The sequence below is a fragment of the Vidua macroura genome, chromosome 2 (genome assembly GCF_024509145.1).
Source record: "Vidua macroura isolate BioBank_ID:100142 chromosome 2, ASM2450914v1, whole genome shotgun sequence".
Lineage (NCBI taxonomy): Eukaryota > Metazoa > Chordata > Aves > Passeriformes > Viduidae > Vidua > Vidua macroura.
Genome location: NC_071572.1, coordinates 75516733 through 75624884, shown reverse-complemented (window position 1 = coordinate 75624884; position 108152 = coordinate 75516733). Strand labels below are relative to the sequence as shown.

The window sequence follows — 108152 nt, the reverse complement described above, 5'->3', positions numbered from 1 at the left end:
AAACTGATGGAGAGAAGGAGAAGAAAATAAGAGGGACTAATGGAATCTCAAACGCTTACAAATCTGTCATTGCAATGTATTTATGAGTCATTTCTGCAGAATGAAAATAAAAAACAGGCTTTCCATAAAGGAGAGAAAAGCTATTGCAATATGAAAGCCTCAGAGGGCTACTTCTTTCTACATATGCTTGTCACGAGTTGTCACCTAAAATGAAAGCAAATGCTCCTACTTTCAGAGTGCAGAAGTTGCAGCTATGAAGAGGGGATAGTTGTGCACAGCTGTGAAATAGAAACAAAGGGTTAGGGGTTTGATCAGAGGTGAAAAGGTCAGAGAATGATTTGGGCTTCCCTCACATGCTAGAGATGGCTGGTCTCAGGCACCTTTCAGGTAGCCAGAAAAGCCAATACATGACAACATCATGTGCAGCTTGCATCATCTCTTAATACACAAGATGATTTCTCAGTACCAGTCATGAGCTGATTGCTGGCATGGGAGGTTTAGGGAGGAACATACAGCCAGACTAGTTGTCCCACATTAGCAAGTTACATTTTATGGATTACATGTCCAATGTTCCCCACTTGATACTCATTGTTAAGTATTTTCTTTTCCCGTTGTAATAAAAACCTGATTTATATTTGCAAGTGTGAAGAATGAACTTACTAAGAACCATAGATTTTTTTGAGGGGCTTATTTAGATATTTTACTGGTGACCTCTTCGCATTTGAACTGAACCCTTGAAGCTGCCCAGAAAGACCACAAAGAAAGGAGGGCTGAAAAACTCTAGTTCCTGTCCATGCAAGGACAGTAAAACTGCAAAGCACTCCCAAAAGAAATGCAGACTCTCTTATTAGCCTGACTATAGCACCGCATAGTTTAGCCTGAGAACTGCCAGGTAATCTGTGTGCAACTAGGAAAGATAATTTAATTTGTATATCCACTAGTATCCACTCTGAGGCTTGTGCAGGTGCAGCGACAGCAGTCAGATTCCAGCTTCACTCACCTTTCACTGGCATTTGTCACCAAAACTGCACAGCAAAGACAGGCTTAATACTTCAGCTCACAGTTATTCCTGCTCAGATCTCAGCCTCCACACATATGTGGAAAAAGGTCTCCGTTTTGAAAACAGGATGTGGATGACCCATCCACACTCAATAGAGTCACTGAAGCCTTGCAACTGGCTGACCTTTAAATACCTTCATCTTTTATATGGCTGCCTTTTCCAGGCATCATAAACCACTGAAATAAACTGCAGTCCTCCCCACCACCACATTTTGTTGAAAAGAATTCCATCGCTCATCAAAATCACTGCAAGCTGTGACTATTCCATTAGCGATATATGTATTTTCTTTTATGACCTCACCATCCTTTCAGCTGCTAGTGGACTTTGCCAAGGCTCACACATCTTAGAACAATGAAAGAAATCTTGCATGCTTGACTAGAGACCCTGTTGACCAAGCAGAACTTTATCTGTAGTTACCATGTTTCAGCATTGTTCCCCAAACACCTGGGCCAAACCAAGCATTTCGACCTTTGCCATGTCTAAACAAATCGTTACAATCTAATTTTCTTAAAGACAGTGTTATAGGAAGCAGTCATAGCCAAAATCACAGATTGATTCAGTGTTTTTCAACTAATTTTTGTAGCTGTAATGGCCAAGTTTCTTTGCATTGATCTTCTTCTGACTGCAGCAAGTAACCCATTCACAAGAAAGCTGATGGTGCCTACACCACAAATATATGGTTACAGGTCTTGCAGACACATCCAAGCTGGCTTTAGACTGCATGAGTGAGAAGGAATACTAAAATTATATGAAATGTTAGCAGCCACAAATGGTTCAAAAACAGGAAAAACCATGGAACTCCAGAGACTCTTGTAATTTTCCTTAAGCCATTTGATGATTCCCACAAGAAAGAAATACAGCTCTTTTCAGTAATAGTGAGGGAAATTTGAGGTCAAGAAATCACACTGAAATACACAGAAATGATTGTGACCGAGCAGCCCTATATGAAAAAATTAATTGCAGTTGAGTAGTATTACTACAGTTTTTCACAGCAAGACAGGTTTTAATTGTAAAGATAATCTTGTCGTGGTAGAACATATCTAGTGTCTCAAATAAACCAAACCACAACCATAAAGGCACAGTTTTTAGTGTCTAACTATGGCTGCAGCAGGACTGTTTCAGTGGCAGAAAGATATCTGTACTTAGCTGGTGGGACATTTTTAAACTAAGATAACTAAATCAAATTTAACTAAATCAAATCATTCTTCTTTTGCCAAGTCTCCCTCTCATTGCTCTCCATCTACAAACACACAGATCTCTCTCTTTGTGCTACAGCTAAGCACAAGTATCTGAAGTCTGAAATTAATGGCTCAGGTAACACTCAAAGTTAGGCTGGCAAAAACCTCCTTTTGAGTCAAGAATGCAAGATAATCTGTCTGTATACAGACATTTCTCCAACATTGTCTAAAACCAAAAAGCTCTTCCAGAACCTGAAGCTACAAGAATTATGGAGAGAGACCACTTAAAAGCCCATATAGTGACAGGACAAGGGGGAATGGATTCAAACTGGAAGAGAGTAGGTTTAGATTAGATATTAGAAAGAAATTCCTTACTGTGAACTTGGTGGGGCACTGGCACAGGTTGCCCAGAGAAGCTGCAGATGCCCCATCCCTGGCAGTACTCAAAGGCAGTCTGGATGGGGCTCTGAGTTACCTGGTCTGGTGGAAGTTGTCCTTGCCCACAGCAGAGGGGTTGAAACTGGGTGGTTTTTAAGGTCCCTTTCAACCCAAACCATTCCATGATTCTATGAAATACAGACCTGGTGATGAAGTATCATCTCTCTGACTTCCCCACAGAGCAATCTTCACAAGCTTCTCATGCATATGCAGTTGAGTTCAAAAGAATGGGTAGGATTTGAAAAGCAAAGACATGCAGTCAGCAAATAATAATGACAAAAAAAATCATAAAAAACAAATGTCAATGGTTTTGTAAATATTTGCCCCATAAACAACCTTTTTGTTGTATCCAGTGGAATGTTGTTTGATTCTCCTGTGAAAGACAAGTTATTATATGTTATGGCCAAGAAGATGGGATGACCTCTGTTTTCCTTTGTTGCAATAAGGTTACAGGTACCTTTTTTTCACCCAGAGGACTTGTTTGGTTGCAAACCTGTTAATTCAATAACTTCTTTATTACAGATCATTGCATTTTTTGTTTGATTATTTCCTTAGCAGATGCACCTTCTTCATTGTGATTAGTGGAGGCTATAAACTAGTGCAGTGAATTGTCTGGATATAAGATGCATGGGGAATCTTTGTCATTCATTTGGTTACTGTGCAGAAGGTACATGTGCACAGAAGGCATTGTGACTAGTGCCAGTTCTTGGAGATACAATAGTGCACTTTCTGACCAAAGCCACAATCCAGCCTATATTTTGCACGAAACACCTGCTCATTATAACAGTAAGTTATAAACAATTACCCTTCTCTACCTCCACAACCTTTGAATGTCACCTAACCCACTCCACCCTCTGATTAAACGTTCAAAAGTAGACTCAGAAAGCTTCTGGATTGTGATGATTATCAAATTGACTTGTTTGGAATGAATATTTTATTACGTTGCAATAAATTTATAATTACATGAGAAAGCCAAGAAAAGCAAGAACCTGCAATACTGGTCATCTCTTTTTTCCACAATGTCAGGTCAAGCCCTTGACAGTGAATTTCTGTTCTTGGCAGCTCCTGGTATGGGTATCCCATTGCAGAGAAAATAAAGCCTGATCCTTGGGAATCTCCTTAACTGTAGGATCTGTGGAGATCCTCTGCAACAGAAATGACAGTGAGGTGGGCTTTCACAACAGAACCTCAGTTTTCTGTGTTCTAAGCATGCACACTGTGCCACAGAGAGACCTCTGGGGAACCACCTGCTACTTCTGCCATGTTCCATTTACGCATGGTTTGATACTTCTGTGAAAAATTTGAAGGCATAAGGGAAAGCATTTCATAGCCACCCTACGTACCCGATGTTTCTATTGAAGAAAGTTTCACGGCCTAGCAAGAAACTAGAAGAGACAGTCATAAAACACATCGGGATATTAGAGAAATTTGTGCTCCCATACAGGTGCTCTGCCCATGGACCCATATCTCTCTGGCAGCCAAGCAAACACCCAATCTTTCACTCACTCTCATTTTCCAGGAAAGATGCCGAAGACATTACTGAGTTGAAATAACAGTTTAAAAAGGAAAGCAGAAGCTAAAAGAGGGACTTATTAACTTCTTCCCATTGGCAGGCAGATGTCCAGCCACTCCCTGAGAAGTGAGGCCTCAGTAAAGGTAGTGGTTGCTTTGGAAGGCAAATGCTGTTACAACAAATGTTGTCCCTCCTCCTCCTTTCCTCCACCTGTTATTGCTAAGCATGGTGTCATATGGCAGGTACAGGATATCACTTTGGCCTGTTTGGGTCATCTGTCCTGTCTGTGGCCCCTCACAGTCCCTTGCCCACTCCAAGCCTCCTGGCTTATGGCTGGGAGGTGGGGGAGGTAGAAAGCCTTGACACTCTGCAAGAACTCTTCAGCAAGAGCCAAAATGCTGGTGAGTTATGAACACTGTTCTAGCCTCAAATGCAAAGCACAGCAGGCTACTGTGGAGAAAGCTGACTTAATAACCTCATGCCAGACCGATCCAGCACCAACATTAATGGAAAAAAATTATTTACAGTTATCAAATAACTACTTTCCAGCATTGTTTTTCTTGTAGGCAGCAGCCCACCTGAGTGCTTTTTTTCTCTTCAGAGTACAAAAGAACAAAAGAACTTCCTTCTCCCTAATAAAAAACTCCATTAGCTTCCACACAGGTGTGAAAACTGGAAACCTAGGGAACCCACAAATTCCCACAGACCCAGCAAGTGGCTAATTCTGAGCTGAAATGAATCCAACTTCAACAACACTCTGAAGTGCTCAGTGGCTAAGGTAGAAGTAATTAAGACCTTTTAGATCTCTTTCTGTTTTTAGCTTCTCTCTTTTTCCATTTCATCAATTTTCTAAATACCTATGAAGCAAGGGAAAAGAGAGGTCAATGTATTATTTTAGCCAGAATCCGGTGACAAAGTATAGAAAATTGGTCTACTTCACCCAGACTGTCAATCCAGTTGGTAAATTCCAAGAACAATGGGGAAAACCCTCAGATGTTAATCTGGTTTGACAGACTTACTTGGGTTTAGGTCACTTTGTGCTTTTTCAGTACTGTGACAAGTCTCAGTGTAAAACCCAGAGCCCCTTTCCTTGAAAACAAGGTATTTTGTGCAGACATTCAGCCACTAAAGGTATTTTGTGTAGACATTCAAAGAAGTGCAGTGAAATGTTACAGTCTGGAGATGATGGGTTGATTTTGGTTGCAGTAGTGTTAGGGGAGGTTCTTGCAAGGAGTAGGATAGACTGGGATCTCCACCCCTTGCCACAGTTATAAAGGCACTAACATCAAAGGAAGGAGCCAGGGAGGAGTTGAAGAACAAACTTTCCTCTGGAGCACTGAGTGAGGAATGCTGCAGAGCTGTTAAACTACTAGGCAAGGAACTGTTTCATGGGAAGAGAACTTACCTCTTTCTTCTGTCTCCCAGTGAGAAAAATGTGGCTGAAGTTTCTTTTGGCTATTCTTCTCTGGCATGTAACAGCTGCAAAGGAGCCTGAGCCGTAAGAACTACCCTCCTACTATTATTAGTATTTATGAAAAGGCTTTAAAGACAGTGCTAGTCGGTGTTATTGATTTTTCTCTAAAAATTAAATACCACCAGGGCTCTTCTTTTAAATCTGGAGAGCTAAAGCTAAAGAATGGGGATGGCAAGTGAATCATTCTTACTTAATATGATCAGACCTTTCACCTATTGCAGAACTTCCATGGAAGTTGATGTGTGTCCAGAAAAGGCAATAGCAGTAGTGACAGCAGGGTGCTTTGCTAAAACCAGGTGGGCCCAGGGCTCAGATAAAGAGTGAAAGGGCAAGAGCTGGGGGCAATAGCAGGACTGGGCTAGTTCAGAGCTGCAGGACAGAGTGAGGAGCACTGGCAGTGTGTCCTATTTAATCTAAAGTAATTGGTGGGTACTGAATAATAACAGTGTTATGTGTTTACTTTATCCTCTTGAGGCTGTTTCTCCTTTACATATGAAAGTGATCACTTTGATGTTGGGATTTCACAGGCAGTATGTCCTGATGGTGCCTGCTGTCCTCCAAAATGACTCTCCAGGTCAGGTTTGCCTGCAGTTCCTTAACTTCAACGAGACAGTATCCGTCAGAGTAATCCTAGAATACAGCTCTGTTAATACCACTATTTTTAAGAAAACCATGACAGCAAGCAGTGGTCTACAATGCTTCAAGTTCAAGGTAAGTTAATTTTAATTTATGTCCCCATGGAAAAGAAATGTAAACAGGGACAAGAAAATTAAAGCAGAGAGCACGGAAAGAAACAAACAGGGAAAGAAATGAGACTTGTTAAAGGGAAAAAGAAGCATAGGAGAGTAACATAGTAACAGAAAAGAAGGCATTTTTTGTAGCTATAACTAATAAGAAAAATCCCAAGAAAGGTGACAAAGTTGGTTGAAGTGAGATTGTGTCTCGTTGTAGGAGACCAGGCCACAGGTATTGCTGTTCAAGAGGTTCTGGAGCAAATTACTTCAAGATTAACAACCTCCCCATGTTTTTTCTTTCTTCACAGATTCCTCCTGTCCACTCTGCACCACTGGCTTTCATTTCCTTCTCTGCCAAGGGCAGCACCATCAGCCTAGAGGAGCGGCGGTCAGTGATGATCTGGAAAACAGACAGCATCGTCTTCGTGCAGACAGACAAACCCATCTACAAGCCAGGACAGACTGGTGAATGTCTACTTTGTCTATAACATGGGCCTTAGGAGGCAATTTCTTCAGACAGAATTTCTCTGTCTGGTGTTTTTCAGGCTGAGCAACATTCTAGGCAGTTTCTTCAGGGTTCCTGTTAAAACTGTTACAGTTATTTGCTGTGGAGCTTAGAGAGTCATCTTCAGGATGTCAGGAGACTGTCATCCCATCATCTCTATTATTTTATTCATCCCTTCCTCCCAGGTGACAGAAGCTATGACTGCTGCTGTTTCATTACTGATGACAGGCCAGGATACTGGGAAGAGGTGATTAAATCAGTACCTGGCATAAAACAATGCTTCCCTCTGTGATGCTGGTCAGCATCAAAACAGCCTAAACAACAAGAGTGAAATCTGTTACTTTAAAATTAATTACAAGTTGTTAAAGACAAAATCATGCTATTTACCTTCTGGCCTCCTATGTGTTTGGACTCTAGATTTTCATGTTGCATTCCTGCACTTATGCTATCCCCTTATCCATGCTTCACTCACGGCCATTAAGCAGAGCTCCATTTTTCTAGATTCATTCCGCAATTAATTTCTAGGCTTTAAGGTTTCTAGCACGTGCTATAGGAAACCAGAGAAGACCACTTCTTCCCAGAGATTAGTCACATAATGCAGCCATTATAGATTAGTTTTACTTTAATTCAGATCAGTTCTATCTACATAGATACATAGTATGAAGAAAAGCTTACCGGTTGGAATTTCGTGCCACTAAGGTGTGCAATATGGGTTCTTTATTGGTCAAATGGCTTGGTTTTGAGCTGGGGCAAGCAGCAGACAAAATCAAATTATGAAAAGGTAATGCAGTTCTTATTTGTTCAGTCATTCCTTTCTGTGTGGTTAAACTTTCATGAAAGTAAACTTTTCATTACTAACATTAAAGGAAACTTTTATGAAAGAGTACAAGAGCTTGATGCTAGGGAAAAGACCCTTAATCAAAGTCTGTGTAGGGTTCTTCTACATTCAGATGCATTTTATTATGTGCATCCTGTGCAAGCAGGACTATTGGAAGACCTGTGGAACTGGGAGTACTAATGAATGCAAAACATGCTCAGCCAAACAAACTATGGTCACTGCTAACACCCTGTTTCTTGCTTTTCCAGTGAGGTTCCGTGTTGTTGCCCTGGATTTAAATTTTAAACCTGTTCAGGAGAAGGTGGGTGACCAGTAATACTGCGCTGTATTTAAAATTGTTGGGAGACAACTTCTTCCCAAATTTTACATAGAGGATTGCTGTGGATAAAATGAGATGTTGCAGAGACTAAATGCCAAAGAATTAACCTGATTTCCTACACACATGCTGTAATTAGCCTTTCATTAGAGTCACAGGGAAGAAGGCAAGTGTGTAGCAGTTTGAATTCCTGACACAATACCTTCTGTTATTGCTGGGAAAGATGCTCAAAACCCCATCCACTTTGTTGACACAGACATTATCTTAGCTCTGACCACGGTTCAGTCTCCTGCTCTTACAGTTCAGCAGATGTTGTTTGCAGGCATCAGTAAATCATCCACCTGGCACTTCGCCCATTTTAGAAATGGGCGAAATTAAAGAGAAAGTTGCTGCCACAAATATTTATCTCCTCAGAGGTATTCTTTCCACTGCCAGCAGTCTCTCTTCATGCTCATAATGCATAAGGAAGCTAATGGAAGGGTCTTCACTGGCCTCCTCTCCTGCACTTGTAATGCAGGAGACAGCACAGTGGTAGCAAAAGAACTGGTGCTAATTGCTAATAAGAAGCCCAAATTATGGTTTGTGTGCAGCTCTGTAACTGCTCACTCGTACACTCTGAGATTGCACTAAAACCCGTATGAAATAGTCTCACCATTCTCAGTTCATCTCTCTCCTTTATGTAAGCTTCTTATTGAAGTAAAAATGCTGTTAAACTGATTAAAATAAAGAGATGAGGACCTCTGATAAATGGTATTATACTGAATATTGTTTTTATACTTCTCACAGTCCTGAGGAAAAATAATTTGTGTTTGATCAGCCACCTAATATCTTCTTCCATTCTGTTTTTTCCTCTTTCAGTACCCCTTGATTGCAATTCAGGTAAGAAATACTTGTCTTTGTACTGCATTACTCTGGGCAAGTGTCCTTATGGGTTTGAATGTGTCCATACACAGACAAATCTTGCTGCTGAGTACAACAGCAGAAATTAACACAAACTCCTTAACACAAACCAGGGATGCTCTTTGAGCTTGACATGGAAAACACACCTATTACCATTCCAGCAGACAAAATTTGCAGTGTTCTTATGTCTACTTTTGATTCCCCACCCCTTCCCCCAGTTTGCTCAGCTTATTTGGGGTGTATCTTTTTGTAACTCTAGTGCTGCTAAAAACTAATATACGTTGTGAATACAACTACTAACCAGTACTTTCATGGCATTTTCTGGAGATTTGTAAAACAATTTCACTTCATGTCTAGACAGCATATTTAGAAGTTTTCATGTTACACTGTGAAGTCAGGGGACTTTATTTTCTTTACAGTGAAAACACACATCTTTTGAGCCCTCCACGTGTTTTTCTTCCAGCCGTTGCTGTAAAGAGTCAAGGAAATTGTGTGAATGAGTTTTCTTTAGTCTAGCTAGCATAACATATACTGAGAGGAAAATGCCATCCCAGTGAATGCAGAAGAAAGGTTTCCTTCCTTCTTCTGGCAGCTGAAAAAGAAAGCTGGGGTTGCTGAAGGCCAAGATTTGTGTGGGATAAACTTGGCTGAAGGGAAAGCACAAAGAAGATTTTCTTTCTCCCCCCTCTTGACACAAATCTAGAGCAACATATACTAAAGAGCAGGAAAGAGCAGTACTGTGCAACTTTCCCTGATGATTGAGACTAATAAGTAGGCTGGCAGAGAATGCCTAAATCAGGAACAATAGATGAGAATCTAACAACATTAATAATAACATGAATAATCACAGTACAAAGGTGCAATTTAACTCAATGCGCATGCATTAAGCAGCTTCTCCAGTGCATTAAAGCAACCTGCTTTGTTTTCTTCTTTGTTGCTGGTTTTGTGTGCTAGTAGAAAAAGATTTCCAAGGCAAAAAAACTGTGAGTCTGTATTCTTTTTTTTCTTCAGGATCCAAGGGGCAACAGGATCTTGCAGTGGCAAAATGTGAAGTCAGATATGAACATTATTCAGCTAGAATTCCAACTCACTGAAGAGCCTATCCTGGGGAACTACAAAATTATTGTAGCAAAGAAGTCAGGAGATAGAACAAATCACTCATTCCATGTGGAGGAATACGGTAAACACCACCCTTTTTTTTTTTATTTAGTGTAGGAAACATTATTAGAGATGAACCCATATCAAGCAACCTTTTTGACTGCTAAAACTTCAGACAGCTTCCTGGCAAATGCAGCTTCAATTAGTTATCATTAAGAAGTGGGGAGATTAAAAAAGAAAGAGAACATTAGAAAAAAAAAAACAACAAGAAAACTTTACAGTTTTTCACACACTTAGCCAGCAAAACAAGAAATCAGCAGGTTGATTGCAAATTTCAGTGAGAGAAACTAAATTTTTCCCAGCTATGTCCATGAACTTTCTTCACCAAAACTCTGCAAGGCATCTAGACATCAAAGGATTATTTTCAGAAGTCCTGTCTTCTCTTCAAAGTGTTGCAGGAATACTTCAGTAAGCCTTTGCAGATCAGGCCAGTTCTTAATCATATTGCCACCCAGGTTCTGAGATCCCATTTCCTCTATGACTAACAATAAGATATATTCTCATTTTTGCCTTCATCTCAGGAGGATCTGCAAATTTACAATATGCCAGTGTTGGGTTTTTTTCTTTTCGCTCTCTGTCCTAGTGTTGCCAAAGTTTGATGTCACAGTCACTGCGCCAGGAAGCCTTACAATCCTGGATTCAGAGTTCACAGTGAAAGTCTGTGGGTTGTAAGTACCACGTGCAAAGTTGTTAGGAAATATGCTGAAGTGGAAGAAATTCCCAAGGACTGGGGAAAGAGCCTGGGCTTAGAGAAGAAGCCAAAAAATATGTAGGGCCCCAGAAGAGGTTGGTGAGGGTTGACTTGGTCTTTGGAGCTTTCATTTATTTGTGTGCTCATCTCATTTTATTGTATAAGTATTTGGTTCCACATGTTGTTGTACAAGGTAGATAAGTCCTTTGAGAGGTTCCCTGGTAAAGAAGGATGTGTCCACTCCCAACAACCCACATCAGAGGGAGAACTTCATAAAGCGGAGCATCAGTAAATTCTAGTGGGGATCTTATGGTTCCAGCTGTCTAACTCCCCCTCCAAGCTTGGTCCTTCAGAAGGACCTTGCTTACACCAACACCCAGATCTTGTAATTTGGAATCCAGAGTTGAAATCTCAATCCCCTAGCAGATATGAGGAGTTTTGCTTTGATTTCAGTGAGCCTGGAACTCCAGTTTAAGCTGAAGATTTGAGACAACAGTCTTTGTTCAGTAGCCACATCTGTTCATTATGTTTCTGAAGGTATTTGTTTTTGCATTCAAAGTGTAGCTTTGTTTCATAGGTTTAGGTATGAAAAAGAACTGATTTTGAATTCTGAGTTGTATTTTCTATTTTGTTAAAGCAGGAGAGTTAGGAAAAACCTGTGAAATATTCCATGCTCTGGCTTCCCAGCTCACTGCTGTCCTGGATCTATTCCTGCACATATTAGCTTAAGATTGTTTTTCAAGCATTAGCTCACAGTCCTCATCAGATCATATTTCCTCTTCCCCTAGGTACACCTATGGCCAGCCAATTGAAGGGAAAGTCAAGCTCAGTGTGTGCAGGGATTTTGATTCATACGGGAGGTGCAAGAAAAGCCCAGTTTGTCAATCATTTACCAAAAATGTATGATACATAATTATTATTCCTCTTCATGCTTGTCCTCTCTTATGTGTTCTTGTTTCTCTCCCTTTGCCCATCACACTTTGCTTTCTCTTTTTGATGCTTCTCTTCACCTTACTCATCTCTTTGCTCGTATGACTAGCTAGGAGCTTAGAACATCTCATTTCTCTTCTCAGCTTCCTGCAGGCCTAAAGGATTGACATGTTTCTTCTCCATGACTCAGTTTCCCATAAACATGTATACATCATGTTTAAAGTATTGGTAAAAGGCTTCACTTACTAAAGAAGGGTCCTGTGTATTGTCATCACCCTTTGCAAGCTATGATCCTTGACAACAGGATTTGTTTTCTTCCCTGTCCAGCTGGAGACAGATGGTTGCCTCTCCCAGGTCTTCAGCTCCAACATCTTTGAGTTACATCGCACTGGTTACATGAGGAACCTTGATGTGAAAGCCACTGTGACAGAAAAAGGAACAGGTAATCCCTTCCAGACAGACAGAAACAGCAAAAGTGGTGTGGTCAAGAAGGAGAGTAGGAGATAGCTTCTGCTTGCTGAGTACAAGAATGTCTCCCTGAGGAAGGTCATTTTTACAAGCACAGTGACCATCTCCAGGCAAACTCTGCTGATGCTCTGAGCAGGACAAAGTGTATCTTCTCATGACTCTGGGCATGTCTTCCAGGCCTGCAATTTACAGCTGCTCGGGTTATTTCCATAACTCGGGTGATGAGCACCATACAGTTTGAGAACATGGATCGCCACTACAGAAGAGGAATTCCTTACTTTGGACAGGTAAACAAGAGCTTGGAGGGCTTGTATTGAAGATGATTGACAGGCAATCACATAACAACAATGATGGCAACATCTAGGGAACTGTTTGTGGTGGGGGTGTTCTCCCCAGTCTTCTTTCCTCACATGCAATGCCCTACTGGTAATTCTGAATACTGAAGACTATTAATTTATTCTGAGTTTGATTCTAACAGAAATACTTGAAATCAGAACAATTCATTAGCTAGCATTTCTCTAACTTGCATTTTAAGCTTGCTATAAATCACTGCCTCTCCCTTCAGAACTGACCATCACATGCCAGCCAGACATGAATAAAAACACTGGTGGATGAGGGAAGAAAGAGGGAAAGGAATTTAGGGCACACACAAAAAAATCAAGGAAATAACAACAGTTTCTGTCTCAGAAAGGTTTTTCATTATTTTGTTTCATGACAATACCCGTATAAATCTCTCTCCTTCAGTTCTTCTTTTGTGAATGAGGAAAGAATAAGGGGGACCAGTAACACTGAAAGGAGGCGAGACTGTCTTTCAAGGGTGGGGTTTTTTTCCCCTCAGTAAAGTCTATATAATTTTCTTATTTGATTCCCATTCCCACTCTGTTCTTTTTCTTTAAAAAAAATAAAAACAAATGCTCATTTCTAGCAACATAGAATTTACTTAATGGGATCTGTTATTTGTTTGTTTGTTTAACACATAAACAGCAGAAATAGTGTAGACAGAATCAGAAAAATGTTCAAAGCAAAGATGTGGAGAAAAGGTTTTCATACACTGAAAATAGCAGCAGCAGATTCTCAAGACTAAGGAAGGAAAAAAGGAAGGGAGAAAAGAAAATATATTTTTAAACTGGAAATGTATAGTCAGAAGGGACTGATCAGGAAAGAGATGATACATGAAAGTTCTTGCTCCACAAAAGGACATTATCAATGATGCAGCAGATGCTGAGGAAGCTCCTGCTCCAAATCTCATAAGATAGCTCAGATAGTTGTCAGAAAGCGAAGACAGAAAATTCAGTTGTCAAGTATTGCTTTGAAGGAAGATGAAAAAGTGATTCTGCTGTTTGGAGAGAAAAAGAGTGCAAAATATCAGTATCTACATACAGAAATATGTTCAACGTGTTTCACATTCCCTTTTACAGATCAAGCTGATAGACAGAGACAACTCTCCAATTTCCAATGAGGTTATTCAACTATTTGTCAATAACAAGAATACAGACAACTTCACCACGGATCATAATGGTGTTGCTGAGTTTAGCATTGACACATCTGAAATGTTTGAGCCCGAGATCAATCTGAAAGTGAGTACAAAACAAGGTTGAATAGAGACAAAGAGAGAGATAGCTGCTCTCAAACTGAACCCAAAAAAAGATGGGATGAGGTTTCAATTCTGGTAATAAAAATATGCTTTCTTCATCTTTCTTCATTGTGTAGAGGTCTCAAAAACTACTATAAGAGGAGTGAGGAAAATATCTGAGTTGTTGCAATGCAATGGCTTGCTACAAGGCTGCTCTTTCCTTACCAGTTCTACTTTAGATGCAGTTCTTATCTATATGCATTATATGAACTAATCATTCTGATGTCAGAATGTGATGACGACTTCCCTAGTGATATATGTTTGTTTTCCTTTCCTTCCCCACTCCCTCTCCTGTTCAGGCAGTTTATAAAACCAGTGACCACTGCCACTATGAAGGCTGGATAGAGCCTTACTACCCAGAAGCATCTTTCTCCATCCAGCGCTTCTACTCTTGGACCAGCAGTTTTGTGAGGATTGAACCTGTGTGGAAAGATCTGAAATGTGGGCAGAAGATGATGATCACTGTGCACTATGTCTTAAACACAGAAGGATACAAGGGAATCAACACTGTGAACTTCTACTATGTGGTGAGTATGAGGTTGTGGGTTAGTTTGCTGGAAGGGCTTTACTGGGCAGCTATCTGGCATTCCATCCACAGGAATTACAGCAGTGAGTGATCTTCATGGTATTCTGTGTCCCCCTTTTCCCTTCCTTTTGCTTCTGCTTTGTGACCAGCAACAAGGTCCCCAGCAGCAGCAGTGGGAATATTCAGCATGTCCTAAGGCTTATGTTTAAGCATTTGAGATCATCTCATTGTAGATTGTCCTGTCCATGCATAATGAACCTGATTGCTGCTTTTTCCGTCCAACTTCTGCCAACCCATACATGTCTTGATATTCTCTGCACAGGGCATGGCAAAAGGCAAGATTGTCCTTACAGGGGAAATTAAAGTTAATATCCAAGCTGGTAAGTTAAGTTGCCAATCCATATTTTTGCATTAAAACAACAAACCAAATGACCAAACACCCAGATGGCTGAATATAGCAGCAATAGGAAGGGCCGTATCTCTCTCCACCCATGAATGTGTCCATGACAGTAGCACTACCAGTAAGATCACTATAAAGTCAGGTTTAGTCCAGCAATTACTGAATTTGGTATTAGTCAAATAGTGCTCTCTAAAGATCTTTCCAAAGGATGACATAGGGAATGCAGAGTGTCTGCTTTAGAGTCCTATCTGAATATGGCCACATGTTCAAATCTACAAAAAATCTGAGACCACCTGGATCAAACCCAGGCCTGTCACCTCCTGGAAAATTGTTCAGTTTTTCATCTAAGTCCAGATTGCTCCACTGACTGGTTCAGTTACATACCTGTTGAATTTGGCTACTACTACAGTAAATCTTTGATATTCCTTCCTTACTGGTGCCTTTATTTCTTCTAACAGGCCAAAATGGCACTTTCACCATTCCACTTGCGGTCAGTGAGAAAATGGCTCCAGCCCTTCGGTTGCTGGTGTACACCTTACACCCTGACAAGGAGCTGGTGGCAGACAGTGTTCAACTGCCAGTTGAGAAGTGCTTCAAAAACAAGGTGAGAGGCACTATGATATAGCAAGCCTTACCTGCAGTCAGATAAATACAAATTCTTTGTGTATACATCCACAAGAGATTTCCAGTTTTGTTTCTTGTTTCCTTCCCCTTCTCTCTACATTACTGCTTTTATTTCTCATTTTTCTCTTTGGCCTTATATCTTTCCTCTACCACTACCTCCTGACCTTATTGTCAGAAGATATATCTTCTTTTAACATTAAAAACTTTTCAGGAGACCCACATAAATCCCAAAGGAATCCTGCCTCACTTAAACACTACTAATATTCCATTCAGTTTTTAGACTTTCTATCCTTCAACACAGTGAAAACAATTTAGACTTATCCCACTTCATCATTCAATCTATTTTTTTACACTTTTTTGTTCAAAAATGCATTTTAGGTTTAGCAGAAGTAAATACACACAGAAAAGAAAGCCAAAATAGCAGTCTAGGGTTTAGGTATTTCTTCCTCTTTCTTTTTATGGTACAATTTCGTTCATCATTATAAACTCAGATTTCACCAGTAATATTTTTCTAATCCTTAGCTCCTACAAGCTAAATTGCATGAAACTGTAGAATAAGACAAACCAAGTGACATTAAACAAAATGTTTCTAGTTGCCCCTCCTATTTTTTTTTCTTCTTATCTAAAACAAACATGAAACAGATTTTTTCCGAATAGATTCAAAATCTGTTTTATATGTTTGCTAACATGGGCCATGGACCTAGGAAAAATATGATTTGCTCACTGTAGGGATTATTACATGTAGTCAAGTCATAATAAGGTTCGATTTGACAGCAAAAGAATAATGATAATGACAGCAAAAGAATCACACTTTGTTTTAAATCACTTGAGGTAGGTTTCATTTAAGAAAGGACATAATGGAAGGATAATTCCTTCCTGGAATTATCCTTCCATTATGTCCTTTCTTCCATAAAGGAAGGATAATTCCATTATCACAGGAATCTAAGGATGCTTATTGCCTAAGTCCCTGTTATAACAGAGGCCTGGTCAACAGCTACAGTGGAGACCAGACATTCTCCTCCAGGCAGATCTTCTGTGCTTTAATAGAAAATCCTTCCACTCACACACACAGTCAGAGCAGCCCCAGCAGCATGGGTTAGCCATGCCAACATCTGTTTGATGAATTTCAGGTCCATTTGGAATTCTCAGAAAAACAGATGCAGCCAGCTTCCAATGTCAGTTTGGTCATTGAAGCTGCTGCCAACTCCTTCTGTGCTGTGAGGGCAGTGGATCAGAGTGTGCTGCTCCTGAAGCCAGAGACAGAGCTGTCCATGGAAATGGTAAGCTGCCAAATGCTTTATCTCCTTACACTTCTTCCTCTTCCTCCATTACAGTGTCTCTCCACTTGAGATCATTAGACTGAGTTAGAGTTTTACAGCTTCTGGCATGTGCTGGTCATAAGCCATCTCTAGTAGGCAATAAACAGATTTTATTTCCTGCGGATTGTAAGTCCTCTTCCATCTGACTGGTCTCTGGCAGCACAGCCCTCCAGCATACCCACTACTCCCAGTTTTGTGCTGTCAGCAAACTTGCTGGGGGTAGAGCCTTGCTGCAACATCCAGATCATCAAGGAAGATATTGAGCAAGATTAGACCTGGTACTGGAGTACCCTGGTACATCACTGGTTACTGACATCCAGCTAGACTTTGTGCCACTGATCACTGCCCTCTAATCCCAGCCATTCAGCCATTTTTTAGTCCAGGAAACAGAACATGGTTTCAAACAGGCTGTCATCTCAGTTCTGGCAATTTGTAGTATTTGCTGGTGTAAGCAAGGCTGATGTTTACATACACACAGTTCCTGTTTCCTTACCCCTCACAGGTATACAGCCTGCATCCCCTACAAGACTTTCAAGGCTACGTGTTCCATGGGTTCAATCTAGAAGAAGACTCCCAAGAGCCCTGTGTCTCATCTGACCACATCTTTCACAAAGGCTTGTATTACACACCTGTAATGTCTGGATTAGGCCCAGATGTGTATCAATTCATCAGGGTAAATGTCCTGTACATTACTTAAATATGCTTTAGTGAGTTTCTGCTTATGTAGTGTTAGATACTGCAAACAACCCTATTAGTAAAACTCATACGTGACAAACTCTCCTCTTAGACCTCTATTCTCAATTGATTCCAGTGCCTACTGTGATTTTCCAGCACACACAAAGCACCCAAAAGTCTCTGCATACATGTCTCTGGGCACTTCTGTGGTGGAAACACAGTAATGGGAAAGAGGGAAGAATGGAACAAACGTCAGCTACAGTGTGGTTACAGCTAACACTGAAATCCGTTTTTTACAGGCTATGGGAATTAAATTTTTTACCAACTCAAAAGTTCGACAACCAGTTGTATGCGCTGGTGAGACTGTAAGACGTCAACCATACGTAATGAATGCAGGGCACATGGCTTCTGCACACCATGTCAAATCATCAGGTAATACAGAGGACAGAAAAGAGATTTTACCTTTCTCCTTAAAGGAAGAGGTATTCTTGTTATATGGACATGCACAGTACTCATTAACCACTTTGTTTTTGATATTAAATATTGGCCTGGCATCAAATGAGATAGCTTAAGCTAATGGCCAATGTCCAAAAGAGTCTTTCAGGTCTACACTTCTGATTCATGTCCAGTTTCATGCAGGAAATTGTGGCAATTGGCAGTGTCACACAAAACTAACAGAGTTGACATTGATTCCCTTCTGACCAGAGCTAGTTGGAAAAAGACTGTGCGACAGTGTGAACAGTAATCAGAGCTAAGAGCCAAGTAACCTGAGTTCTAGCCCTAGGTCTCATGCTCATGAGAGACCAAAGCAATGTTTTCTTTTTCCTTTGACATCAGGTTATACCTAACTGAGGGATGTATTAGTAACTTTTAATAATATTTGTGTGGCATATATGTATATGAATATTATATATTCTCAGTCAGAGGGTAATGGTAAAACACTTATTGTCCTTCATACTGGCCCATGCACATTCAAACCTGTCCTTTCTGGGCATCTCCATTATATGAACCAGGCTTTACTAAATTCTCATTATCTCTTACCAGCTGAAGCTGCTAGGGAGGAACAAGAGAGGACACTCATCCTTGAGACTATTCGAGAATTCTTTCCTGAAGCTTGGATTTGGGATATAATTCCAATTAAGTGAGTACTGCTTCTTTCATATCTTTGCCTTGCTTTAGGAATTGCTAAATATGTTCTCTGATGTCCTGTAAGGTGACAATCCCTTGCCAACTCTTCTTTTTGGCCCAGAAGACCTAGTTTTTTAGTCATCAGCAGCCCATCTGCCCTTCTCTTTTCCATGATTAAATTACCAAAGACACTCAATTACCTCAAGACACCTGTTGCCACAATGTGTGTACCATGAGTCTTATTCTCTTCCTCAGAAGAAGGACACCTCTATTTAAAATACGGATTTGCAGAACAAGAATTCTGAGTCATCTTTTCAAACTCAAGGATATGATGGGCAGAGGAACATTTAAATGGTCAAAATTTTCTCAAATTTTAGTGATTAATTCCAGGGATTGTATGTGGGATTTCTGCAGATATAATAGGGGTAGTTCTGGTTCTCAAAACTTGTTGCATCTACTGAGAAGCAAGTTATCTGAAATTTACCCTTTCTGAAATTTACCCTTTCATCCTTTCTCCATTCCCATCAGCTCTACTGGAAAAGCCAGCATCTCATACACCATTCCTGACACCATCACCAAATGGAAAGCCAGTGCTTTCTGTGTGGAAGAGTTGACTGGATTTGGCATATCTGTGCCTGCCACCCTGACAGCCTTGCAGCCTTTCTTTGTTGACTTGACCTTGCCATACTCTATCACACGAGGAGAAGATTTCCTGCTTAGAGGCACTGTCTTCAACTACCTTGACCAGTGCATTAAGGTGCGTACTTCTGCCCACATTCTTAAACCTTATCCCGTCTCCAAAGAAGCTGCAACAAAATGATTGGTGCAGGTGGTTGGATCTGCTCTTGACTGAGGTACTGCTCATTCTAGCTGACAACAGATTATCCTGACTGGATTTGTCCTCTGAAAACAGTACAGAGCAAAGGGAGATCTTGTGAAGTGTGACTAGGGCAGATCTGTTAAGCAACTATATCAAGATCCATAGAGAAAGGAGGCAAGTGCTTTGCAGAGTATCATTCACCACCCACAGATATGCGAGCTATCAATTGTTTCTCTGGGGCCTTTTCCTTAAGAATCAGGTGTGCATAAGATGCTTAACATCCTATGTTAACAGTGACACTGTTGAGAGAAGCAAGAGGGAAAACTGTTCAGGTTACATCTGATGGATTATTAGTCAAACATCATCTTCCGAGGCCTTAAATCCACTCTACACTTAACTCTAGATGTAAGCAGTGTCTCACCCCCTCTAACAAAAAAGCACCATTTGCAATATGGTAAAAAACCTTCATCCCATTACAATGCTCTTTGTGTTCTCAGATTAATGTTTCACTGTCGGATTCCCTTGATTATCAAGCCAAACTCATCTCCCCAGAGGATGATGGATGTGTATGTGCCAAGCAAAGAAAGACCTATGTCTGGAATATTTTCCCCAAAGAAATTGGTAAGTGCTTTGAATCTAGTTGGTTTTATGTTCCAAGATTGATACTAATTTATATCTCACCTGAAAAAACTTAATCCTTTTCCAACCCAGACAGTTTGGTCTACCACTGTTCTTTCCAGTTCTCTGGGTTAAAGAGATTCTCCACAGCTTCAGTGTGTTTATCATTGCCATTTTTAGAGATCAGTTCTCTTCCCGTATGGCTCACCTACAGTGACTGACCATTCATTATATTGAACTACTTCATTTTATTAATCAGATTAAATTTCTTACTTTGTCAATCATCCTGCATGGTAAAGGTCCATTTCCCCCCCCCCTTTTTTTTTTTTTTTGCTGCTATTTAAGGTAATGTAGTGTTCAGCATTACTGCAGAGACCAAGGATGATGAAGCTTGTGGAGACAAAACTCCCAGGAACATCAGTATTGAGTACAGGGACACCCAGATCAGAACACTGCTGGTTGAGGTACTGCTGGCAGCTCTTACTGTTTGTCCTGCATTCCTTTTCATGAGGAAACTAAAACACAGTGGAACTACCAAAAGCAAGCAAATTTTTTTCAGGTTCTCTAAAGAACTCCTGGTATGGCTCCGCCTTCATTTGGCTGGGGCAGGATCTGGCTGTTCAATCTAAGACCAAGTCCACTCTCATCTGATGTCCTCTTCCATGAGGATCAGGAGTGTTGACGTCTCCCTCGTGCAGAGGAGAAACTGGAAATGAGGGGCTCCATCTGATGCGATCTCCCTTTTAGGATCAACTACATCATACATGATCTTGTAAACTGTTGCTTCAGTCCACCTGTTTTGTGATGTAGGAGGTTGGGGAAGGGGGTGGCTTTTTTGTCACTGAATTTCTTCTGCATGCTTTTGTCTCATCCACTGCATGTGTCTCTTCTTCCCATCTCCTTGCAGCCTGAAGGAATCAGAAGGGAAAAGACTCAAAACTCCTTAATTTGTACAGAAGGTAAGGGTCTTATAAACCACTGTCTTGAGAAGAACTGAAAGGAAGTTTGGACTCTTTCCTGCAGTTGTCCATAAAGTTGTCCATATGACAGCTAGTATGAGTGTAACGGTTCAGTTCCCTGCTACCAAATTCCTGTGTGGTATGGTGCATATCACTGAGGCAGCATGTGTGCCTTGCTCAGTTGTGCTCAGATGATGCAGGAAGGCTGCTATGAAGCTCTCAAAGGGAGATGACCTTTCTGTGCAAATTATGTCCTGTGTTTCCTTCACTCATGTTGAGTGCTGTCCTCTATTCCATGGATACCTGTAGCTTACAGCTTTCCACCTCTGGTGGGAATGGGAGAAGGAATGTAATGTTCCTTTACACACCATCTCAGTGCTGACAGCAAACAGCTCCTAAGGTTTCCTGACTCACCTAAAACAGGCAAAAAATCTGTTCTGACCCTCACCAACCACCTCTACCAATTGTGCCACTGAGGGAATCCCCAAGGGTCACAGATACTACAACCTGTGAGTACCAACCTTACCCTGTTTTACTGTTTTCTATTGAGGAATGACAGTGACTACTCCACTTGATCTGTTTTTCACAATTTTGATTTTGCTGTGTCCCCTTCTCTCTGGGTTCTTGGTGAATGCTGTGAGTTTCACTTTATTGCTGTCACTTGTGTGCAATTTTGTACTGAGCAATTTGTACCAGGAGCATTTCACTGTTATAATTAGTATTCCTATACAAATGACAAATCTTCTTCTCCACAGATGATGTACTTATTCAAGATATATCTCTAGAGCTACCTACAAATGTTTTGGAAGGATCAGCCAGAGCCTCCTTTTCTGTTGTTGGTAAATATATAATTAATAAAACATTAAAAAAAAGAAAATACAGAAAATGTAACATGAAAGCTCTTTCAGGATTCAAAATGTGAGTTTTCAGTCCTAGTGTGGGAAACTTTTGAGAAAAGAGACTGATTCTCATCTTGTCCAGCAATGCTTTGCATCAGCAAGATGGAGTTTAAATATTAGTTGCATCTCTCTTCACTATTCTGTTTAAATTTAGTGCATTTGAAAGTCTTTCTCTGAAGCAGCAGCACAGTTCTGACTTATGACCTCAGTCAGATTCATGCCAGTATGGCATTTTTCTACACACCCACCTACAAATCAGAGATGCCAGTAGAATCTATTCAGTCTTTTCATGACATGGATTTTGTTACATGACTCACTAGCCATAAAATCCTTGTTTGTTGATGTTGGTTACTTTTAGAAGCTCTTTCCAGAAATCCCTTGCTGGGTCTGTGCTACCTTTCCTAGAAATAACAACTAAGAGGTGGTCTGTGATACATCTGCATTATCAACATCCCTTTGCAGCATTAGCTGTTAATTTTGCAATAAATGTTTGCAATAAATTGCTCTGGCTATTCCCCTCCATCCTCTGGAAACAGAAGTTTCCTGTAAGATCCTTTCATTTCTAGCAAGAAGTATCTGCTTGAAGTGGCACCAAAATAAAGAGTGTTTCTGCTAAGGGCAATTTAGACTATGTAAGGAGAGGCAGGGAAAGGATTCTTTGTTGGCTGCAAAGCAGAACAAAGTTCTGTTCAGAAGGCTCCCAACTCCTGGTAGGCTTTTATGACTCTGCCTGTGGAATGGAAATTACTGGTAATTTCAGTGGCCACGAGTTGTGCTGACCCCCCTCTCATCTCCTCTTCCCCAGGTGACATCATGGGCACTGCCATGCAGAACTTGCACCAGCTCCTCCAGATGCCCTTTGGCTGTGGGGAGCAGAACATGGCCCTCTTTGCACCCAACATCTACGTCCTGGACTATCTGAACAAGACAGGGCAGCTGAGCAGGGAGGTCAAATCCAAGGCCACGGGATACTTAGTGAGCGGTGAGAGCTTTGTTCAACCCTTACAACGTGTGCTGAAATTCCTGTTGAGGGCCAGTGAACAGAAGCAGCAGCAGCAGAAGCATGTCTACCCTGGAAGATGGCATCACAGTTGTAGCACAGCCCAGCTGATGCCTCAGGTTTTATCTTTTATATTTTTCAGATTCTGTACTGCTTTAGTGTGTAGTTCTGAGCTTCATATTAAGAGATAGAAGCTCTTTTCACAGAGTAGGTAGACAAAATAATTATTTTTCTAGCTGGGGACTAAGGACAAATCATTTAAATCTCAGGCTCAAGAGCAGAAACAATGGCAGAATGAAGAGAAAAAAACAAGAAGGATGGGACTTCATAATCTAAAGCTATAATTAGACAATTAACTCTAATATGCTAATAGACTAGAATTTATAAAAGTGAGACACTTCGTGACTGGTCGTCCATTTTTGTGACTATTTTGGTTTCATCTTGGGTGGAGCCCTGGCTGGGCTCTTGTGCTGCCCAAGGTGTGTCCATTGAGGCCTTCTAATAAATTCCTATTTTATTCTTTAACTCTGTCTAATCTCTGTTCTAGGTCAGCCTTCACAAGGCATCACAGCAACCCAAGAATTTGCCCTGAACAAGACATTTTTTACTTTCCTTTATCTTCTTATCTTATGCCTTTTTGCTGACATTCAACTGCCATGTTTCCTTTGAGGCTTTGTCTCTCAGCGCCTTTCTCTTTCCCCACTCAGGCACAGCATATATCCTGATCCTGTATGTTTAGTTGGAGCGTAGAGCTGCTAAAGCTCTGCCTATTCTCTCAGTGTTTCTGCAAGCCATGTTCCATACTTCCATTAATAGGATCCCTCAGAGCTCCCCTCCTGCTTGTTAGATATACATTGCCTTTCCATTCTTTCCCAGACAAATATGTCAGCAAACAAAATAGGATTGTGCTTTTACATCCAAGAACACTTCCTTTTCCATGTTCTTGCAGGCTACCAGAAGCAGCTGTCATACAAACGTCCTGATGGGTCCTACAGCATCTTTGGCACCAGAGATAGAGAAGGGAACACCTGGTGAGTGACTGGGAGCAAAATTGGTTCAGAGATGAATTTACACTCAATTATTATGGTGCAGGTAAGAGGCAGCTTTACTGGCTGAATCAGATGTACAGAGCTGTCTAGGACTGGGAGTTGGGAAGTACTAAAGAAAATGTCTCTCCATCCTCTGCCAGGCCAGGTGCATGAAAAGAAGCTGATCCCTAAAGACCCAGATGACCTTCTGATTCATACTCCTGCTGTCTCCAATGAAAGTCATTGCACTGTGGTGCTCTGTAGACAGGACCAGCCACAGAGTGTGCTGGACATCCTCCCCGTGTCCCATCTAGCTACTAGTCCTTTAACTCCTCTCTCTGAGGAGCACACAAAGAGAAAGCAAGCCACCAACATGCTGGCTGTAACTCTTCATACTCTTCGGCACGAATGGGAGGGCCGATTTCTTCTGTTTCTTCCAGTGCTCATCTCACAGCTTCATCTTTCCCTTGCAGGCTCACTGCCTTTGTGTACAGGTCATTTGCACAAGCTGGTCGCTTCATCTACATTGATGATCGTGTCCAGTCTCAAACCCTGGTGTGGCTGTCAAGCAAACAGAAGCTAGATGGCTGTTTCCAGAGTGTTGGGACACTCTTCAACAATGCCTTGAAGGTAGCAGAGAATTACTGCTTGGCCAAATTTATACTTTTTCATTAAGAGTATGTTCTCCTATTACTGCCAAAACCTATATTTTACTCCAAATGTCTGCCTTCTTCCAAGGACTAATTATCCACATCTTATAACGAATATTTTCAGCTTAGTCAGCTTTCATACACCTACTTTACATGTTATGTGCACCTGAGATAGGGTTCCAGGACAGTAAGCTTGAAGGAGTGATGTTGTTGGATTTAATAACAAAGGGTTTCTCTGGATTTGTGAGCTATTCAAGAGCTATGCAAATGCTCTCTTTCCCTTTGGGCTGCCTCCAGAACTGTCCATACTCTCTCAGCTGGGACATGGTAATTGATATTTAAAGGCTCTCATCTGTGGCATTTACAGATTATTCCTCCCTCCATGTTGTTTTCAGGGAGGAGTAGACGACGAGCTGTCACTTTCTGCCTACACCACCATTGCCATGCTGGAAGCTGGGCAGTCCAGTTTGGTAAGGACACTTACCTGATATTCGGATGGAACTGGTCCCCAGTTGTTGCCTGGGGCCCAGCATCTGCTAAATTGTCTAGGTAGTAAAGAGAGAGAAAGAGAGGGAGAGAGCTCCCAGAGTAGGTGACCATGCTCTGTATCAGCACTTGTTGTTGTGATAAAGAAAATCCCCATCTCTACACCTCTTAAACCACCAGTCTTTGAGCAGAAACTGTACAAACCTCAGAGGGATTGGATCTTCTATTTGTGAGACACAAAATATTTAGTGACACCCTTTAGTTTCCAATAAAAAGACTAGACAGGTAGAAACCTACACATGACAGGTAGTAACCCACACACTATGGCTTAGCCTCAAAGGCAGCCCAGTCAAGAAAATAAGTTGTTGCAGGTAAATCTATAAAATCTACAAATGCAACTAAAAGATATGTTGGAAAAACAAATGTCTATCAGAGCAAAAGCTGATCTGTCCTTTTCAAAAAGTTGGCAGTACAAAGGTGACCTCAGAGGAGATGTTAGACTTCAATACATGAGTTAGCCTCCACTTTTTCATATCCTTTCTGGGGACACAGAGTCAAACTGTACATTTTTTGTGGGTGCAAGCCTAGTACAACATCGCAGAATTAAAGTTACACGAAAGTCAGTGAGGATAGAAACCACTAAGTTAGATTTGTTCAAGACAACAAACTCTTGACTATAGAAATACAGAGAAAATAATTATAATGGAGGTAAGCAGAAGGAATGATCTGTGAAATATGTAGACCAACCTTGTCAAGAACACCACTGAAAGCTACTTGATTTATTTGATGTATGCTCTCTCCTGAAGTCATTATACAAGCTGAAGTCCCACTCTTGTTGCTGTGATAGTGACAGGATGAGGAACGAGTTTAAAGAAAGTAAATTTTTGAGCAGGTGAAGACTACTGTCCTGAATTAAACCCACATGCTTTTTTGTTTTTAAGTACCCTGTAATCCGAAATGCCTTTTTTTGTCTGGAGACTGCATCTGAAAAACATATCAGTGAAGTTTACACTCAGGCACTCATGGCCTATGCTTTCTGCTTAGCTGGCAAGGCAGAAAAATGTGAATCATTCCTTGAAGAGTTACAGAAATCAGCAAAAGAAGTTGGTGAGTTTCAGTCACTTGGGGAATATGGGAAATGGGAAGATGGAACAGATCTTACTGATGGTCGAACCTTGACAATATTGAGAGAGTGGGTACATGAACCAAACCACACGAATGATCTGTGGAGTTAACCTGCAGTGCATTCATTGATGCAGGGAGTCCTTTTGAGGAAGAGGCCGGGACGCAGTGAGACTTCAAGGCAGAGTACAGAGCAGTGACATCTGTAATCAATACTGGTTCCTCTCTGTTTATTCAGATGGCTCACAGCACTGGGAGCAGGAGGAGAGGTCTCCATCAGACAAATCTCCCTCCTTCCTTGATCATGCCCCTTCAGCTGATGTTGAGATCACCAGTTACGTGTTGTTGGCATTGCTCTACAAACCCAACCGGAATAAAGAGGATCTCACAAAGGCCTCAGGGATTGTGCAGTGGATTACCAGGCAGCAGAATGCCTATGGAGGTTTCTCTTCAACCCAGGTGCCAAAACTACCTTCCACTCCACAGCTAGTCCTAGGAATCGGGGCACTATTTCAGGGTTCCAGCAGGACTCTGATTACTTAGTCCTGTTTCTCTTTTCTATTTGCTGTCTCTCAGAGAAACCAAACCTTTATATTAGGAAACCAAAATACTTTTTTCCCTCTCTTCTTAACTATAGAAAGTTTAAAACCATACAAGACGAATTTGACTAGCAATAAATACAGATATTTGTGTTGGGGACGAGCCTGGAAAACCCCGAGTCACATCTGTCAGATGACTCATGACTTCTCTGTAGCTTCCCAGAAAACACAGGATTCATCACTATGAAAAACTCTAGAAGTGCACTCTTGTGCTTCTCAGTGCTTCTCAGATTTTATGTTCTGAGACCCTTGTATCAGGAGAGAGATTCTTCTACCCTAAAGCATACATGAGAGAATGAAATGGTTCCTTTTGTATGGGAACTCTGGAATTATTCACAAATTCAGGAAGAAGCAACTGTGATGGGTATTGCAACAGTGACTTTGATCTCCTCTGCGCTGGTCACGCTGTGTAGCCAACTGCCTTTTATTATTTTTTTTTTCCTTCAGGACACAGTCATCGCCCTTCAAGCACTCGCTGCTTATGGTGAGGCCACCTACAACTCTGCTTCACAAAATGGAGTCAAGATCACTTCCAAAAAGCCTTTTGAGAAGGTATTTTTTGTCAACAATGAAAACAGGCTCCTGGTGCAACAGACTTCCCTTCCAGAGGTCCCCGGGAAATACAGCTTGACAATGAATGGCAGTGGTTGTGTATTTATGCAAGTAAATGTCTGCTTTTTTCTTCATTGTGTCTCACATTTTGCATACAAGATAGCCATTGTTTTGATGATGTTCCAGCTGACTTCTCTTTATTTTTCCTAATTGCTTGATTTCCCTAAACCATTTAAACACTCTTTTTCTCATCCCACATTCTGACTCCTGGGGAGTTCTGGCATGGAAAGAGTCTTTTCTGATCAACATCTGGTTTCTTTCTGGGAGGTGACTTTGGGTACAAGCACCTTCATTGTTAAAGAGTAGAAGTCTTATGTGTTCATCATTTATATAAGCAAGCATCTTCCACATAAAACCAAGTGCAACATTGACAGAAAATTCACTAAGTCTCTTTGTTTTTTGGTGTTTTTTTGGGGTTTTTTTTTGTTTTTTTTTTTTGTTTGTTTGTTTGGTTGGTTTTTTTTTTGTTTTTGTTTTTTGGTTTTTTTGTGGTTTTTTTGTTGTTGTTTGGGGTTTTTTTTGTTTGTTTGGGTTTTTTTTGAATGCAAAGAAAATCTTTGGCATTCTTGAACAAAGGGTTTTTTTCCTCTTCCAGACAGCACTGAGATACAACATTCACCTTCCAGAGGGGTCCTTTGGATTTCTGCTTTCAGTACAGACATCAAATGCTTCCTGCTCACAGGACAGACCAGCAAATTTTGATATTGTCCTCATAAGCAGGTAATGTGCCATCAGCAAACCAGCTGCACAGATGACAAGGCACGCAGAGAACATTGCTGTGTGTTTTCACTTCAGCTTATGAAGTCAAGAACCCAGGCTGATCAATATGCTGATGGTATCAGCCTGTAAGACACAGTATCCCCAAAGACCGCTGACAGGGCCTTCTGTTGTTTCAGTTACACAGGGAAACGCAGCAGCTCCAACATGCTCATTATTGATGTGAAGATGCTCTCTGGCTTTGTTCCTGTTAAGTCTTCTCTGGATAAGGTAAACTTAGAGGAGCAAGGTGAAATTACTCCCCACAGGGACGGAGAAGAAAACCAGAGGCATGGTTAAGAAGCACTCAGCCACAGACCATGCGAGGTGTTTGCATGGCTGCACTGTTCATTACTGGGTGGAGGGAATGCCCTCCAGGGAGCTTTGGACACACAGATTTTCCTATACTTAAAACTAGGAAGGGTTTCATCTCAAGCCTGAGCAACTGGCAGCTGCAACTGGGAGCTGTCACTGCTCAGGTAGGGAAAGGGTGGGAAACCTCTCAGACTAGCTCTGAAACACAGATCACACCAGAGTCAGGCAGAATCCCCCAAGTGAATTGCAGTGACTCGTGCATTTGGAAAGAGCTCTTACCCCCAACTAAGTTAAGTGCTGCTTTTTTGTCCATCCTTTCAATCTATTCAACAATATTTGGACTCTAAAAGTCAACTACCAGCCCTTGAAACTTGACTAGGAGAAGAATGAATACCACAGACATGCAGCAGTAGGGTCTGAGGCAGCATTTGTTTTGTAATGTTTTACAAGTATATTTATCTCCATTTTCTTGTTTCAAAGCTCATTGACAGTCAAACAGTGATGCAAGTAGAAAACAAGAAAAATCACGTCCTCCTTTATCTGCAAAATGTAAGTTCTGGTCACTGTCTATTTGATTTTCACAAAGGATGGAAACAGCATGTAACAGGTATAACCACAATATGGATATACCCTATATGGTGCATTTATCACGTTCTCTTCCTCAACAGTTTTCTACTGTTATCACTAAGCTGCTTACTTCCCAAACAGCATGCAACTTCCCAACCTTTCAAACAGCTTCAAACAGCTTCAACTAGGCACCTATCCTACCAGCAATTTAAAAAATCAAAAAAGTTCATTGAAAAGAAAAGCACATTGAAATTAAACAAAATTCTTTCTTATTTCAGTAAAAGCAACTAAACACCAGAAAAGTGGTTCCCTTGTGTGTATGTCTCTTTGGTAGGCTTCTTATAAACCTCAGTCTTTCCAACAGGGTAGGAAACACTGCTTTCATTATCCTCTGGAAAGATTTTCTTTGCTTCTCTTACACTAGATCATTGCAAAATTTTACTTGTAATCTAATCCCTGAATCAGAATTTAGTTAGTAAATAATTTGCTCAGGGCACTGTAGAACTAACAGAAGACAATACCCCAGTGTGATGGACACTGTAAATTGATTCACAGTTTCTTGGTGGCACATAATGTCCATATCTGAAATGGGAGGGATTGGAATGCCAGACTTTATCATCCTGACCATTGGAAGATCCTGGAAAATTAAACTCAGTCCCTTTGGACAATTTTTCCACCTCTGGCAATAGGATATGTAATAATTACAGAATTAGGTGATACAAGCAGGACAATAAAATCTATTAACTTTTCAGTTCAATTTCACTTTGGACTTTCCAAACATGTTTGGATAATGGCTGTCCTATACCTGTAGTGGGATTTGGAATATGCAGCCTGTCAGTTGCCACCCTTGTCTGTTCTAGATGGTGCTGTACAAATAAAAAAGACTGATGTGATCTCTGACCTTCCATTCCAGATCTCACAGAAGAAAAGGAAAGAAATTACTTTCTCGGTTGAGCAGGACTTCGTAGTGACCCACCCCAAGCCAGCACCTGTGCAGATCTATGACTACTATGAAACAGGTATGTCTTTGATTTTAAGCAGTGTGAAGTGTGGGGGAGGGACAGGGACAGCAGAAACAGTGTGCCTTAAGGGAGACCCAGAACCAGCCCTGCTGCAAACAGCACTCCTCTGGACTCCATCAGCACCTGAATCTAGGAGAGACTCATTTCACTTTATTGACCTTGGTCTCATGCCCAAGGTGATCAATGGACATGACTAGAAAAATAGGAAATTACATGCACCAGAATAAAGGATATTTCAAGGATCTCCATTTTAAGCATGCATAGGTTATATCCACCTCTGGGGAAAGGCACAACAAGTGTTCTCCAGGGTAACCAGAACCTTTCTCTTCTTCTCCAGAAGAGTATGCTGTTGCTCAGTACACATCACCTTGCAAATAGGTTGTTGAAGAAATGGACTAAGGATTCGAAAAGGTAAGTGAAAGCCAGAAAATAACCAAACAGGCAGATAAGACAGTGAACTATAAAGCAGTGAAAGCAGAGTGAGTAGAACAATAACCATTCTCAAAGAAATGAAGTCTCCATGAGGCTTCTCAGAGAGTAGACAGAGACAGTGGCCAGATCCTATCCCATGACACCAGTGGAATCCAAATGGAGACCACATTGCTGTTCATGGGAAGAGCTTAGCATCTAGAATGAAAGCTAAAGTGCAGAACAATGGAAAGATTGGGAAATACCTTCAAATTTTCCTCAAAAAGCACAGATACATACCAAAGAACCATTTACCTATGGCCATCCTCGAAAGTCTTCCCTCTAGAGCCTATGCTTCCCACACCCAAGCAAGGTTTTCCACATGGACTAAGAGAAACTTTTTCTGGGACAGTAAATACATTACCTGAGGAGAACACGAGGTGACATGAATAATGGAGGCAGTGTATTAACTAGTCAGAGGCATGATGCTGCCTGGCTGTAGAGGAGGTCAGGTCTGCATCCTGCTCAGCACAAAAGTTCTGCTGGCTGTTGTCTCATGAGCAATTTCTCAGGAGTCCAGGCACAGTTTGCTGCAAGACCTTGGTCCATCACACAGAAAGAACTGACTACCCTGTATCTTGAAAAAAAAATGCCTGTGTTTTGTAACCTGCAACTACTGGTTCTCACTGAGGTTATTTTCTTTTGGATTTTTACCTGCAGGAGCACCATAAATGTGAGCAAGTGGTCAAGTGCCCTATTTTCTTCTGTCATGAAGTCCTGGAAAGAGCCATTGCACCTTAGGAATCACAGTGGGACTGTATGACATTAATTGACCTAGTGTCTGATTCTGTTTCCTTTCACAGCACATCTCTCCAGCTCTGTAGCATAATCATGTATACCTTTCCACCAATAAACCTCCCTTTTACATTGGGCATTGGCTTTTTCTCAGTGTCACAGAACAGACATTTTGATGATAGTCCACATGTCATGACTGCTGGCTGGGGGAGGATGAGGAGAGGAACACGCTTGTCCTGCCCGCAGCACTTTGCCTCATCCCTCAGCTACAGCTGGTAACCACTGGCCACTACTGCAGTAGACATGGTGTTCGGTCCCCCCACATGCAGAGATGGCACCCACTGCTCATGGCTGCTGGACAGCCCCTCACCTTTCCCAGGCCAGTGAGAGCACTGCCTTTGCCCCTGTGGCATAAGAGTAAGGGTTTAGGTGTGGACATCACAGAGTGACTCTGCATCAGGCTCAGCAGGGGACAGGGTGAGGAAAGGGGCAGCTTGCAGTCCAGGCCTGGTGAGTGCCTGGACCCAGATCCTCCATCTCACCCTGCCAGGCCCTCCAGTCCACAAGTCTAGCCAGACTTTGTCCAAACCAGGCCACGACGGATCACGGTACCAGCCACCAGCAGAGAGCCCCTCCGTTTTCCTGCACCTCTTGTCATCCCCTACTTTGTCACGCTTGGAGTCGTGGTGGTTTACTGCAAACACTAACACACTAGCAGAGCAGCATCGGGAGGGCTGGGGAAAGAAACACGGATGCTGCTCCTCTCTCCCGGGAGCAGCAGTGGCGCTGCAGCCCTCGCCCATCCCGCAGGGCTCCCAGTGCCGCGGGTCCCCGCTCGCCGGCGCCCTCGCTCCGCTCCGCCGCATCCCGGGAGTGGGGATGGAGCGAGGCGGGCACCAGGCGTGGAGCCAGGGGGATAACGGGACCCACCGCGCCGGGGCCCCAGCAGGAATTTAAGTGCAAACTGCTCAGGTGCCGAGGGCTAGGATGTGTTTCGGCAGGATCCATTCCACAGGAGATTTACTAATAGCTGAGTGCGGACTTGCATTTTTTTCCCGGTGAAAATTAATCATCAGGTCAACACAGGGTATTCCTCTCCCCAAAACTTTTTTTTTTTTTCAACGTGCACTAAACAATTTGCGTTTTAGAACTCCACAGGGCTTGCCATGTGGGATATGCATGATATTGATGTTATTAAAAACCACTTTCTTAAATTCCACAGATGAAGAATCTGTGGGACATGAAATAGCTTTGGGTACATTTCTGATCTCCGTGCATAATTCCAAAATTAAAACATCACTGGCAGTAGGAGAAAAAGGAGGAAAAAAAGAAAGGCTGTGAATTTTGCATTCCTGACAAAGGCCAGATTGTAGGAACTGACTTGATTTACATGAGCATCAGGCTAGACTAAAGCAAGAGAAATCAATAGTTAGAGCAACAAGGTTGAAAAGGAGAACAGACTGAGTGGATGTGGATACAGGGTGTATATCTTCCTGAGGAACGTAAGGCCAATTAAGTTAAGGTTTCAGCATCTCACATGGAACTCATAAAAATCCCCTCAGGTCTGGCCAAATATGCTATTCTGTTCTGCCGAACACAGTTTCCTGGGAAGAAACAAGGTCCTGGAAAAAAATAATAAAGTGCATTTTTATCATACTTTTGAAATCTTATCTTCCTGCTAGGCCAAACCTGACTATTAAAACATGCAATGCTCATTTCCCACTGCAATATCTTCCTTTGCATGCTGAAAATGTAATGTTTGTTACCCAATTTTATCCTTCAACTCAAACAGATAATTGCTGGTTGCATTCAGATCTAATAAATATCCCATGCTCACACTCTCCCTCCAGAGTTTTATATCTAGATCATGTCTCCCTGGCTTCCACTCCCACAGGGAACAGCAATATTTTTAAAACACATTCCAACATATTCAAGATGTCTGGAACCTTGGCGTTGTGTTTCAGCTCTCCCTGGCTTCCAATCCCACAGGGAACAGCAATATTTTTAAAACACATTCCAACACCTTCAAGATGTCTGGAACCTTGGCATCGTGCTTCAGCTCTAGGTTTTGTGCCACACACCTGAAACTGGAGCAACTATATTAGCTGTGGGCTGAACAAGCCAGGGACACCCACCAGACTGAATGTCATTTCTTCCTCTGTCATCTGATAATCCTGAAGTGCCAGGGACCTGGGGAGTGTTCCAGGCCTCAGAAGGCAGAATTTTTTAGACATACAGACTAAGCAAACCATGTTGTCCAAATGTGATAAAATCAGGCTCACTTGTCCAAGAGCTGCTACGAGGTACCATACTGCTGCCAACTCAAAGGCACATGCACTGGCTTACTGTGCTTGGTATTGCACATCTCAGTTTAAAAAAGCTGAAATTGTTGTGCAGGATATTGGACTGAGTCAGCAACACTCCAATAAATGGGAAGCTCCCAGCTTCACTGTGGGTGTCTGCCAGTGTCCTTGTACCTGTTCTGAAGCTTCTGGGTGTCCTATGGGCCCATGCACAGCTCTGCTAGAAGTACATTAAAAGCTGTTCTGAAATGCAATTCTTATTAATAAAAAAGAGTTAACTAAGTATAATCATATCATAGTGTCTTTGACTGAAATGCTCTGTCAAGCTTACTTCCCTTTTGTGTTAAGTAATTCTTTGTACAGTTTAATTGTGCTGTGGGAATTGATTTGCTGCTCATGTGGAGTCCACACTCAAGGATCTGCAAAAGGCTGATGTTATGGCCTAGTTAAGAAGAAGACCTACAATGACCATACCCGCTTTGAAAAGTGAACATAAATGTTTTTACAGTAGAAGATGAGTGTCATCCATAGTGCAGGCAGCAGGATGCAAAATCTAGGGGAAAAAAATGGGTCTCTCCAGAAAAAATAAGCTCTAGTGTAGAAGCATTCTCTTGCTTAGGCCCCTTGAATGCTTAGCTAGGGTCAGACAAAGGAATCCTCAGCCCAGGGAGTTTGGTTGCTCCCTCTTTTGACTCAAATCCTCTGTGACCCCTGCACTGTCACAGGTAATAGTGCCAAGCTATTAGACAATGGCACAGCACGACCCCACCTGTATGATTTAGCTGTTCAGGTCTTCTTCTCAGCCAGCACCTGTGTCAAATATGGAGTGTGAGTAATGACCAACCAATTCAATGATCAGAGAAGACCAGAAATGTGTCAGAAGACCCTTCAGCCAACAAATGACGATGTCAAATTGCTCTGAGGAAACAACTCAGCCTTGTTCTCTGATTATTTCTTTGTTGTGTTCATTTGTGCCTGGTGGACAATTAGGGAGGTAGGGCTTTGTCTTCACTGAAGTGACCCCCACCATCTGATTCATCAGCCAGGTGACACAGAAGCGTGGTCACATCTCTGGCACCAATGACTGTGAAACACCAAGTGTCAGAGAATGGCTTCCTGAGGAACATCACTCATACATTTGAATTTTTTTTTCTTCAGAGCACACTGAAAAGTTTCCTCAAGGATTTTCCAAGTGGAAAAGCAACACAGTGTAAGCTAATTCTGTAGCTCACAGCAAGAGAAAGCTTCTTTCTGCTTGACCTTGTAAAAGGTGACCTTTTGAGGGTCAAGAAAATCCTAAAAGCAAGGCATTATATTGAATACAGGATCTAATAGCCTCCTTCAAGGGAATGTCTCACTCTTCCCCTTTCTGATACTCCTGCAGCTCAGCACACTGGTCTCCTTTCTGGCACACTACTGCTCCTGCTGGGCAAACCAGGATCTCCCTTAAGAACATAATTTCAGCAGGGCTTCTGGACTCCATGTTGTCACGCTGTGTGTATATAACCTGGCAGCTGGGAGACTTAAAAAGTCCTGTTTGAAAGGGAAGAGAGAGTACATATGAACAAGGCAGTCAAAGTGAAGGGAATAAAAATCACCACTGGCTATGACACTGTGCATGCTGCTAAAGTGCTAACCTCACACATTTTTTCAGCCTCCTACCCTTTGACTCACTGCCCATAGGGAGGTTAAGGCTGGGTTATTACTGGAAGCAATTGCATAACTGTGCCAGATGTTTTATACTTCACTTGTCTAGAAGTGATAAGCTCTAGGTATCACTAGTTCCCCTTGCTGTCTTGCTGTCAAAGCAAGGTGTGTCCTCAAGGTGTGTGCCAAAGTAAAGCACATCTGGGAAGTCCTGTGCATTGACTGTGGGATGCACAGCTGGCTCTCTCTTCAGAGCCTATGGCTGCTTAGTAGAGGTCTTGCCCAGTTCCCAAGACAGGCTCTGTAGCAGGACACTGTGTTAAAAAGGCTCCTAATAAATGGTGTATTCTCCAGCTGTGTTACACTGTCATGGCTCACACACTTCCTCTGACTGAAATGTCAGCTCTGCCCTGCCTAACAAGTTGGAACAGAACAAAGCAGAGGTGCAGGGGAAAGGATTAAATATGACAATATCTGATTTCCTTTCCTTATGCTCCACTAGGACTTTCTTGTTTGGCTTTCCTATAGCATCCTCTCTCTCAAAAATCCTGGACAAACACACCAGCTGAGCCCCAGCTCCTGTCTGCACTGGGAAAAGACTCATGTCTTGGGTATCAAACATCTGGCTCAGCTGTAGCACAGAGAGAGCCCGATGGCCTTGCATCATGTTACCCAGCAAGGCAGGAACAGAGCTAAGCACAAAGCCCTTCCCCTTGGCCGCCTCAGCTCTCACAAGAAGGCTCTGGGAGACAGGAGAGGAGCGAGAGCCCCTGCACACGTCTGCAGCAGGTGGGTGTTACACCACGGGGGTACAGCATGGGTACAGGGAGGTGGCATTGGCACAGCCTTCTGCTGTCTTCTTCAAGCAGCCTGCCAGAGGGAGGCAGTGATTCGTAATTTTACTGCTTTATAGCTAGTGAACTTTAAATCTAAATGGAGAAATCTCTGGAATGCCTACACACTATGAGTATCAGGTTTTTTTTCTACACTGGCACTTCTGCTCATGGCCTTGTGCTATGAAGTGTGGATGGTCTCTGGGGATGGATGTCTCATGGCACCTGTGGGTGCCTATTCTGTTGTTACATAGCCCTTGGGAGAAACACTTTTTCCTTCCATGTGCTCATCATTTCCCTGTATGAGGCATGGCCCATTGCCTTTGCTCCTGCCATTGTGCACCTCTGAGGAAAGCCTAGCTCCAATACTGTTCAACCTGACTTGAACATAACCTCAGGGCTAGCAGAAGCTCCTTCACAAGATGCCTGTACCTGAGGAGAGAGGTAGTCCAGACAATAATTTAACAGCCAAAGAAAACAGAAAGTCTATATGCATTTAATATATCTTTTTATATGGTAAAATTGTATCTGAAGAGTCATATGACTCAAAAAAAGCATAGTTGATTGTCCTGAGTGCTGGTCAGAGACACATTTGTAAATATTTGGCTTTTTCTACCCCTCTCCTTGGCAAAATTCTGAGTAGTACAAAAGCATAAATTAAAATAGCTTGTCATTTGTTACTGCATCAGGGATTATCTTCAATTCTCTGGAATATCCAATAATATCTGCTAACATGCGAGCAGTTTCCTGTTTACACATTTTAAAATTATTAGATATCGTTCACTAGTTACCTTAGATGGATTTTATAATGGGATTTCAACAATTTATCCTACTGTGTGTGTGCTGTGTACTGTATCAAACAGACACACTGTGGATTTCTCATGCCTGAGGGTAAACAACCCTTTTTATAGCCTTTTTTTACAGCACACTGTATAAATTTCTTCTAAGGCAAGACCAAGTTTGTTTGTTATAACATAGCTGAGAAAGACAGAAAACCTCTAAATACCTTGTATACGGCTTACCCTACAGATGGCCGCCTCACATCACGCAAAATATGGTTACAGGACCATTTATAAAATTCAGCTACCAATCTGGTTTGCAATTTAATCTACAAACTGTATTAAAATGAAAATAATTCATTGATGGTTTTGCCATGCCTGAATTTAGTCATTTGTTCATATGACACCTCAGAAATATAAGTTATATTTGACAGCCCAGCTGTCCACATGTGGGAAAGGCAGTTCATCTGCTGTCAGGCCCTTCTCTCAGGTTAAATTATTCAACAAGCAACTAAAGTGGATAATCTTTATTCATTCTGACATTTCCAGTTTCATTTGAAGTTTAGCTGGTGAAGCCATTTTATGGTATTTTATTTCCTTGTGTATCTTCCTGTTCCTGCTTGGTGCAATTTGCAAAATGTTGATATTGTCTGAGGTTTTTTGATAGGTGACCTTCCTTTCACTGTGGTCTGTGAAGCATTTTGTCTCCTATACAATGAGAAACCCCTTTTTATGTCTTTGGGTGTTGCTATTATTCCTATTGATTTATCTAAATACTTTTTCCTGTCATACTTTTTTGTCATATGAAATAAATTGCTTTGGGTTTGTTTGCTTTTGCTTTTTCTCAGGCTGGGAAAACTAATATCATAATTTGGATTTCCTTTAAAATAACAATACCAATGTTGTTTTTTTTCTTCTGTAGTATTTTTCTGCCTTTAGCTGAACAGCTAATACAATTTGTTTACTGGAGCTGTTCATATAAGTCTTGGGTTTTACAGTGGGTTTTTTCCCACTTGTCACCACACAAGGCTGATGTAGGCATTAAGGAGAGACATTCCTTTGCTAGAGCTGCTGGTCTCCAACAGGAGTTCTTAGGTGAAAGTGCATGGACCACCTTAGGCATGATACCAGTGTCTTCAAGAAATGTTTCCACAGCTTTTTCTTTTCACAAATGCCTGTTCTTCAAAGCCAAAGGTTAAAGTTCACTTTATTGCTTGGCTTTGGCCTTGAGGGTCGAGCATTGTGCTACAGTCCTTGAGGAGACTGAACAGGATCATACTAGAGAAACAAGTGTCTTTCTTGGGATTATTTACCTTTGGTGGCAGAGGTGCCAAAACTGTTTAAGGGTTCTGGAGCAGACAAGGATTCCCACATATACTACTGCTGTGATAGTACAGAGAGTATTTACACCCAACCACAGATACCTTTTCTTCCGGCAATTGCAGTCAGCAGCAAGCCACTCTGTTTTTGGACAATTGGCAGTTACCTACAAAGCTAAAAAATAGAAACTGAAAATAAATCAGAGGAAACTCTACCAGAACTGGGTTAAAGTTAGTAAAATTACACAGATCAATATCTTTGTTTTCAAGGGAAAATGTGTTTTCTATAGTGGTCATAAACTTGGAGGTGTAGGACACATCAAATTTTTGTGTCATCTTTGCCAGGCAAAGCAGTGAGGACTGTAAGGCTTGGAGGAAACTTTGCAGAACGAGGTATGCTGTGACTGGAATTTATCAATATTCATGATGACCTGTATTAACTTATTAATTCCATCTTCTGTGTCAGTCATTCCAACTCAAAACAATATATTTTAAAGTGCTGATGAAGAGGAATTGTAAGGAAATATTGTGGAAATTTAAATCAGATTGCTGTGATTGGATGCTGCCCACAGCAAATATTACCATGTGCTGAAAACAGTTCACATCCCCAGCTGTGGATGGGTTAAGGGAAACAGGGTATGAATAATTCAAAGATTTCTAATATAAGCATTACCCAAATAAATACCCTTCCCCCACTTGCAGAGTCTCTGGCCAAACACTGTCCCTCTGTTCCAGCTCCTCCTTGCTGCGTCTCCCTGTTTCCGGATGGGCCCTGGCCCCCAGCCCTTATCTCCTCCAGCCCCTGGGCTGTTTGCAGAGAGCAGTTATAAAGAGGCTGACAGAGCAGGGAGTGGAGGAGAATTACAAGGTGCAGGAAAACAGCAGCACTGCTTGGCTCAGCACGACCTGCTCTGCACCATGGGGAAGGACAAGCTGCCCAGCAAACCAAATATCTTCCTCCTTCTTCTCTTCTTCCTTCCTGGAAATACTCCTCTCAACACAGAACCGTAAGCTACACGTGCAGAGGGGGGGAGGGGAGGGAGGTCTAAGTTCTCCCTTTTTCCTGCAATTTTCTTCCCACTAATAACCAAGCCCTGAGTTTCCTGCACAGCTCTGACAGTGCTCCCCACTCCCATCCTGTAATCCCCTGGATGTTCAGCCCTGGGACCCCTTCCCACCACTATCTCTGCCAGTGGCCTTCTTCCACTCCCCCCCCAATCTCTGCCCACAGTGCCCACAGTACTGCCCTGCAGCTGCCTGATAGTCCAAACCTGGATCCTCACAACATCTTTGCCCAGCTATGTTTCTGCCTAGAAACCTCTCAGGGCCTGGGATGTTGAGGGCATGATGCCGGGATCCAGGTGCTTACCTTTCCCAGAGTGTCCTTGTTTCAATCACTGAGTTACTTCTCCCCATTCTCCTGTTGCTTTCAAGGCAGTTTGTTCCCCTTTCTCCTGCCAGTTTGTTTCCCTTGGCAGCCTCAGATGTACTTGTTCTCAGAGAGGATCTGTGACCTAGATTCTCTTCCTCCGGCACAGAGGCTGGTGCCAGCGCTCTCCCTGGACACCCGCGCCAGGGCTGTGCAGCCCAGCAGCATGGCTGCAACTTGAGCTCTGCCGACGGCCCGGGGAGAGCGGCAGCCCGGCATGGCACAGGCAGGCTGGAGTTTGGCATGCCCACCCCCGCCTTGCCCACCAGGCAGTGTTGCTCTGAAGCCTCTTGTCTGGGTGGGAGCAGCCTCCCTCTTCAGACCTTGGCTGCCGTTCCTCTTGCAGTGCTGACAGAGGCGCAGCTCTCACCAACACGGGTCCAATAATGCTTGCTGCAGAGATTTCATGCCCAGGAGCACTGCCACAGCGCTGGCAGAAGGTGCAGCACTACTGCTGCCATTTGCTGTGTGGTCAGAGATAAAGTTGCAACTGAAGGACCTTTGACTCACGCCATCAGTCCCTCAGTTGTCTGCCCTGTTTGGGTGCTTCTGGGGTAGATCAGCCAAGCAAGTCTCCTTTGGGGTCAGGCAGAGCTCTCTCGTCCCCCTACAGTAATCTGATGTAACTAAGTAATTAAGTAATCCTAGTTCATTCTTGCCCAATATCAGGGGGAAAGGGAATGAAACCATGCTGCTCAGACCTATGGGCAACACAGAATCATAGAATGGCCTGGGCTGGAAGGGACCTTAAAGATCACTCAGTTCCAAACCCCCTGCCATGGACAGGGACACCTTTCTCTAGACCAGGCTGCTCAGAGTTCCATTCAACCTGGCTTTAAACACTTCAGATTAGGGAAGCCACAGCTTGTCTGGGCAATCTCTGACAGTGCCTCACCACCCCCACTGTGAAGAAATGTTCTCCCTAATATCTAATCTAAACCTACTCTCTTTCAGTTTGAATCCTTTCCCCCTTGTCCTGTCCCTTGGCAATAGCCTCTCTCCATCTTTCTTGTAGGCTGCTTTTTGTCCCTTAACTGAACCCTGTTCTGGGAGGGAAGAACAAAGAAAGGCTGAGAGGTGGGAGAAAGTGGGGGGGGGTTTGGGGTCCCTAGAATGAAGACAGGAGCCCAGTAGGGAGGCAGTTCTGAGCAGTGAACTGCTAGGTAGCATAAGGGTAGTGGTTTTGCTGTGGGTGCAGGATAGATTAGATGCTGTATACGATGCAGAAAGGAAGCAACCCTTGAACTGAAGACAAAAATTAAACTTCCAACCAAGACTTACTTACTGTATCCTATGCAAATAGGGGTATCATTTCTTTGAGCAGAAATAGCTACTGCTATTTCTGTTTCAGATGTGACCAGCTGGACAGGAGACACAATCAAGGCTCAGATTACATAGTACAAAAAAACATATTCATCAGGTTAGTGCAGCACTGGAACAGGTGACCCAGATAGATGGTAGAAACTTCATCTGTGGTGTCCTTTGCAAAAGTCCTGTTCCAGGAGGGAAGGTGGGTTTGAGACATCCAGAGGTCTTTTGTAACCAAAACTTCTATGATTTTGGAAGGATGCAGCCAAAGGTATTGTTCTCCTACTCTGGTTGTGCATGTAAGCTGTTTTACAGTGCAGTGGACAATGCTTGGGAGTATTGTGCATTTGGTCATAAGTGTGAGGCCATAATAACATTTGAACTGGCAAGTATGGATTTGGGCTGATGAAGTTAGCTGCCTTCTTTGGCTGGGTGCTTGTTCCAGTAAGCAGCTGAGAGTCAATACACAGACAGACATTATTGCACCTTAAGCTACAGTATTACCTTCCCTGCATAGACAAACTCACCATTTTTGCCTCAGCCACCATCTCTAGGGTCTCCTATTCCTCCTTGATGCATGTCTCTGTCAGAGTCATTGCCTCTCTTGTCAGAATATCTCATTGCATGCTGAGGTCTCTTTTGTCAATCCAGATGCTTTTTGTCCTGGAATGTCTATACATGGGGCTTGTGACCACAGTTGCTTAAAACTCTCAAGGTAATTTAATTCATCTGTCTCTTGTAAACAACACATCCCAAAACACCTAAAGAAAAGTCTATAAACAGCATGGTTTATATCTTTGTTTCAAAGGCAGGGAAGCCAGCCTAAGGGGAAGTTCTGCAAGTTGGCCAAAATTTCAGCAGAACAGTGAAGAGGAAGAGAAATGAGGCCAAATTCCCCACAAACTAGGTCATGGTGTCCTTTCTTTAGACTGGAAGTTATTGTCACGTTGCCAGTGCCACTGACAGGGGACAGGGGGAATGGGGGAATGGCATTAGGGAAGTAGCATGGGCTGAAGCTGTGGTAAGAAGGTTGTGGAAGAAAGGAAATGCTGGAGAAAGCAGAGTCACAAGTTGTAACTCACTCTCTGGGAGGCTGGAGTTCCCTCCTTTCACAGCTTCTGCAGCAGCATGGCTGAGCAGAGTTGCCAGCAGGCTCCTTGCTACATTTCATCAATGTGATGCCTCATGGTGAAGGAAATGCAGGTACTGCCTGGAACCCACTGCCTCCACAACAGCTTTAGGACTCCCCAGAAACCTCAGAGCCCAGGCAAAAATGTAGCTCTGGATGGACGTATCTGTATTTTTCCTCTATTCCTTTCTGAACACTTCCAGACAGTCTGTTTTTTACTTATTACTGATGGAGAATTTTCCAAGGCTGACCACCAGTGGTCAAGTCTGAGTGGTAGGAGCTCACTTATTATTTTCCTTTTATGAACAGTTCATTTGCTAGTTTGGTTACTCAGTTCTATCATACAAAAAATCTTTTCCACAAATATCTAAGTCAATTTTTAGAATTTCCTTATCCTGCACAATTATGAGAAAATTGTACTCTGAGATCACTTAGGTACGTACTGAAGAACAGGGGTCTCAACAAACTCTGGAGGTTTTCACTAGTTCCTACCCCTTCTGTCCTATCTTTCAACCAATTAATCCAGGACAGAATTAATAATTTGATTTATTAGTAAAATGATCCCTTTTATTGAATGGCAGCTTAGTTTAAGGGTCCTCTGTGAGGGACCTTTGTCAAAAGGTCTTTGAAGATGCAAGTACACTTGAGTTGCAATAAAACACTACACCCCAAAATCCTTTGTATGCTTGTCTTAATAAGGTCCCAAAGTGCAAGCATTCACATCTTTGCTCAGCAAGTGAAGGATTTGGAAACCTGGATAGGCAAAGACTGGAGCAGCCAGACAAGTGGGTGGGTTTTTTCCTCAACTGTTTTTAGCTAATGCCTTTGACTCTCAAAAGGAGATTGTGGGATATACAAAATTCAATTAACAGGCTGAAACTTTTCAAACCATCCTTACTCCCTGCTGTGAAGCCAAACAAAACATCCTTTGTAAAGTGCTCTCTATTAGCATAGAAATTGTTCCTTCTACTGCAAGCATTTTCCTGCTTTTAGGCTAATTAGCTAGACCATTTAATATGTATAAACCCAAAATAAAATGAATGCTCATGTTATATGCACTGCAATTCACAGGCATGGCAATGGATTAGGCATGCTGATTTGTTAATTTCCCTTCACTTAATACTGTTGCCTTAAAACTGTTTCACATTTCCGATCTTTCTTGCTTCCCTCTCTTCACAGGCAGTACATGGTGCTGGTGCCCTTTCTGATACACACAAATTCTCATGAGAAAATCTGCGTTCAGCTGACCTACCTGAACGAGTCTGTGACGCTGAGTGCCACACTCGAGTACCATGGGGAGAACAGGAGCTTGATTGATGATGTGGTGTCAGAGAAAGATGTGTTCACCTGCATCCCTTTCTCTGTGAGTATCTCATCCTTGTGGGATGCTCTCTTGTCTTTATTGATGTGGCATAGTAGATCCAAACAATCCAGAAATGGGAAATAAGACACACTACAATCAGAGACCCCTAAGCTAAGTCAAACAAAAAATTAATTCAATGTGGATAACTGACAGTGGTAATCTTACGAGGACTAATTTTCCCCCATTATCAAATTCTGTGTCCCACATGATACTTCTCTGCATGCACATGTTAAGAGAAGTCTTTTGGAACTTTGACTGACAGAATGTGTCCCATGTTTGTTTGATATGTGTAAGCCTGAAATGAAAAATATCAGCGTGGAGTGAAAACTTTAGAAGCTGGGGGATTGTTAAAGACAGTGAGGTCCATGAAGTCATATGGCTGCTTCTGGAGCTTATTCCCAATTTTTTACTGCAGAAGGCTGGTTGGTGAGTAATGAAAGCAACAGATTCCATACCCTAATTAATGAATCTAGGTTAATTTTCTTTTTTGATAAATTATGTGATGGAATAAGATCAGGTTCAGTATTTATCTAAGAAAAGTATATAAATGATGGAAGGTAACAGTTTTTTTCTTGCTCCCTGCACTGAGTCTTTTTGTCCCTTTAGGGAACTTTCTGACCCAGCTAGCACTTCTTCCTTCAACACTCAGTGCAATGGGGTGAATCAGTAAAGCATTTATCCTCTTCCTCCTCCTTAGCTTCCAAAATCCAATAGCACATCAGTGGCGTTTCTCACGGTGATGGTGACAGGGGACACACTGCAGTTCAAGAGCCGCAAGTCAGTGCTGGTCAAGAATTCTGAAAGCTTGGTCTTCGTCCAGACAGACAAACCCATCTACAAGCCCGGACAGACAGGTACCAGGAATTGGGCTGGTATTGACTCTGACAGCAAAAAATCTTACGGGCTCCATTCTACAGAGGTGCCATACTTATATTAAAGTTTTCAGGTTTCTTCATCAGGGGGAGGATCTAAGGTACTCAGTAAATCTTATTTCTGTCAGCTGAGGTCTAGTTCATGGCACTTTCATCATTCCTAATCTTCATTCTCCAGGCACAGCATCTCAGCCAGATGTAGGCACAGGCTCCAATTCATTTTACTCAAGTAGAGGCACAAAACTGGGATGACTGCAAAGCATAGTCTCCCTTGGCTGCACCAGAATCAACAAAGCAGGACAAGCACTCCCAAGAGATAATTCAATTCAGCCAAGACCTGATTATCCTTCTAAATTTATCTGCCCCTCACTGTCTGCAAGAGAAAGAGCCTGAAGTAATTGTTTCTATTACTTAGAGATCTCAATTCAGAGCCTGTTGATCCATGCAATAAATCTGAGTAATAAATTATTGAAACATTGTCATTTCCTGGTGATAGCTACAAATTTAACAGTGGAATTTCCTTTTTTTCTGTGACACTCTTCAGTTCAGTTTCGGATCGTCTCTCTGGACAAAGACTTCTACCCGCTGAATGAGAAGGTAGAGCCTCAATTCCTTGTTGTTAGCCAGGAGATTTAATTCTTAAATTAACACCATTGTTGTCATCATCCAGAACCACTGAAGACAGCCTTTAAAGCATATGATACTCTCTCACACCATGCTTTTCCTGTTCCATATTCTATCCTAGGACACATTCCACCTGTCTCTAATGGCTGAAAAAAAATCCTCCTTTTCAGAAGCATATAAATGTTTAAAACCAGATTTGCAAATCAATGTATGTGGCTAAGCATGTGGGCAGGGCTGTCATTACTGAAAAAAATGTGTGGGACAAGTTTCCATTGGTAGTGACAAGTGTGCAGTTGTTTCTGGCAGTGGGTGAAATCCCACACTTAGAGAGCAGCATGACAAGAACTCAGTTTTATGGAACTGGTCAGGGGTGCAAGCCCACCTTTTATTTTATTTGACAATCAGTTCCTCGTGCAGACAAGTTCTTTGAAAACTTGTACTTCATCACATCTTCATACAGTGGTAAGACAAAAGGTCAGGGCCCTAACATAGTATAGAAAAGATTCCTTTAGCCATCAAGAACCAAGGAAAAAGAGCAAGTACAGAAAGGGAACAACCCAAAGAACTTCTAAGAAGTTTGTTCTTCTGCCCTTCAGTCTAAATCTGGAAATTACTTCCCTGTGATTAATAGTTCTAACATTGATTTTCTTTTGCTCTTTCCCCACAGTTTCCCTTTGTCTACATTCAGGTGAGTGGATAACTACATTATTATTTGCAGAAGAATGTGCAGGCACAGAGCAACCAGTCCCCAGCAGTGGTGTTTTCAGGCTGAGGTGCAAGGGAAAAATCACAGGCATGTGACCCTTTCTCTTTGGTTGAAGGAAAGCTGAGTAGCTGAGCATCAAAATAAGTTCCAATAATGGTTCTTTGATCACAGAATGAGCTGTAGGAGAAAACTAATTAACCATTACAAGCCATGCTGTGAACAGAACTACACTTGGCTAGAGGTCATCAAAATGGCTTATTCCTCTTCCAGTCAGAACTAAGTGTTTCTATCTGCCAAGTGTGGTTGAAATTAGAGACCAGTGTTAAATAAGCTACCAAAACCAAGAAACAAAATTAGGTAAGTAGATATCCCTTGTCCTCCCAAGCATGTTCTTTTTGTCTGTTTGTTTGTTTTTAGTTTTTTTTTCATTTGTTTGTTTGTTTGTTTGTTTGTTTATGGTTTAACTTCAGTGGCAGGCAAAAGTTAATAGGAAGGATGTTTCAATAATTCAAACTCTCACTTTTTCAGATGAGAACCCAAAATTTACAAAATTATTTGGGATATCTTCTTTTGAAAAAATTTATGATGACATAGACAGACCCTGAAATTAGTGTGCACAAAATTTATTTTGGTTTACATGATTAATGAGTCCTGTGTAGTCAGTCCTTTTACTGTTCCTTGCTGTGTGGGGTTGCTGTCTCCATTCTGCACCATCTCTGTCTAGAGCTGGAGAGTCATCACAACAGAGGAGGCATAAGGTAGGCCAAAACCAGGCTGTGCTGCTTTTTTGTATACTCTTTTCAGAGTGCTGTCATTCTCCCTTCCCATCAACAACTTCCAAAAAAGAGCTGCAGAGCTGGTGGGCCACTGATGATCTGTGAATATTGGAGAAAGAAGAGTAAGACAGTGGGAGGTCAGGTGGATTCGCAGGCCAAGGGAGCATCTCAGAGCTACCTTGTGCTAGAGATGTCTCATGGAGTCCCTTCCCTTTCAGTGAGATGATACTTTACTGACTACAGGAATTTAATGAAAGGAGCAAGAACAAATACATCTTCTGCAGACATACACCTCCAGAAATATGTCTTTGCCTAATAAGCTGAATAATTTCATAACCTTTGTATGTATGTGTCAATGCCATGAAAGCCTTCACTTTTAAATCCCAGGAAGGCCATCTGTGTTTTCAGCTCTAGCCTGTAAAGTGTGGTGTTTGTCCATGCTGTTTAAGCCAGCTTATGTAGGCCTTGTCCTTCATCCTCACCATCCCTTCTCCCTTCCTCAATGCTCCTTCTCAGCCCAGTACTGCCCTTTGTTTGGATTTTACAGTTTGGATTTTACAAGGCATTCTTGTAGAGTGGGCAACTCCTGTGGCAGAAAATTCACTGGTTTACTCTAGAGTACTTTCTTCAGCCAGATCAGATCTGTCAGTACAGTTTAGCACATGATTACATGAAATTTGGACTGGACCAAAGGAAAGAGTGGCAGGAGTGAAGAAAGGTGACAGCCTAAGCATTAGCACTTCTAAGGAAATAAATGTCCATCAATCCACACCCTGGATGTCACTAATTTATCTTAGTGAAGCACAAAGGCAGAAGTTTGTATGAGTCTGCTACTTCTGAACTATTATCCTGACCTATTGCTTATGGAATTTTTTAAAAAATAGAACACCTTTCTGAAGAAGAAAACAAACTGGTTTTCAGGCCTTCCCTATAGGTACATCACAGGAATGTTCAACAAGTTCACAAGCCCAGCTTGAAATGTAAACATTTACTGTGAACATTTTCTTGAATTCCTTTTCCAAGGAAGCTCAGTGGTGACCCTCACAATAAGAGGTGAGCTTTTCAGCAGGGTTGAAACATGATGATGAAGAGGATTTGGTCAGAGCCATGGGAAGCATTTTACTGACTGTGCCACCCTCCCAGGTGTCTTCTTGGGAACACGGCCCCCTCTTCTGCCCCCTGACTGATGACCTCCAACTGGGAGAATATCATTCACATCTCCATTTTCCCTAAGCCCTGAAATAATATCTCAGTGAAGTAAATGCACATAGTCACATACCTTGAGTCACACACCTATCTAGAGTAAATAAACTTTTGGTGACAGCCAAGGTACAAGGATGCATTAAACTACGCAGAACCACTGTGCTATTTCAGTGACTTCTACAAGAAATTTGGGGCTGAGAGGGTTAGTTATTGATGGTCAGTTAATAATGAGCAATACACAAATGTTGTAGTGGTGAGACTTCAGCTCCAGCATTAGGAGCATGGAGATACAAGGGAGGATCAGCTGGATGCCTATATGTGGAAGTATACTTTCCTCTGTTCCTGTCACCACTCCCCCACCTGACCACTAGCTTAGGACTCTTATACATGTACATTTCTCAGTCCCATAGATAAGTCATGTGTCTGATTCCTCAGCAGATTGTATACTGGTACTTCAGCAGTCTTCATTCCAGACAGGGGTAAACCAAAACTTTTGCATGCTGTATGGCCAGTCAAAGAAGCTGAATCTTCCCCCTTTTCTCCATGTGCTTCACTTACTTCTGATATCAATTCTGTTCCCTTCTGTTACCCTGCCAGACTGTTTTGCCTAGCTTCTTGGCCCCATCCTTTGTAGGTACAGCTGAGGGGGAGACAACACAAAAGTGTTTAAAAGTTTTCTTGCATGCAAGTTATGCAGAATTGGCAGGTAAGTACTTTCAGAACCTCACAGATTGTTAAATAATTACAGATTGTTAAATAAATAGATAGGTATTTCCCAGCTGGGATGTGCATGCACTGGGCACTGCACTGCTCTGTCCCTGGCACTCTCCTGTACTGTCTTGTGACACTGTTACCCTCACCTGCAGGATCCCCAGAGGAACCGTGTGTACCAGTGGCAAGGGGTGGAACTAGAAACAGGCTTTACACAGCTCTCCTTCCCCCTCACCTCGGATCCCATCCAAGGCTTCTACAAAATAGTTGTGCAGAAGAGCTTCTCATCCCATGTGGAGCACTCCTTCAGTGTGGAGGAATTTGGTAAGGAGAGGAATTTGGCAGTAATGCCTTTTACTGTGACCACTCAATTTGGAATTTCCTGGGAACAACATGGAGAAGGGAGGGATGGAATATAGCAGGCAATGGGGTTCATAGGGACTGAGCCAGAAAGCACTAAGTATCAGAAGTGGTTGCTGAATTTATGGCATCTCTGCAACCTGCTCAAGCTTGTATTTGCTCAAAGGGCTCTGGGGAGCACAAGACATGCCAGAATTCCTGTGTATGGCTTGTGGCATCAATTTCAGCTGGCTTTGTCTCAGTTGATTCCTGTCCAGCAGCTTGTTGCAAGCAGCACTAGATATGAACATAAGAGGTGACAATATTTTGGTGGCTCTATTTTGCTTCTCTCATCATCTGCATAAGGTCTCTTTCTCCATTTGTAGTCCTCTCTATTTTTGCTCTTCCTTGTTTCTGTGAAAGCTTAGAAAACATGTTTGGTAGAAAACTTGTGATTGAAAACAATCCATGAATGTTACAAAGAGACTGCTAGGAGAGACTGAGTAAGGAGAAATATGCTGCTGCAGGGAGCCTTTTAACCCTCAGCTCTCTAACAAAGCTTCTTGGGTGATCGTAGATGTGTATTCTGACTGTAGTGCACATTTGAGAAGGCTGATTGGCCAGTGCTTCACACTCCCAGGCTCTTCACTGACTCTGCATGAAGACCAGATGTTTATTCCAGAAACAGCAGATCCATTGATCAGGACCTGCTGTTTCTGGAATATGCAGCTCATAGATTGCCATTGAAGTCCATGGGAGATGGCTTATTTGGCTTCGTGTCAGACATGGTAAATAATTTGACCACAAACCAGGCTATAGGCTTCAACCTGCCATGGTGACAGATGGCCTGTTCCTCGTCCCACAAAGACTATTCTGAATGCCCCAAAATCAAAGATGTTATGTCCCTTTGTTAGCCTCTTCCTAAACTGATTTTTCTTTCCTTTGTCCTTTAGTCTTTTTCTTATGAGTCTCTCCCATTGCTATTTCTCTTACCGTCTTTTGAGGAAATGCACCCTGGGGTTGAAACACTGAGCCTTGCCTCCCATCTTAGAGGCAAATTTATGTCTAAACTGTATAACCCAGGGTTATTTTCCATTTTGTGGATGTGCACCCACTCTGCTGTTATTTCCTTGCACTGTGAAGAAACCCTCAGCTGCACCACCTGGAAGCAGGACATTACATGCTTCAGTCCAGTCCTGGGCATGAGGAGTTGGAGATGTAGGGCTGTAGGATGCAATATGGGAAGAGGGATGTAACATAATGCTCAGGAACAAAATATGTATTTTACTTGTGCCCCTTTATATTGAGCTCTAATGCTGCCTTTTCCACTTGAAAATATAGATCTGAGAGTCTGTGGCTAGATTCACTTGAACTCTCTGGGTATGTAGGACAATATCCCACAGTGATATCATCTTAGTGAGCTTAGGAGCAACTCTGGATCTCCAGAACAATAAGAATCAGCCAAGAGAATCAATGATTTGGAGCATTTCAATGTGGTAAATTACAAAGGTGGTAATTTAAGGTGGTAAACTACAAAGGTGGAATGTGCTGCTCCAAGTCCCACCTGCAAATTATGCATTGTGAAGACATCACACAGGATCAGTGTGTCCTTGTGAATGGACACAGGTGAGGGATCTGCTCAGCTGTCTGGTGCCACGTAAGCCTGTGCTGCCAATAAGGCAAGGTAAGGACTACAAACTTCCTTAATTACCTTTGAACCCAAACAGTGGTGAAGGCTGAGAAAACCTATGGAAGGGGTAGAGGTCTATACTGAAGACCACAGAGAGGTTCATATGAAGATGATCCTGCTCTATGCTTAGGTTGCTGTGTAGTACACAGCTCCTATTCACTCTTCTCACACCAGACTTTCTCTCTTCCATATAGTGCTGCCCAGGTTTGAGGTCCTGGTGAAGGTTCCAGAGATGATCACTATTAAGGACAACGAGCTTCCAGTGTCTGTCTGTGGTCTGTGAGTCACAGAGCTCCAGTAAATCTCTCTTGCTTATCCTTCACTCTGCCTTTTTGCTGAGGACCAAAAGAAGTGCTCGGGAAGGTTTTTAAACTTTTTCCAGGCATATAGTGAACACTTATTTCATTCTGTCAGTCCTGAACATGTGTTGCTTGACCTGAACAGTCAAAGTGAAGGGTCTTCCCTGTGTTCCTTAAAAGATTATGTCAAACAAATCTGCATCTTCCTCTTCCCAGTTTATTTCACATTTTCTCTTTCTGTCTTTACACTTCTTTAGTTAGAGCTTCTCTGCCAATACTGAACCCTCAAATACTCCAAGATGTCAGATCAGACATCATTTAAATTGGTGATGCTAACCCAGTGTTCTCATTTTTAACTCTCTCATAAATCGCTCCTTCTGATTACCTGGTTGCCTTTCTATTTCTTCAGTGAACCCTGAGCAGATTGTAATACACAAATGCTCCTGGCTGAAATAATTTTCTGAAGTCAACCTTTTCTGCAGAGATGTACCGCCTAGAACAGGGTGAATGTATCTTCCACGGATGATGGAAGAATCTCACTATGGAAGTGATGGAAATTATTAAAATGTCAGATTAGTCATCCTTTAAGAAGTATTAGGAAATCATCCACAGAGGTCTTTAAGGAGATGTGTCTGAGGGTGACTGTGACTGATTGTCTCCCTATCTGATACATTGTTTAACACACTGTGATTAGGTACACCTATGGGAAGCCTGTTCCTGGCTTGGTGAATGTCCAAGTATGCCGGAAATTTTCCCAGTCTGCTTCAAGTTGTTATGGAAAGGAAGCAGAATCTGTGTGTGAAGAATTCACTAGGCGGGTGAGTCCCAAGATCAAAATGTAGTGTTTTTTCTGAAGGTTAATGGGCAATGTTGTCTCAAGAAAGATCAAATATGTTTGGAGATAGTAGGGCATCAGAGATAGCATTCTCTCCAGGGAAAAGCAGAGAATCTCAGAGGAAGGCATTCTTAACAGAAAGATCATTAAACTGGAAACAGAACTGATGATGAAAGCCTGACCCCATTGAAACTAGTGACAAACCACCAGCTGCCAGCCATGAGGTCTTTGCTATTGTTCCACAAACTGAGAAAAGAATCTTTGAAGGAATTTTTTAACTGTGAGAGGGACTGACTGTGAGCAAGGAGCAAAGATGAGGAGAAAACAAGAAGGCTGTATAGAGAACAAGGAACAAAGATAAGGTGGTATTGTATATGGGTCAAGTACAGGAGAAAGAGCAACAAGATAAAGAGAGAAGACAATGGAAGAAGCAGGAAGAAAATCAAATCTAAGGCAGGAGGGAATTAACAAGGAAACCAGTGTGGCCCTTGGAAAACTGCGTGTCAGGTACCACATGGAACACAGAAAATATGTGGACGAAACACTAGGAAACAGGGTGAACACAAGTTCTGGTTTTGGAGACAACCCTTGCAGAAATTCTGGAATTTCATGAACAGAAGTTAAGCATGTTGGTTTTGGGCTATCTATTCTCATTCCTCAATGCACAAACTTTGTTCACAGAATTCCGATTTTCTCTCCAATTGCTCACTTAGGCAGATGCTCGTGGGTGTGTTTCTGGTGTGGTGAGGACCAAGGTGTTTCAGCTCCTACGCAAGGGATATGAGATGAGCATTGAGGTACAAGGCAAGATCACAGAAGATGGCACAGGTATGTAGGACATGAAGAAGGCAAAATGATGGCAGGCCATAACAGGAGCAAACATGTGGAAGGCAAACATGTGGAAGGTGGAGTAACATGACTAGAAATTCATTAATAATCCCTCTTTACTGTGCTCTGTCTCAGGAATAGAGATGACTGGAACAGGCTCCTGTGGTATCACATCCACCATGAGCAAAATCCACTTTGACCTGTTGGACTACGTGTACAAACCAGGGATCCCACTCTTTGGGACGGTAGGGAACTTCTGAGACCATGGGCAATGAGTGGCACAGCAAACACACACGTGCACAATCCCATCAGATGGAGTAGTGGGTGTGTGGGTTACATGGTTCAAGAGGCAGCTGATACATGGTGGATCTCCCAAATGAAGCTGGCCGGGGGATTTAAAACTACTGAGAAACTTAGGATCCTAATAGATCATTTCCATAGGCTGACTGGTTTGTTTTGCTGAGAATTTTCTCAGTTGTTCCCTCAGACAATTCAGGGCATGCCTCACGCATTTCCACATCTTTTTCCTTTGTTCTTCTCTATCAAAAAATATTCTGCTGGCAAGTAGGAAAAGAGGGAAGAGGATGTATTACTTGGGAATTGTTTTCTGTTGCTAGTCTAAAACCTGAAGTTTGTTATTGCTTTGTTAGGTGAAGCTGGTCGATGGTACTGATACTCCACTTGCCAATGAAACCATCACGATTACTGTGGGTGGAAACAAATACAGAGGGAATTACACTACAGATGAGCAAGGACAATCCTGGTTTTCCATAGACACCACCAGCTTCACAGAACTCTCCCTGGAAATCCGAGTGAGTGGCAGAGACAGGGGTAGGCCTCTGTCTTTCTCTTCAACAGGAGAAATGTCTGTCCATGGGTTATCAGTCTTTTCTGCCAATTGGAAAGTAAGGCAAGTTTCTTGGTGGGTCACCTCACTTCTCTGTGTCTTCTCTGCATGTTATCCACAATCTCCTAAGAATGTGAAATATAGAACATATCCAAATTTTTTCTGTGGACTTTTATGTGACTTTATAGCTGATTTTGTTTGGCTATGAAACTTTTGTTTTTCCTTCTCAGGCAGATCATAAACCTGAACTAAACTGTTATGACAGCGACTGGATGACACCGTCCTACGAGCATACCACGCGCAGAGTAACTCGCTCTTACTCCCTCAGTAAGAGCTTCCTCAAAATTGAGCCAAAGCCCGGGACATTAAGTTGTGGCTCCTCAACAGAGGTCCAGGTGCACTATATCTTCACACCAGAGGCCATAGGGGAGCAGAAGAAAATTGTCATTTATTATTTGGTAAGACCTATTTGGGGTTACTTTGATCTACAGTCACAGAAAGTACTGTGTAACCTCTAGCTATGTTCCATGATGAGCAACCAGAGCACTGCTAGATGGCCAGTAATGATGGAGAGCATTTGAAATGGAAAGCGTGGCCTGCAACACTGCAATCTAAATAAGCTCCGCTAATCTTTCTCTTTTCTCTGTCTTCTATGTGCAGAATTTTGGGAGACCACAGTAATTGGAACAGACTGTAACATTCTGGCATTAAGAACGATGAATTTGTTCATTTTGGGGATCAGAAAAGAGAAACTAATTGAACTGTGACCAAACAATGACATGTCAGTCTCTCTTGGGAGAACAGGAAGATTCAAATGAATATCCAAATAGAATGTCTTTCTCCTTAAATTTGTTTTTCTGGTTATCCCATTTAATGACAGTAGCAGAGAAGATGAGAGTGGCTTTGGAGAACAATAAAAATATCAGTGGAACAGACACTACAGTTCCGGTGGATTGCACAGAACATCAGGGGACTTAGGCTGATATGCAAAAAAAGAAATAGAAACCTATGCTAGAGATGTCTATGTGCTTATTTTCAAGACTTCTAAAAATTCATGGAAGGACAAGATACATGTTTATCCCAGTTGCCTGGGAAAAGTGATTTTAATTATGTACATACAGCGGGTAAACAAACAGTAAAAGAATTTCCATTTTTACAGATGTGGATCCCACATCTTGAAATTCAAATATAGTGTTATGGAATAAATATTCCATATCAAAAGTAACTGAATAAAAAACATTTTTGACTGTGCAAAAGGAATCTTCTTTTAGAAATGAGGGAATTACAGGAAGCATTTAGGCTACTGCTTACTGCCTGACTCCAGGTAGCTTGTTCAAGCTCTTATTCTTTGCATCCTGTGGTCTTCTGTCCCAACTTTGTGCATGTATAAAACTAATCCTGGTGAAATTTTTCTTCATACTGTTTCATGATGCAACTGAGAGCAGAATGAGGAAACTTTCTGACCTCCAGTCTGTTCCAAATCGTTAGAAATGTGCAGATGACTCCAAGAGTTACGTGTGGTTAGAGGCAAAATGCATTTGAACCTGATCTATATATGTAATATGTACAAAAGCATGATCCTCCTGGGAACAAATATTTTTGTCTCCAGAGACCCAGTAAATTCCAGCCTGGCACTTGTTTAGCATCTTCTTGGTGTTGCTCACACTCTTACAATTAACCCAGTGAACATTCCTTTTCCTTTCAACACTGGGAACAACAATTCCAGGAAGATTTCTCTGTTACAGGTGATGGCCAAGGGACAAATCGTATTAGCTGACACCCATGATCTGACTGTGAATCCTGGAGATGGTGAGCAGATCTATGCCTTTTTAGCATTTCTGATGGTAATTTGGGGCAGGGGGGATATAGATAAATTACTTAAATTCAAACACTGAATTTAACGTTTCATTCAAACTTTGCATGTAATGTTTGAATTTTCAAAATTACGTCTTTTTAGATGAAGTGGCTTTGGTAAGTTTTGTTTTCTCTGAGTTCTAAAAGGTGCTACTTTTTAATGATAAAATGTTAGAAAATTCAACCAAAAATAAGTATAACGTTTTAGCCATTTCCTAAAAACAGCACTTTCTGATGGCCACTCTACCCTATTCTGATTGTGGATGCTTACCACTGTTGTGAGAATCACTTGTACAACAAGTAGGAAAAATGTGTCTCCATTTCTTTGTCTCTCTCACTACCCCTAATTTTTTTGTATTGTTCCTGCCTTGTACACATGCAAACACATGCATACCTATATTCTAATCAAGACATTTAAATTTATTCACATAAATATCCAAGGATTACACATTTCAGTAAGAGAGACAGGCTGTGATGCAACTTTAAATGTATTTTGAAAATGAGAAGAGGGAAGACATTTTGTAAGTCTGTGAGAAGGAGTTGCACTGCAGTGGATATAAGCAGATTATGGCAGTAAAAGATCTCATGTGCTGTACAAAGTTCTGTATCTTCACTAGTAGCAGTGACTGAACTCCCACCTGGGCTAGTACCAAGGGACGTTCTGTCACCTTGTCTAGATTGTGACATAAAGCTCAGGCCCTGACAGAGTTTTCCAGCACAGAGGGGCATTTTCTACTGTGTTTGGAGCAGTAGTTTGGTGTTCCAGATAAGTGCTTGCTTAGCAGTAACTTTGCCAAGTTATTCTTTCAGCCATTCTTTGCATTTCTTCTGCCACCCTTTGCAAGAAAAGGGTGCCATTTTTTTTTTATGCCTCAACTATCTTTTGTAGGTCTTAGAGCTTGAGGGGAAAAAGAGGCTTAGGAGCATAAAGAAATTATGCCACATGTTAACTGGGGAGAATCTAGAAGGCAGGTAGAGGCCCTCCAAACTTGTGTGTTTTGTCAATTCACAATCAGTCTTTGAATGCAGGTGTCTTCAGCAGTAGCCATAAATTTTAGTTATGTGACAGTTGGCCAGCCCCTGATAACTAAAAATGTTCATCAGGAGTGAACTTGACTTTTTTTAATCTGGGGAAAGTAAATGCATATACTGGAACCTCTTACATATTGAATAGCCTTTTGTTCTCTCTGTTAGCTTACGGGACATTTCGGTTGAGTTTCTCTGTCGAGGCAGCAATTGCTCCCGTGGCACAGATGCTTGTGTACACCACTTCACCCAGTGGGGAAGTCATTGCCAGTTCACAGGATTTCCAGGTTGAAATGTGCCTCCCCAATAAAGTAAGTACAAGTCATGGTTTGTGCAACCCATGTTTGTCTTATGGACAGCAGCTCAGTTTAGATTTGCAGAATAAAGGCAGAATTCACAATGGGTTCATGAAACATTCTGACCAGATGTTGGCTGAGGAGTGGTGGCCAGAATAAGCTACAAAGCTATGAAAATAAAAAAAAGGGGAGCAAGATAGAAGCAAAAAGATAATCACTCATCCTTATTAATTACATTGATCAGAGATGAATATCCTTTAGACACTAGCTGACCTCAGTTCACACAGCTAGAAGTGTCAGAATAATAATGTAACAATGTCTGGAAAAGTGGTTACTTGAACTTCCTTTTGGATTTGCAGGTGAGATTGAGTTTTGCACCCAAGGAAGGTCTTCCAGCTTCCAACACACATCTGCAACTCCACACCTCTCCAAGATCCCTGTGTGCCCTCCGTGCAGTGGACAAGAGTGTTCTCCTTATGAAGCCTGAAAATGAGCTTTCTCCCAGCTCTGTGAGTCTTGGCTACTTTTGGTAATGAGCAAGTACAAGAACGATGCAAGCACTCACTAACAGCACTATAGACATGGGGCTATGTATTTTTACACTTGTATTCCTTACACTTGGTTTTTAGAAGGTGGCATTTACCAGTGGAGTTTAGGCTGTGTCTGTCCCTGTAAGTGGTGACCTGCTGCATTGTTCCTTGTTATTTGCATTTCCCCAGGTATATAATCTTCTCCCACTGAAGGAAAGCCAGGGTTATAGCTTCAGGGAGTACTACTTGGAAGAAGACAATGTCAATCCATGTGTGTCACTTGACAATCTGTCATTAAATGGATTTCTCTACGTACCCATTTCTTCTGATGGTGAAGGGGATGCCTACGACATTCTCAAAGTAAGCACCAGCCTTTCATTTTTCTCTTTTGTTCCCTTTTTGTTCCCTTTTTCCCATTCTCAAAGTAAGCACCAGCCTTTCATTTTTCTCTTTTGTTCCCTTTTTGAATTCCCTCCTCTCTTCTTCTCCTGTGCCCTGAAGGGCTTTTTAATAAAAAAAAAAAGCTCATTTGCTATAAACTTGCTTATGCTTGTATGCAAGAAAATAACCAGGCCCAATTCCCACATCTACTTATCCCATACATAGTTACTGAGTGCTTCTCTAAACCTTTAAAACTTTGAAAGGTCTCCTCATAGTAGACACAGCTGCAAATGGTCTTGGGTAGGGAAACAGTCCTGAGAAGTTACCTCTAGTGCCATAATATTGGAAACTCCTCATTCACCTTTTTGTGAAACCATTTCTCTGGTTTAAAAAGGTCTTCATTAAAGCATCAGTTAATTAGATAACCCACAAATCCATGCATTCCCACCCAAAGAGTCCTGCACAAAGTTTTTTGGGTACCCTCACTCCAGTACATTTCACACATGCCATTTTCATGCAGGCAGCTGTCCCCAAGGTAGGCCTGTGGCCTTACCTTTCCATCTGATCATGCCAGGATTTGGCCTTAGTATGAGAATAAGATAATAGATACTCCACATCTGTGTCAAACCAGCCTATCTGAAATTTACATACAAGCCTTTGTTATTCTAATCAATACCAGACTTAGGTACATCCATTCTTGACATACTAAATAAAGTTTATTTTCAAACCATTTTTGCATATCTTTTGTTCTTCTTTCTCTTTGTTTAATAGGAATTGGGCTTAAAAGTCTTCACTAGCAGCAAGATCCATAAGCCTGAACTCTGCGAGCATTACCCAGAACACATGATGGAAAGGAGTTACAGTGGTTCTAGTACCTTCTTGGTTTTACCTCTCACACAACCTCCTAAAATTTACCACCCTGCTTCTTTCCTTCCCTCTTTGAATCTTTGAATATTAATTACACAGGCAGATCAGATTGTGTCCAGATATGCTGACCTAATTCAGGATCCTTCCCTTCTGGTCCTAGTCCTGCCATATGAAACTGATTCACCTCTGCCTAGATCTTCCCAGGCAGCCGGATGTGCCTGGCTAGAACTGTGTGTGCTTGGTGACTCCCATGCCAGCCCCTACAGCAGCAGGGGGCTTGTAGGCACTAAAGGAGTCTTTCAGCACAAAGTAATGGAGGTTTTTTCCCATCATATCTGAGTCCAGCTATGAAAGCCTAAAAAAGGAGCATCTGCTTCTAGGCAGCCACATTCTAGCAATAGCTAGAGGAGCAACTAGGGCGAAAGTGGGCCAAGACAAATTAGAAAGTGGTACAATTTCATGGGTTGATATTTTACCACTGAGGGCTGAGAAATTTGGCTCTGTTCCCAGTTTCCCCATTTACATGACTATAAGGGGCTAGGTAGGTCATGTCACTTCTCGGCAGATTCAGTGACTGTGAAGACATAGAGAATGATACTGCTTTTTTTTGCTTGCTTTCTTAAACAGATCTGAGATTATAAAGACTATATAAAAGACTCACCTATATTGCTTCCAGTTACTGACTTTTATGCTGCAGTATCCCAGCTCCAATTAAATAATTGTAGCTTTTGGTCCAATGACAGCTTCTAGCCTCCTACTCATAAGGATCAGATCTTTGGTTTTGAAATGGAGGACTTGTCATCAGACTATGGCTCAAGACAGCTGTCTGCTTTGACAAGATGTAAAGTCTTCTAAGGCTGATGGAAAAGTCTTTCATAAGGCACAGCAGCATGCAACACTGTGAGATGGCCAGAGATGTAAAGACCCATTTTCATTTTTAAAAAATTCCTAGATGGAGGGCTAAGTGTGGCTTCTGTTTCTGGTCACGTATAAATGCAATCAGTTCTTCAACCAGATTATTAAACTGTGTGCCACGGTAACACTGGGGACAGTAAGTTTCACATTTGGTTCTGTATTGCTATAGAAATATGCCCTCGTATTGTCATGCATGGTTCTTTTGGCACTGAGGGGTTTGCTGGCAGTGGGGGAAGAATGCTTAACTTCATCCAATCTCTGTAAGAAGAGTAGCAACATTAAGAAAAATTAATTACTGAGATGGCAACAGAGAATTTTATGTTTCCAGTGGCCAAGATGTCAAAGCTATTCTTTCAGTTTTAAAATTTGACCTAAGTATAACAGCTACCTGGAGGGGAAGTAGTTGTCCTGGTTTAGAATGGAGTTTGACACATCTTTTCCTTTCTTCCTGTCATTGAATAAATTTGCTAGTCTCTGCAATGAATCTGCATGGAGAATTGAGTTATGGCATGGCAGAAGATATGGTTGATGGCAATCCGATGGAGACTGTCCGGAAGTACTTCCCTGAGACATGGATCTGGGACATCGTTTCAGTGAAGTAAGTGTTCAAGAGAATGTAGAATGTGGTCACTAGGCCAAAACCTTGGACTAGGTTAAAGCCTCGGTGGATGTAATGGTATTTCAGTGAGAGGAGTATTTCTAGTAGACAAAGGGATTTTTAAAGGAGATTAAGTATAGGATGCTTTAGAGGAACATGTAAAAGCCAGTGCCTATATCCCAGCTGGGCATGGGTTTGCTGTCAGCAGATGTTGCTCAGCAGGAGAATAGATGAATACCAGAATACAACTGAAATCTTGTTCTCTGTCCCTCACCAGCTCTGAGGGAAAAGCTGATCTAGAAGTGACCATCCCTGACACCATCACTGAGTGGAAAGCCAATGCATTCTGCACTTCAGCAGACACGGGCTTTGGCCTGTCCCCAACAGTGTCCCTCAAAGCCTTCCAGCCCTTCTTTGTCGAGCTCACCATGCCCTACTCTGTGGTGCGTGGGGAGTCCTTCACGCTGAAAGCCACCGTTTTCAACTATCTGCCTGCCTGCATCAGGGTAAGGGAGGTTCATGGCTTTGCTCAGCCTAACAGCCATGGGGAGACTCCAGCAGGTCATTTTTAACAAGGTGTACCAAGCCAGATGACTGATCTGCAAATGTAATTTTATATAGGTGTACATATGTACGAATCCTTGTTGTATTCAATGAAGAGGGAGTTTGTTTTCCTGCCAAAGTTTTGAAAGCTCCATTTGATTCAAAGATTGAAGCTCTTCTACTGAGACCCCCAGCCTTGTCATCACAAATTTATGTCACTGTTCTACAGAAATAGAGAACCTGGGTTCTTCACAGATCACAGAATCATTGCATACCCAACTGGAAATTCCAGGTTCACCTGGGCAGATATTTGTGTTCAGCCTTTAGTCTCACAAAACTTCACAGAAGATTTGCTGGAGTGTGCAGACTTCCTGTAATTTGTGGCTTCTGTCCCTAAAACACTGAGGACAGCTATATAGCTTCACCATTCTTACCTGCATTTTTTTCTAACAAAAAGACAAGAGAAAATTTGGGAAGGGATTAGTACATAATCTCAATCACCTTTGCTTAGTTTTTTATAAATACAGATTTTTATTCTAAAATCAATGAAGCTGAAACAAGGAGGGGCACTTATCCAGTCATTCCAATGCACTCTCACTTATGTCCCTGTATTTCCTATTTTGCTTGCTATTTTCAGGCTCTTTACTCCACTTTTCCTTGTTCCCTTATTTTGCTTTTATTTGTTCCCTTACTAGCTTTCCCACTGCTGGTATTTTATCTCTTCACCTAACTAATTGTGAGGGAGATCTTTAATTCATGGCACAACTGGGCCTGTGCTATTCATTTTCCCAGAATCAATTTCCTTTCCAGACATGCTGTTCTCTACACTTACCTCCCTGATCTCCTACAGTTGTATAAATTTCAATAATTTCCTCTTTTATCAGGCAGTTCTTGCTCTGCAATACCCATAATAGGTAGCTTCACTGCCCATTTTCATGTACTGCATTGTCTGCAATAACTCCAGCTTCTCTGCAAGTCCAGACCTCATAACCCTTCTCTGTACAACTGGCAGGTCAGCGTGTCTGTGGCCGAATCTACGGATTTCCTGGCAGTACCAGTGGGGAAACAGGAGGAATCCTACTGCATCTGCGTGAATGAAAGAAAAACTGTTGCTTGGGCAGTAACACCAAGATCTCTAGGTAAGAGACCAGATGACAAGAAGATACTGGGATCAGATAGCAGTGTATGGCACCAGATCTCTGGTGTGAGGAGCTAGGTGAAAGGATCTTTTCTATGTCAGAAGTCCAGCCCTGAGGTTGAGACACTACACTGGGTGTAGTGTTTCCAGGTTCTAAACAAATTATGTGTTACAGGCCACGGCTTTCCCAACATTTTAATAGAAATCACAAATTCCCTTAAGGCATGCAAAGAACTCAAACATTCCAGTTGTGGAGCTAAGAATGTCTTGTCTTAATGTGTTTGGGTCTGAAATTATTTAATGAAAGCTTACTTTCTCTGAAGCCTCCCTGAAAAAGACCATTTGATTTATGAGACCTTCCCCATCACTACTCTTCATGCTGATGGACTAACACCTGCTTGGGTGGCCATCACAAAGGAGCTGCATGGATCTGGATCTGGAAGGCTGCATCTGGATCAAGACAAAACCCTGTCTCAAATTTAGTTCTCCTCTTGGAAAAGCTTCTCTGTAATGCATCACAGAGTTCCCAGCACAAACACAAACTTGTATTTCCCTGGCTCTGCCTGGCAGGGCTGACTGACCCCTGTTTCCTCCAGGGCAGGTGGAGTTCTCAGTGACCACTGAGGCCCTACAAAACCAACAGCCCTGTGGGAACTACATTGTGGAGACCCCTGAGAAAGGGCGGAAGGACACGGTCATCAGACAGCTGCTGGTGGAGGTACGTGGGCTGCTTGTTCTGGTGGCACAGAAAAGTAGCAATAGTAACAGCCAGAGCTGCTGTGTGCTAAAGGTTTTCTGGTTTAGCCATAAGAGCAGCAATAATGGCTTGTGGGACTCTTATTCTGCAAGCCCTTACAAAAGAAGCACTGATAAATCTAACACAGGCCAATAGAGCCCATATCTCATAATGCTGCCATCTCACAGTCAAAGAAGGGTCTTACATTACATAGAGGGACAGGAATAATAAGGCAGGCAATAATGACAGGTTTTTCTGAGACATGTCATATCAGAGATAAATGAGAAATCCTTGGGTTTGCCTGTAATAAATCACAGGGAAAGGCTGTGAATAGAACACTAGCCAGAAAGCTTATGCTTCTCCTCCAGCCCATGGCCCATTCCATCTGGAATATGGAACAGTCACTACAATCTACAAATATTTCTAAACAAAACTACCATCACTGTTTTGAATTGTTTTTATTACACTTCTAAGAATGTTTAAAACAGTGTAACTAACCTTTCATTTTTACATTCTTTTGTACACTTCTTTTCTTAAGTAGTGTTCTGCAATGGTAAAAATACAGCTTTTCACATGCTATGTTGCCAGTCATAAAATTAATCCTCAGTATAAGATTCATAGTGATGCTATTAGCAAACAAAAAGTAACAGCTTGTTGTATAGGGAAATTTATATAACAATAAGTCCTCCTTACATTGCAAACATTCCAGTTTTCAGTAAGGCAGAGCTGGGATTCATGGAGCTTCAGGAAATGTTTTGTTAACTGGAATGTAATAATGGAACAACAGTCCTATCTGCTAGGTGGCTTTTTTTTTGTTTGTTAGTTTAGTTTTGGGGTTTTTTTTGGTTTTGTTTTTTGTTTGTTTGTTTTGGGTTTGTTTTTTTTTTTGTTTGTTTTGGTTTTTGGGTTTTGGTGGGTTTTTTTTTTTTTTTACAAATGGATTTGAATGTATAATACATTAACAACTGTTTAACATTTCAGGAAATTTTGCTAATTTCACATACCCCTTCAGGAAAAAGACTGTTTGCTTAGTTCTTTGAAAATACATGAAGATAGAGCACTGTAAAATCTTTTCTCACAGGTGTCAGGAGAATGTAAATTATTGAACAAGTATTAGAGTTACTTCTGTCAGGGTGTCAGAGATTGCTCATCCTATCCTCTTATTGTAATGTGGCAATTAATCTACAGCAAGCCCTGACAAGATGGAATTGGAGATTAGCATCCAAGGCTGAACAATTAATTAGCAGAGATGGATTCAGTGTAAAATAATTGGGCTGAATTGTCTTGAGCACATGGATAGCAATATTCCCTGCAGCAGGCAGTACATCCCAGAGAGAGAGAGAGAAGTGAGTGTGCCAGAGGCCCCAGGGCATCTTCCTGCCCCTCGAGAAACCAAGCCTCATTGAGAGCTCCTTGGGAAAAGGGATTTTTTTCACCCAGGAATTTCTCATCTGGAAAGGAAAATCTTTCAAACAATTACAGTCTGTACGTTCTCATTTCCTGTTGGAAATCAAACAAAACAATGGATTTCTCATTTAGTTGCATGTCAGAATGACATACTGAAACAAACTAGATGGTGCCTTTTCAAACAAAAGCATTTGTTTGTCACAGTTTATCCAAAAAACTTTTTCTTTTTTTTCTTTTGTTTTTTTCCTGCTCTTTCAATACTTTTCTGTCTTTTCAGACTGAAGAATGAGAGACAATGTATTCTGATTGTGAGAAAGTGAAGACAATAACACCATTGTTTACATGCTGGGAAAAAATATCAGCTGGCAAAAGCTGGAAACCAGTAGTGAAACAATGGGAACTCTTCTATTTAGAGGTTAAAAAATTGGTGCAGGGATCACACAAAAATAAATTCTGACAAAAACCAGTTTTCTAGTAAACATTTGATTCCTGAGTTTTCTGCAAAATATTTTCACCCATCTCAACAGAAAAGACGAATTCTTTTCTGACTTTCAAAGACTAGACTAGAACTTATAAACTGGTTGACTATGGCACACATTTATATTTTGGTTGCTGTAGCACGCCACTTCTAGGTGCATTGGAGTGCTCTAGCTGCCACCAGCCAAAGTTCTTGCATACATATTCTCCCAGTATGCCAGGCACTCAGCCATCACCACAGCCTGGAGAGCTCTGCTATACTGGGCCACAGGGAGTGGCATCTTGGATGACCAGGTCCCGTGTCCCTGTTGGTAACATCACCTTGCATATTATCTCCACCACAACCTGTGAAGCTGCAGGGCCTCTCTCAGTAACAAGAAAGAAAAGAAAATGTATTACATTTCATACTTATAATTAGCCAGTATGTTGCGGTTCTCAATTATCCTCAGTTTAGCACATGGAGGAGAAAAATTTCTAGGCAATTTTCTAAGAGCGCCTTTTACTTTCCCTTTTGACATTTCTGCCTTTCCTTTGTTGGTGTTGTTTCTCATTTTTTTTCTTTTTTTTTTTTTCCCCTTGCCCTTTTCCCCAAGCCGGAAGGGACTGAAGTGGAAACCACATACAACTCTGTGCTCTGTCCATCTGGTAAGAGCCATTCTTTTCCAAAACTTTCTTTGCTGAGGTAGAAACTAAAGACAAAGGGGAAATAAAAGGTTTGTGAGTGCCCCACTCTGAGAAGAAATGTGTAGGGATCTGATAAAATTGAACAAACTAGATATACGTCCTACCATTAGTGAAAACAATTCTTCCTGTAGAAGAAGAGCTGAGGATGTAACAATGTCTACAATTAGAGAGGGGGAAGCACATCTTTTAGGAAATGAGGCTGGCCAGGTCAAGGCAAGAAGAAAGTATTTCGGATTTGATACAGTTATCTCTAATGCCTTTCATTTAATTGATGTAAAATCAAAAACGGGACTCTGCGGTAAGTCAGGTCTGCCCACCAAAGCAGAAAAGGCTAGACAAATAGGCTGGAAAAGGTGTATTTGTCACTCAAAACTGGTTGATGGTGCCATATAGAAGACCATGACAACCTGTATGTGAGGGTGTTGCAGGCCCAATACAAAATTTGCAGGATGGGAAACTTCATCAACAAAATTACAGATTAATGGATTTGTTGAAGTCAGGAAATCCTTCTTCAGGTGTCTCACCCGTGGATAGCTGCTACCCATGCATTGTAGATACAACTGGAAGTGTAACCAAATTAATGTGCTTTTTATCCCAGAAGAGTCAGTGTTGCAGACATTCTCCTTGGCTCTCCCAGAAACTGTGGTGGATGGCTCAGCCAGAGCATATTTCTCAGTGCTAGGTAAGTGAAACCTCCTCAAAGTGTCACATGCTATTTTGAAACATTGACGCTTCAGCCTGTGCTCAGTCTAATGGCCAATTTATGCTGTGAATTGTCCCATTGCCCAGGTGACATCATGGGCACTGCCATGCAGAACCTGCACCAGCTCCTCCAGATGCCCTTTGGCTGTGGGGAGCAGAACATGGTCCTGTTTGCACCCAACATCTACGTCCTGGACTATCTGAACAAGACAGGGCAGCTGAGTGAGGAGATTAAATCCAAGGCCACAGGATACTTAGTGAGCGGTAAGCTTTTGCCTTTGTTCATCCCTTCCCTTGGCTACTGGATAAGGAGACTGTTGGCCACTGGCCTGGATGATCTGTTGGAGGCTGTCTCTAGAACAGGGTACTTGCAGGTTAGGGGTATACAATACAGTATCTTTAAGAAGGAATCCTATGTTCATTTGGAGGTACAGTATAAGAGACAGCAGCATCCAAACAGGAACACAGAAGAAGTCCAGGGCTGGCAATAACTCAGGATTTCCTTCCATAAGAAAAGGGTTATATGAACTACATAAATCAGACTATAACCATTAATCATAAGTAGATCTTGAATTCTCCTTAGGATTGAGGTGTGAAAGTATTGCTCACCTTTGACCAGGGCAGAATTTTACCACATTAGCTAAGGCATGATGACAGACACAACATCAGTACATATGCACATGGTGGGCATCTGTCGACTAGCAAGGGGTGGTTGTGTCTCAGTTATTTTTGCAGAAAAATTGCATTTCCTCCAAAGAAAATTATCCTGTTTCCTGAATTCCTATCCTATGTAGGAGTCACGTTTTTAATCACTTCTCCTCTGGGAACCATTCTCCCATTTCTCTCAAGTCTGGGATGTATTTACCTCTCCTCATGAAGTCTTGGGCAGAGAGCAGCAATGACCACAGATAGCCAGCTTCCAGGTGTTTTTGGAGAGAGGAAGAGCCCAAGAATAAAGATATTCAGAACTGGAGGTTTTCCCTGAACTTCCTTTGTGATACTGAACAGCACAGGTCACATTTGTGCCATAGCCAAGGGGGACAGTGTGTCCCGTGTCTGCTGCATTTCACTTGCATGGCTCCTTGAAAAGCACTGAAATATACTGTGTGGCAACTGAAATATATTTTCACTCTTCATTTCAGGGTATCAAAGGCAATTGAAGTACAAACACCGGGATGGTTCTTATAGCACCTTTGGGCCAGGTTATGGGCAAGTTGGAAATACCTGGTAAGACTTCAGCACCTCTGGCTTTTTGCTTCTGTTTTTCATGCCCTCTTATTCCTCAGTGTTCTCTTGTACTTGGCCATTGTGGGGTTTGGAATGGAGGTGGAGATGAAGTTAAATGGGCCCTAAGACCTCTGATGGATACAGGACCTACTCAGGATGTCTTGGATCCCTCTATCACTTTCAGGCTCACAGCCTTTGTCCTCAAGTCCTTTGCTCAGGCCCGGCATCACATCTTCATAGAGGAGAAGCACATCCAGGATGCTTTGAACTGGCTTACTCAAAAGCAGAAGGAGAATGGCTGTTTCCGGAGTTCTGGGATGCTCCTGAACAATGCCATGAAGGTAACAAGTCTGCCTGGTTGGCTGCACATGGGCTTTGTCAGGCTGGAACTTGACCATAAGTCACTCTGGCATCAACAGAGTTATTTCAGCACTTGGGGTGTGGGAAAGAGTGAAGAGTTATATATGTGGGCTATCACAGAAGCAGGAAGAAGTCAGCACCATCTTCTGAAGGACTCAGCATGAAAAGAAAGCCAGGGAGAATTTGTCCTTGCAGGATGTAGGTATGTATCACAGGGAGAAGCCAGTGGTGCTGTGTGAGATCAACAAGTACTTGTGTGTTTCCCTGCAGGGTGGAGTGAATGACGAGGTCACACTGGCAGCCTACATCACTATTGCACTGCTGGAGATTCCTCTGCCTGTAACCGTACGTGTCTGCATCCCAACCTGAGCCACAGATGGTACTAACCTGCCCTACTAGTGTCCCCACGCCCAGATTATCTGTTCTCTTTACTTTTGGAAAGAAGAAATCCTGTCTGAATAGTCTTTTCATTTAAGCCTAGACTGAAGGAACATCTTCCTCCATTTTTCTCCCCTGTCCCATCCTATATACACATTTCACTTAACATTTTTCTGAGTTCTTTTGTGGATGATAATGGATTTGCTCCATACAGCTTGGATTGGCAGTGAGTTAAATAATATTTAATTCTCTGAAGTATGCCAAATAGGTTTTCTACACCCACAGAAATCTCCTCATGTTTCTTAGAATAGTACAATCTTTTTGAACCACTCTTTGGCCTATTGGGCAGATATAACACCACAGGTCTGTATAAAAGGATAGCACTCTCAGGTATTCATTGTCATTTTCTCTACTTCTTCTGGATGGTTTTGTGGGAAATCCCCATCCTTAGGGCTTGAAGAATAAGGCACACCTATAGGGAATACCATCACGGCACTCTGTGGAAAGCCTAAGGCCTATTGAAGAGCAGTGTGGGTTTGGTCATTCTGCTCCCCTCACTTTGAGACAAGGTGGTGGTGCAGGTAAAACTGGGATATGAACCACAGCAGAAGGACTGCTGAGCCAGTGTGGTTGCCAGGCTGTTGCAATCCCTCTGCTCCAAATGTAGTAGGGAATGTTCTGTGTCCAAAGTTTTTTCCTCTGTAGCAAGAACAAGCAGAAGGAATTATTTTGTCAGTAAGGTGACATGGATGGCACTAACTTCCCCAGAAGAGCATTATTTCTTTGTTATGTGTTGTGTTTAGAAGCCAAGCTCTTAGGCAGAACCATATTGGATAACGAAGATGTTTTCCAGCTCCCTGTCTGAGTCCAAAACTGCCACTGAATGTGAAGGAAGGGGTTTACCACAATCTGAGTGGGATATGGGGGCATTTCAAGTTAAGCTGCACGAACTAAGATTAGCACAGTCCCTTAAGTAATTAAGGTTCATACAGAGTATTTCTATAAGTAAAATAAGCCATATTAAACCCTGATAAAAACCTTAATAGCACTGTCCTTAGTATATGTGTCCACTGTCACATCCTGTCATTAGACTGCACTCGTCCCCAGCATTTACCTTACAAACAGTAGTAGGCACAGACACAACCAATTTTAGTTTTATTCTTTGCTTTCTTAAAACCAGCTGAACTGCTTCTCCAAAGGGGATCACAAAAGATTTCATCTTCCAGTACATACACAATGAAATTCAAAGCACAAAGTAACAGAAAAATATGTCTTTTCCTTCTAGACCCTTTATTAAGCTGTAAATGTGCTGTTTGCTTTCAGGTCATGGCATGCTCTCCCTGCAGAGCTACTTTTTCAATTTTATAGCAGCTTTTCCATCACAAATGAGGAGTAGTTGTGTCTTGCTGAAAGGTTGTGGCACAACAGTGTCTGTAAGTCTTAACAGCATGTAAAGTAGCTACATTTTACTTTGCTGTAGTGATTGCACTCTTAAAACAATACATGCATTGCTAATGTGAACATCACAAAAAACATTCCAGAAAATACAAAAAAATGCTCTCTTGTGCAGAGATAGAGTCCACCAGCAAACTAGAATCTATATCATTTTCAGCAAGTGAATTTTTTTGAAAATGCCCTGGAAAAGAGAAAACAAACAAAAAGGAGAGGATAGAGCAGAGGGTGAAAGCACAGAACAGTTTCAGGGTGATAGCTGGAGGAGGAAAGCAAGTATTCAGTACACCTAAAGCAAGGATATATTTCAGAGAACTCCTCTTACCCCAGAACACAACCAGGCCAATAATTCTTCTCAATGAAGAATAACTGGAGCCCTGCTTCACAGTCTTCAAATCAAACTGGGAAAAACGATTACAACAAGACATGTTAAAGAAAAGTAGATTCAAGGTAAGTATCAGCCTTTGGCTGTCCATTTGTTCTAGGAATTATTAGGCCTGGAGAGAAGGGAAACATAATGGTAAAATCTTTGTCAGGCCAGAGAATGGGATGCTAAGGGTCCACAGCTAACATCCCTATTCCTATTGTTCCAAGATGGAGCTCACTATGATCACCTTTAGCTCAGTCTCTCTCTCCTTCTAGCACTCAGTGGTGCGGAATGCTCTGTTCTGCCTGGAAACAGCAGCAAATGAGAAAGAAAACCATGTGTACACCAAGGCACTGCTGGCATACGCCTTTGCCCTGGCAGGGAACAGGGAGAAGCGGAAGGCATTGCTTGACTCTCTTGAAAAGGAAGCTGTGAGAAAGGGTGAGTGTTCCTGGTGGGACGTGGCTCTCACCAGCCTTACACCTTCCCTTGGTGGAATGGCTTTTGTTGGTGGGGCTTTTGTTGGTGGGGCAGGCCCTGGCCTCTGTGGGTAGGGAGAGGTGGAGGGAGAGGAAAGACTTGTGCAAAGGGATTACTTTTCTGAGAAGTCCCTCTCAGGGCCCAGTCCTTCTTCTCTGCTCCGTGGGAGCTCGCCAGGGAGCACCAGGCACCATCCCCTTGGTGCTGAGCTCCTGGGTGGCTCTGCTCCCATCTCTCCTCAGCCCACTCCTCTCGCCACGCCAGGCACTGCTTAGCAAAGGCTTGGCAATGCCCAGGGACATTCCTTTCTTCCTTCCAGGGCGTGGGCTCAACACAGAACAAAGGTGACCTTGCACAGCACAAGGCATGCCAGTCAGAGAAGAGATGGGTGTCTTGAGAGAGAAAATGAGCATACAGGGCATTTTGGAGGCTGCAGCACAAGTTCTGAGTTGTCAGGAAAAATCCTGTAATCACTTGGAACTAATCTGGCTAAGTCAGGCTGGACAGAGGGTTTGGCCAAGCAGTGGACTGTAGCCCATAAACGTGTATGTGGAGGACAAAGTGGTGTCTAGGCCTGAGGCTCAGCAGTCTCGTAGTCATTGTAAACCTGCAAAATGTGTAAACCTGACCCTTCCCACTTCACCCTGCATGACAGACACATGCTGGAGGCTCTGTCCTCCCAGCTGGATCAAGCAGCAGGTCAGGAAGTCCTTTGCAATATTTACTGGTAACAGCTGATGTTGTCTCTCTCCCTGCCTCCTGTGAAGATGGCTCTGTTCACTGGCAGCGGCCTGGGAAGGAGCCCGAGGCCGATCTCCCGTTCCATCGCTACCGAGCTCCCTCTGCGGAAGTGGAGATGACGGCCTACGTGCTCCTGGCTCACCTCACCTCGCAGCCAGCCCCTGCCCAGGAGGAGCTGGCATTTGCATCCCTTATTGCAAAGTGGATCAGCAGCCAGCAGAATCCCAATGGAGGCTTCTCCTCTACCCAGGTGAGCTGCTTCCCTCCGGCCACCTCACACATCCAGGTCAGAAGATAGGACATGTCAGAGAGCCAGGTGGGAGCACAGGAAGTTTTGTCAGGAAGGTGGGAACTGTAGCCCTGCAATAGATCCATGCAGTACCTCCCATGGTTGCCCGGTTTCTGAGAGGCTACAGACAAATATGTCAGGTAGTGCCCCTGGGAAGGGAAATATGCTGAAGCTGCTCTTTCCCTGTGTCTTTTCTTCTTAACACTGGAGAAAGTGAGGATGGAGGGGAGGATGCCAGCTGGCAGAAAGGGCAGGCTGTAGGAGGACAGGCTGTGGAGAGGCTAATTGCATCTCCTGCTGGGATGCTGGGACTCATCTCTTTCAGGACACAGTGGTGGCTCTCCAAGCCTTGTCCCTGTATGGAGCTGCCACCTATGCCAGGAGCGGGGCAGCTTCCAAAGTGGCCCTGCGATCTGGAGGGGACTTCCAGCAAGACTTCCAAGTGGATCCCAGCAACCGGCTGCTGCTCCAGCGCGTGCCCCTTCCCCAGGTGCCGGGGGAGTACAGCGTGGAGGTGTCTGGTGAAGGATGCGTCTACCTGCAGGTGAGGGTGATGGGGACGGCTGGCATCCTGGGAGGGGAGCCCCTGGCCGGGCTGGAGAGGACAGAATCATAGGATCATCCAGGCTGGAAAAGAGCCTGAGATCCTTGAGTCCTTCCATTGAAGTAGAGGGGAGTAAAGAACAGGAGAGAGGGGAGAAGTGGATGGCTGTGGGTAAAGGGAAGAGGATAGAAAGAGTAGAGGAATGTGGAAGAGAGAGTGGGAGAGAAGCTGGAAGGCTGTGCAGTGTGGAGGAGCTGTGAGAAGTGGGGAGGCTGGGTGTGAGGGGGTCCCCTCTCTCCCACGTTGAGCACGCTCACACACGCTCACACAGAGCTGCTGGCTGTCCCCTAGACAAGCCTGAGGTACAACGTGCAGCCCACGCAGGAGGAGGCGCCCTTCGTGCTTCATGTGCACACAGTCCCAGAGGCGTGTGTGGACTCCAAGGCTCACAAGGTCTTTGACATTGGCATAAATGTCAGGTGAGTCTGCGTTTTGGTCTGAGCTTTCCTCTGGAGCCTTGGGAGCTGGGGGAGGTCTGGTTGGTCCCAGGGTGAGGCAGTGTGAGAGTGCAGCACATTCCTGGGTAGTTGGGCAGGAGGCAGCTGTTCTGCAAGGAGAAGCTCTGGAGGAAGAACTTGTCCTGCTGTGTGGGCAGCCCAGGGCTGGGCTCGTGGGAAGCTGCGTAGATGACTAGGAGAACCTGGCACAGCTGGAGAAGAAGGTGCTGGACTGCCAGGACTTAGTGGGGTGCCAAGTGTTATGGAAAAGCTGGAAATGTACCCAGCCCTGAGCTGATGTGCACTGGATCTTTGTTGCTTGGTTTCTCAGTTACACAGGGGAGCGCAATGTCTCCAACATGGTGATTGTTGATGTGAAGATGCTGTCAGGATTTGTCCCCTTGAAATCCTCAGTGGGGAAGGTAGGGTGAAGCATTTCTTTGAGTATTTCTGTTTTTAATATGAGGCATCAATTTCTTTTTATATAAATTAGCATTTAATTATTTTCCTGGTACCTTCTTTACTCTTAGACCTGTACATCTTTTCCTCCATGTCTTCCACCCTTCAGCTCTGGAGTAGGGGTGCATGAGGGATGCCAGTAGCAGCATTCCCTTTGCACTCTCAAGCTCTTGTGGTAGCTTGCAGTTATATGTGCTGTTTAGCCCCAGATGGAAAGATGGAAAGAGACCATCAGGTCTAATATCTGGGACTCAGGAGCCTTGGGAGATATGTGACAGCCATGACAATGCTGGTCCCTCAATTCATTTTTGTGTCAAGAAGTTGAAAGAGCCTGAGATGGTGGGAGCTGGGGGAAGTCTTAGTATGTGGGGCTTCATAGAAGAGTGTTTGACAAGTCCCCTAGGAAGGACACTTCCTGTGCTTTACTTCTCAGCATCTACATAGTGAGATTTTAGTGGTGGGGAGAAACTGAGGAGGATTGATTAACTTCCCTTCAAATCATCAACCTCCTCCACATCTCCTTCTTCCAGCTCTCAAACACACGGTTTCACCAGATCCAGCGAACAGAAGTGAACACAAACCATGTTTTGCTGTACATCGAACAGGTGAGGACTGACCCCGGGCTGCCTGGGGCACACACTGAGCTCTGCAGCACAATGGCAATAGCACAAAATGGAGATGAAGAGCACTGCTAAAATCCCTGGAGCATGGGTGTCCGAGGAGAGTATCGGTGATCCTCCAGAGCATGGATGGCCAGGGAGAGCATGGGAACCTGGGGTCAGTGCAGAGGCACAGGGGAGCCCCTGCAGTGCACAGCCCCCCTGAGCCTCTACTGCTTCCCTTCCCCAGCTGGGCAGGGAGACCCTCAGTGTCTCCTTCACGGTGGAGCGGGACATCCCCGTGCGGGGCCTGAAGCCAGCCCAGGTGAAGGTCTATGACTACTACGAGACAGGTGAGTGCCAGTAGTGACCATGGGAGAGAGGCTGGACAGGGGGTCACACGGAGGGGCACGGGAGCTGTGGGGACCCACAGCTGACCCAGCCTGGCACCGGCACCCCCTGTCCCTGCCCTGAGCTCTGGGAGTGCAGAGGGACTGGGGTAGAGCCATGGATGCTGGGGGTCCTGTGTTCATTTCTGGCCCTGCAGTGTGGCTGTGCCTGTGCTTCCAGGCAGACCTGCTGCTCCTTGTGCCTCTGCTGTCCTGGCTGCTGTGGCGGGGTGGCAGTGCCAGAGCTGTTTGTCCCCACCTCAGCCCAGTGTGCTGGGAGGATGTGTCTGAGCAGCCCTTGGCTACACCGGGGTGGAGACCTGCTGGAGCTGCCTGTGCGGGTGGCTCTGCCTTGCTTCCACTGCCCCCAGACAGGGCTGGGACTGGGGCTGCCTCCATCCCAGCTGGGATCTCTGGGGGAAACTGGGGATGGAGGCACCAGCCTGCTCTGGGGGTCTGGGAAAAGCATCTCTGTGGCACCCATCCCTCTGCCAGCAGTGCCAGGGGTCATGACAGCTCACTCTCCTTTCCCTTCTGTTTTCCAGATGAGTTTGCCACACAGGAATACAGTGCTCCCTGCACCTCAGGTAGGGTACTGCTTCCTTCACTGCTCTCTGCATCTTCTTCATTATATTTTTGGTCTTCCAGCCAGCACTTGTCTCTTCCTGTTTGTATTTGGATGACATTGGCCCAACTTACAGGCACAGATCTTGTGTGTAAAACAGAGACCCTGTGAGTTACAGAGATGGCTAGTTTGCCTTAAGCTGCTACTATCTGGAGGAACAGCTCCTTCCTGCTAAGGTTCTTACTGCCCCAGGTCCTCTCAGGAGACAGCTGTGCCTCATAACCCTGGGCAGGCAGCCCTCAGTCTTGATTTGGAGTCTCAGCTGTCAGGACAGAATACTGTCGTCTTTGGGGGCTTCTCTGCAATGCAAGGCCATGCGTATTTGGCTTAGGAGCACAGGTAATTTAGGAGCTCTGACCAAGGTTATTTCCCCTGTCCTATATGGAGTCTTCCAGTATGAAGATTGACAGGTCTTGCTTTCCATCAATTGCCCAGTTTCAGGTGTTTGGAATACAGAGGCTTCTGGAAAGCAGAGTTCCTGGGAAATGGTTTTTCACAGGACCTGATTGTGACAGCTGAGAATAGATTTGGAAAAAGTTATTTGGACTTGGAGAGGGCTGGTTGGTGGTAAATGGTGTCATTTATCTCCTTTTTTTTTTAACTGAAAAAGCAGAAGAGAGCCTGAACTCCCACACTTCTATTCCATAGTGCTTGTTAATCTGAGCTGTGTCCATAGGTACAGCTGTTTTCTGCTCATTCTGGACCTACAGCCTCCCTTCATAGAAAAAAGTCCAAACATTGAGTGGACAGTAGAGCATTTCCAAAGGGTGTTTTGGTGTGGTCTGGTCTGCCAGTGTGAGACTCATGGGGAAACCTTAGATTCTAGGCTACTTTTCCCCAGTTCTGTTAAAAGGCAGAGATTTTATCTTCCTTGGAAAGGGGGATGGGGAATTGCTACTTAAGAGGCTCATCCACTAGTCTAAATGTACAGAGGTGGCCTGCACTGACTAGAAGGCAGATCTCAGTTGCCAAGCTTCCTTCCCTGCCCTATATAGTAGGCGAATAGAGTGCAGCAGATTTCTTCCACTCTTTGCAGAGAAATAAACAGAACATGTCTCACTGCTACACCCACCAGCTTTTCCTGTTTGCACTGTGCTCCTGTGTACATCTCAGTTGTGACAAATCCCTCTGCTTATCTCTCCCAGTGGGTCAGGGAGAATTTCAGCCCTCTCTCAACCTCACACTCCCTTGAAGGTGACACAAGTAATAAGTGCTGTGGATGACCCTCCATCCTGGTAAAACAGCAACTCTTTCCCGTACTGTGCTTCACACACAACCTGGCTTCCACATCCATATCTTGCTCACACCATCTCTCAACCTTAGAAAGCAGATAGACATATCTCTCTGACTCCTGTTCTCTCCCATCTTCTTTCATCCTTGCAGAGGAAGTAGACCAGAGAAATTATTGAAGAACACTCCCAGATGCTGGAACCTGCCTGCCTCACCACCGCCACCACAGCCATTAATAATGCCTGCATGGAATCGAAAGTGAACTTTACAAATAAATTAACTGTATTCACCAATGATTTTTGAACAGTTTGTTCCCTGTTCTGATTTTTCCTGCTCATCTTTCAGTCACAGCTTTAATCTCCCTGGCTTCTTAGGTTAAAGAGTAACCCATCTAACAATGCCTGTGTGCAGGGAAATAAGGCTAACAAGTGAGGGAAAAAAAAAGAAGCCAAGGGGTCAGCCTTTCTAATGTATCTGTCTCTGTGTTATGTTCTCTGAATTTATCATCTGAGATTCAGTCTAATCAATGGAGAAGGATAGGTAGTTCTTGGGAGCAATTTCTCTACCCTGGCTTACAAACCAATTGAATTGGTCTCTACAGAGGCCTGTCCATGTCTCCCACCATTAGGCAGTGTAGAGGATCAACTAATGTTACATGAAATTCAGCTTCTGTGATCCTCCCTGTAGACACCCCTCCTGGGATTGTTTCTTTTTTGTAGAAGAGTGGGAGGAGACAGTCTGCCCTCTTCAATGATTAGAGAGTGCCATGGGGGCAGGAGGGATGTGTGCATGCATTATGGCCTCAGCTGCTGACTTACAATGGCTTGTTCTCCACTTGAAGCTTGAGCTTTCTTGTGGAAGTTTCCATTATCTCATGTCTGCTACTTTTGGGAGATTCCCAAGGAGAAGCTAATGGCATTTGCCACTAACCTACCTGCCTATGCTTAATTTAAATGGCACATTCATTTAAATCACATAGCTGCTTTGATGAAACTGTCTATAGGCCTCTTAGACACCTCCAGGAATTGATCCCCCTTTCTTCATTTTGTCTCATGAATTTGTGGTTTTAACTTTTGAATGCAAAAAAAAAGATGTCACTGTTTATTCTCATGAAATGCTTATTGTTAGGTATCATGGCATGTTGTGTATCCAAAGTGTGCACAGTTGGCTGTTCCATCCAATTTTTGGTTTAGTATGCCTGTACAAACAGTGTCATTGAGAATAAATAAAATTCTTCATCTATTTTGCTAGATATTAATATTATGTCACTTTGTCTTCTGTGATGTTTGGGGTTTAGACACTCAAAGCCTTTTGATACCTCATATTTAGATGAGACTGTGGAATGAACCAGCTTCAGTGACATCTGAGCAAAATTTCTAATACAGCTAAATTACATTTTGGTTTGAATTAGAAATAATATAGCCATCCATTTTTTCTACCATGAGGCAATTGTTTTTCCAGAGAAAGGAGGGTCTGTATTTGTGAAATAAGCTGTTGACACAATTTCCCACAGCATTCTGGAAAAACTGACTGCCCATTGCTTGGAGAGGTGCACTGTTTGCTGGGTACAAAACTGTCTGGATAGCCAGGCCCAGGGAGAGGTGGTGAATGGAGTTACATCCAGCTGGTCACCAGGGGGGTCCCCCAGGCCTCAGTGTTGGGGCCACTCCTGCTTAATTATCAACTAATTGAGGGGATCAAGTGTACCGTCCATCAGTAAGTTTGAAGGAAACACCAAGCTGGGTGGGAGTGTGGATCTGCTGGAGGGCAGGAGGGCTCTGCAGAGGGATCTAGACAGGCTGGATCCATGGGTCAAGGCCAGTGGTGTGAGGCCAAGTGCTGGGTCCTACACTTGTGTCACAACAGCCCCATGCAACCCTACATGGTTTAGCAGTGGACTGAGCAATGCTGGGTTAATGGTAGGACTTGACTTTAAAGCCTTCTCCAACCTAAAAAAAAAAAAAAAAAATCTATGAATGACACTCTAAAGGTCCCAGTCCCTCTCTGATTTCACTTTAGCTGTTTAGAAACAAGCAGACCCCGATAGAATGGGAAAGTCCACAGGTCTTCACTTCTATCTGGGCTGCTGCAAAAGATCAGATTGGACAGGTTCACAGTGTCCTTGCACCTCACAGCAGTGATTTCACAGTGCAATCAAAGGCAATAAGTGATAAGAGGTTTATGTCCAAGGATCACCTTGCAGAAAACACCTTCTGTAAAGGCAGAGTGACAAACTTCCAGTGCATAATGGATGAGATATGATGTCCTCTCTCCTTAGAGAACTGGCAAGTATGGAGAAAAATCTCCAACTCCCAGTCTCCCAAAAGCTGTCTGCCTTCTGGTATTCCTGAGGAGTTCCCAAACACCACCTTGCCATGGATGGCTCTGGATTGAAATCTCAGGCCATGACATGGATAGGAAGAGAGACAAGCATAACAGTAACAGAAAACAAGGCCAGAGACATCTGATGAGAAACAAGAATTAATTTATTTATAGTGTTGCTTCTTTTTTTGCTTTTGAGGTGTCCTCCTCTAATATTTCAATAACTCTCCCTTAACAAGATCTTCTAGGGCCAGACACACATGAGCTGATACAGCAAGGCTCCAACAAGATGCATTCTTCAGGAATTTCCTTGTTCAGCCTTGTCTGGAGGTGGGAAAAGGACAAAGTGAGATAAATATTCTGATGAGTGGTATCCAGAGCCCTGGATATCACTGTGTTCTGGTGGCTTTGTGAGTTCAAGCCTGTTAAACTATAAGAAACTCCTTCACCTAAAAATGCCGATAGTTGCAGACAGATTACAGAATGGGAATGACTGGACACATTCAAAATATCTATGCTACAGAAAGGGGAGGCAGATTTGTCCTGGAGATACATTAGCTATCCAAGCACACATTCTCTCTCAGCAATTGCCCAGTAGGGGCAGTGAAGAAAATGTTGAGAGTACACACAGGCCAAGGAAACACAAGGAAACAAGAAAGGCTCTAGTTCAAGACAACCTGCAACAGTCCCTGCCGGAGCATCTCAGTTCTTTGTGTGCACCTACCTGAGGTGCAGGGAGCACTGTATTCCTGTGTGGCAAACTCATCTGGAAAACAGAAGGGAAAGGAGAGTGAGCTGTCATGACCCCTGGCACTGCTGGCAGAGGGATGGGTGCCACAGAGATGCTTTTCCCAGACCCCCAGAGCAGGCTGGTGCCTCCATCCCCAGTTTCCCCCAGAGATCCCAGCTGGGATGGAGGCAGCCCCAGTCCCAGCCCTGTCTGGGGGCAGTGGAAGCAAGGCAGAGCCACCCGCAAAGGCAGCTCCAGCAGGTCTCCACCCTGGTGTAGCCAAGGGCTGCTCAGACATGTCCTCCCAGCACACTGGGCTGAGGTGAGGACAAACAGCTCTGGCACTGCCACCCCGCCACAGCAGCCAGGACAGCAGAGGCACAAGGAGCAGCAGGTCTGCCTGGAAGCACAGGCACAGCCACACTGCAGGGCCAGAAATGAACACAGGACCCCCAGCATCCATGGCTCTACCCCAGTCCCTCTGCACTCCCAGAGCTCAGGGCAGGGACAGGGGGTGCCAGTGCCAGGCTGGGTCAGCTGTGGGTCCCCATAGCTCCCGTGCCCCTCCGTGTGACCCCCTGTCCAGCCTCTCTCCCATGGTCACTACTGGCACTCACCTGTCTCGTAGTAGTCATAGACCTTCACCTGGGCTGGCTTCAGGCCCCGCACGGGGATGTCCCGCTCCACCGTGAAGGAGACACTGAGGGTCTCCCTGCCCAGCTGGGGAAGGGAAGCAGTAGAGGCTCAGGGGGGCTGTGCACTGCAGGGGCTCCCCTGTGCCTCTGCACTGACCCCAGGTTCCCACGCTCTCCCTGGCCACCCATGCTCCGGGGGGACACAGGGCTGTAGGGCTGGCTGAGGGGCAGGGGCAAACCCTAGAATCATTCCCCATCCTCGAGGAGGCTCTGCTTGTGGGGAAATCTGAGCACAGGGTGCAGGGAATGCTAGCTGAGGGCTGGGAGAGAACTACATTTAAGTCTAAAAACTTAGAGTTTGTAGTCAGAAAAAGACAGTAAAATATTCAGTCCCATTCTTAGCAGAGCCATGGTATTTTTGAATCCCAGATTTTTGCTGTATGCTGCCAAATTTACCAATGCCTGTGTTTCTGCCTCATCCTCACCTTTTCCAGGTATAGTAGAACATGGTTGGTATTCAGCTCTGTACGCTCAATAATAGGGTGGACTTCCAGCTGAAGAAAGAAGAGCAAGATTTTACTACATTGAAGGTGGTCTCCCTGTGCCCCTTGCACAGCCCCGTGGGTGGGATGTACTCTGGATGAAATACTGCAGTACTCAGGGAACTAAGTACTGGCAGCACAGAACTGCCACCTGGGTGTGGTCTCCAGCCCTCCCTTCACCAGGCTGGCTGAAGAAGTACAACCTGGCTCCAGAAGAGCTTCAGCACTGGATCAAACACAGTGATGGAACAATTAAATGAAAATATGTTCCTTCTGGCTTGTTAGTTATGCACCACCTTTATTTTCCAGTTCATGCACCTAATCAGCATCTCAAACAGTTACCCAACACCTAAAGAGTCACGATGTTATGTTTTTAGATCAGCAAAGGGAAAAAGGGAAACAACACTATTTTTGAATGTAGACACAGACAATGTTTATGGGGAGCTGTTGGGACACAGTGAAAATAAAAGTGCCCATCATCAGGCTAAAGAAAAAATTACTCATTCTATTTTTTCTTAGACTGATCACGTCTTCTCCCCTTGTGCTAGCCTTAAGCCATGTATGAAAAGAGAATACCATACACGTCAAATGTGCAAATGACAGTGACAAAATCAAGCTGAAGCTTTGTCGTGTGCTACAGATATTTGAAAGGTGTCTTGAATATAAGAAAGTGGATGTTTTTTCTTTGTATTCAGCACTGGTGATGCTGCACATTGAATTCTGCACTCAATTTTGGACCCTCACTTCAGACCTTGGAGCAACTCCAAAGAAAGACAATGATCTGGAAAACGGACTGGAATGTAAGTCTTATGAGGAGCGGCTGAGGGTACTGAGATTGTTTAGTCTGAAGAAAAGGAGGCTCGGGGGAACCTTATTGCTCTCTACAACTCCCTGGAAGGAGGTTGCAGCGCGGGGAGCGACAGTGTCTCCTCCCAGGCAAATAGTAATAGAACAAGAAGAAATGTCCTCAAGTTGCGGCAGGGGAGATTGATGTTTAATATTAGGAGAACTTGATTCACTGAAAGAGGGATTAAGCATTGGAACAGGCTTTGTGGGAAAGATGTGAAGTCACTATTCCCGGAAAAAAATTAAAAAAAGAGTAGATGGGGCATTTTGTGACATAATAAGTAGTAAGGTGGTATTTGGTGGAAAGCTGCAGAAGGAGAACTTTTCCAACCTTAATGACTCTATGATTCAATGTTGGTTGTATGACAAACAGGCTCCTACCTTCCTCACTGAGGACTTCAAGGGGACAAATCCTGACAGCATCTTCACATCAACAATCACCATGTTGGAGACATTGCGCTCCCCTGTGTAACTGAGAAACCAAGCAACAAAGATCCAGTGCACATCAGCTCAGGGATGGGCACATTTCCAGCTTTTCCATAACACTTGGCACCCCACTAAGTCCTGGCAGTCCAGCACCTTCTTCTCCAGCTGTGCCAGGTTCTCCTAGTCATCTACGCAGCCTCCCACGAGCCCAGCCCTGGGCTGCCCACACAGCAGGACAAGTTCTTCCTCCAGAGCTTCTCCTTGCAGAACAGCTGCCTCCTGCCCAACTACCCAGGAATGTGCTGCACTCTCACACTGCCTCACCCTGGGACCAACCAGACCTCCCCCAGCTCCCAAGGCTCCAGAGGAAAGCTCAGACCAAAACGCAGACTCACCTGACATTTATGCCAATGTCAAAGACCTTGTGAGCCTTGGAGTCCACACACGCCTCTGGGACTGTGTGCACATGAAGCACGAAGGGCGCCTCCTCCTGCGTGGGCTGCACGTTGTACCTCAGGCTTGTCTAGGGGACAGCCAGCAGCTCTGTGTGAGCGTGTGTGAGCGTGCTCAACGTGGGAGAGAGGGGACCCCCTCACACCCAGCCTCCCCACTTCTCACAGCTCCTCCACACTGCACAGCCTTCCAGCTTCTCTCCCACTCTCTCTTCCACATTCCTCTACTCTTTCTATCCTCTTCCCTTTACCCACAGCCATCCACTTCTCCCCTCTCTCCTGTTCTTTACTCCCCTCTACTTCAATGGAAGGACTCAAGGATCTCAGGCTCTTTTCCAGCCTGGATGATCCTATGATTCTGTCCTCTCCAGCCCGGCCAGGGGCTCCCCTCCCAGGATGCCAGCCGTCCCCATCACCCTCACCTGCAGGTAGACGCATCCTTCACCAGACACCTCCACGCTGTACTCCCCCGGCACCTGGGGAAGGGGCACGCGCTGGAGCAGCAGCCGGTTGCTGGGATCCACTTGGAAGTCTTGCTGGAAGTCCCCTCCAGATCGCAGGGCCACTTTGGAAGCTGCCCCGCTCCTGGCATAGGTGGCAGCTCCATACAGGGACAAGGCTTGGAGAGCCACCACTGTGTCCTGAAAGAGATGAGTCCCAGCATCCCAGCAGGAGATGCAATTAGCCTCTCCACAGCCTGTCCTCCTACAGCCTGCCCTTTCTGCCAGCTGGCATCCTCCCCTCCATCCTCACTTTCTCCAGTGTTAAGAAGAAAAGACACAGGGAAAGAGCAGCTTCAGCATATTTCCCTTCCCAGGGGCACTACCTGACATATTTGTCTGTAGCCTCTCAGAAACCGGGCAACCATGGGAGGTACTGCATGGATCTATTGCAGGGCTACAGTTCCCACCTTCCTGACAAAACTTCCTGTGCTCCCACCTGGCTCTCTGACATGTCCTATCTTCTGACCTGGATGTGTGAGGTGGCCGGAGGGAAGCAGCTCACCTGGGTAGAGGAGAAGCCTCCATTGGGATTCTGCTGGCTGCTGATCCACTTTGCAATAAGGGATGCAAATGCCAGCTCCTCCTGGGCAGGGGCTGGCTGCGAGGTGAGGTGAGCCAGGAGCACGTAGGCCGTCATCTCCACTTCCGCAGAGGGAGCTCGGTAGCGATGGAACGGGAGATCGGCCTCGGGCTCCTTCCCAGGCCGCTGCCAGTGAACAGAGCCATCTTCACAGGAGGCAGGGAGAGAGACAACATCAGCTGTTACCAGTAAATATTGCAAAGGACTTCCTGACCTGCTGCTTGATCCAGCTGGGAGGACAGAGCCTCCAGCATGTGTCTGTCATGCAGGGTGAAGTGGGAAGGGTCAGGTTTACACATTTTGCAGGTTTACAATGACTACGAGACTGCTGAGCCTCAGGCCTAGACACCACTTTGTCCTCCACATACACGTTTATGGGCTACAGTCCACTGCTTGGCCAAACCCTCTGTCCAGCCTGACTTAGCCAGATTAGTTCCAAGTGATTACAGGATTTTTCCTGACAACTCAGAACTTGTGCTGCAGCCTCCAAAATGCCCTGTATGCTCATTTTCTCTCTCAAGACACCCATCTCTTCTCTGACTGGCATGCCTTGTGCTGTGCAAGGTCACCTTTGTTCTGTGTTGAGCCCACGCCCTGGAAGGAAGAAAGGAATGTCCCTGGGCATTGCCAAGCCTTTGCTAAGCAGTGCCTGGCGTGGCGAGAGGAGTGGGCTGAGGAGAGATGGGAGCAGAGCCACCCAGGAGCTCAGCACCAAGGGGATGGTGCCTGGTGCTCCCTGGCGAGCTCCCACGGAGCAGAGAAGAAGGACTGGGCCCTGAGAGGGACTTCTCAGAAAAGTAATCCCTTTGCACAAGTCTTTCCTCTCCCTCCACCTCTCCCTACCCACAGAGGCCAGGGCCTGCCCCACCAACAAAAGCCCCACCAACAAAAGCCATTCCACCAAGGGAAGGTGTAAGGCTGGTGAGAGCCACGTCCCACCAGGAACACTCACCCTTTCTCACAGCTTCCTTTTCAAGAGAGTCAAGCAATGCCTTCCGCTTCTCCCTGTTCCCTGCCAGGGCAAAGGCGTATGCCAGCAGTGCCTTGGTGTACACATGGTTTTCTTTCTCATTTGCTGCTGTTTCCAGGCAGAACAGAGCATTCCGCACCACTGAGTGCTAGAAGGAGAGAAAGCCAGTGATTAGAAGCGTCAGGAGAAACGAGGCTTTTGCCTTACTAAAATCACATCATTCTACTGAACTTTCACTAGGGGATTGCTGGAAGGAGCTCTAGAAACAAGTAGGGTACAATGTCTCCCAGACATAGCAAATATGATAGTTCTTATACCACAGGGCTCAACAACCAAGTCATTTTTCCAATCTGGAGCAAATTCTGGTCAGGACTGTGTTGACTGACACAGCACAACTGGCTCAAGTTGGGGTGCAGACACATACAGTCATGGGCAGTGGAATCTCCAGCAATGCGATAGTGATGTAGGCTGTCAGCGTGGCTTCGTTGTCCACTCCACCCTACAGGGAAACACAAAGGTAGATTCTGACCTCACCCACCTTCATATCTTCAGTCTTTTCCCCCACTCCAGTAGGAGCAATGCTCTATTTTGCATTGCAGTCCTTTAGCTTGCCTCCTTCCTCTTGCAGCTGGTGAGAAGGTATCACCAACAAGTACAGAAGGCTGTGTGGCTCCCTCCCCAGTGCTTGCCATTGGTATGGGAATATCCCATCTCCCTATGTGCTCAAGAAGCTCACCTGGCCCCATCTGACTTCTGACTCATGGCTAAGTTCTAGCCTCACAAGAAACAACCAGGCAGACTTGTTACCTTCATGGCATTGTTCAGGAGCATCCCAGAACTCTGGAAACAGCCATTTGCCTTCTGTTTGTAGTACAGCCAGTGCAAAGCATCCTGGATGTGCTTCTCCTCTATGAAGATGTGATGCCGGGCCTGGGCAAAGGACTTGAGGACAAAGGCTGTGAGCCTGAAAGGGAGAAGAAGAAAGGGACTGAGCAGGCCTGCTGTCCATTTCAATTGAGAGGGCCCACGTGCACTTCAGCTACCTGAAAACAGGCAAGAAGGCCTGAGAAACCAGTAAGTCAGATCATATGTATATTATATCCTCACCCCAAAAAATTCTGTCCAAAAATTGCTTTCCTCTTTGATTTTTGTCTCTCATTTTTGTCTCTCATTTGGCTCAAAAACCCTGTGATCTCTTTGTGTTGAGGCTACAGTTTGAAGGACAATGATTGTTGATCTGTCTTTGAAAATAGCTCTTTGAAAAATATCAGTAATTGCATGCCAATTAGTTAAATATGCATAACAGAAGTCCTCAAAATTACAAGGAAGAGTAATTAAATTCCCACGAGCTCATGGTCTGCTGGTAGAACTCTTAAACTGTAAATCCATGCTTCCTGGGTTTCCCAGAACTCCCCTAGAATTTTAAAGTAAAGCAGAACATGTTAAAAGAGTTTTTGTTAAGAGCTGTTGCAAGCAGTCATGGAAAAGAAGCAGGCATGTGGTAAGACGCCAACATGCTGTCAAAAGCCAATTACCATTTCAGAAACTAAAAGCAAACTGAGGGTGATGAGTTCTTCCATTACTATCCTGACTTAAAATTGAAAACACGTGACAATGATATACAGGAGCAAGTCAAAACTTTAGAATAAGTCAAAATGGCAACACACATGCTCCTCCAGCCTGTCTTTGCTTAGTAGCGTACAAACACATGAAAAAAAAAAAAAACATTCAGCACTGCTCTTGGATTATCAACCTTTCCACTTGTGTTTCCTCATATGTTTCCATATAGAACCATGTTTTCCAGCAGACTTCTCAGCAGATGCTAGTCTAGAAGAACTGACACTGCAGCTTTTCAGCCTTCTTCACTCAGGGTGAAGGTGCTCCCTTCTTATCCAATTTGTCTCTATTTCCTTTTTGTTGGTAATGGTCCTCGGAGCTGCTGGTGGGAGGAAGTACTTCAGCCATAAGCTGGCCGATGTAGCCTATTTATTAAGAAGGAGGCAGCATAGGGACTACACCAGCTCTGGAATGCCTGCTGGTCTACAACAGCATTTCCTATTTACTGTCAGGCAGTATTTACTATAAATGTGTGGTGAGAAACAGAAGCATATTGGAGGGGCATAGGTGACATTGAAATCTCACCAGGTATTCCCTGGCTGGCCATAACGTTGTCCAAAGGTACTGTAGGAGCCATCTTGGTGCTTGTAGTTCAGCTGCCTCTGGTAACCTGCAATGGAAAGATAAGGCAAGATTCAGATGCAAGAAAGAGTCTGCTGAGAGATGGGGAAATAGAAAAATAGCTCCATCAGCAAAAGCAAATTAGAGAGGCATAGGCCAGTCCTAATCTAACCAATATGAACTACTGGTACATGTCCAACTCACTTAAACAAGGAAAAGCAACCCCTGCCTTTCTTCAGAAGGATGGCAGGACCTATAAATGACAATGAATAAGTCACTGTAGCAGTGACAACTCCACACTGCATTGCCACCCCATGAGAAAAGTACTTGCAATGATCAGGTACAGTAATGATTAAGCAACACAAAATAATAAAGAAAAAAGCAGCAAAGGGCCCCCTCAGGCATACAGCAGAGACATCTGTGTATGAGAGAAGACCTCTCTGGCCAGCATCTGACAGACCCACTCCAGGCAGGATCTGGAAAAAAGCCAAAGCAGAAGCAAAATCCATGTCTCAGCTCACCGCTCACTAAGTATTCCGTGGCCTTGGATTTGATCTCCTCACTCAGCTGCCCTGTCTTGTTCAGATAGTCCAGGACGTAGATGTTGGGTGCAAACAGGACCATGTTCTGCTCCCCACAGCCAAAGGGCATCTGGAGGAGCTGGTGCAGGTTCTGCATGGCAGTGCCCATGATGTCACCTGAGGAGCAGGAGATACCAGAGAGATGCTCACAATATTTAGGGTGGGCTATCAGAATCAGAGGAAGCTACTGAATGACAGATGCAGGAGATATCAGAGAAGAACAAAAGATAATCTGGCTTGATAAAGATCCTGGACCAAAACATAGAGCAGCAGATAAAAAGAAAAATGGGAAATGAGAGAAAGGTTAGGGCATTGTGAGAAGACTGACAAAAAGGCTTGCAGAAAGGGAAAAGGAACAGCACAAACAGAAGGGAAAGCGCTCATGGACAGAAGAGATTAAAGACAAGAATGAGCTGTGCTAGAAACCAAGAGAAAAAGCTGTGAGGTAGGAGGTCAGCACAAGGAGTCAGAAATAGCATACGTTTCTACTGTCAGGCTGTTAACTCACCCAGCACCGAGAAATATGCTCTGCTTGAGTCTTGTACCACATTTTCAGGCAGCAACAGGGAAAACTCCTCTTTCACAGGGACTCCTGAGAAAGAAACAAGGCCCAAACAGTTTTCGTGCAGTTCCAAGAAATGGCTAATGGAAGGGGAGGGGGTCTCAGTGCAACAATAGGAACTCTTCCTATTAGAAATGCCCTGATTTCAGTTACTTCATATTTCCCTGGCTGTAACACAATCTCTGCATGAAACCACTCCCAGCCACTTCTAGGCACTGCAGATCATGTGTCTACAACTTCCTCCTGAGTGTGCAAGAAAATAAGAGGACTTGTAACTCCAGTGCCAGAAACTAAAGAGTGCAGGGATGCAAACATCCATGCTAAATCTGTCCTAGCTCATACCTCGATGCTTAGGCAGGATGGTCATTTCTTTAGGACTTTTTTCTGTCTTATGTATCAAACTCCCTGCCAATGGGGCGTGTTTAGACTACCCAAAAATGTCAGACTACATGGAATATTATAGAGGAAGGCCTCCAACATCCCACCCATCAAACCATACAGGAACAAATAGAGAGTGTGCAAAAAGTGGGCTTTACCTTTTACACAGAGCACAGAATTCTGGGTTGTTTCCTTCTCAACTCCTTCAGGCTTGGATGGGATGAAGGAAAACAAGAGAGGTGAAAAATTAGTGAGACAGGAAATATAGTCAGGAATTCTCATAAGGACAGAGGGATATGTAAAAAGAAAAGTGAGGGAACTGAAGAAGGAGAGGCAGTCACAAACATTCCCTAAAATACAGAGCTCTGAAATAATTTAAGCAAATAAAAGAAATGTGATCCTAAATGACTGGTGTTGTATGTGGAGGAAGGACAGGAAAAAGAGAGGAGAACACTGCAGGACCATCAAATGGATGACCTGCAACTATTGCACACAGTGAGAGTCACTTAACATCCTTGTGACAAAGGAACTGCAGCATTACAGGGGGCTGTGCTGAAAAGAAGTCTGCAGTGATATTTATTGTAATGCTGCAGATGCTTTAGGGGAAAAAAAATGTGTATGTAAGCAATAGAAAGGGAGGATGTAGTACACTGTAGTATCTGGTGACACTACTGATGGCATGTGGTGGGCAAACATTAGGGGGTTTTATGATACAGAGGAAAGCTCAGAATATAGAACCTAACTGCCAGATTACCACCCTCAGTATATGATAAACTATTTCCTATAAAGTTTCCTATAGCAGTTTCCTATAAAGACTATCCAATACTGCCTATAATATTTCCTTCTGTTCCACATCACATCAACTCTTCCTGCAACAGGAAATGGGTAAGCTGTAAAATTTCAACATGTTTTCATGTGTAGTTTTAAGGGGATTTCTCTACAGTCATCAAATTCCCATAGGTGCTTGTGAATTCCTCACCTTCATCCTGGTGCAACTCTTTGTTACCAAACCGTAATGGCAAAACACTCAGCTTAAGAGGCAGTTTACTTGGCCACTGTGAAGCAGAAAGGCAGCCTCTGCTGACTGGCACATTTACTGAGGGTGTGTCAAAAGAAGGAGAGAGGCTGTAAAGACAGTGTATTGAAATAGCAGGTGACAGATGGGAGCTAAAGGGAAGGATGGATTGCAGTAGGAGTCCTGTTACAGCAGAAGACTGGGAAAGTTAATTCCACCAGGAGACACAAGGCACATTATTAAGCCGAAGTCTTTATGCAGCCCTGTTGAAATACAATGATGATGTAAAACCATCATATTGCCATGCTGCATAGCAATGCCGTAAAATCATGGACCAGACCAGGTTAGAAGCGATCTCAAACGATCATCTGGTCCAACCTTTAACAAGAAAGGGAGCTAGATGAGATTATCTAGTATCTATCCAGTTGTACCACTGTGTAAGCTTAAGCCCAGTGGAAAGCTCAGTCCTCCCTTCCCACGGCCCACGTACCTCCACCAGCAGCTGTCTGATGACCGTGTCCTTCCGCCCCTTCTCAGGAGTCTCCACAATGTAGTTCCCACAGGGCTGTTGGTTTTGTAGGGCCTCAGTGGTCACTGAGAATTCCACCTGCCCTGGAGGAAACAGGGGTCAGTCAGCTCTGCCAGGCAGAGCCAGGCAACAGGATTCACTGCTACTTTCACGAGTTTCACCTTGCAGGCTAATGGGTGGAGATTTCTGTCACAGCTGGGTCCTGCTTCTTTCCCACAAAAACCAAGCTCTCTACACGAGCTGTGCTGTCATTGAAAGGTGACTCTCTTTTGGGGACTCTTTCACAGAACCTAGGACACCACAGTGCTGAGTGTGACCAGCCCCATTGCTGTTCAGCCCATTGCTGCCCTGCATGCACACCACAGCTGCTACCACACCAACAGTGAAAATAAAGTGTGAAGATCCCATGGGGAAGACATCTAATCTCCAGGAGCAATGAAGCTAGCAGAACATCTCTGCTGGCCAGCAATGTCTCTGGCCTCAGGAGATGCTGTCCAAGGGCTATAAGACTTGATGATACTGCATGTGATGCCAGACACACACTTGGATCCTATGAATCCCCCAGTCTTTGCTTCCCAAATATCAGTCGTTACCCCCCAGATCAGACACACTCGACTGAAGTGCTTCCCAGGAAAATATGTTGCTCTAATATCCAATACTGAACAGGGAGAACAGCACAAAGAAACTCTTCCTGCAGTTTTCAGCACCCTGAGACCTTTACCTAGAGATTTGGGAGTCACCAGCCAAGCCACGGTTTTCCTCACATTCTCACAGAGACAATGAGATTCTTTCTCATTTTCCACCAGAGTAGCCAGGAAATGAGTAGACTGAGCCAGAGTCACACTGACCTGCCAGTTGTAGAGAGAGATGCAATTAAGAAAGGGTGATCATGAGAAACAGGGAGCTAGGAAGCCATAGAAACAGCTATTTCTTCAGTAGCAAAGGAGGAGGGAATTGGAGTTGTGGGTTCTGCATTTGGAGTGTATAGGAGAAATAAAAAGTCTGGGGCAAAGGGTCTAGGGTTACTGAGAGATAAGGTAGAAGGAGTAGGTGAAGGCAAGGGGTGCACAAGAAGGTACACAGCTACAGAGAATGATTTAAACCTCCCTTACCCTGATGCAGGCAGGCAGATAGTTGAAAACGGTGGCTTTCAGCGTGAAGGACTCCCCACGCACCACAGAGTAGGGCATGGTGAGCTCGACAAAGAAGGGCTGGAAGGCTTTGAGGGACACTGTTGGGGACAGGCCAAAGCCCGTGTCTGCTGAAGTGCAGAATGCATTGGCTTTCCACTCAGTGATGGTGTCAGGGATGGTCACTTCTAGATCAGCTTTTCCCTCAGAGCTGGTAAAGCACAGACAACAAGGACAGAGGGATCAATGTTACAGCATTTTGGTGACTACCTGCACCCCTTTTGGCCTACTGAACAGTATTTGCTGTGTGAATGATGGGGCACAGTACATTTGCTACTGTAGGACCTCTCTATATATTCCAGTCCACTCTTTGGACAAACCTAACAATGGCTGAAAGTAATTTCATCTCAGAGGATTGCCAAATAGTCTCTGCAAACAATGATGGACAAACACTTTGGGATTCATGTTTTCATCTTATAAACCCAGCTTTATTAAAAAGAAATTAGGTAGCCCAAGGTACTCACCTTATAGGTACTAAACTCCAAATCCAGGTTTCTGGGAAATACTTTCGGACGGTCTCTGTCACCTCTTCAGGAGTGCTTAACTGGTTAGAACTTATATCTGACAGAATTTCTGAATGTGGTGAAATGAAAAAGAAATCAACTATTGATAATTCCAAACAAGCAAAACCTGTATCAGCATCATGCTTCAGTCTGAGAAAGTGTCAATTAGAAGCAGATGCTTGTCGCTGTAGTGAGGTATGGTACCAACAGCAGTGGAGTTTCAGGGTCAGGGCTTATTGGCAACCAGAGCTAGCCTTCCATTATTTTCTGCTGGTATCCAGCAGACCTCAAAGTTTGGAAGCCAGCACTTCATAAACTAAAAAAAAAAAAAAAGGATTTAGAGCAAAAACCTATTTAGAACCTTCTATGCAAGCAGCCTTTTCTCTTTCAGGTGCAAGCCTTCATGTGATGTTCTTCTCCATCCTAATCAGGCCAGCCAGCAATGGAACATCCCTCTGTTTAATGTAGGGTCATTGTGACTCAGAGTACCAACATCCTGTCAAAGCTATGGCCTCCTCAAAAGCTAGGCTGAAAATGCTCAAAACAAAAAACATGCAGCTGGAATATGAGAAGGGTAAAAAGAGCCATTTTGACTAAAACAAAGTTTTCACGTATAAAATTTATTCCCAATAAAATATTCTGTGCTTGGGATGAAATTTGTTTAAACATTTTGTTTTACTTTACTTTTCAATAGCTGGAAAACAAAGATGGGGTGAGTGGGACTTGGTTTGCTTGGCTTTCGCAAACAGAAAGAGAAATGCATCCAAGCAGAAAAAGAAGTTCTTAAGGAAATTCTAATTTTCATCATCATTACTTTGGCTAATTGAATTTCTGCATTTGGACAACAATTGAGTAGCCAACAAGTATTCATACTAACTGTGGAACAGGCATCTCCAGAGCCTGAGAAGGTCTCAGGGACAGGTGAAAAATGCTATTAGAGCTATATCACATTGCTCCTGGCAAAAGTGGCAGGCGGCTTGCTTGTGTTTTTCTATTGTGGTATTTCAGTCTTCTTAGTGATGCTTATTTTAGTCTAAAATAATTAAAAGGCATCTATCCTTCATCTTAGCAACTTCTATCAGAAGCTGAAATTGTTTTCAAACTGGACACATACAAAAGCACAGGTTCTAGTGCCAAAGGAAAACTCTCTGAAACAGCTGTTGAGCTAGAACAACTTTAAATTTCTAAGATATTTTCCTTAATATGAGACTGAAGGATGCTAGGGCCAATTCTGTTGCCCTAACTGTTACAGTATAAGAGTTAAGATAGCCCTTAAAAATAGGATAATAGGATGGATCCATTTCAGACTGGACTTCTATCGTAGATGTCTTACCATGCTAAGCTCCCAAAGTCTACCAACTCATCACTGAAAAATTTGTTACCTACTTCATGGTTTTGACCATACATAAGACTGGTTGAGTCAATGAAAACAGCCTGAAAATGGTATTGGAGACTCTGTAAGCAATAAACTAGGAATAGAAGTCTACTGGTAAAAGCCTAATGAACAGAGAATTTATCAGCAGGATAATTTCCTCTGCTCTGCCAGTCTTTGAACTGGCAGAGTTCACTGTCTGGTTCTGCTGATTTCTTATGTGGAGTTACCAAAGCTTGTCTGTAGACCTACACAACCCATTCAGAAGCTGAAATCTGCAAACCCATCAGCTCAGTACTGCTTCCAAGGTTCCAATTCACAATCCCACCTCTCGTTTAAGTATTCACCCCAAAATACAAACAGGATCTCTGTTGAGAATAGAAGCAATAACAAAGCTGAGTTCCCTTACCGCTTGACCTCATTGCATACATGGGTGGTGCAGCCATGGCTGCGGGTACTCCCACGCCAGCTGATGGATGGCCTGGATAGATGTGATGACTTGGGTTGCAAAACCAAGGTTTCTTCACGTTGGTATTTGTGAAAACCTTTAAACCCATTTCCTATGGGAGAAAAACCAAACTTTTTTTTTATTTCTGAATCCTGTTCAGGTTTACACAGCAGACTTGATTGGCATTTTACTGCCTCAAAATGGAGAAGCTGTTACTGTGTATGGATTGGACCTTGAGATGATCTCCTGATCCTTGGGTCTGAGTGCCTGGGTGGCTCAGAGAGACCAAAGGATATATCCCCTCTTTTTCTAGGACACTGGTTCCAGTCCAATTTCAGTCTAGGAGTCAGGATTAGCCAGGAAGTAGATATAAAGCTTTCTCTCTGTAATGAAATATCTGTGGCTACAATGCAGCTCAAGAACATACTGATTTATTTGTGGTAACTATAATGGCATGGGATTATTTACCTCCAATTAGATCCTCACTTCAAGTCAACCTCAAACCTTTTCCTGTAAGAAAACTTTGAGACTGATCCCTTTTCCACCAAGTGTGAAGCATATCTGACAAGACAAGTAAAGCTTATGACCCTCACTGAATATGCCTCTGGATAAAAAGAAGTGTCAGATCATTCATATGCAGAAAACCTTCCCTTGTTAAGTTTCATGATGCCACAGAAGGCTTAAGCATTCTCAAACATTCTCCCACTCCACTCCCTAACCAGGCAGGGGGGCTGTACCTTTAGGATGCTGTAAGTGTCCTCTTCATTCACCCCCATTACTGGAACATAGGTGATCCCATCCCGAACTATTGGCTCCACAGTCACGCAATTCCACATGGGCTCCTCCAAGGGTACGTTCGAATCATAGACATAGCCATGGAATTCCTTCACTGGAAGTAAGTCATACACCTTGGCAGAAAGAGAGAGAGTATTTGGCATTTTAGTGTCCATTGTTATGAAACACAACTGAGGGAGTTGGATGCAAGCACCATAACAGTCACATCACCAGCTCATACATCCACGTTGCCATGGTCCTCCCTGTGCTAAGAGCAATAAGAGTTTGGGAATCAAAAAAGGGATCAAAATTTGGAGATACTGCCTCTTTTTTTTTAATGCTCTGCATGTTACTCTGGTTATTATGGCTCAAATATGTAAAAAATTACATTGGTCAAACCATCTGTAATACCTTGTCCCTACTCAGGGACTGTCATTTTCTGCTTGGCAAAAGGCAAATAAACTCTTAGACACTTCCAGATGCTACTCCAAGAAAATTAATCCATGCATGAGGAGAATAACTGAAAAGTTATAATCAAACACACAGCAGCATTTGGCTCTGGCCAAGACAAGCAGGCCCCTTAAAAGGGCTTTCTAATTGCCATCCCTAAAATCACACAAAACCCCTAAGAAACAACTGCTGCCCAGTTCTCATCTTTTTGCCCACTGGAGGAAGATGAGAAGCAGCACAGGTGAGCTTCCCTGTGTCAGCTCTGACAAGAGGGACTGTTCCCTGTTTCCACTCCAGCACCGGCTGCTTTTGCTCTGAGCAGGCTCCGACTTGCTCCAGAGAGCAAGAACTTACAGAGCTGGGTGACAGGTCAGCTTCTGGCTTCATGAGGAGCACACTCTTGTCCACAGCACGCACAGCACAGAGGGAGTTCGGGGAGGCTCGGAACTGCAAGTGAGCATCCGAGGAAGGCAGGCCTTCCGAAGGGGAGAAGTTTAAGTCCACCTGTAACCACAGGAAAAGCTATGTCACAGATGCCCTACTCTCACAGGACTTTTCCTTCCAGTTGATCAGCATTCCGTTCTAACTTGACAAGGCCCCCATATGCATGCACACTTCCCTCTCCATTTCCTCTGGGCTACTGCTCCCTTCCAGCAGTGCCAGGTGAATCAGCACCAAGAATTCTCGGCAACTTCAAGCATCACAATTGCTCATAAAATTTTTAAGGTGGTTGTGGGTTTTGTGGTCATTGTGAATGTGATGAGGCAATCCCACATAGGGGCTAGATGTGATCAGACAGTGGAGCTTGTCCTTAAACTAGGACCAGTCACTGTACCACACCCAGAAACTGCATGTGGAGAGAAAATCAGCTTGAAATGACCTTGCTGTTCTCTTTTTCTTAGCCAGGACCATCTGCAGGATCAGCAGCTTTGACCAGTTGCAAAAGGGGGTTTTATCAGTTTAGCCCCTGCTAACACTTTTTTTCCAGCAGTTGATCTCCTCCAGGTTAGCACAAACCAGTAAGCAGTAAAGCTACCTACAACAATTGATATGTTGCTTGTCCAGTGTTAGTGTATACAAAAAATTAGCTTAACCAGGCTGAATCTAAATAAGTGAGCTTGAACACACTGCAGTCTGGTGGCTGCTCCTTCAGGAAGTGGACACTTACCTTATTGTCGAAACATAATTCTGTGTAGAACTTGGCTGAATCAGCAATCACCTCCTTGCTGGAGACCGTGGTGTAGACAAGCACTTGGGCCACTGGAGCAATATCAGCTTGTACAGACAGCTGTAGTGAGAAGACACCATTGTCTAGCAAACAAAACAACAGCAAAAAGTTAAGGTGCAAAAATCTTTCTCTTTGAGCAGCCAAAATTCTAGGTTTGACTTTATGCTGAAATTTATCCTGGCCATTATGAAATTCCAGGCATCCAAGTGGGATGAATTGGTGCTCACAGCAATGTGTAAGTCTTCCTGTCTGACTGAAAAGGCCTGTTTTCCAAGGCATAAGTATGCTGAATTTTGCTTCAGCTTCTAAAAACAGACTATCAGACGTATCTCTGAGGAGCACTGGAGCCCCAGAAAATGCAGTGTCAGGTGAAAGACAGTGGCACAGGGGATTAGAGCAAATCTGTGAAAAGCCTAAAAGCAGAGAAAAGAAAGGTCAAACTTTTCCCAGATGTTAGAGGACATGCAGATGTCAATCCCTGCATTTACATGGAAGCAGAATGTATGTCTGCCACAGTTGCTTAGTCCCCCATAAGAGTGAAAATTTGGTGGGGGAGAGGAACTCACCACTTTCCTGGTCCAAATCCAAAATGTGAGTGCCTCCTTGCTTAATGTTTCCCTTGGCCATCACCTGAATGGAAGGAGAAACTTTGTTGTGATTGTGGTTTTGCTTTGGCCAAACCTGAAAGTGAGGGACCCTGCAAAGAGAGCAAGTGAGCTCTATGTCTGCTGCTCACACCCAGCTCTCTGCCTCCCTGTAGCAGAATTCCTGTGTTCACCCAGGGGGTACAGGGACATCCTTACTTTTTTACTCCCAAATCAGACCCTCCTTTTTGTTTCTAAAGAACATGTGAAGGATGACAAGAAAGTGTTTAAAGAATGCTGCCACAAACTACAGCTTTTTATTTCTAATCCCGCTATAATTGCCAGTGACAACCTCACTGTATGGCAGGTGCAAACTTACCAGGTAGTAAAAGGTGATTTTCTTCTGCTCTCCTATAGCCGCTGGAGTAAGGATATAATGCACCCGGATCTCTGTGGAGGAGCCACAGCTTAGTGGCTTGGACTTGGGCTCAATTTTGAGGAAGCTATTACTGGGAGAGTAAAAGCGCTTTAGTTGGAGATAACGTTCTCCATAAGATGGAACAACCCAGGAATGTTCATAGCAGAAGGTGTTTCTTTTATGAACTGCCTGGAAAAGGAGAAAATACATACAACATCAAACACAGATGGCCAAACTGGAGACAAAAATTCATGGCCTAATATTAAATCTTTAGTATTTTTTTGGTACTGAAATAATAAGGATATCTACAAAATAAAAAAAAAATTAAAAAAAACAAATCCCAACACATGAGTTTGGAAAGTGCAAGATAGGATGGTGGTATCTTTAGCAAATCATTAGAAATGATCTCACTCCCACAGAAGCTGGAGTTTGTGTCAAACAAGCTGAATCATATCAGATTTTTCTTTACTAGCAGTGTCACTTTAAGGGCTTTTTACACTAATGCCTTGCCCTCTCTATTATTCTAGTTAGTCTAAAGGGAAAAAAAGCCAATTTTCATTTCTTTTCTTATCATCAGCATTGAAGAAGGGATAGTGCTGTTCAGTTCAGATACTACCAGTGCCAATATCAAGCTACAAATGCTATAGAAAAGAAGGACAATCTCCAACTAATAATTCAAAACTTAAACCGAATAGAAGTTTAGGAGGAGAGAGTTTGGGTCCTCTTAAAAATGAGAGCAAGGGGAAGATCTTTCACACTTAGAAGGGTGCTTCAGCATTTGATGTGCCTCACATGCCCTTTTTTCTTTATCTTTCTCATTACTTGGGAATTCTTGCCTTTTCTTTATCCTGCAAAAATCTGAAAACTTCAGCTATCTAGTAGTAACTTCTGGAAATTTTTTAATGGTTTTAGTCGATGACAAGGGAATTGTAGGGACTAGAGCAAATATAATTCTAGACACAAATATTCTCCTCTGCTCTAGGATGTGATAGTAAAAATATGCATATTACACAACAAATTGCATTTCCCACTAACAAAAATATGCTCAGCAGCACCTGTTTGTCCCAGACAAATTCCACAACAAACCAAAACAAAGCAAAAACCAATGAACAAACAAAAAAACCCAACACCCCCCCTTCCCCAAAAGAAAAAAAAAAAGCCCCAGGAACTGTACTTAGAGACTTGAAATGCTAAATTAAACTCTGAGATGTGCAGGTGGGAGATAAACCCACCCTTGACTAGATAGGGCTGGTGATCCCTTGGAGCAGAATGGACTATTATGATCTCTTGATGTTCCTTCTAACCCTGTATTACAATTGCCAAGCAGAAATCAAGTATTTACAAGGTAAGTGCAATTGTGACCTAGAACCTCAGTCTGCTGTATGACTATTTCCACCAAACTGGTGTCAAGGTTCACACAAACTACTTTTGCATATATAGTAGAAATTTTAGCACTTCCCCTCCAGCCCTGGGGGGGGGGGGGGGGGCTTAATTATCTTCTCTGCCCAAAGGACTTACCCTAATTCCAACATTTTCAAAGGCCAATGAGGAAGTGTTTAGGGCAAACTCTGCAATGCCCTCTTCATTTGTTGTATAGTTCTGTTCCTCTCCTCCTTGAAGAGAAATTCTCACAGTTTCATTGGCGATTGGAGCATTAGACCCATCCACTAGTTTCACCTGGAAGAGCAAAACCAGTTCAGTTTAGAAGGAGAGGGATGGCTGCCACCTGAACAAGACTGGTAGAACACCAAGGTAAAGACATTAAGCCCATGTCAGACAAGGAAGCCTCAACAGCACTTTACATGTATCTCTTTCAGAGACAGCTGCAAACTTTCTGAACACTTTTTCTATGCCTCTTTCTTATCTCTGCCTCTGGGTCAGAGGAGAGGATGTGGAGAATGACATGCACTCACACACCTAAGGCCTCCAATTAAACAGGTGACTAGGAGGAGAATTTTAGTGGACTGGAGAGGCAGAAGCACAAGGACAGCATGAAGGCTGTGCTCTCAGCTGCTGTTCCCCAGTATGAGAGACTTCAGAGGAAAGGAGACCCACAGGGATTAGCAGCACTGACGTCCAGCAACCTTGCATAGTTTGGGCATACATCTAACCAGAAGGTTAAGTAACATCATTGCTTGGCACTCATGGCATTCCATTCTCATGGTTTCCCTACCTGCCCAAAGAAGGGGACTCCTCGCTTGTAGTAAGTATCTGAAAGCTCAAATATGACTCTGCTAATGGTGGTTGTGATCTCAGAGAAACTTGTTCCAGTCAACTCCACTCCTGCAGAAAGAAGCATGAAGAACTAATTTGCCTCTGCCTGACCAGAATTCCTTTTACTCTAGGCCAACCCTCCTTTGCTGGACAAACTCTTTTCTTGATGGTCCTGGACTAGAGGCAGGAAAATTCTAAGATTCCAGAAGAGCAAGAGTCTGCTTTTATCTCTTGTTCCTACTGGGCAGGCCCCTCTGCTGGTCTCTCCTGGGCCCATTACACGGCTCTTTCATCCAGATGATACATACCTGTATCCTCCTCTTTAATCTTAGCCTCTACATGGAGCTTATTCTTATATCCACTTCTCTTGAGCTGGAATAATTTGGTCTTTACCACTTCAGAAATGCAGCCATAGATGTCCGTCTGTTGGAGGAAATCAAACAAAAACATTATATTCTTATTTATACAATGCTTATTCAACTTAATGAATCCATCACTGTGTGTTGTTCTGAACTGAAAGAGAAGACCATAACCTCACAGATAATGTACCTCTGTTGTTTTTATCAAAACTGGAAAAAGACATAAATAACTTGGCAAAAAGCATATTGAGATATTCCAACAAGATTAGAGAAACAAAGTTTGCAAACTAGACAATTTTTGTGTATGTTTGTGAAGCGTGAAGCTGCCAACACTTGGTACGAGTGCATAGGGAATTAGTCAATGTGCGTCACATAAGAAACGTTTGTCAGGCATCAGGCTCGTTAGAAAATAAAGCTGCTTACTTAAAATGTATAAGCCATATGAGTGATACATAAACCAAAGCCTGTGTATTTGTAGAAAGCGGATGACAGCTGGAAAAGTATTTTCAAAGCTTGACACCTCTCTTCAGCAAACTCATGTACAAGGCCAGTCTCCACAGAAGAGATGCCTAGAAGAGAGGTTAGCACCACAGTATTTATATTTTCTTTTGATACTTGTAACAATGGTAGTGGAAGAGGTAGCTGTAGACTCATGTGGTTCATGCTGTAGCAGAGCCCAGGGACCACAAGAACACCTTCCATATGCTTTCTTCTTCTGGTGTATTTCCACAATTGCTATTACTCCAACTTCTGTCAATTAAGCCAGTATTGTTGCACTTGTCTGTGCTCCAAACACCTTTCAGTTTCACTCTTGCCAGTTAAAAGGTGAATAAAGTGGGTTTTTTTCCTGTCTGTCTTAACCACTGCTGCTAAACTCATATTTATTTCCTTCTTGCTCAAAATGCATCAGCCTCTTTCCTGGTTTCCGCTCCTTTCCTTCCTCTAACACGAGCTTCTGGCCCCACACATTGTCTCCAGTGTAAGCCAACTCCAACTCTGCTCTCATTGCTCATGGCTATTCTATATTTGCTCTTACAGTCTCTACACTCCATATGACTTTTCTGTTATTTCTTTCACCTCTTAATTCTCCATCAGATTCCGGCCTTTACACAGATTGCTCTTACTGCTCAGACCTTCCCTCTTATTTTTACCTTTCACATTTCATCTTGCACCCAATCTTCTGTCATCCTTCAGCTTTCCTTAAAATACATGGATTTTCACAGAATCATAGAGTGACAGAATAGTTTTGGTTGGAATGTGGCTTAAAGGCCATCTAAGTTCCAATACCCCTGCCATAGGAAGGGCCAGCTCCCAGTAGACCAGATTGCTCAAAACCCCATCCAGCCTGGCCTTGAACACTTCCAGGGATGGGGCATCCACAGCTTCCCTGGGCAACCTGTGCCAGTGCCTCACCACACTTTAACACTAAGTTTGTACTCAGAGCAAACCTGTGCCTACAAGGCAAGCTCAGTAACATTTTATCCAATCACTCTTCCCACCAGCGTAATCCTGACTCACCTGTCCAGAGAACTCCTCACAGACTGCTCTAGACTCTTCACCATAACAGGACATGGCTGCATGTTCATAGTTCCGGCAGACACGGAAGTTCACAAGGCCGGGAACAGGCTTCCCAAATGTGTATCTACAAGTACGGAGGATTGAAAGGGAAACAGAGACATTAGGAATGTAAGAGGGATGTAGAAAAATTACAGGCTCATCCCCATTAATGCCAGCTGTCTTCCCTAGAGCTGCCTCCAGGATACACAGGATCATCATAGGAAGTAAAAAGCAGAAATGAATCTGGTACCATATGCTAATGCTGATTTTGTTGCGAGTCCCCCTCATACTGGAGAACATGTTGCAAGCATCTACCCAACCACCCAATTGTGACAGAACTGGTTTGTGTATGTATGAGCACTAAGCCTTTACTCTCACTCTTCAGCCCGAGCCATGGCTCTCCCTACAGGGTGTATGGAACACTGCAAGGCGGAATCCAGTGAGGTGGCCCAAAGGAAAGAGGGCAGCTGCATCCCTTAGGGTTTCCTCTCCACAATAACAAGCAGAAGATACAGCTAAAACATCATTCCTGGGTAAACTGAACTAAAGACCTCATTGCTAGTACTGTAGCTGGTGTGAAATCCTCAATGACTCAAAAAATATGTAAGAAACACTCTCACAAAAAAAAAAAAAAAAAACAGATCAAAAATATGTTTCTGTATGTTATACACAATGTGCATCAAACAGTAACTGTTGCCTTTTGTCTAATATTAGATACAGTCTGATTGGTCCTGGGACCCCAAAAGGATTGAAAAATATAATAATGTCTCATCTCTCAGCCTCCCAACTGAACTTTCATCAGCAACTCAAGAAAACACTGAAACCAAGCAGAAATTGAAAGAATGACACTCACAGTCCACAAACTGTCACCTTCAGCTCCTCATCAAAAATGCTGATCACCTTGGGCATTTTCACTGTCACTTCAAATTTTGGCAGCACTGCAGCAGAACCAAAGGAAAACAGTCTATGTGGTAGGGAATAACATCAGAATGACACATGAAGGTGCTCAGAGGCTGTTCTTACAAATTACCTAAAAACCTTTTACATCTAAACGGTCAGATTTTAGAGGCTTCTGTCACCTGCACATCCCACTGAAGTCATTGAAAACCCCTCAGCCAAGCATTGTGCCAGGTAAGAAGACAAGATTATTACACTAGCTATTAAAATACAGCAGCTTCATAGGTAACACATGGGTTATCAGTCCCACAGCAGTAGGATACAATAAAACAGATAAATCAGTAGAAGTTTCCCACAAATATACAGATTGCAGCCTGGTCTCTGCATTTTCAGGGCATGTAGATCTTATCAATGTTCAAAACAGGAAGACACCCTGGCTTCTCCAGTGATACAGCACAGGTTGACATCCCATCCACACCCAGTTGCAGGAGGGGAAGTGGATGGTGACTGTCTTAGGAGAACTAGGAGGGGATTCAGGGCACAGAACAGAGCACAGTCTTGCAACTGGAAGAGGTCAAAGCACTTCAAGACTCATCTACCAGGACACCTCTCTGCTGCATGAGCCAGGTCATGCCAGACCATGTAACAAGGGCTGCAGCTGACTTGCTGGGGTGGGAAGATATGCTGGTTGTTATCATGTGCTGGTGTGTACTGGGATACCATTTTTCCAGCCAAGCAGATGGAAGTGCTATAGAGGTGAGATCACCAAAGGGAGGTTAAGGCACTACAATATCACACAAGCTACAGTCTTAGCTTGTGGGGCAGAAAAGGCAAGATCTTAATTTACAGCTTAGATTGCCCCAGCCTAGACCCAGACTTATGGTGTGACATTTGACATGTATGCAGCCAACTGGAGATGAGGCTGTGGCCTAAAAACACCTCTGAAAGGAGGTAAGGCTTGTGGCTGTCAGCACAGACTGATCCAAGCATTTGGCTCCTCCTGATAGGAATCTTGCTGAGGTGGGCGCTCTGAAGAGCTGCATTCCATGGTCTGGGGCTTATGGAGGAGTGGAGATAGGTCACCCAACTCCTTCCTCCTTCCTCCAAGTCTTCTCCTCCTAAAGAGATGATTCTTGGGAGGGAAAGGACACGGAAACAAATTTCCAGTGATGCTAGAACATCCTGGTCAGATCTGCTACACTGCTCAATTAAGATTTCATGTCCCATGGGACTAGCTGTTAGGAACTTGAAATTGCAGTGACAGTTACCATACTCCTCCACAGAGAAAGAATGCTGAACTTTCTTCCCAGAGGCCTTCTGTGCCACCACGGTGTAGGTCCCTTGGATAGGTTCAGAGGTGAGATTGAAGAACAGCTGTATAAATCCCATCTCTAACTCTGCGTTTGTCCACTGGTACAGACGATTTTTCTTTGGATCCTACAGATAATGAGGCCACAAGGAGATTGTGAGAACAATGGGAGTCTGCAACGAGGTCTAGCAAAAGCAGTGCAGGGAGAGACAGCCCTGTGTTTCTGGAGGCTGCAGCCCAGGAGTGGAGGGCACTAGCAAAGTTTTGGGGGAAGTACACAGCAGGATGACAGAGGAGCTACAACCTGGGCCCAGGTACATGGTAGCCACCATATGAATTAAAATTCTGTATAGTTGAATTAACATAATGGACCAACTTAATACAAAAAATAAACAAGAATCATGTTGAGGCAATTGTTTACTCTGCCCATGTTGAGGTGCAATAGATGTGAATGTGAATTAAATGTTTGTACATACCTCAATATACACCAGTGGAATCTAGAAAAAGAAGAAAGGAAACAGCATGTTTAGACAGAGTGCAAGCAACACAGTCAAATGACTAGGGCTATGACTACATTTCAGGGTAAAAGCTAATCCAATGGGGTAAGGAAAAAAGTTGCTGGTATGGATCATCAGAGCATTTTGGGTGTGAGAAGATGGGGACAATCCTTTGTCTCAGGCAGAAAAGACAGCCAAAATTACTAATTACTAACTTTGGATGATCTGCAGTGCTAATAAGAACAGGTGCACACTGTGGTAATGGCAGATTGCTCACTGTTTATACCAGCACTGTCCATTTGCAGTTTGTCTAACCTTTCCAAGAATGCAGAAGGCAGCTTTGTGCAGAAATTTGACAACAGATCCTGTTAAAAAGATCTGCGGTGACCCAGAGTTTTCACTGTTATCTCAGTGTACTGAGAGCTCTCCCCAACAGAGACTATTTTTCCTCCCTTTACTCACATTTGACTTAAGGCCAAATCAGTTGAAAAACAAGTATCATGCTTACCATTTCATTCACAGGTCGGAACTCTTCATCCAGAGAAACAATTCTGAACAGGACTGATGGAGAAAGACAGTGAGGTTCCACAGTGCCCAGAAAAAATCAGTTGCAAAAACAAATGGTATAACAGACAAAAGGGGTGTTCTCTTCTAAGAAAATTCCATTTACTAGAATACTAGGCCATGCTAGAAGGTTACCCATCTACTATGGTTACATGAATAAGAGGATGTTAAGAGCAAATCCATGGCAGTGTGAACATCTTACTGATCACAGGCATCAGAATCTCATTGATCAGGACCAAAGTTAAATTTAAGTTGCCTTTGTCTACTTTGTAATGAGGCATTTTTATGCCAGAATTCACATGGGTCTTCTAATTTTGTTATAAGTAGACTGACTTCCTAGGAAGCATGAATGCAAGCAAATTACTTCAGCACTTGGCTGCAGGTTTGCGTTGGCTCTAAATGGAGAGAGACTTCAGTACCTCTTTTAGGACATTTGTTTTTATTCAGGCCAAATTTAGGAGATCACTGGCCCAGAAGAAAGCTTACATAATTCTTTCTGTCTTCATTGAGCAAAATCAGCTGCTGCTTTGGAAGCTATTTCATGACTTAGTCTGAGTTTTGGCACTGTTCTCTATAGGATAAATATCCAGTCTTTCTCTGGTTTTAATGCAGACCTCCTAACTGCATGGACCACAACAACAGAGTCCACAGTGAGAGAGGGAGAGTGTGCAGGTTCCCCATATATGTGCATGCACCTAAAGATTCCCCAAATTTTCCCTTTATGGAGCAATAAAACATAAGTCTCAGCCATGAGGTTGGAGTTCTGACCCCCACTGAAAGCAACCGATATCTGACCAGCATGATCCGACAGTTTTAGTACAAATGTTTGTTTCAAATGCAAATCTCCATCCCTCTCCTGGTACCTGTCTGTCCGGGTTTGTAGATGGGTTTGTCTGTCTGGATGAAGACCAAGCTCTCGGAGTTCTGGACCATCACTAATTTGCGGCTGCTGAACTGCAGCGTGGCCCCCTTCACCATCACAGTGAGATACACGAAGGATAATGGGAGTCTTGGTTTTGGAAGCTGGAAAATAAGAAGGAAATCATGTAACAGACCACCTTTAAAGGCTTCCTGAACTGAACTAGCCTTCAAGAAATAAGAGATCTAATATAATCGTGATGGACCCAACACAGAGGTGAGAGGAACTATAATCAGGAACAAGAGACTGATTTTTATTTGTCCAGTATTCCTACCCATTCCTCCTGCTGTGCAGTGATTGTGGAAGGATTGAGCAGCAAAGGAACTAGCTAGCTCTCCTAGCTCTTTTCCTTTTAACATTCACAAGCAGAATGGAATAGTCTGTCTTCTCTTTCAGGTTATGTCCCTAGTCCTTGCAGAACATTTCCTTTTCCAAACCAGACATGCGAGACATCTATACCTCTCTTTCACAAGTGACCAAGTCAGTCTTCAGCCTACATCTGACAAACCAAGACAAAATGCCAACCTTTTCAGTGTCCTGAAGACCAATTCTTCACTCTTCAGGCCAAAGACATAATCTAGGCTCTGAGATAAATGATCAGGTTTTCCTAGTTGCCTACAACTTGTTATAGTCCCTGGGGCTTCCAATTACATGAAATTATAAATTACTTGCTTTGCTGTTTTTTTTTTTCAGATACAGTCAATCACAGCTCTATGTTCTTACATTAATTCAGTATACACCAGGTGAAAAGTATCTGAGGTCCAAAAGCTCTACTACAATTTGAAGGCACTGAAGTGACAGATTGAGGGTGTAGAAGGATGATGTGGAAAGCTATTTCACCAAACAGCTATCAGGAGTGTCAATATACTAAACCCACTTTCTTCTCCTGTCCTAGAAAGGGTGTGGCTTTCTAGGATTCAGCATCTCACAGTCATTTAGCACACTAAGATCTCAGCAGTAAGAGGGCGTTGAGGATGGACAGAACACAACTTTAACCAAGAGGTAAGTGAATATCTACATAGTGTTACTCTGGTCATTACTTCTCAGTGCCTTTACATCTTATGCCTGGCACAAAGGATCATCCCACAAGGATGAGATACTCACAGAGAAAGGGATGCAGGTGAACACATCTTTCTCTGACACCACATCATCAATCAAGTTCTCGTTCCCCCACAGGTACTCGAGCCTGGCACTCAGCGTCACAGACTCATTCAGGTGAGTCAGCTGAATGCAGATTTTCTCTTGAGAATCCGTGTGTATCAGATAGGGCACCAGCACCAGGTACTGCCTAGGAACAAGGGAGAATGATAGGTCAGAGGAGCAGGAGCAGGTAACAGAGCTATGTATAAAGAACAAACAAACCAATCGGATGACACCCAGCTCACAGGGAGAAGGGTGCATTTTCTAAGCATATAACAAGATTTCCAGCATGTCTGTAGGAGCAGGGGAAAGCAGAGAGGCCAGTCTCAAATGTAAAATACCAGAGGAAATCCTCCACACAAACATCTGGAAAGGATATGTTTTTCTAGGTTCTGGCACAACAGCAGCACTTCTTCCTGGGATCCTGAAGTAAGGTGGGGGGAATGAAATTGTCACCTTTGCTAGACACTGTTAGGAGCATTCAGGAGCCACACAAATGCCAGTACCCAGTGAATAAATTCCATTGACTACACACTGTGAAACGTCTGTAGCATTACTCTCATTCCTCACAGAGATTCAAAACTGCCACAGCGTGGTGCCAGATCTTAAGCAAAAACACAAACAAGTTTCAGGTTTTCAGGGAAGGCCCTCTGTCTTAGCTTAACAGGGGATCCCTGCTCAGCCTTGAGCAGCCTCCTTCCTTCCCAGGGCAGCAACTTGCCAACTTGCTGGTGGTGTCCCGGTGCCCAGCACTGCATCTGGGAATCAAGCCCAATCCACCTAATGCTAACCGTGCTCCCATTTTTGTGGATGAGGACTGGCCTCCAGTGGGCATACTCAGAGCAGTGAGCAGATGGGAGAAGAGTCCTCAATACCTCAGCAGTAAGGCAAGGCATTCCCTTCAGCAGTAGCAGAAGCTCTGGCACTCTTTTGTCCCACAGTTGGTCTGCAGGGATCAAGCTCTGACCCCTCAGATCCCACTGTCTGTCCCCTCCATTTGATGAAAGCACTACAGCACAGCCTTGCTCAGAAATTCCCCTGCACCCCTTGTGATGGGCTCTGTGATGGGTGAGGTGCTCTGTGCTTTGCAGGGGAGGAAGAGACACTGCCAAAAAGCCAAAGTCTTTGGGATGTCAGGACCCTTCATGTGCTGCTCCTACCACATATGTACACACATGCACACACATGGACAAACACAAATGCCCTTCACATACCAACGGGGCAAAAGGGGGTGAAGAAGGGAGGCAGGACAATATACCCTCACAAACCTGGACAGTCACAGTCTTAGAGTGTCACATTACCCTCGGTGAGAAGGGAATTTTCATTCCTCTGGCTGAGCTGAAAAATGTGAATTAAAAAATAAAGCCATTTCCGAGCATGCCAGATGAGCTATTTGTTCCTTTTCTTCTCATAATCATTTTTCAAAAGACACTCCCATCTCTTGGGCATTTCAACCTGGGAGCAGGACAGTCAACCCAAAATTAAACCTTTCATTGTCCTTTCAAAACAGTTTGTCTCTTAAGAAGACCTCATTGCACAAACATTTATGAAAAGTTGTCTTTCAAAAGAACTAATTTTGTACATAAAACTTTGTTGAAATCCTGTCAATCCCCTAAAGTTTTACTGATATCTCAGTTTCACGGCTTGTTTTGCATCTCTCTCAAGCACTAGAGTTCCTGTTTGTAGAAGGCACTTTACCCAGCCCTGGTATCTTTACTCCTGGATAAAAGAAGTTAGCTAGAAGACAAGGGACAAAGAAATAGACCCAGCCAAGGTCTTCTGCCTGCCCAGAGACCCCCCAGCATAGCTTACGGCTCTGTGATGGGTGAGGTGTCTCCTGGAAGGAAGAAGAAGAGGAGGAAGATGCTTGATTTGATAAGCAGCCCATTCATTCCCATGGTACACAGCAGGACGTGGTGAGTCAAGCAGACACTCAGTGTGGTCCAGTGCTGCTTTTACTCCCTCTCTGCTCTCCCAGTCAGCCCCTTTATACTCTCCTCTGCAAACAGCCCAGGGGCTGGAGGAGATAAGGGCTGGGGGCCAGGGCCCATCTGGAAACAGGGAGAGGCAGCAAGGAGGAGCTGGAACTAGCAGCTCCAAGTCCGGGCAGAAGGCCAGTGCTGGGGGGAGAGGGAGGGGAGGGTTCCTGGCAGGCTGGAGCTGTGTCTCTTTTGGGGCAGGACAGAGGCAATGGAAGAGGAAAGGCTGTAGCAAAGGAAAGAAGGGCTAACAGCAGAGCATGAGAGGAAGGCCTCCATTTCTGGAAGGGCTCTCTGTATAGACATGGCACTGGTCATGGAGGTGGCTGGAAGAACAAGAGCTGTTTGATTTCCTTCAAACTGGGAGCAGGAGACTGAGCTAGGATTTGGGAAACAAGCCTGGGTGTGTCTAACTTCCATTAACAGGTTGCGAAAACAGGGAATGAAAATTGAAAAAAAGCTTCCCTCTCCACCCACGCTGTTCCCTTTTGCTGTCTGTTCCTGGTCCCATCAAAGCTAATGCCAGGAAAAGAGGCCACAAAATGCCTGGAAAATCGAGTCAACTAAAATGATCTGGCCTTCACCCTGACAGAAACAGGGCCAGTGACATGATGGGAAGCTGCCAAAAGTTCAACCCATTAACAGCAGGTAACACATTAACCAACTGCCCAGAGCAGCAGCTACCCTCACACAGCAGAACATATGTGGCCTGGGTCTTACTTTGCTTCTACTGGTTCTAGTTCTAGGTCAAGTTATAGGTACATCTAGATCAAATTGCTGTTTGATGGAGTCATCCTGGTTTAATTACGTGTAAATTCATGTAATGCACTGTGATGGGCAATGTTGTATCATAGAGGGAAATGGGGTCTTTAGACCACTGTTCTTTACTTGGCCTGCAGCAAGAGGATCAATAGCTCTGGTAATTATTACCCTTGCAAGTGGCAGTAGAATATCTGTCTTACTTATAGTTCTAATGCAAACTCCAAAGAATGGAGATCTATGTTAGAGGATGTAAAGTATAATTTTCAGATTAAAAAGTATGCAGGATAAAATGGTTTTCTGTCTGCCCTACCCTTCTCCTGATATAATCATCAAAATTTTGGTTAGCTGAGTAACTCTGGAGTTAAGAAATCCAAGTGCAGTACAATAACAAACCTTCATTACAGACCTTATTCTGCCCTGCAGTGACCTACATAGGAAAAAAGAGGATAGTACTGAAAGAGCAACTTCCTCAGGGACTGCACAAAAGACATCCCAGATCTGTGCTCTTCCTTCTGCATCTGATACCTAAAGATGACTTTGCTTGCCCAAAAGAAATGTAACCCAGGAAAGTCTGCCTCACCCACAGAGGAGAGGATTTGTACATATGGGCTGGTCAAAGCCTTTTTGAAGATGACAATTTACAGTGGTAAAGGTCAGGAGCTGGACTGATGGAACACAAACCCAACAGGACGAGATGGAGAACTGTACATGGCAGAGGGATCTCTATAGAGATCTACCCTTTTTGTCAAATAGCCAAACAGCTCATACGGCTCCCAAGCCTGCTCCTGATCATTAGGACCTTGGTCAAAAATGTGGTCTATAGCCAAAAACTGAAGAGAAATGTCTTCAATCCATTCAGGCAAGGTAAACTAGGCAAGCTCAGAGACATGCTCATCTCACCTACATATCATGATAATATGAGAAGCTGTTTCTTCAGTGGTATT

At 43.5% G+C, this 108152-nt stretch overlaps 3 protein-coding genes across 5 annotated transcripts; 2 read left to right on the top strand and 1 right to left on the bottom strand.

The window, feature by feature from the left end:
- Nucleotides 1-5607: 5607 nt before the first annotated feature.
- On the top strand, nt 5608-31247 carry LOC128804374 (ovostatin-like). The gene is made up of 36 exons (XM_053972069.1): nt 5608-5687; nt 6191-6374; nt 6706-6862; nt 7989-8041; nt 8915-8935; nt 9968-10136; nt 10698-10782; nt 11594-11705; nt 12063-12177; nt 12381-12490; nt 13622-13780; nt 14136-14363; nt 14685-14742; nt 15221-15366; nt 16517-16666; nt 17208-17378; nt 17680-17812; nt 18425-18521; nt 19037-19265; nt 19826-19949; nt 20292-20410; nt 20854-20905; nt 21661-21744; nt 22610-22786; nt 23754-23835; nt 24306-24462; nt 24878-24952; nt 25910-26075; nt 26329-26549; nt 27137-27352; nt 27897-28021; nt 28198-28288; nt 28853-28921; nt 29853-29958; nt 30299-30372; nt 31090-31247. The coding sequence occupies exons 1-35, from the start codon at nt 5623-5625 to the stop codon at nt 30337-30339; spliced, it is 4347 nt and encodes a 1448-aa protein (XP_053828044.1). The 5' UTR covers nt 5608-5622; the 3' UTR covers nt 30340-30372; nt 31090-31247.
- Nucleotides 31248-38901: 7654 nt separating this feature from the next.
- LOC128804372 (alpha-2-macroglobulin-like) lies at nt 38902-76053 on the top strand. Of its 3 annotated transcripts, none has more exons than XM_053972065.1 (36): nt 38902-39052; nt 43091-43274; nt 43972-44128; nt 44691-44743; nt 45438-45458; nt 48322-48490; nt 50390-50474; nt 51189-51312; nt 52043-52157; nt 52293-52402; nt 52808-52969; nt 53235-53462; nt 54750-54813; nt 56053-56195; nt 56540-56689; nt 56900-57070; nt 57863-57953; nt 59345-59471; nt 59749-59977; nt 61027-61153; nt 61749-61870; nt 64366-64417; nt 65055-65138; nt 65246-65422; nt 66301-66385; nt 66570-66726; nt 67016-67090; nt 69218-69383; nt 70190-70413; nt 70778-70996; nt 71348-71475; nt 71825-71915; nt 72483-72557; nt 72802-72904; nt 73486-73527; nt 74949-76053. In XM_053972065.1, exons 1-36 carry the CDS (start codon nt 38964-38966, stop codon nt 74972-74974), a joined length of 4425 nt encoding a protein of 1474 aa, XP_053828040.1. In that variant the 5' UTR covers nt 38902-38963; the 3' UTR covers nt 74975-76053. The 3 variants fall into 3 exon arrangements, with proteins under 3 accessions (XP_053828040.1, XP_053828039.1, XP_053828038.1); XM_053972064.1 differs by having other exon boundaries at nt 57863-57956; XM_053972063.1 differs by having other exon boundaries at nt 57863-57962.
- Nucleotides 76054-77260: 1207 nt separating this feature from the next.
- On the bottom strand, nt 77261-106764 carry LOC128803282 (alpha-2-macroglobulin-like). The gene is given in 40 exon segments (XM_053970099.1): nt 77261-77441; nt 77842-77883; nt 78465-78567; nt 78968-79036; nt 80252-80342; nt 80692-80819; nt 81171-81389; nt 81754-81977; nt 82784-82949; nt 83226-83300; nt 83609-83765; nt 84944-85028; nt 85501-85677; nt 86069-86152; nt 86659-86710; nt 88006-88127; nt 88766-88892; nt 89157-89385; nt 89699-89807; nt 91519-91669; nt 92295-92465; nt 93136-93285; nt 93950-94092; nt 94576-94639; nt 94973-95200; nt 96530-96688; nt 97185-97294; nt 97534-97648; nt 99103-99226; nt 99995-100079; nt 101307-101475; nt 101824-101844; nt 102353-102405; nt 103272-103431; nt 104432-104615; nt 106280-106413; nt 106415-106596; nt 106599-106638; nt 106641-106715; nt 106717-106764. Coding segments are annotated over 40 exon segments (4851 nt in total). The 3' UTR covers nt 77261-77415.
- Between the last annotated feature and the right edge of the window lie 1388 nt (nt 106765-108152).

Excerpts from the sequence above, each read along its gene's own strand:
- LOC128804374 (XM_053972069.1), top strand. The coding sequence starts at position 5,623 with ATGTGGCTGAAGTTTCTTTTGGCTATTCTTCTCTGGCATGTAACAGCT. Across the intron at positions 17,813-18,424 it reads ACACCATGTCAAATCATCAG|CTGAAGCTGCTAGGGAGGAA; the intron begins GTAATACAGAGG and ends ATCTCTTACCAG. Across the intron at positions 28,922-29,852 it reads TCCTCCTTTATCTGCAAAAT|ATCTCACAGAAGAAAAGGAA; the intron begins GTAAGTTCTGGT and ends CTTCCATTCCAG.
- LOC128804372 (XM_053972063.1), top strand. The coding sequence starts at position 38,964 with ATGGGGAAGGACAAGCTGCCCAGCAAACCAAATATCTTCCTCCTTCTT. Across the intron at positions 52,158-52,292 it reads GATCACAGAAGATGGCACAG|GAATAGAGATGACTGGAACA; the intron begins GTATGTAGGACA and ends GCTCTGTCTCAG. Across the intron at positions 73,528-74,948 it reads CAGTGCTCCCTGCACCTCAG|AGGAAGTAGACCAGAGAAAT; the intron begins GTAGGGTACTGC and ends TCATCCTTGCAG.